This window comes from Castor canadensis, chromosome X, assembly GCF_047511655.1.
Source record: "Castor canadensis chromosome X, mCasCan1.hap1v2, whole genome shotgun sequence".
Taxonomy (NCBI): Eukaryota; Metazoa; Chordata; class Mammalia; order Rodentia; family Castoridae; genus Castor; species Castor canadensis.
This window is the reverse complement of record NC_133405.1, coordinates 72,870,408-73,014,586: the sequence shown is the minus strand read 5'-3', so window position 1 is coordinate 73,014,586 and position 144,179 is coordinate 72,870,408.

The window sequence follows — 144,179 nt, the reverse complement described above, 5'->3', positions numbered from 1 at the left end:
ACATATATGTTCATTTCTTTTGGGTATTAACCTAGAAGTGGTAGTGCTAGTTCATAAGATATCTATATGTTAACATTTTGAAAGACTGCTGGGTAATTTTCCGAAAAGACTGAAGCATTTTACATCAACACTAGCTATTTTGTACATTACAATTTCTCCAAATCTTTCCCAGTAGAGGTCAGTCGTATCGACCCATGGAGTATGAAAATTAATTTACTTATGGTTTTGATTTGCATTTCACTGCTGGTTAATGTGATAGTTAATTTTATGAGTCACTTTGCAAAGACCACAGTAACAAGCTATTTTGTAAAACATCAATCTAGATACTGTTATGATGTTAGAAAAGTATTTTGAGATGAGATTAACATTTAAATCAAATGACTTGCAGTGAAGATTACACTTCATAATGTTTGTGGGCTTCTTCTAATCAATTGAAGGCTTTAAGAGAAAATCACTGAAGTCCACCAAGGAAGAGTGCACTCTGCCTCAAGGCTATATACAACTATTGGCTTTTGGAATTTTCAGAACAGATTCCGTAAAATCTCTTTGTCCTTCTGTCTCTCTGGATCTCTCTCTCTGTCTCTGTCTCTCTCTCCATTTACACACACACTCATGCACATATGCTAAGATACTTATATGCATGCATGTAAACAATGTTTGTGTTTGCTCTATTTTTTTAATATAGCAAATGATGATGAGTATTCTTTTGTAGTTATAGTACACTTGTGCATCACTGCTTTTGAATTTAGAAACACAGACATCATTGTAGTTTTGGAAAAATCCCTATTCAAATCCATTGGTCATTTTTAATGGCCATATATTTCACATGCCATAAAATTTGCCATTTTTAAGAATCCAATTCAATGACTTTCCTCTATTTTTAAGATGTAGCTGACAAATAAAAGTTGTGTGTGTTTGAGTTTACATTTATGACTTGATATACATATGCATTACATAATAATTATCAAAAGTAAGCTAATTAGCCCCATCCAACATGACAAGTAGCTACTTTTTTTATTGGTTATAACACTTAACATTTAAACTTCTTAGAAAATTTAAGTATTAATATGTAGTGTTTTAACTATAATCATGATGCTTCATATTATATACCCAGAAGTTATTCATCTTAAAAATGATAGGTTGTACATTTGGACCTACATCTCTCAATTCTTGCTCCTCTCCAACATCCAGCCCCTGGCACCCACAATTCTTCCTTATATGTCTAGGCCTTTAGCGATTTTAGATTCTACATATTAGTGAGATCATGTAGTATTTATCTTTCTGTGTCTGTCCTGTCTTACTTCACTTAACATAATGCCCTCCAAGTTCAACCTTAATAATCTTATTTATATATGGATTCTAAAATAGTTTATCCCATTGAAGTAGAATGGTGGGTACCAGAGACCTAGGTGATTAAGAGGTATGGAGAGATCTTGGTCAAAGGATATATAATGACAGTTATAAATGAAGAATAAATTTCAAAGTCCATTGTACAGGATGGTGAGTGTAGTTGATAATATATTGCATTTTTGAGAAACATGTATTTTGAAAAATGTAAAGACAGCAGATGCTATGTGATCTCACTAGAAAATAATAACAATGTGAGGTCATGTCTATTAATTAGCCAGATTTAACTATTCTTAATTATATTCTTCAAAAAATTTTGATTGCACTGGGGTTTGAATTATGGGCCTTGTACTTTCTAGGTAGGCCCTCTTCCACTTGAGCAATGATTTCAGTCCTTTTTGCTTTGGTTATTTTTTAAACAGAATTTCACATTTCTGCCTGGGTCATTCTGTACCATGATCCTCCTACTTCTGCTTCCGCTATAGCTGGGAAGACAGGCATGTGCCACCACAACCACCTTTTTTTGTTGTTGAGATAGTCTTGCTAAGTTGCTTCCTGAGCTGGCCTCAAACCTCAATTTCTGCCTCCTAGTAGCCTGTATTATAGGCATAATCCTTAGTGTATAGCCTTAAAAATCATTTTGTACACCAAAAATGTACAAAATTATCTGTCAATGAAAAAGTAAATGTTTGAAGGACTTGAATGGACATTTCTTTATATTTGATATACATGTGTCCAGCAAGTATTGGAGAAAATCAGACCAAAACTACAATGGAATGTCATCTCTCATTCATTTGTGTGATTATTACCAAGAAACCACTAATAACAAGTATTTATGATTAACTGAATATATTGTAACACTTGTGCACTGTTAGTGGGGATATAAAATGGTGAAGTTACTATATAACATAGTTTTATAGTTCCTTAATTTTTTAAGAAATGCAATTAGTATTTTATCCAACAATTCTACGTCTGGTATATATCCAAAGAATTCAAAGTCAGATCTCAAAAACATATATCCATACCCATGTTCATTGCAGCATTATTTCCAAGAGTCATGATACAAAAACATCCTAAATGTCCATTTATCAATGAAAAATATATATCCTTAGAATGAAATGTAAGTAATCTCATTTAAAGGAAATTTTGGCATATCTTGCAATATGGATGAATCCTCATAATTTTGTGTCAAGTGAAATAAGTCAGTCACAGAAGGTCATCTGCAGTGTCTAATGTAATCAAATTCATAGAAACAGAAAGTAGAATGATGGTTGCTAGGGACCATAAAAAGGAGAAATGGGCAGTGGCTGTTAATGGATGTAGCTATTTTATAAGATGAAAATTTCTGTACTTCTATCTATTGCACAATGTAAATGTACTTCCCATTTCTGAATTATACATTTAAATGGTTAGCATGGTATATTTCATGTTAATTAGCTGTATAACATAATGAACAATTTTAAAATATTATTTAAAAAATCTAAATGGAACAAAAGTGTAATAAAACTTAAAAACACTACTGAGTACTTCAGGCTTTAACTTATGAAAACCAAAATCAAATTAAAAAATCTGAAAACTACTGAAAGAGATATGACACATTATCTCTAACGGAATGATGATGGATTTGTTATTTGAAACCATGGAAGGTAGAAAGAAGTGGTAAAATTTTCCAGGTTTGAAAGAAAAGAATTTAAATAATCAATACTGGATCTTACAACACATTCTTAAGATATAAAGGGAAAAGAAAACACATCCTCCAACAGATGAAATGTAAAATAACTTACCCCTGTATATCTATAAGTAAAGAAAAACATAAGAAATATTTCAAACAGAAAGGGAATGAACAGAAATTACAATAGTAATTACCTTGCATATCTTAAGACAAAACCTATGAGAAGAAATAAAGGTGAACATACAATAATGAAGCAATCAATTCAACAAGAAGATATGATTATAAATCTATGTGTACCTAATGCTGGAATTTTATAATGCCAATTTGATAAAACAAACTCAACCCAACTTGAAGGGTAAATAAGTTAGACACAAATGTAATACTAGTTGGGAATTTCAACACCCCATTTTTATTAATGAATAGGTCATTCAAATAAAACTTCAACAAAGAAGCATCAGAATAAACTGTATTATAGATCAAATGGACCTAGCAGAAATTTTCAGAAAATTCCATCCAACAATTACAGAACATATTTTCTCCTTTCAGTATGTAGAACTTCCTAATAGATCGTATACTAGGCCACAAAAAAGTCTTGACACATTAAAAAAATTTAAGTTGTACCTCATATGCTCTGTAATAAAAATAGAATAAAACTAGACATCAGCAATAAAATAAAAACAATAAAAGAAACTTTGGAAGTTGTACAAATGCTCGAGGACTGAACAACACACTGTGAAAATACAGTTGGTCATTGAAGTCAGAAAAGAAAATTTATAAAATATTTGAAACAAATGTAAATGGAAACACATCATACCAAAATGTATAAGATGAAATAAAAGTGGTACAAAGAGTTTGTATCAGAGTGTTCATACTAATGATGCATCTCAAGGACTTAGAAAAGCAAGAATCAACAAAATCCAAACTTAATAGCAGGAAAGAAATGACAAAGATTAGAGCAGAAATTAATGAAATAGAACTTAAAACAATAGGAAAGGTCAATGAATTGGATAGTTAGCAAGTGACAAAACTTTAGAGACTAACAAGAGAAGAGAGAGAGAGAGAGAGAGAGAGAGAGAGAGAGAGAGAAGACCAAATAAGCAAATGGAGTCATTAAAACTGATACCAGAGAAAGATAAAGGATAATCAAGGGTTACTAAAAAAACTATATGGCAGAAAATTGTAAAAGAGAAAAACTGACATATATGGCCTACCAAAACTGGACCATGAGAATAGAAGATGACTAAGAGACAAATAATAGGCAATGAGATCAAAATAGTAATAAAAAGGCTCCCAATAAAAAAAAAGCTCAGAACTGCATGGTTTTACAGCTGAATTTTACCAAATTGATAAAGAAAAACTAATGCCAATTCTTCTGAAATGATTCCACAGAATTGAAAAGAAGGGAACTTTTCGATTCTCACTCTGTGATTTCAGCATTATCCTGCCATAAATACCTGTCAAAGACAAAGCAAGAAAAAAAAACTAGGGACAATTGTCACTGATGAACATAGATGCAAAAATCCTCAACAAAACACTTGCAAACTAAATTCAACAGCATACCAAACAGACCATACATCATGATCACATTGGTTTCATCCCAGGAATACGGATTATCCAAAATATGTAAATCAACAAACAAAATGAAGAATAAAAAAATCATATGATCATCTCAATAGATGGAGAGAAATCATTTGATAAAATTCAACATCCTTTCATGATAAAAGCCCTTCTGAACAAATTAGGTATAGAATAGTAATGCTGTAACATAATAGACACCTTAAACAACAAAACCATAGCCAACACCATACTGAGTAGGGAAAAATTAAGCATTTCCTCTGGTCTAGAACAAAACAAGTGTGTCCATTCTAACTATACTTTTTCAAAAGTGTACTAAAATTTTAGTTTGAGCAATTAAGTGAGAGAAAAAATAAAAGGGCAAATAAATAAGAAGGGAGGGAGTCAGATTATCCCTGTTTGAAGGAGGTATAATTCCATGCGTAGGGAAACCTAAAAGCTTCACCAAAACACAAGTAGAGCCAATAGATAAATTGGCTAAAGTATTGTCATACAAAATCAACACACAAAAATCACTAGTTTTTCTAAAAAACAATAATGAATTTACTGAGATAGAAATTATGAAGGTAATCCCACTCATGATAGCTACAAAAACACAAAATATCCAGGAATAGACTTGACTAAGGAAGGGAAATGCCTCTACAAGTATGATTACAAAACATTGATGAAAATATTGAAGACAGAAAAAGGAAAGGCATATCATTTTCATGGACTGGAGGTATTAATATTGTTAAAATATCCATAATATCCAATGTTATAGATTTATGTAAATACCCATAAAAATATCAATCACATCCTTCAGATATCTAGAAAAAAATAATCCCAAAATTCATATGGAAACAAAAAAACCCTTAAATATTCAAGGAAATGGTGTTCAAAAGGACCAAAGCTGGAGATATCACAGTTCCTGATTTCATGATATACTACCTACCTATAATAAACAAAATAGCATAGTATTGGTACAAATGTAGCAATGGAGGAGAATAAGGATGTCAGAAACAAATTTATGTACCTTGAGCCAACTGATTTTTGAAGGTTCCAGAAACAAACATTGAAGAATGGGCAGCCTTTTCAATAAATGCTGCTGGAAAGACTGGTTATCTACCTGCAGTGCAGGAGATTGAAAATAAATTGATCACTATCTCTCACACTGTATAAAGATCATCTCAAAATGGATCATAAACTTTGATATAAGATCTGAAACATTGAAACTACAGAAGAATACATAGGGGAATACTTCAAGATATTGGTACAGGCAATGGGATAGTACCTCAAAAGCTCAGGAAACAAAAGCAACAATTGACAAATTACATTACGTCAAACTAAGGAGTTTCTGCACAGCAGAGGAAATAATTATCAGAGTGCAGTGACAATGCACAGATTTGGAAAATTTTTTTCCAGCAATTATCGCTAAAAGGTTTAATACGCAGAATATAAAGAACTGAAAAGAAATTGAAAATAAAAAGTAATTCAGGTGTGGGGCTCACACCTGTAATCCCTAGCTACTTGGGAAGCAAAGATCAGGGGGCTCGCAGTTTGAGGCTAGACCAGGAAAAACTTCCTGAGACCTTATCTCAAGTAATAAAAGTGCATACCTTCCATCCTAAGTAGGATGATCATGGTACAGGCCAGTCCAGGCAAAAATGTGAGATTCTGTTGAAAACATAACCAAAGCAAAAAAGGCAAGGGACATGGCTCAAGTGTTAGAGCACTTGCCTAGCAAGTGTAAGTCATTGTGTTCAGACCCCAGTACAGCCAAAAAGGTAATCCAATTAAAAATTGCTAAGTTATCTGAATAGATACTTCTCAAAAGAAGAAAAACTAATACCTAATAAATATATAAAATAATGCTCAATATTATTAGCCATTAGGAAAACACAAATCAAAACAACAGAGAGATACTATCCTATACCAGTCAGAATGGCTATTACCAGAAAATAAACAAAAAAAATCCCCAAATGCTGGCAAGACTGTTATAGTTCATTAATTTCAGTATTTTGTCATAGTGACAAAAAGCTAAAAAACACAGGAAAATGCTGCAAAGATGTGGGGTCATTGCTGTGATTATAGCTGAGACAATGTAATTCAGAAGCTTTTGGAAGTGTTTTGTGGGAGGAATTTGGAAAAGTTTGGAGGAGCAGGCTACATAACATGTACTATGCCAAAAATGAATGCTAATGGGTGATTCTGTTAAGCACTCAGAAGATCAACATAATAGGAATTCAAAGTAAGGGTATGACTGCAGGCATTCAGATGGAAATAAGGACTTTATTGAGAATTGGATGAGAGGCCATTCCATGTTATACTTTGGGAAAGAAAATGTCTACAATTTCTCTATTCCCTGAGACTTTCTGAGAGATTGAGCTTAAAGGTGACCAACTGGCTAATCAGACAGAGGAAATTTCAAGGCAGTACAACAATTTGGTTAATCACATGTATATTACTGTAGGATTTTAACCAGATTTTTTGTAAGAAATAGAATTGAAGAGGAATAGAATAGAAAAAATTTGAAAACATATGTTTGATACAAAAGTGTGCATTTAATGCAAATCAAAACCACACAAAGACTCCACTACACCCCTGTTAGAATAGCCATCATCAAAAACACCACCAACAACAAGTGCTAGTGAGGATGTGGGAAAAAAGGAACCCTAATACACTGCTGGTGGGAATGCAAGCTGGTGCAACCACTCTGGAAAAAATTTTGGAGACTTCTTAAAAATCTAAACATAGACCTGCCATATGATCCAGCAATCCCACTCTTGGGGATATGCCCAAAGCAGTACAACACAGGTTACTCCAGAGGCACACCCATGTTTATTGCAGCACTATTCACAATAGCTAAGTTATGGAAAAAACCAAAATGCCCCACTACTGATGAATGGATCAAGAAAATGTGGTACTTGTACACAATGGAATTTTACTCAGCCATGAAGAAAAATGAAATCTTATCATTTGCAGGTAAATGGGTGGAAATGGAGAACATCATTCTGAGCAAGTTCAGCCAGGCTCAGAAGATCAAACATCGTATGTTCTCCCTCATATGCGGACTTTAGATCTAGGGCAAATGCAGCAACGTTGTTGGACTTGGATCACAAGAAAAGGGAGAGCACATATGGGAGATACAGGAATAGGTAGAAAACCCAAAACATGAAAGCATTTGATGTCCGCACTCCAGAGGAACTAATACAGAAACCTTAAAACAACAGGTTATCACTAGCAGGGGATCAGGAACCAATGTAGAGATCAGTTAGAGCTGAAGCAACATGGGTCGTAACACATGAGAGCAATAGTAGGAATCTTTCTGTATAGCTCTCCTTAACTCAACTAGCAAAAATGCTTTGTCTTTCTTATTATGCTTATGTCTTTTCTTCAACAAAATCAGTCACAAGGGCAGAATGGGACCTGCCTGAAACTGAGGATAGGAGGGGGGAAGAGTAGGGGAGGGGGGCAGCATGGAGAAATGACCCAAACAATGTATGCACATGTGAATAAATGAACAAAATATTTTTAATCAGAAAAAAACTGATTTAATTTAGATTTTAAAAAAAGGTGTGCATTTAAAGTCATTGCCAAGATTGACACAGGTGCTAAAGAGACTAGCACTATCAAGACAAAGTACTTTTTACCAAGACAACAGGAAAACTGCCCAGAGGACATCCTAGGTATCAGAATGACCCTACAATAATCTCAAATGTGTAAACATATATAAACTCCTTTTAGAGGCTGTTATTTGAAAAGTTTTTCCTGGGATACCCTGCTCACACATAGCTACCTAAGGAATTGTGTCCCCATGAACTATTTCCTGTGTTCAGCTGTCAAGGCATTCAGAGGCTGCTGCAGTCATGTTCTAAGCAGAACCATGTAGAACTTGTGCAGGTGGCAAAAGTTGATATTATCCACATGATGCTTGTTTTGCCATCATCCAGAATACAAGAGGTACGGAGTCATGGAGGCTTCCACTGAGATTTCAACAGCAAGCTTGAAAGGTTTAGTAGTGAAAGACAGGGTCAGAGTCCCTGAAATAAGTCCTTGGTATCACAATGTGTAAAGCTGTAAGACTGAAGCTGAAATAGAGAACCCAGATAGTGATGCCAGGAATATGAAAGGCCTGGCAAGAGAAACTGTAGACAATGTAGGAACAGCTAAAGAAAACAGCCATATGACCTACAACCAGTAAAACCTTGGGGTGGGGGGTAATGCCAAAGCTGTGTGGAGTTCACATTTCACTACCATGTGGCCCAGATGCTGGACATTGAGCTGTGCTGTCACAGGCCCTTCCCTGCTGAGCATTCCTCTCAGCAAGAATGTGTCAGTCACTACCTTCAGCCACTACCATCCTACACACCAATCACAATCACTCTTTCAGTCAATTCAGTGGGGTGTCCAGAGAGGATACAATTTGTGAGTGGCCTGGGTTTTTTGTCCCCTGGAATAGTTCAAGTGCCTAACAATAAGACCACTCTCAATGTAGTGCCTGCCTCTACAGAACTATGAGAGTTTACTAGGCTATATTCTGAATATTTCTTCTAGAGCTAGCCTGCTGTGCTAAATGAGTCACTCCCAGAGCAAGTACCAAACTGGATTTAAAGTTTGTATAATGTATGGATTTCTCAAGCAGCTGAAACTGTCAGTCTGTACTTAGCAGGTTGATTGAACTCTTCAGTAATCTATAGACTGCTGTTCCACCTCTTACCTGGAACCTGTTGCAACTTGGTCAGTACTTTTGTCTGCACTGCTGTTCCGATTCTGGTTTTAGATTTCCTGTTAGTTTTTTATTGGATGTTACACTTTTACCTCACTTTCTCTCCATGGAATATAATCCCTCCTTTGTTGCCTTGAAATCTTGTCCATGGCAGCATCAGTAGAGAAGGCTATTTCTTTCCATTATCTTGTTTCTGTCTCCAACACACTTTCAAATGAACAGTAGATCATAGAGGATGTTGAAAGGGAAATTTAGAAATTTTCTTGGAACAAGTGAAAACAAAAATAAAGCATAACAAAATGTTGAGAATGAAATAAAAGCAATGCTAAGTGGGAAGTTTATACAAAATAACAGAAAGATTGCAAATAAATAGCTTATGAATCTCAAGGTCCTGGAAAACAACAGCAAAACAAATATTAGTAGAAGGAGACAAATAACAAAACCAGAGCTTAAATAAGAATGAAAGACTATAAAACTATACAATAGATCACTGAAGCAAAGAGTTGGTCCTTTGAAACAGAAAAATGAAAGTGACAAGCATGTATCCAATCTATTCAAGATAAAAAGGGAGAAAAGCATTATAAATAAAATAAGACAAGAAAAGGAGACATTGTGACTGATACCACAGAAATTAAAAGAACCGTTAAGGATTTCCATGGAAAACTGCATGCTAACACACTGGAAAACTTTCAATGAACAAATTTCTGACCTGCCAAAATTGAACTATGAGGATATAAGAAAATCCAGAGGACACCAATAACTTGAGAATGAATACATAATAAAATTCTCCTAAAAAAGAAAATTCTAAAACTGTATGGCTTCATAGCTGAACGGTAAAAATGTAGAGAACTGATGTCATTTTTTTTCCAGTCTCTTCCAGTAGTTAAATGGAAAGAAACATACTCAAACTGATTTTATGAGGTCAGTGGTTCCCTCTTACCAAAATCAGACAAGGATGTAACAAAAAAGAAAATTTTAGACCACTATCTCTTATGAACACAGAAGCAAAAGTTCTCAACAAAATAATACCAAGTCAAGTACTTTGACATATCAATAATATTTTATTGATTACATGTTGAAATGATATTTGGAGGTAAAACATTAAGTAGATTTTTCTTTTTTTATTTTACAAAATGATGGGTTTATTATTACATTGTCATACATGCATATAACATACTTCAGCTATATTTAACCCTCATCACCCTCTCTTTGCTTCCTCTCCCTCCTGACAGCCCCTCCCATATAGTCCCCCTTGTATGATCATGTCTTTTTTTTGTTGGCTTGTTTGTTTCTAGGCCTATATTTTGCCTATGAGAGAAAACATATGATGTTTGTTTTTCTGAGTCTGACATTTCACTTAATATGATCTCTAGATTCATTAATTTTCCTGCAAATACATAATTTCATTATTCTTTTTATTCTTTTCAAATTTTTATTGGCACATTATTGTTTTGCTGAGATTGTGACATTTACAAAAGTGTTTGCAATATATCTTGTCAGATTTACCCCCTCCATCATACTCCTTTATTCCCCTCCCCCTTTCTTAGAATAGTTTCAAAAGTCTCATTGCTCCATTTTCATACATGAGTACATAATACTTCCACCATATTCACCCTCCCAAACCCTTTCTTTATATCTTCCCTCCTCCCACTGGTACAAACCCCCAGATAGGACCTATTTTACCTTCTTGTCCTCTGTTTTTGAAAAAAGACATTTTTATTTGTTTAAGACAGTTATACAGGGAGTTTCATTAGGACATTTCCATGTTATATATACATTACATAGTGAATTGGCTCATCCCTCCCATTTTTCCCTTTCTACCTTAGTCCTCTTATGGTGATTTCAACAGGTTTAAATATTCTATCTTCATTTTTATATAGAAAGTACAGCAACAATGTTTACCTTTTTTACTTCATTATTTTTTATGGCTAAATAATATTCCATTATGTATAATATAACATGAATTTTATCCCTTCATCTGTTGTTGAACATCTAGTCTACTTCCACATGTGGCTGTTGTGAATTAAGCTATAATAAATATGGGTGTGTGAGTATCTCTATTGTATGCTGACTATGAATCATTTGGGTATATGTCCAGTAGTGTTATAGCAAGATTGTATGTTAGCTGCAATTTTAGGTTTTTTTAATTGATTTCTATAGTGGTTGGACTAACTCCATTACCATCAACGTAAATAAGGGTCCCCTTTACCCCATATCCTTGGCCAGAATTTGTTGTTGCTTGTTTCCTTGATGATAGCCATTCTGATTAGGGTGAAATGGAATCTCAAAGTGGTTTTTTGTTTGTCATTTTCTTGATGCCTAAGGATGTTGAATGTTCATTCATGTATTTGTTAGCCATTTGTACATCTTTTTTGGGAGAAATATCTGTTCAAATTCTTTCCCTATTTGTTGATAGGGCTATTTGTTCCTTGTATTTAGTTTTTAAAAATTACTAGCACACATAACTTATGCAAAGTGGTTTCACTGTGATATTTACAAATGTTCATATAATGTACTTTGATCAAATTCACCCCAGGTATATTACTTTTTCTTAAGTCCCTTCTTCCTCCACCCTTTTAACAGCTTTAGAGGCTTCCATTATGTTATTTTCACACACACGGAGCACATGCACACACATGTAATTTATTTCAACCATTCCTTCAGTGTTTAATTTTTATTTGTTTTACATTTTTGGGATATTAATCCCTTGTCAAGTGAATACTGGGAAAATTTTTCTTCTATTCTCTTGGCTGTCTCTTCACCTTGGTAATAGTTTATTTTGCTGTGCAGAGCTTTTAATTTGATGCAATCCCATTTGTCAATCCTTTCTATTATTTCCTGAGCTACTGAGATTCTATTAAGAAAGTCATTGTCTATGCTTATTTCTTGAAAAATTTCCTCTATTAATTTCAAAGTGTCAGGTACTATATCAAAGTCTTTGATCCATTTTGAACTGATTTTTGTATAAGGTGGTATTCAACAACACTTCAAAATGATCATATAGCATGATCAAGTTGGTACCATCCCAGGAATGCAAGGGTAAGACAAAATAGGCAAATCAATAAGTGTAACATATCACATAAACAGAATGAAGAATAAAATCATGAGATCATCTCAACAGAAATAGGAAAAGATTTGGTAAAGTCAACATGTTTTTGTGATAAAAGTCATTCACAAATTTGATATAGTAATATTCTACCTAACCATAGTAATAATAGTAATATAGTCCACACCAGAATATAATAAATGATATATATTAAAAATCTACAACCACTATCATATTGGTTGCCTAAAAACTGAAAACATTTTCTCTAAGATCAGGAACAAGGCAAGCACTCATTCTACCTTCACTGCTCTTACTAAACATAGGAATAGAAATTTAAACCACATTAATAAGGCAAGAAGATGAAATAAAATACAAATAAATAAGAATGGAGGCAAATTATCCCTTTTTTCAGATATTATAAAAAACCTAAAGACTCTGCCAAAAGACTATAAGAGCTGACTTAAAGATTCAGTGACATACCAGCATATAAAATCAATATACGTAAATCAATAGTTTTCCTACATATTACTAATAATTTTGTTGAGAAATGGTGAAAGAAACATAATTTACAATAGTTAACAAAAATTTATAAAACACTGAGGGCAAACTTAACTAAGGAAATGAAAGACTCTACAATGAAAAATATAAACACTGATGAAAAACTTGAAAAATAAAGAAAAATGGAAAAAGATTCATGTTAATGTACTGGAAGAATTAATCTTTGTAAATGTCCATACTACTCAAAGTGATCTACAGATTCAACAAATACCCCTATCAAAACATCAATGACATTCCTCACAGTTGTACAAAATAATTTCTACAATTCATATGAAGGCACAAAATACTGAATAGTGAAAGTAGTTTTTATCAGAAAGAATAAAGGTGGAGGCATCACAATTTCTGATTGCAAGACATATTAAGCCAGTTCTACAAAGACAAGAAATCTTTATCTTCTACAAAGACAAAGAAATCACATGATTTCTCTCATATATGAAATCTAGGGGTGAATGGGACAGGAAAGTAAAAGGGGGTGGAATGTGAGAAGGAAACGGGAAAGGAGGGATGGGGGACAAGAAAGAGTAAGAGAGGTGTAAATATTATCAAAGTACATTATATTCATGCATGGAAAAATCATAAGACATACTACAGAGTACAGTAATCCAATTAGCATAGTATTCACTTAAGAACAGACACATAGGCCACAGCAATAGAATAGATATGCCAGAAATAAATGGACAAATGTACAGCCAATTGATTTTCAACAAAAGTGCTGAAAACATACAGCCTCTTCAGTAAAGGGTATTGGGAAAACTGTGTATCTACATGCAGGAAAAACTTGAATCCTGCCTCTCTCCTTTTACAAAAATCAACTCAAAATATATCAAAAATCTTAATTTAAGATATGAAACTCTGCTCTGGAGATACAAAAGAAAAGTTAGGGGGACATTTCAAGAAATTGGTACAGAGAGTTATTTTCTGATTAGGACCCCAAAGCACTGGGAACAAAAGCAAAAAGTGGCAAATGGCCACTAAACTAAACTAAACTAAGAAGCTTTGTCAAAGTAAAAGAATTAATCAACAGAGTGATGAGACAACCTAGAGAATCAGAGAAAATATTTTCCAGCTGTTAGATGAATAGCTAGAAAATAATAATAAATAATATCCAGAATATATAAGGAACACAAAAACTTAACAACAAAAAAATGAGAAATCCAATTGAAACTGAATAAATTCCCTAAATAAATACTTCACAAAAGAGTAACTACAAATAACTAACAAATATATGAAATAATGCTCAATTTCATTATCCATCAGGAAAATGTAAATCAAAACCATAATTAGATACCATCTCAACCCAGTTAGAGTGGATATAATCAACAACAAATAAGCAAAACAAGTTCTGACAAGAATGTGGAGAAAAAGGAACTCTTATTCACAGTAGATGGAAATGTGAATAAGCACATCCACTCTGAAGAACACTATGACGATTCCTCAAAAACACTGAAAACAGAACTGTCATGTAATCCAGATGTCCCAGTTTTTGGTATATATCCTAAGGAACTAAAATCAACATATCAAAAATAGATGTATAGTGCAGCACTTCTCAGGAAACATATTATATGGAATCCATGAAGGTGTTTATTAGCAGATGAATGCACAAAAAAATCATTATTTCACCATATGAAGAACGAAAATCTGTCATTTGCAGCATAAATGGATGGAACTGGTGATCTTCATGCTAAGCAAAATAAACCAGATTGCAAAAGACAAATACTGCATGTTCTCTCTTGTAAGCAGAATATAATTTTTTCTTTTATCGTTTTTACATTTACTTACATTGTTTGTGCCACCTCCTGCCCCCTCCTTCCCCCCCTCCCTGATTCTAGGCAGAACCTGTTCAGCAATCAGCCCTCTAGTTCTCTAATTTTGTTGAAGAGAAAACATAAGAGATAATAAGAAAGACATATCATTACTAGAGATAGCAATACAGAGATTCCTAGTGCTGCTTCCATGCACTTCTGTATTGCAACCCACATTGGTTCATCTCTACCAGACCTCTTTGCTACTTCCTGGTCCCCTTCCCATAGTGGCCTCTGCCAGTTTAAGATTATTTTATTCACTACTCTATAGTGAGCTCATCAACCACATTCAAGATTTAGGATTCCTTTCCTTTCCCTATATCTCCCTTGCACGTTCTCCCCTTAGTGTGTGACCCATGCCCAATAACATTACTGCATTTGTTTTGGGTTTATAATCTGCAGATAAAGGAGAACATACAATTTTTGGCCTTCTGAGCCTGGCTAACTTCGATAAGATGGTGTTCTCTAGTTTCACCCATTTACTTGCAAATAACAAAATTTCATTCTTCTTTGTGGCTGAGTAAAAATTCATTGTGCATAAAGACCACATTTTCTTGATCCGTTGGTCGGTAGTGGGGCTGTTACCATGGCTTAGCTATTGTAAATAGTCAATAAACATGGGTGTGCAGGTGCATTTGTAATAACTTGAGTAACATTCCTAGGAGCGGTATTGCTGGATCATAGCCAGATCTATGTTTAGTTCTTTAAGGAGGCTCCGTAGTGTTTTCAATAGTGGTTGTAGTAGTTTACATTCCCATCAGCACTGTATGAGAGCTCCTTTTCACTACATCCTCACCAACATTTGTTGTTGATGTTCTTAATACTAGCCATTCTAACAGGGGTGAGGTAGAATCTTAGTGTGGTTTTGATTTGCATTTGCGATATAGGCAGAGATGGTGAGCATTTTATCATGTGTTTTTTGGCCATTGGGACTTCTTCCTTTGAAAAAGTTCTGTTTAGTTCAGTTGCCCCCTTCTTTATTGGCTCATTGACTTTGGGGGAGTTTACTTTTTTGAGCTCCCTGCATATTCTGGTTATCAGTCCTTTGTCTGATGTATAGCTAGCAAATATTTTTTTGCAATCTGTGGGTGGTCTCTTCAATTTAGAGACCATTTCTTATGTTGTGCAGAAGCTTTTTAATTTCATGTAGTCACATTCGTCCATCCTTTCTTCTAGTTGCTGGGCTGTTGTAGTTCTACTGAGGAAGTCTTTGCCTACACCTATGGCTTCCAGTGTATTCCCTGCTCTGTTGTGTATTAACTGCAAGGTTTCAGGTCTGATTTTAAGGTCCTTAAGCCACTTTGATTTGACACTAGTACAGGGTGACAGGCATGGATCTAGATTCAGTTTTTTGCAAGCAGATTTTTTCCCAAGCAACATTGTTGAAGAAGCTGTCTTTTCTCCATCATATGTTTTTAGTAACTTTGTCAAAAATAAGGTAGGTATAGCTGTGTGGATTTTTATCCAGGTCCTCTATTCTGTTCCACTGGTCTTCATATATGTTTTTGTGCCAGTACCATGCTGTTTTTATTGCTATGGCTCTGTAGTACAGTTTAAAGTCAAGTATTGTGATACTTCCAGCATTGCTCTTTTTGCTCAGCATTGCATTGGCTAGTCTCAGTTTTTTGTGTTTTCAAGTGAACTTTAGGGTAGATTTTTCAATCTTTGTGATGAATGTCATTGGAATTTTGATGGGAATTGCATTGAACATGTAGATTGCTTTTGGTAGTATAGCCATTTTTACTATGTTGATTCTACCAATCCATGAGCATGGAAGATCTTTCCATCTTCTGTAATCTTCCTTGACTGTTGTAGTAGGGAGGAGGATCAATAGAAAATAGACTAGACCTGAGTCCTGAGAAAGTAGCAGAGAGGTAGGGATGGCATAACAGAGAGATAAAACCTGAAAAATCTGAACATGAGGAAGGTCATGTAGCACTGAGGAGGGGAAAAGTCACATAGCACTAGGGTAAAGTATCCAATAAAATTGAAAAAAAAACATTTATGGATTAGACCTTGCATTTTGCTTCTGTAACCTGCTTGCAAGGGTATATAAAGTGAAACCCCTTTGTTCTCTGGGCTCAGCCTTTGGACATGAGTCTGCTGAGTCTGTGCTGGCACAATAAAACTTTGCTTCCTGCTGATTACCTCAGAATCCTGTATCTCAGCTAGCAGCCTCCAGCAACATTTCTTGGTGGCTCGTTATCAGGGATTATGGAGATGGTGAGTTATCACCTCCTTTGTCACCAGGGTGCATTCTCCCGGACCTCTGAGAGGAGATCCCACCAAGTGCCAATGGACAGCTTAATCTGGAGGGAGATTCATTCTCCCAGTGAGTTAGAGTGAGGGCCTTGGATGCACAACGGAACCAACTGAGGCACAGGAACTAGAGAGGGGAGAGAAGCACCACTCAGCAGACTGGTAAGATCCTGGGTTCAAATTCAGGCCTGCCTCACGAAGCAGAAGGGGAGACTGATCATCTCCCAGAGACTGCTACTCACCTCCTTTTTGGGGTGAAGCCATGTGTCTCAGGCTCAGGGAGTGGGATGGAAGTACTATGCTGTGTGAGAGTATATGAAAATGTGAGCTGAGATGCAGCCCACCTGCAAAGTGAATGAGGAGTCCCCCATGTTCTGTGTCTGTCTGGCAGTCTGGTAACAGGAGGAGATGGGTGGAAATCAGAGTAAAACACTCCTTTGGAGTGTATGATTAATACCTTTAAAAAGGGATTTAATGTACTGGACTATGGGGTTAAGTTAACTCCTAACAAGCTAAAGGCCCTGTGTGAAGTAGATTGGCCTGCTTTTGCTATAGGATGGCCCCTGGAAGGGTCACTAGATAAAATTGTTATTAATGAAGTTTACAGAGTAATTATAAAAAAAAAACCTTAATACCCAGGAAAATGGGAAAAGCCAAGAGTGTAAAATTGGTCTTCAAAAACCAGACTGTTGTTTATTTAAATTCAGGTACCAATTTATTGGGTGGACTGAGGAGAAATCAAGTCTTTCAGTTTTGGTGGGTAGCTTTGGTGCTCAAGTTTGCACATCTTCACCCAAAATGGGCATCCTGAAGGAGGACTAAGGCTCAGCACTAACTGAGCTCTTACAAAAATTAACACATGAAGGATGGACTTGGACTGATACATAAGATCTGGTCTGACTTGAAAGAAAAGGAATGTTACAGAAGGGTTGTGAATGTAGAGAGGGGAAAGTGAAGGAATGGAAACAAAATTGGGATGAGGTCTTCATGGATTAAGTAAAGAGAGAGAGAAAGGAGAAAAAGAGGAAAAAGTGAGAGAGGGAAGAGCAAGAGAAAAAATGAAATGTCATAAAATGTTTGGAGACAGAAAAGGATAAAAACTCCTTCAGTTGAGTTTTTATGTCTTAAAAATAGAAAACAATTTAGTATTATTAAAATATGCCAGAAATACTGAACTTGCTGGCACCTTTACTTCTAGGGAGTATAAGCAGGGAGAACCTACCTAAAAGGGTGAGAAAAAGAGCAACTTTGACTGTTAATGGTAAAAAAATAAACTGTTCCAAAAGGTTGGTGCAGTAAGCTTGGTCTGTTATTGAGACAGTTGTGACATGCTTATGTTTCCCTTGCTAATGGCTGGTCAGATTATGCATCCATCTAATGGTATGCTCACAGTGTGTGTATATGTAAACATCTTCAAAATGGTTCTTAAACTGCTACTATTGTAAGGTTCATATGATACTCAAGGTAACAAAAAAACACAGGTATTTATTTTAAAGATCTCTGTTATAAACTGCTTAGGCTTTTTACACATAAATATGTAAACATCTTGAGAACAGTTCTTATAGATTCAATGTAAAAATTATTACTCTGTTATATTGCTACTTTTAAGAAAACAGGTTATTAAGCCTCTTTCAATCAGGTCTCACTAACATGCAGGCATTCAGGGGTTAACACTCCGGCTTAGACCAGAGGGGGAAAAAAAAGAAGAAAAAGGGGGCCACAGCCTGTAGCAGGAATCTTGAAATTTGGGTAGTTAAACAAATGACTTTCACATGTTTCATTCTGCCATAAATTCAATCTGAATTTAATTATCTCTTAAAATACATGGGTCTATTAACAAATGGGCTTTCTATAAATTGCTTTAATACAAAAATACTTTCAAGGTTGCTTTCTCTCTTGTTTTTTCATGGAAATGCAAGGTTCTAAGCTAAAATATTTTATGAGTTATTTTCAACAAGTAGCAAAAATATGTAAAAGATACTAAGGATATGGTTTTTAAAAAATAAAAGTTTAAAAAAATAACACTTTTGGATAAAGAAAGGATAATGACAAGCTTCCTCAGAGGGTACATATAAGTTGTCACAAAGATGTAGATGCTTATGTAAGTGATTATGTTAACTAAAATCTAAGAGTTACATTAAAGGTTTTCTAAGGTCAAAATTTAATGTACTGATGTTAAAGTAAAACTTAATTCTCTAAGCTCATAATAACAAGGCTATCTTTAAAATATTGTATTGTTCTTGACAACGTTTCCAAAAAATTGTCTTAAAATGGCTTTTGTTTTATCAAGATAACTGTCAGGAATTTTTGGTGCTACAGGTTAATTCACAAATTTGTCAAGACAACAAGAGTTTATTAAAACACAGAAAAATGAGGCAGCTGAGCATAGGGAGAACTGCTGCACTAATACAAGAGTTAAAACAGATTTACTTATGTAAAACAAAGCCAAAGTACACCCTCCAGATAGGATAAAAAAATCGGTAAATAAATAAAACTCAAAAAGGAGCACTACACTGAAAGTAAAGACCTCCTATTTTTATTTGACTCAACAGAGTGGAGGTGTTAGTACTACTCCTTCCACATGTCAGATGGAGAGAACATTTGGTGTGGGATGACCAGATTGGGCCTGTTATTTAAAGGAGGGAGTCCTTTGACTATAGGCTGGTGGGATTCTGCTGTATGTCATGAACCATGTGTTAATGTCAACAATCTGGGATGTGATCCCTTATCAACTTCTGAGCCATGATTCTTGGCTACTATGTTTCCTAACTCCATATTTAGTCCCCATAAATACTTACCTGTGTTCTCTGGTGATTTTTGTCAGGGTTTTAACTACTAAGGTAATTGAGTCATGTCTAAACTAATATGTATATATAACCTCTATAAAGCTGTGATGCTCTTGCTGGTTCTTGTATATTAAATATATTTATGTTTTTCAAGTATATCAAACCTCCTAAAATACAAAATTTAGATAAACACAGTAACAAAAGGGTAGTGGTACTGATATACTATTCTTTTTGTTGCTAAATTGTTCATCAGAATTTTAACCATGGCTCTTTAGTTTTTGTCATTACACTTCTGATCCTTCTGGGGCATTTACAATCAAGTCCATAAAAAATATGACTCTAATAACTACTTATGTGTCAACCAGGTTAGCTTTTTAGACATCTGCTTTTGTTAGATTTTGTTTTGTATTGTCCTTGTCTAGAAACACTGCCTAAGAGCCACTCCTTCTAAGCCTCTTTGTTGCTAAAATTTGGCCAAAATTGTCTACTTGGCACTGACTCCCACCTGATCTGCTCGTTATACCCCCCCCCAACATGGGACCAAAACCAGCCAAACAAACAAAATCCAGGAAAGAGCAACCAATCAAGAAAGATCTTCAATCTACGGCCATACCACCCTAAACACACCCTATCTCGTCTGGTCTCGGAAGCTAAGTGGGGTTGGGCCTGATTAGTACTTGGATGAGAGACAGATCTTCAGAAGAGACTGTTCAGAGACAAGCAGTTTGGAGACAAGGGTGGACTGCCATCAAAGTTCAAATGGAGTCACTGGTGCCAGACCTCTCAAAAATAACCAAGGCTGAGAGGATTAAAGAAATGGTTCTTATACACATGTATCTGGCATTAAAACCCTTCCAGACACAAACTCATAGTTTTAAACAGGGCCTTCTACTTAAATAGAGACAAAATAACTATTTTTATTGGCTCTGAACATGCCCTTTGATACTTAAAGATGGTGCGTTTAACATTTTTAAAAATAACTTGTTTTCTTGGACATAGGTACTGATAATATATTTTTGTCATGGTAATTCTACTCAGTTAAAAAATGGGTAAAAATAAAATAAAATATCCAACCATTAAAACCCCATTGGAGGGGCCTTTTTGTTGTTATCTTGTCTAATACTCCAACTGCAGTTAAAGTAACAGTGATTGCTCCTTGGATCCACCACAGTCGAGTCAAGCCAGCTTCTCTAGAGTGGGAGTGAATCCCTCATCTGGCTTAACCATGTAGGATCACCCTCCAGAACCTAAGTGCCCTCCCTTGGCAGGAATCTGCTTCCCAGGAAACAACAGGGGACCAAGAATGAAGGAACAACAGCCCTGCTCTAGTCACTTCCTGGAAGCTGACTAGTCTATGCACGGCAGAAGCTTCAGGAGTCAACTCTCCAACAGGACAAATGGGCAGTTTTTACACCAGTTATTTCACTTTAATGTATTGTCAAACCTTTTCTGTATCTGTTTCTGTACTTCTCACCCTAGTCTTCACCATAGGCTTGGCAGAAACCGCCCCCACTGATTGATCTCACCATGAAAGATTTTTATTAACTCTCTTCTCTCTCTTTTTGGGAAGAATACATGATTACTATTTATCGCTACTGATCTGGTTTAACAGAGGGCTAAATATTCAGTCCTCCTTCACAAGGGGAAAGCTGCCCCTAACTACACCCATTGCACCTGTAACCCTGTAAATTTCACTGTACTTAAGCCATCTGATTGAACACAGGGAAAAATAAGTAGTATAAAAAAAGATAAAAGGGTCTTGACCCTGAAAGTCTGATACACCTCAAATTAGTTACCCATGAGAGTTCTTCATACCAAAGTTTTCACTCCTTGTATAATGAGATGAGTAAATTTTCCACCTCTGCCAAAGCTAAAAACTTGTTCCTCTCACTGGCTGAGTCTATAGCCCAGACACTAAATGTCATTTTATGCTATGTTTGTGGAAGGACCAACAAGGGAGATGATTGGGCTTGGGAAAAAGATGACAAATGTCCTCCTGAGTAAATCACCCAGTTCTATGGTCTTGCCACCTGGGCAAATGATGGTCCTGGGGCTATCACACCCTCATATGTATGCTCAACTGCATCATCAGGATAAAGGCTATTGTTAAAATTATAACTAATGAAACTGCAAAAGCCCTCAATCTGCTGGCAAAACACAGCACTAAGATGCACAATGCTATCTATCAGAACCACTTGGCTTTAGACTATTTGCTTGTTTCTGAGGGAAAAGTTTGTGAAATATTTAGCCTAAACAACTGCCACTTACAGATTAATGTTTTTTTAAAAAGGTTATAAAAAAGATCACAAAGAAAATATGAAAGCTTGCCCATGTCCCCATCCAGACTTGGAGAGGATGGGATCCCAATGACCTGTTTGGAGGATGATTTTCTGCCTTAGGTGAATTCAAAATCCTGATGGGGCAATGTGTCTAATCCTAGAAACATGCTTAATATTGCCCTGCCTTGTTTCTCTGGTGCTGTGGTCTATCAAGACTATTATAAAGGCCATTATAAAAAGGAAAACAGGTGCATATGTAATAATGTTATAAAAATAGAACCCCTAAATAAAGATGATGCTCTTTGACCCTGAGTGGGTCTGAGTATCAAAGAGGGGAATAATATAGCAGAGAGGAGGATCTAAAGAAAACAGAGTAGACCTGAGTCATAAGAAAGTAGCAGGAAGGTAGGGATGGCGAAGCAGAGAGATAAAACCTGAAAACTCTGAACATGAGGAAAGTCATGTAGCACTGAGGAGGGGAAAAGTCACATACCTCACCTGGGTAAAGTAGCCAATAAAATTAAATAAACCCATTTATGGATTAGATATTGCTTTTTGCTTCTGTAACCTGCTTGCAAGGTATATAAGGTGAGATCCCTTTGTTCTTGGGGCTCAGCCTTTGGACATGAGTCCACTGAGTCTGTCCTGGCACAGTAAAATGTTGCTTCCTGCTAATCACCCCAGAGTCCTGTATCTCAGCTACCAACCTTCCGCAACATGAACACTTTCTTCAGTGGTTTGCAGTTCACTTTGTAGAGGTCATTTACATCCTTCATTAAGTTTACTTCTAGGTATTTGATTTTTTTTGAGGCTATTGTAAATGGAATTTTTTTCTATATTCTTTCTCAATTTGTTCATTGTTGTTGAATAGAAAGGCTATTGATTTTTGTAAGTTGATTTTGTATCCTGCTACATTGCTGAAGCTGTTTATGGTGTCTAGAAATTTCTGGGTAGAATTTTTTTGAGTCTTTGAGGTACAGGATCATGTTGTCTACAAATATGGATACTTTGACTATTTTTTACCTATTTGTATTCCTTTTATTTCTTCTTCTTGCCTTATTGCTCTGGTTAGCAATTCCAAGACTATGTTAAATAGGAGTAGGGAGAGTGGGCACCCTTTTCTTGTTCCTGAGTTTAGGGGCAATGGTTTCAGCTTTTCCCATTAAGTATGATGTTGGTTATATGTTTGTCATATATAGCTTTTATAATGTTGAGGTACATTCCTTCTATTCCTGGTTTTCTTAGTGCCTTTATCATGAAGTGCTATTGAATCTTATCAAAGTCTTTTCTGCATCTATTGATATTGAGATGATCAAGCAGTTTTTGTCTTGGCTTCTATTAATGTGCTGTATGATATTTGTTGATTTGCATATGTTAAAACCATCCCTACACTCTGGAAATCTGACTTGGTCATGGTAAATGATCTTTCTGATATATTGTTTGGTTTAGTTTACCATTTTTATGGAGCATTTTTTGCATCAATGTTCATTAAGGAAATTGGCCTGTAGTTCTTCATTATGGTTGTGTCCTTGTCCAGTTTTGGGAGGAGTGTAATACTGACTTCATAGAATGAGTTAGGCAGTGTACTTTCCTTTTCTATTTGGTGGAAAAGTTTAAGGTCTTCTTTAAAGGTGTGGTAGAATTCATCTGAGAATCCACCAGGTCCTATATTTTTCTTATTGTTGCTTCAATTTCTTTATGTGTTATACATCTGTTTATGTGGTTAATATACTCTTGCTTCAGTTTTGGATGATCATAAGTATCTAGAAATTTGTCCATTTCTTCAAGATTTTCCAATTTATTGCAATATATTTCTCAAAGTAGTCTCTGATGATTCCCTGGATTTCCTTTGTGTTTGTTATTATCTCCCCTTTTTCATTTCTGATTTCAGTAATTTTGGTCTTTTCCTGCCTCATTTTAGTCAGATTTACCAGGGGCTTGTCAATCTTGTTTATTTTTTCAAAGAACCAGCTTTTTGTTTTGATGATTCTTGGTATTTTTTTTATCTCTATCTCATTAATTTCAGCCCTTATCTTTATTATTTCTTTCCTTCTGATTGTTTTTGGTTTTGCTTTTTCTTATTTTTCTAGGAGTTTGAGAAGTAGCATTAGGTCATTTATTTCAGATCTTTCTGTCCTTCTAATATATGAACTCATGCATATAAACTTTCTTCTTAGGATTACCTTTACTGTGTCCCATAGGGTCTGGTAGGTAGTCTTTTCATTTTCATTAGCTTCCAGGAAACTTTTGATTTCCTCTCTTATTTCTACTATGACCCACTGATTATTAAGCAATGTGCTATTCAGACTGTAATTATTTGGGTGTTTTTTGCTGTTGTTTTTGTTGTTGAGTTCCAGTTTTAATGCATTGTGATCATATAGAATACAGGGGGTTATTTCTGTTTTCTTATATTTGCTTAGGCTTGCTTTGACCCTAAGATATGATCTATTTTTGAGAAAGCACTGTGTACTGCTGACAATAATGTATATTGTGTTTTTATTGGATGAAATATTCTGTAGACACAAGTTAGGTCCATTTGATTTATGGTGTCATTTAGTTCTAATCTTTGTTGATTTTTTTGTTTGGATGACCTATCTATTTTTGATAGAGGGATATTAAAGTCTCCCACTTCCACTATGTTGGAGTTTATATGTGTTTTTAAGTCCTTTGATGTATCTTTGGTGAAATTGGGTGATAATTGTTATTTCCTTTTGATGTATTGCACTTTTATTAGTATCAAGTGGTTTTCTTTTTCTTGTTTGACCAATGTAAGTTTGAGTTCTACTTTGTCTGATATAAGTATTGCTACTCCTGCCAGTTTTTGGGGCGGGGGGCATTGGCTTGGTAAATCACATTCCAGACTCTAACTCTAAGCCAAAGTTTATTTCTGTCAATAAGATGGGTCTTTTATAAAGCACAGATTATTATATCTTCCTTTTTAATCCAGTTTCCCAAACTGGCCTTTTGATGGGGGAGTTGAGTTTGTTGACATTCAGTGTTAATATTGATAGGTATGTGATGATTCCTGATATTTAGTTGTTTTTGTTGTTTAAGGATGCAAGTGTGTGCAGTTGAATCCATGCTACTCTCTGATTATTTGTCTTTTCTTCTCCTGTGGCTTGATGCTTCCTATCATTTTGTAGTTTTGCTTACTTTCATCTTTTGTGTGCAGAATTCCTTGTAGAATCTTCTGTAATGCCAGGTTGGTGGTCATATACTGTTTTAGTACCTGCTTATCATGGAAGATTTTTATTGCTTTGTCAATTTTCAATGATAGTTTTCCTGGGTAGAGTATCCTATGGCTGAAATTATTTTCATTCAGTGCCCAAAACACCTTACTCCATGTTCTCCTTGCTTTTAATTTTTCTGTTGAGAAATGTGATGCTATTTTGATGGATATACCTTTATATGTTATTTGGTTTTTTTCTCTATTATAGCATCCAATATTTCTCCTCTGTTCTCTGTGCTTGTTGTTTTAACTATGGAGAGGTTCTATTCTGGTCAAGTCTGTTTGATGTCCTGGAGACTTCCTATACTGAATGGACAAAACTGTCTCAAGATTTGGGAAATTTTCTGTTATTATTTTTTAAAATGTTACATATCCCTTTGGCTTGCACCTCTTTTCCATCTGCAATGTCCATGATTCTCAGGTTTGGTCTTTTGATGGAGTTGCAGAGTTCTTCCATATTCTTTTCACAGCTCTTGATTTGTTTCACTAAGATTTTCTGTTTTTTCTTTAATTTCTATTTTATCTTCAAGCTCTGAGACTCCATCTTCCACTTGTTCTAGTCTGCTGGAGTGGCCTTCCACTGTGTTTTTTGTTTGACTAACAGAACTTTTATTTCCAAGATTTCTGTTTGAGTCTTTCTTCTGAGGTTTTCCATATCTTTGTTCAAGTTCTCTTTTATAATTTCTGTTGTCCACTTTACTTCATGTATCTCTTTTTATAGTGTCCTTTGTTTCACTTTGATGTTTGTTGAAGTCCTCTCTGAGTTCCTTTATTTGTTTCTGTGTCTTCTCATGTTCTTTATTTTTGGTGTCTTGAAATTTCTTGAGTGAATCTTGTACATTCTGGTTAACCATGTCAACGATCTTCTCCATGAATTTCTCAGCGATTTCCTCCAAGATTTCCTCTTTGAGGGTTTTTATGTGGGTGTCATTGGGCTCCTTAGGTACAATTATCATTGTTTTGTTGAGGTCAGGAACTTGGTATCCATTTTCTTCATTTCCCACTGAATTCTGTATTGAATTATTTTTTTGAGGAGAGTGGATTCCATCCATTCTTCTTCCCATCACTCCATTTGGTGCTGTGCAAGTATGTTTTTGGTAGGCTAGTTGGTGGATTTGATTACCTGATTTCTTTCTTTGATTTAAAAAAAATTTTTTTATTTATTCATATGTGTATACATTGTTTGGGCCATTTCTCCCTCCTGCACCCAGCTCCTTCCCCATCCCCTCCCTCTCCCTCCAACCAAAAGTCAGTTGTGACTGACTTGGTTGTTAGCTAGGTTGATGTGCTCTTACTGTCCCTGGCCTGGAGGTATAATTTAGCAATAACAAATTCACAGGTTCAATGCCAGACCATTTATTCACATATTATATAGAAAACTCCTTGATGATAATATCTATAAAAAGTTGGAATTGGTGTGCAGTAATGGTTATTAGGCTAGTTATAGATGTTGGGGAATTGGTGAAGGTGCCACTGAAAAGGGGGGTGAAGTTGTGGATCAGTGGGGAAAAGAGGTATGGGGCTAATGGGTTTTGTGGCTCTTGTGTGTGTTTGGGTGTATTTCTGTTGTAGTGTAAGCTGCTTCTGTCAGGGATTGCAAGGTGCTGGGATTGCATACAGTTGGTATAGTAGGCTAGTCAGCAGGTGGTTAGTGTGCAGAAGGGAAGAGTATTGTGGTGACAGCTTCGGGAGGATAGGAGGGAGAGGTGAAGACAGGGCAAAAAGTGGATGAGAAGGGCAGAAAGAGTAGTTGGGAGAAATAAGAATGAATTGTAGTACAGGAGAAAGAGTGTAAGAACAAGGATAAGAGAATAGTGATGATGAAGTTAATGATACAAGAAAATGGAAAAAAAAGGAACACAATAAAAAAATCATGTTCAGGAACCACAAAAAATTCAATTTATTGGTAAAATTTCAGGAGTTATTACTTAGGTGTCCAATCCTGGTATTGGTGTACAAGAGGAAATGCTGATGTGTGCTCATGAGGTGGCTGGCTTGTGAAGGCTGGTATTTGGTCCTTCTGTCCACATGATTAGTTGGAATTGTGAGGTGAGGTAAGACTGCCAACTCATGCAAGGTAGTCAGAGCTGCTGCTTTGACCAGGTGCCAGCTGTAGCTCTTTTTGGTCAGTTTCTGCCCCAGCAAGTTGGGGCAATTGAGTTTTGAATGCTGCCCTTTGTCCCAGAGATTAGCTCTGGGATCCACTCCCTGCCCTGCTTTGGGAAGTTGGCCTGCCACCCCACTCTTGCTCCCAGCTTTGTGCTTTTCCTGATCTCTGCTGAGTGCTGGCAGATCCTCTGGGAGGTTTGTTTGTTGCCCCACTCCCTCTCTCAGCCTTTATTTCTTTCCCAGACACTGCTGATTGCCAGTGACTCCTCTAAGGTTGGCTTGTTGCCTCACCCCAGGTCTCAGCCTTTCCTGCTGTACACACACATCACTAAGAGTTCGGCTCCTTGCCCCACCCTTGTTCTCCAGGGCAAGTTCAGTGTTTTACCCTCACCTATGCTGTCTGTGTTAGATTACAGTTCACTGTTAATGTTTTTCAGTTTTGTTAGGGGGGGTTAAGTGTACTTAGGGGCCATGGTGGATTGTTTCCACAGGGGGTGGGGTGGGTAGGGGAGTAATGTGTGGTGCAAGATGCTCAACTGTTCCTTCTGTGATTTCATGCCAGCAGCTTTGGAGCCAGCTAGTGAGGAGAAATTGGGCTGCTTTTTTCAGTGCAGCATGGTATAGGGAGGCTTTCCATGGGCTTTCCAGGATGTTGCAGGGTTTGATTCTGATTGATGCTCTGTCTTCTGCTTGTTGGGAGAAGAAGAAGAAGAAAAAAAAGAGAAGCAGCAAGAGGCTTTTTTCCCAGGGATGGAGGCTGGACACTCCTCGCTGGCTTGCTGGGTGCGATTTTTGTGGCTGTAAGGTGCAATTAAAGCTAATTTAAGGGTCAGTCTTTGAATTTTTTCTGCACCTAATGAGATGGCAGTTATTATTTTAGCTAGGAGCAATCAGAATTACCCAAGTGTAGCTCCAACGTCTTAAAGAGGTTTCTGGTGTCATGGAGATTAGGAGTTATGATTCCCTACCTTAGCCATCATTTTGAATCCTCATAAGCAGAATCTAGATCTTAAAAAATGACCAGAGTGCAAAATGGGGGAAGTGCTTAGGGTGGGAAACTTCATGGTGGAAGAGGGCAAAAGGAGAGGGTGATGGGAGTGAGTATGATCAAAGAATTAAGGGGAGACTCAGAAGACACAGTTAGCTTTGATTTCAGTACTAATCAGAATTGTAGTCTAATCAGAGAAGGTCCCTAGTATATGGATAGTGTTCTGACACTGGAAAAGTTCTCTCTTCTGTCCTGAATTTGGTGACAGTACAGTGGCAAGAGTTGTGTTTTGTTACTTAATTTTAATTAGTGTATATTGGTTGCACAACAGGGTTTTTTGTGATATTCCATGCATTCATATAATGTATATTGATTAAATTTCCCCCATTCTTCTTCCTCTTTCTTATCCCTCATTCCATGTTTATAAAATTTTAATGAGTTTCATTATTCTCTTTTCACACAGCATTTATAGTTTTATACATATTTATGTTTTTATTTAGAGAGAATTTTCTCCAGCCTGATGGAATCTAGTTAACATTTCTTATGATGCAGGTGTAGTGGACATGTTTTCTCACATTTTTTATCTGAGAAAATTTTTATTTCACCTTTATTTTTAAAGTCACAATTGTTATCTATAATATTCTTGGTTTTCAGGGTTTTTCCTCCAGTGTTTTTGAATATGCCATGCCACTCTTTTCTCCCTGAAACCTTTCTGCTAATAATTACTTGTGGATAATTTAATAGGATTCTTTATAAGTAACAAGTTGATTTTGCCTTCTTTACTTCAGGGTTCTGTGTTATTATTTAATTTTGATAATTTGAAGTATGTGTTGGTGTGGGTCTTCTTAAGTTAACCCTATTTGGTGTCCTTTGATTCATGGATTCTATTTCATTTCCTACATTTGGAAAGATTTGTGATATTTCTTAGAGCATATGTTTGCCCCATTCTCTCTCTCTTCTTCTGATACTACAAAAAAAATTCATAAATTATTCTGCTTGATGGTATCCCATAAATCTCTTAGGCTACTGACATTTTTTTTATTCTTTTTCTTTTTGTTCCTCATACTAGATGATTTCCTATGACTTCATTCAAGTTTACTAATCTTTTCTTCTCCTTGATCTATTCTGCTGCATCTCACTTTTATTTCATTTTTAAGTTCAATTATCTTCTTCACCTTGATGACTTGGGTTTGGTTCTTTTTAAAAACACTTTTTATTCTTTTGTTGAAATTTTTAATTTGTTCATGTGTTGCCATGCTTTTGTAATCCTTTTTTCTTCTTAGGTTATTTTTAAGTAACCTCTCACATTTTTGCTTGGGTCCAGCCCATACTGTGGTTTGTGCTATCTATGAACTCCTCTATAACCTGGTTCATAGACATAAGCCACCAGACCAGCTTATTTGTTTAGATGGGGGTCTCACTAACTTTTCAAATGGGCTGTCTCAAACCAAAATCATACCAATCTCCTCCTCTCAAATAGCTGGAATTGCAGGTGAGAGCCAGTATGCCTAGATCCCTCAGTAATCATCTTTTATGACTCATTTTGAATTTTGTTTATTAGGTAAATTACATACTTACATTTATTAAGTATTGCTTCTGGAGATTTATAATTTTTTAAAAATTTGAAACATATTCATCTGATGCTTCAGTTTCTTTGATTCTGTTTTGGTTCCTGCACATTAGAAAAGACAGCCATGTCTCAAAGTCTTGTCAAACTGGCTTGAAATTGGAGATTTGCCTTACAAATCAGCTTATTCAGAGTTTCTAGCTGTCTCTCAACTCTTTGTGCTTCTCTGATCTTCCATCTTTATGGTTGTGGCTTCCAGGAAATTAAACTAACAAAGTCATGTTATTGCCTTTATGTTAGTCCCTTGAGATGCATCTGGAAAGGTTGGAGTGTTATGCGTGTGCTAATGTTCTTTCCTTCCTATGTGAAAAACTAGCAGCTGGAATTTATCTCTCACTCTTTCAACTGTATGCCAAGGAGAATATCAGTGGAAGATACCTGTACTCTCATTCATGTTGCTTGCTCTAACCTGGAGAGAAAGTCACCAAATTTTTGCAAATTTATAAAACTATTTTCTATGGTATAGAAGGCTCAGGAGTTCACATACTCATCACAAATAGGTGAGTTAAGAACTTTCAGTACAGTTTGGAGTTGATTTTTGGGCTCTTGATGCATGCTACTTCTAGGGAGAGTCAAGACCTAGATTTTTCACCAGAGAAAGGCAGAAAGAATGGTGTAGGGAATTCCTCCTTTCTTAATTAGACATATTGCAATCACATAGCTTCCTTACAAGAGATAATGAAAAATGGGAATGGAAACAATAGAAATAAGATTGAGCCAATTTTATGAACAAGACTGAACAGCTTTACTGAGACTTCAGCATGAGCTTACCAAGTTCAGCTTGAACCAAAGGGAGACAGCAGTGATTGAGAGAGGGATAACGCTACTGCTATGATTATGTTTGGAAAGATTGTTTGACATCGGAGTTCATTCTGGGGACTTACATAATAAAGGTATTTTATAGGATGGATTTTTCATCAGTAACAAATCCTACTTTTTCTTTGTTTACTCATTATCCTGATGGTTTTGGAATATACTTGATATCATTTGTGTGGCCATCTTAAAAGCCCAGCAGTTTTACCTGATAGAGTCACAAGATGCTCCTAGTCTGTAAACATTATAGCCCTGTGGCCTAATCTGGTGTTTTATGGGAAAGCTGATGAAAGGGTATAAGGACGGGACAGAAGAAAACATATGTCATTGTCTTAATGGATAATAGGTTAAGTGTTCAGAGTTTGTTCACCTTCTGTCTCTTTGCAGTAGTCACTAACTCTCTCCCAAGGACAATCTGCAGGCTGTACTCATATCTAAAGCAAGCTTTACCAGAAGGCAGAGTAAGCTGCTCAGTCTATCAGACATCTCATAAAGTCCTTTCCAGAATAATATACTAGCCAGGATTTATTGCTAAAGAGAATCATGGAAGGAGGTGCAGAGAGTACCCCCACCCTCATATTTGCAGAGGACTTAAACTCAGCTTCCATAGCGAAATTCAGGCATAGGTTAATTGCTAGACTAAGCCCAGAAAGAGGTTTCAATCAGTGTTCATTTTATTTATTCATATAGAGTTCCCCCATCCTCTTTACAGTGAGGATTTGTCGACTTGGATTTATCACTGTGGCAAGCTGAGGAAAATGGCATGAAGAGTGTCATCCCTCCTATTCAGGAAAGAAAAGGTTTCTGAACCTCCTTTAAGGGAGAGATTGCAAAGCTGGATTTATTAATGGAATAAGCCAGGGATGAAGGTATGAGCAGTATCCAGTCTCATATTCCTGTGTACAGTGGTCTTCCACTCTGATTGAGTGATAAGTTATAACCCTGGGTTTAATATGGCACAAGGTGGGGACATGTGGAGAATGCCATCCTTGCCCTTCAGACAAGCAAACTTCTTCCACAGACAGATTGCTGCGATTTATTGCTGAAGATACAGGGACTACCGTCACTCTTCTTTAGGCTCAAGGATGTTTATTCTTTATTTGCTATGTAATCTCTGTAAGAATGTTCTTAGAAATAGTCATAGATCCACAACTGAAAGCTAGAACTATAAATCTCCCATCCATTGTCTTCCTCAATTGACAACACCATAGAATTCCTAGAGTTAAAAAAGAATCCATATTATTTTAAAGTATTTTGAAGAGAAGATAAGAACTCTACTGATGTTGCTCCAAATAAATGTTGAAGGAATTTTAGAATTTAAATTTGTTAAAACATAAAAGTTACACAGACTTATGATGTTTTAATACATGCATACACTGTCTAATGTTTAAATCATATTGAATATATCTGCATCCTCAAGTATTTTTCATTCCTTTATGATGTAAATATTCAAAATCCTTTCTTCTAGCTTTTTGAAATATGTACATATTTCATTCCACTGTGCAATAGCACAGTAGAAATTCTTTCTACTATCTCACTATAACTTAGTACACACAGATCAACTTTTCTCCCTTTCACCAGCCCCCTACTTGCTCAGGTCCCTGGCAGCCACCCTTGTACTCTCAATTTAAATGAAATCAATTTTGTTAGATTTTACCTGTGAACAACGTGGCACTTGTCCTTCTGTGTCTATATATTTTACTTAGTATAACAATTTCTAGTCCATTCATGTTGTCACAAATGACAGAATTATAGCCTCTATTATGATTAATATAATTCCATTGTGCATATATGCCACATTTTATTTATCCATTTACTATAGTCCTAAAATATTCCATATATTAAGAGCTTCACTCTCAGGATAGTGCTATTGGAAGATGGTGGAACTTTTGGGAATGAGTCTTACTGATAAATTCTTGAATCAAAGGGGATTGAGGAACCCTACTGCTCCTCTCAGTTTTTTCTGTTTCCTCAATAATGTAATTAGTTTATTTTTCCACATGCTCCCACCATAATGTGCTGTTCTTGCTAGGGACCCAATGTTATAAAGCTGCTTGATTTTAGACTGGAATCTTCACAACCATAAAACAAATAAGTCTTTTATTCTTACAAATTAATCATCTCATGTATTTCATTATATTAACACAAAGCAAATTTATACACTCTTCATCACTTGATGAACACTTAGTTTCAATTTCTTGACTATTGTGAATTATGCTATAATAAATATATATATTTGGCATGTAGATTTAATTTCCTTTATATATATATAAAGAGAGAGAGAGAGAAATATATCCATATATATCAAGTCATGAGATTGCTGACTCATGGTAATTCTATTTTCAATATTTTGAAGAACCTCCATTCTTAATTCCATAATAGCTATACTAATTTGTATTGTCACCAATAGTGTGCAAGAATGTTGAAAGATGTTAACCAGTGTATGTAAAAAGAATCTTGGTAAAGTTATGGGAAAGACTAGATAAGACAAATTTCAATAGGCTTCCCAACTTTACTTATTAGGTTATTTCTGCTCCACAGAACACCTTGAAGGATTACAATTCCTTTGAGAATAATTTGGGAGATAAATAGCATATCATTCCAATGGCTAAAAGCCACTATCATTAAAGCTCTTTCAATTACTACTACCATTTTAAGGTGGAGATTTTAAGGGCAAATTTTAATTTCCCCAGTGAAATTCTAGCAGATAATATTACTAGACAATATTAGTAATGTTTAAATCAAAGTTTTTTAAAAACAATTTTCCCCATCTAAGTCATGCTTTCTTTCAGCTTTCAAACTCCAAGGCTGAGCCATAGGCTTATCAACTCAAGGAAACAGAGGGTTTCTACTAGAACAAGGAGGCTGTTGATCTGCCTTAAGGCTCAAACCCAATATTTTTAGGTCTTTCACTTTATTTGTACAGAAATCTGAAAAAGAACTCTTATTAGAAAAATACTATTCTTTCCTTGGTTATTTTCCCCTGTTTAATTATTTTTGAACTCTTTACATTTAAGGTGTACATGATGTTTTCATATATATATAATAGTGAAAAAATTATTGCAGTCAAATAAATTACCATACTCACCAGCTTCCATGGCAATAACATTTAAGATATGCTTTCTACTTGGCATTCTTGTCCAGAACATGAAGCTCAATAATTGTTTGCATTGTTTTTATATATATTTATACATACATATATGTATATGTATATATATATATATATAACTGAGTCTTGGTTTTTGAAAAAAAAATATGCTCCCAGCAAATTTTAATTGAACAGTTGTGAGTTCTTCTCTAAAGAAGCTACGTCTATGTTAAAGACACTGCAGACTGTTTGACCTTCACTGAGGAGAACATTGCATTTGTGGAGAAGTGGAATGCCAAAATTATCTTGGATTATCCTTAGTTCTTTTTAGTAACTATGTACTATCAACTTCTAGATCTGACCTACCATCCTCTTGAGTTTTAGATAAAACCCTTGGAATATATTGCTAAGCTTGATACACCAAGCTGCTATCAACCCTGACACTAGGAATGTAATAAAGACAACATCAAAACTCTGAATTTCTCTGATTTGTTGCAGCCCATCTACCTGAAAACCCCACTTATTTATTTTTAACTTTATTAGTGTATATTAGTTTTGAAAAATAAAAGGTTTCATTTTCACACCTATATATTTTGTAGACACATTGATTCAAGACTTTCTTTTCTATGACTATAGAAGTTCATGCAACCTTTTCCAGGGTGACTATGTCATTCAGGACAATTTGAACTTGTGGTCTTGAGCCATAGTCATTCCTATTTGGCTGGGAATAAACTATTTTCTTAGCGGAAAGAAGAATTGATATATTTATGCTGACACAACACAATAATATCAGCTATACTCTTCCTGTGGTACTTTATATCTCTAGACATATTCATCCTACATAACATTAAATTTATACCTTTTGACCTTTTTTCCATTTCCTTCCTCTAACTGCCCCTATATTTATGTTCTACACTTTGTCTCTAATTAAAATTTTTTAAAAGATTCATAAATAAGACCACAATATAGTATTTTTCTTTCTCTGTCTGGCCTATTTCACTCAACATTATATCCTCCATGTTCATTCATGTTGTGACAAATGATAGGATCTCCTGCTTTCCTAAGGGCAAACAATATTCCATTATGTATACAGATACTCCTCAATTCATAGTAGTATTATATTCCAAAAAACTTATCATAAGTTAAAATTTTCCTTATGTTGATAATGTACTTAATATACCTAAACTATTCAATGTCATAGTTTAGCCACACGGGATACTGTAGAGTGTTAATTGCTTATTGTCATGAACACTTGGCTGACTTGGAACTCTAGTTTGCTGCTGGTGCCCAGTATTGCAAGAGAATTGTGTACCAGATCACTAACTCAGAAAACAATCAAAATCAAAAATTCAAAATGTGAGGACTGGGGATATAGCTTAGTTATAGGGTGCATTTCTAGCATGTGTGTCTCCTGGGGTTCTAGCACAAGTACCTCAAAACAAAAAGAATCAAAGTTGTTTCTTTTGAAAGCATATTACTTTTGCACCATCATAAAGGTGAAGAACAGTAAATATAACCATCATAAGTCAAGGATCATATGTATGTGCATGTGCATGTGTTTGTATGTGCAATAACTTGTTTAGCCATACATCCACTGACAGACATTTGGACTTTTTTCCTTAGCTTGTCTTGTATGAACATTGCTGCAATTAACATGGGAGTCCAGATATTTCTACAAGGTGATAATCTCATTTACTTTCAGTATATACTAAGCAAAAAGAATGGTTGGCCATATGGTAGTTCTACTTTAACTATATTTTTGGTTGGACTAGAGTTTGAACTTAGGGTCACATACTTGCAAAGCAGGGGATCTACCACTTGAGCCACACCTCATATTTTGCTGGGTTATTTTTTGGAGATAGGGTCTTGCAAACTATTTGCCTAGACTGGCCTTGAGCCAGGATCCTTCTGATCTCAGCTTTCCAAGTAACTAGAATTATAGGCTTGAGGCAAGGTAAACTGCAACTTTAAAGTTTTTGCAGATCATTTCAAGATTGTTTCCTTTGGGTCTCCCTCAGGTTACTTTCCTACTGGAATTTACAAGGGTTCGTTTTTATTCATACCATCAAAAACACTTATTATCTCTTGTCTTTTTTGATAATATTCATCAGAACAGATGCTAGGTGATATGTAATTGTAGTTTTGATTTGCACTTTGCTGTTACCAATGTTGAATAACTTTTCAATTACCTTTTATCCATTTTTATGTTTTCTTTGGAAAAATGTATATTGAGGTACTTTTCACATTAAAAAAATTATTAGCATATTATAGTTGTACTGGGGTGTACTGTGACTTTTATAAAAGTGCTTACAATATATCTTAGATTCACCCCTTTCATCTTTCTTCTTTAGTCCCCCTCCCTCCCTTCTTAGAACAGTTTGAACAGGACTCTTTGTTTCATTTTCATACATGAATACATAGTATTTCCACCATGTTTGCCTTCCTTCACCCTTTCCTTATATTCTTCCTCCAACTGGTACTAACTGCCACACAGGACTTGTTTTACCTTCCAGTCCTTCATATTTTAAGTGTATATTGATTGTTCAAGGGGGTTTCATCTTCATATTTCAGACATGTATATATTGTGCTTTAATCAGATTAACCCCCCATTACTTACTCTTTCTCTATCACCCCGTTCCCCTATTATTCAACAGCATACAGAGCACTGCATTATAATATCTTTGTATAAAAATGCAGTGTTTCAATTCTTTGCACTAAAATTCTCTTTACCTCTACTGCCTCCCAATAGTTCCCTCAGACAGATCCACTAATACAATCATATTCTCTCTCTCTCTTTCCCTCTCTCTCTATATATATATGTATATATGTTTTTATATGTATGTATATATGTATATATGTTTGTGTGAACATACATTTATTTTATAGATCTAGCCTACACATATGAGATAAAACATGCAACCTTTGACCTTCTGAGTCTGGTTTACTTCATTTAATATGATGCTCACCAGTTTCATCCATTTACCTGCAAACAGCATAATTTTATTCTTTTTTATGGCTGAATAATACTTCATTGTATTTGTATATCACATTTTCTTAATCCATTCATCTGTTGTGGGTATCTAGGCTGTTTCTAATGCCTGGCTATTGTGAATATTGCTGTAATAAACATGGGTGTATTTTTCCCATTTTAATTGAATTACCTGCATTTAATTGAATTATTGCATTTTTACATATTGAATTGTATGAGTTCCTTACATATTTTAGGTACTAACTTCTTATCAGAATGTGATTTATCAGAAATTTCTTCTAAAACATAGACTGAGTTTTCATTTTATTGGTTGTTTCTTTTATTGCAAAGGAGTCTTTTAATTTGAAATGCTCCCACTTGTTTATTTTTGCTTTAGTTACCTGAGTTTTTGGTGTGACATCTGAAAAATCATTGCCATGCTCAATCCCAAAGCCTTTCCCTTTTGCTTTCTACTAGGAGTTTTGTGGTTTTGGGTCCTACATTTAGGTAGTTAATTCATTTTATTTTTTACTTTTTATTTTTTTTTTTGATACTCAGGTTTGAACTCATGGTCTAAACCTTGAGCCGTTCCACCAGCCCTTTTTTGTGTTGAATATTTTCAAGATAGGGTCTTGTGAACTATTCGCCTGGACTAGCTCAAACTGTGAATCTCCTGGTTTATATTTATTTTTATATGATGTAGGATAAATGATCTTGAAAGTCAGAGTTTGAGAAGAGAACAAGATTTGTAAATAAGAAAAGTATAGCTTTATCATATCAAGAGGAAGGCTCCAAGTACTACACAGTAGAATTGTTCTGCAGGTTGAAATGGAGAGCAAACACAAAAGGAAAATCTTTTCCCTCTTTCCTTGGACTGTGAGGAAAATAAGATTGGCACAAGTGAAGAAGATAATGCAACAAGCCATATTACTATTTTCTAAGGTTTTGGTTCCCTAAGAAGACTATGAAGATTTAAGGACAGAGACTTATTTCTACTTTGTTTTGGAGACAGAGAGAGATCACCTCCCATTTTACTCCATTACCACTCTGGGATTATGTGGCACAATGGAGAAGAAAATTTGGAACAAAGCATGGTTTGACAAAGGTAGCATAATAAAAGAGCTTATTTGAATTGTTATCAAGTTACTTCAAAATGTCTAGTACCTGTGTGCTCCCATATGTGGAGCATAGAATTTAACTAGAATACTGCTGTGACACTTGGCCAAGAGACTTACTTTGGCTGGAGGAGGAGCTTATAGCCTACTACTGACAAATAAGAGAATCATAAACTGGCCTCAATGCTTTCCTCCGTTCATTATTTCAAATAAAATCTCCTTTAATACACAGACATGGCCTTTTTCCAAAAAGAGACAAAGCTTCACTCTGTTGTCCAAGGTGATCTTGATCCCTTGGGTTTAATTGATTGATCTTCCTGCCTGAGCTGCCAATGTAATTAGGACTACAGGCACATGACCCTGTGTCTGGGTACCAAAACATGATCTTGAAAAGGATCAGTAGTAGAGGAATTAGGCATAAAAGAAAGGGCATCAATCTAAATAGTATGAGTTATTTAATGGGACTAATTCAGATAACTTCACCAAACTAAGAATATCAAATTGAACTACATCTGATTTAGATATTTTCCCCTTCTATTCAACCATGGGTTATAACAAGTATAATCTATAGAATGAAATGTGAAAAAAGCTGAATTTTCTTTGTCTGCAGCTTTTTCAAAGGAAGAAGTCTAAATGGCCAAAAAACATGAGGAAATGCTCAACATCCCTGGCCATAAAGGAAATGTAAATCTAAACCACATTAAGATTCCAAAGCCATATGTTTTCTCTCAGATGTGGAATATATATGAACACATGAGAAAGGGAGGGTAAAAGAAGTACGTTAAGAAGGTGAATGTGGTTGATGTATTCCCTACACAAGAATGAATATAGAATTTTTAAAACTGTTGAAATCACCATAAGAAAGGGACTAAGGTAGAAAGGAGAAAAACAAAGGACACGAACCAATTCTGATTATAATACACATATACATGGTAATGTCAGAAGGAAACTCCCTGTATAGCTATCTTAAACAAAAATGTCATTTTTTTTTCTTTTACAAAATCAGAGGATAGGAGGGCAGAACAAGTCTAAGAGGGTTGGTACCAGTGAGAGAGGGGAGGATGTGAGAAAAAGGTGTAGGGGGGGTGACTATAGGGCAAATATTCTGTACACATGTGTGCAAATAGAAAATGAGACCTGTTGAAACTATTCCAGAAGTGGGGAAAGGAGGGATGAAGGAGAATGATGGAGAGGGTGAATGCAAATATGATGTATTTGATATATTGTAAAAACTTGTAAATGCCCAGTACGACAATAAAAAATAAAAATAAAAATAAAACTTTCTTGCAAAGCAAAAGAAGAGAAAAGATTTCAGTTCACTCCTGATAGAATGACTATCATCAAGAGAACAAACAGCAACAAATGTTTGAAAGAATGTGGGGGAAAAGGAACCCTCATATACTGTTAGTGAGAATGTAAATTAGTACAACCACTGTGGAAAACAGTATGGAGGATCCTCAAAAAACTAAAAATAGAGCTGCCATATGATCCAGTTCTATTTTTAACCAATTCTACTCCTGAGTATATACCCAAAGGAATGTAATTCAGGTTGAAGTAAAGGTACCTACACATCCATGTTTATTGCAGCAGCACTATTCACAATAGCCAAGCTATGGAAACAGCCAAGATGTCCCACGACTGATTAATGGATTAAGAAAATGTGGTATTTATACACAATGGAATTTTATTCAGCCACAAAGAAGAATGAAATTTTGTTGTTTGCAGGTAAGTGGATGGAACTGGAGAACATCATCTTAAGTGAAGTTAACCAGGTTCAGAAAGCCAAAGGCTGCATGTTTTCTCTCATATGTGGAATATAGACTAGTAAAAATACAGGAATACTATGACAAACAGATCATACAAACGGGAGGTCACATATGGGAGGGGGAGAATGAAAGAAGAAAGTTAAGAAGTGAATATAGTTGATGTACCCTCTATACCAGAATGAATATAGAATTTTTTTAATTTTATTTTTTTATTAAGATATATTCATTGAACATGGAGGATTCATTGTGACAATTCCAAATAGGCTTACATTGTACAGTGAGAATGTACTTAATGTCACAAAACTATACACTTTGAAATGGTTTAAAATGAAAAATATTACGGTGTTTATATTTTATCACAAGCCAAAGGCCACATGTTTTCTTTCATATGTGGAATACAGGCCCAATACAAATACAAGCAATGTTATGAAGAACAGGTCACTAAGGGGAGGTCACTTATTGGGAGAGAGAGAGTAAAAGAAAGAAATGAAGAAGGTGAATATGGTTGATGTACTTTCTATAAAAGAACAAATATAGAATTTCTAAACTTGTAGAAATCACCATAAGAAGGGAACTAAGGTCGAAAGGAGAAAAATAGAGGGGATGAACCAATTTGGGTTATAACATATAAGGAAATGTCATAATGAAACACTCTGTACAACTACCTTAAACAAAGAAAAACGTCTTTTCTCAAAAACATAGATCAGGAAGGCAAAACAGGCCTTGTATGGGGGTTGGTTCCACTGGGAGGGGGGAGGATATAACGAAAGGGGGTCAGAGACTGAATATGGTGGAAATATTCTCTACACCTCTACGTAAATGGGAAATAAAACCTGTTTAAACTATTCCCAGTATGTGGGGATGGGGAATAAAGGAGAGTGATGAAGGGGGTGAACTCAACTGTGATATACTGTAAGCACTTTTGCAAATGTCGCAATGTACCCCCAGTGCAACAATAATAAAAAGTAAAAGGCTGACTGCCCTCCACAATGTTGCACCCCAAAAAGCCAAATCTGTGTCCCCTACTTCATATACCTGTGTTCCCTATGTGAAGAAAGACATTTTGTTTTTACTACTGCATTTTCAAAATAGAAAAATGTCTTTGATATGGAAAATGCCAACTATAATATATTTGTTTTAAAGAGTTTCTTACTGAAATAGTTCATACTCTGATAAAAATATCTTAAACCCAAGCAAGGGGTGCAAGTGAAATTTTTCAGAACAGGAACAGCATTTTTATCCATTTTTCTCTAATATTAACTCACCTATCAACTTTTCCAATCCCTTGAGAGCTCAGGTTTATCTCAGAGAGTAGAGTGGCGTATCCTTACTGTAAATCAAAAATACATTGGACAGTTGATTATTATCATCTTTTATTCAAGACTTCAAATTTGAATTCACCACAGTGCTACTCTGACTCTTTAGACATGAGAAGCTGTCACCTGCTACCCCAGAATGCATTTGCAGTTGTTAATCTATCAATAATTTCTCTATTTTTGGTCCTTCCTACTGTATTGGTTGTATTTTCTCTGGTTTTAAATTGCCACCAATGATATTTTTACCAATTTAGTTTTAGAGCTGGTATTTACATGGTATGACATAGTTTACTTTTTTCCTTATTCATTTATTCATATGTGCATACATTGTTTGGGCCATTTCTCCACCCTGTCCCTTCCCTCTTCCCCCACCCCCTCGCTTCCAGGCAGAACCTGTTCTGCCCTTTTCTCCAATTTTGTTGAAGAGTAGACATAAGCAATAATAAGAAAGACATAGTAATTTTGCTAGTTTGAGATAAGGATAGCTATACAGAGAGATTCCTAGCATTGCTTCCATACACATGTGTATTACAACCCAAATTAATTCATCTCTACCAGACATCTTCACTACTTCCCGGTCACCTTCCCATATTGTCCTCTGTCATTTTAAGCTTACTGTATTAACTCCTCTGCAGTGGGCACATCAAAAACTTTTAAGTTTTGGGTTTCCTATCTTTCCCTATTCCTCCTGTATGTGTTCTCCCCTTAGCATGTGACCTATGTCTAATAATATTACTGCATTTGTTTTAGATCTAAAGTCCACATATGAGGCAGAACATATGTTTTTTGGCTTTCTGAGCCTGGCTAACTTCGCTTAAGATGATGTTCCCCAATTCCATCCATTTACTTGCGAATGATAAGATTTCATTTTTCTTCATGGCTGAGTAAAATTCCATTGTGCATAAATACCACATTTTCTTAATCCACTTGTCAGTAGTGGAGCATCTTGGCTGTTTCCATAACTTGGCTACTGTGAATAGAGCTGCAATAAATATGGGTATGCAGGTGCCTCTGGAGTAACCTGAGTCGCATTCTTTGGGGTATATCCCTAGGAGTGGGATTGCTGGATCATATGGCAGATCTATGTTTAGTTTTTTAAGAAGCCTCCATATTGATTTCCAGACTGGTTGTACTAGCTTGTATTCCCACCAGCAGAGTATGAGGTTCCTTTCTCCCCCCATCCTTGCCAACATTTGTTGGTGGTGGCATTTTAATACATTTGACAGGGCTTGTTTTCAGATGAAGAATCTAAAATTTTTATTGTCAAGAAGGCTTATGTTTTAATAAATACTTTCTACTTCAACAGATAAAAATTCCACTACCTCATATGTTATGATTTAGCAAAACTCACTGCAAATACAGCTGATAGATAATGTATTGAATACAAGCAACTTTAAGGGAAAGGGAAAACAATATCCATTGAAGCAATTGCTTTTTTCTACTTAAATAACCTCTCAATGACAAAAGTACATGGTTCCTATCAATGAATGAAGAGTAGACATCCATTATTACAATATCATTTCAAGACAATTATTTTTCTGTACTGTTGCTAACTTTTATGAGTTTTGCCAAATCTAACTATCTAACAGACAGGTAAGTATTTTTTCTTTTATATTAGCAGTATATTTATTTTCCCATTAGTCATGACCTTGGTACAATTGCCATAGATGTATGTGGCTTGGATGTCCCTTTATGAGATTTCTGCAGTGAGAAATGTAATTGATTGCCAACCCCAGACCTACATCTTTGAATTCTCTGTAGTATTTTTGCCAAATCTATACTTCCCCAGGCTTCTCCTTGATGATTGAGCAGGAGTTGTGGTGGAGGAGGGACAGTACTAGAGTTGAGATATCCCTCAATAACATGGGAATCCTATAACAATAAATAACCTTTTTTGAGAAATTTCCAATGAGTTGGCTGAGAATTTCTCAGAACTATACTGTGGTTAGAAGATTTTGCCCCCCATTTTCGTTTTTCCTCTTTTCACCTGCATCATAATGTGATAGCTCTCCCTAGACTATTCATGCTTCCTTCACATTTATCATTTAGGGGTATTTTTCCTAATAAATCTCTTTTGTTCATAATTTCACCTTGTTGTTTTCTTCCCAGAAGACCTTAACTGACTTACCAGTATTATTGCTTCCATTAGCTATTAACATATTAACTAACTACAGTTTCACACCTAAGACCATTAACTGATGTAAATTCACAACTCTGCTTGAGATCTATAATTAACAAAGGCATGTCAGAATTAAAATTGGTTAAATTTATGTACAATACATTTAGTACCAAAGAAAATTACAAGTACATTCATAAAATCTCAAATTTCAATAATTGCTCTTATTTAAGGGATACTGTGATAATTTTATTTTACTTCATACATGATACTGTTTATTTGTTCCAGTTAATATAATAAGGAACACAATGTTTTAATAACTTAAAATTATTCATTTTCTGAAAATATGTGCACATTTAAATTTTATACATCATGAAAACATCACCTGTGAGAAACTTGGAACATAGTCTCATCTAAATATAGCATGCATCTTCTTCATAAGTCAATATAATGGTTAATTTTATGTTTAAGCATTACTGAGCTAAGAGATATTCAGATAGCTGGTAAAATACGATTTCTACTTGTGTTTTTATGGATGTTTCAGGAAGAACTTAGCATTTGAATTAATTAACTAAATAAAGAAGTTCACTATCTTTCATGTGGTTGGTTATCATGAAGTCTGTTGATGTCTCTAATGGATAAAAATGTGGAGGAGGGATGAATTTTCCATCTCTTCTTGAACTGAGATATCCATCTACTTAGGTCTTTAAACATTGGTGCTCCTGGCCTTGGGCATTTGGTCTCATTCAGAGACTTACATCATACCCCTTCTCAGTTCTCAGTACTCAGATTGAAACTTACATTATGGTCTCCCCTGGTATCTGGGTCTTTCAGAAGGGACTGAATTATGCCACTGACTTTCCTTGTTCTTCAGATGGAGGACACCAACTGTGGAATTTCTTAGCCTCCATAATTATGTGACAAATTCTCATAATAACTATATATCTATGTAACTATGTGTCTATCTATCTATCATCAATCTATCATCTTGTTGGTTTGAGAACCTCTGCCAGTATAATGAAGAAGAACTTTATCATCATCTACTACAATGTCTCATGGTCTATGGACAGGAATCTGAGGCTTTCATCCAAAACCAACTTTAAAAGACTCTGATCTTTAAGGAACAAGTACATTGAAGACACACAGTGATACAGAAAATAAATTTCCTTTTCCAGAATTTTGTTTTAATTCTAAGGAAGTAGTGTTATATACTGAAGACTACCAGAAGGATGGCTGGGCATGGTGGTTCAAGCCTATAATCCAGCTACTCAGTGAGAAGCAGAGATTGAGAAGACTGCTGTTAGATGCTAGCCATGGCAAAAGGCTAGTGAGGGCTCATCTCAATCAATGCTGGGCACAATGATATGTGCCTGTCATCCTATCTGTGTGGTGGAGCACAAGGAGTATTACCATCCAGCCAGGAATAGGTGTAAAACAAGATGATATTTCAAAAGATGATATTTCAAAAATAACTAATCAAACAGGGCTAGGGTATGGCATTTCTCAAGTGGTAGAAAGCCACCGGGAAAAAAAAAGAGGAAAAACAACAAAAAGTAAAGAATACCAGAAAGGGGGCATGTCCTTTGTATCATGAAGGTAATATTTCAACCCAAATCTAAAGATAAGGGTTTAAAAGATAGAAAATTGAGCAGAGGGGTTAGCAAACAAATACTGGGGGTGGAAAAATCAAGACATAACTGATAATGTAGAAGAGTTTTGGATACGTATTAGTGAGCAGTGGTAGACAAGGCTTCCCAAGACCTAGGATGAAATAACTTTTTCAAGAAGTCCAGATCCTTTGGGTGGTGTTAAAAAGACTGGATCAGAGATGGAATTTTTTGTTTTCAGCAACTTTACCAAGGTATGATTTATGTATAATAAATCCGGGTGTACATTTTTATTAGATTTAACAACATATATGCGTCCCTATATTTACATATTTACATATATGCAGGAATATTTTCATATCCCTGAAAAGTCTCTAAAGCCCCTTTGAGGTCAACAACTTCCAAGCCTGCCCCAGGTAACTACTCATCTGCCTTCTCTTACCATATGTTTTGCCTTTGCTAGAATTTCATACAAATGGACATATGTGGTATAGACTTATTTTTGCTAGCTTCTTTCATCCTGAATGTTTTTATGATTCATTCATGCTCTTTCATGTATCAGTTTTTTTTTATAACACCAAAATTTTATCTCTTGATCAACATTTAGTTTTTTCCAGTTTTAGGTTATTATTAATAAAGCTGCTATGGATAGTTAAATAAGAATCATTGTGTAGACATGTTGTAATTTAGCACTTTTAAGAGCATAACTAGGTCATAGATCATGTGTATGTTTAATTTTATATGAAACTATCAATTTCTTCTCCAAAGTGATAACATTTTACATCCCAAGCAAAACTATATGAAGACTTCAGTTGTTCTACATCTTATCCAGCACTTGATATTGGTATTATTTAAAATTGTATGTTTTCTATTGTACTTGTATGTTGCTGGCTGCTGATGTTGAGGACTGTACATGTACAAATTAGACACTTGTATATTTTTTCTCTAATTGAGACAGAGTTTCAGTTTTCAAGCAGATATTTGTTTTCTTGTTGAAATAATTGTTTATTCTAAAGCAAAGTACTTTGACAGGTAAATACACTGAAAACAATCCTTCAGTTTTTGGACTTGTTATGCTAAAGATGTCTTTAAAGGAGCAATTTCAATGATGAAGAAAATAAATGCATAAATATTTTCTTTTTTGTTATGGTTGTGCTGGGATACACTGTGACATTTACAAAAGTTCTTACAATATAACAAATACATCACACTTGAATTTAACCCTGCCATCATTCTTCTTTATCCCCCCACCCCATTCCTGGAATGGCTTCAATAGGTTTAATTTTCCATTTACATACATTTGTACACAATATTTGCCTTACATTCACCCCCCATGCCCTTTCCCTATATCCTCCTCTCTCCCACTGGTACCAATCCTTCCAGACAGAATTTGTTCTGCCTTCCTGTTCTCTGATCTTGTAAAAGAAAAAATGACATTTGTGTTTTTTAAGATAGCTATACAGGGAGTTTCCTTTTGAGATTTCCATGTGTATATGTATTATAACCAGAATTGGTTCATGTCCTCTATTTTTCTCCTTTCTACCTTAGTCCCCTTCTTATGGTGATTTCACTTAAAAATTCTATATTCATTCTTATATGGAGAATTCATCAACCATATTCACTTTCATAACTTCCTTCTTTTACCCTCCCTCTCTCATATGTGACCTCCCCTTAGTTTGACCTGTTTTTCATAATATTGCTGTGTTTCTATTAGGTTTATATTCTACATATGAGAAAACATGTGGCTTTTGTCCTTCTGAATCTGACTAACTTCACTTAAGATTGTGTTCTCCAGTTCCATCCATTTACCTACAAATGACAAAATTTCATTCTTTTTTTATGGCTGAATAAAATTCCATTGTATATAAATACCACATTTTCTTAATCCACTCATCAGTAATGGGGCATCTTGACTATTTCCAAGGCTTAACTATTGTGAATAATGCTGCAATAAACATGGGTCCACAGATGCGTTAATTGCAACCTGATTCAACATTCCTTTGGATATATCCCTAGAAGTGGTATTGATGGATAATAAAGGCAGTTTTTGTTTTATTTTGTTTTGTTTATAAAATTAGAGAACAGGAGGTAGAACAGGCTCTGCCTGGGTGGGTTGCAACAGTGGGATGGGGACAAGGTGGAGAGTGTGTGGGAGGGGGAATATAGTCCAAATACTGTGTACGCATGTATGTAAATGGAAAAATGATATCTGTTGAAATAATTTCAGGAAAAAAGGAAGGGAGATAAAGGAGAAAAAATTTTAAAATCATTAATAAAAATAAATAAATAAAAAGCAGTTCTATTTTTAGTTCTTTGATGAGCCTCCATATGTTTCCTATAGTGATTGTACTAATTTACATTCCCACCGTCAGTGTATGAGGATTCTTTTTCCCCACATCCTCACCAACATTTGTTGTTGTTCATATTCTTGATGGTAGCCATAACACTCACTCATAACAGGAGTGAGGTGGAATCTTAATATGGTTTTGATTTGCATTACCTTTAAAGCCAGGGATAGTGAGCATTTTTTCATGTGTTTTTTGCCATTTGGACTTATTCCTTTGAAAAAGCTTTGTTCAGTTTGTGTGCCCATTTTTTCACTGGGTCATTGCTTTTTGAGGAGTTAAGCTTTTTGAGCTCCCTGTGTATTCTGGTTATTAATCCCTTGTCAAATTTATAGCTGGCAAAGAGTTTCTCCCATTCTGTGGGCAGCCTCTTCAACCCCGTGACCATTTCTTTTGTTGTGCAGAAGATTTTTAGTATGATGTAGCCCCATTTGTCAATCCTTTTTCTTAGTTGCTGAGCCATTTGAGTTTTATTTAGGAATTCATTGCTTATGCCTATTAATTCTAGTGTATTTCCTGCTCTTCCTGCACTAGCTTCAAAGTTTCAGGTCTTATGGTTCTTGATCCACTTTGAGTTGATATTAGGCTTTATTTTCTTGGCTTTCTGATTTTTGGGTTTTTCCTTTATTGTTGTGCTGGGTAGGGGTACATTGTATATTTACAAAATTTCTTACAATGTATCAAACATGTCATGCTTGAATTTACCCCCTCCACAACTCTCCTTGATCCTCCCCTCCTCCAATTCCTGGAACAGTTTCAACAGGTATCATTTTTGCATTTATATACATGTGTTTACATTATTCGCACCATATTCATCCTTCTACCCATTCCCTGCCACCTCCCTCCTCCCACCAGTGCCAAACCCCCCTGCCCTGTGAAGAACCTGTTCTGCCATCCTGTTCCCCAATCTTATAGAAGAAAAAACATAAAAGATAAAAAGAGAAACATAGTGTTCTTAGCTTGAGATAAAGATAGCTACACAGGGAGTTTCCTTGTGCTGTTTCCATGTATATATGTATTACAAACCCAATTGGTTTCTCTCTTCCAGTCCTCTCTTTGTGGCTCTGGCCTGTTTAAGCTTTCTATGTTCAATCCTATATAGTGAGTACATTAACCACATTTAAGATTTTAGTTAATTTCCCTTTCCCTAGTGCTCACATATGCAGCCTCCCCTTAGTGTGGCCCATGTCCCATAATAATGCTGCCTTTGTTTTAGGTCTATAATCTGCATATGAGGGAGAATGTGTGAGTTTTGGCCTTCTGAGCCTGATTAACTTCACTTAAGGTGATGTTCTCCAGTTCCATCCATTTACCCATGAATAACAAAATTTCATTCTTCTTTGTGGCTGTGTAAAATTCCATTGTATATAAACACCACATTTTTTTAATCCATTTGTCAGTAGTGGGGCATCTTTGCTGTTTCCATAGCTTAGCAACTGTAAATAGTACTACAATAAACATGGGTGTGCAGGTGCCTTTGTTGTAACCTGACTCACATTCTTTCAGGTATATCCCTAGGAGTGGTATTGCTGGATCATATGGCAGATCAATTTTTAGTTTTTTAAGGAGCCTACATACTGTTTTCTATAGTGGTTGTACTAGCTTACATTCCCACCAGCAGTGTATAAGGGTTCATTTTTCCCTGCATCCTCACCAACAACGTTTGTTTGTGGTGTTCTTGATGGTAGCTATTCTAACAGGAGTGAGGTGGAATCATACTGTAGTTTTGATTTGCATTTCCTTTATGGCCATGGATGGTGAGCCATCCAGGGATTTTTTCATGTGTTTTTTTAGCCATTTGAACTTCTTCATTTGAAAAAGCTCTGTTCAGTTCATTTACCCATTTTTTTATTGGGTCATTGATTTTTGGGGGAGCTTAGTTTTTTGAACTCCCTGTGTACTCCAGTTATCAGTCCCTTGTCTGATGTATAGCTAGAAAAAATTCTCTCCCATTCTGAGGGTGGCCTCTTCAATTTAGAGACCATTTATTTTGTTGTTTCATGTAGTCCCATTTCTCAATCCTTTCTCTTAGTTCATGAGCTACTTGAGTTCTACTGTGGAAGTTCTTGCCTATGCCTATTCCTTCCAGTGTATTCCCTGCTCTTTCTTGTACTAGAATCAAGGTTTCAGGACTTATATTAAGGTCCTTAATCTGCTTTGAGTTGATACTTGCTCAGTGTGACAAGCAAGGATCTAGTCTCAGTTTTCTGCAGGCAGATAATGAGTTTTCCCAACAAAATTTGTTGAAGAGACTGTCTTTTCTCCATCATGTGTTTTGTCTTTGTCAAAAACTAGGTGTGCATTGCTGAGTGGATTCATATCTAGGTCCTCTATTCTGATCCACTGGTCTTTATATCTGTTTTTGTGCCAGTATCCTGCTGTTTTTATTGGTATAGTTTAGTAGTATACTTTAAAGTTGAATATTGTGATATCCTCAACATTGCTTTTTTTGCTCAGTATTGCCTTTGCTATTCAGTTTTTTGTGCTTCCAAGTGATCTTTAAGGTTGATTTTTCTATTTCTGTGATGAATGTCATTGGAATTTTGATGGGAGATGCAATGAACATGTAGACTGCTCTTGGTAATATACCCATTTTCACAATATGGATTCTGCCAATCCATGAGCATGGGAGATCTTTCCATCTTCTGTAGTTTTCAATTTCTTTCTTCAATGGTTTATAGTTTTCCATGTAGAGGTCTTTCATATTGTTTGTTAACTTTATTCTTGATATTTTATTTTTTTGAAGTAATTGGAAATGGAATTGTTTTCCTATATTCTTTTTCAGTCTGTTCATTGTTGGTATATAAAAAGGCTACTGATTTTTGTAAATTGATGTTGCATTCTGCTAATCTGCTGAAGTTGTTTATGATGCCTATGAGTTTTTTGGTAGAGTTTTTTGGGTCTTTTAGGTATAAGATCATGTTATCTGCAAGTACAGATAGTTTGACTTCTTCCTCTCCAATTTGTATTCCTTTTATTTCACTTTCCTGTCTTATTGTTCTGGCTAGAAATTGCAACACTGTTGAATAAGAGTGGAAAGAGTGGACATCCTTGTCTCATTCCTGACTTTAGAGGAAATGGTTTCAGTTTTTGTACATTTAGTATGATGTTGGTTATTGGCTTGTCATATATACCCTTTATTATATTGAGGTACATCCTTCTTTTCCTAGTTTCACTAGAACTTTTGTCATGAAGGAATTTTGAATTTTGTCAAAGCCTTTTCCAGCATTCTTTACTAAAGGACTTTACCAATGTCATATACTTCAAATCTTTTCCTTTAGTTTCCTATCTATCAAAAAATGCATTTTGCTCCTTCCTATTATGGCTTATACTCTCTCTACATCAAAATTAGAAATAAGGCCAAAATGGTTTCTGCTGGGTATTGAGGGGGTAGGGGGGAGAGGGAGGGGGTGGAGTGGGAGGTAAGGGAGGGGGTGGGGGCAGGGGGGAGAAATGACCCAAGCCTTGTATGCATATATGAATAATAAAATTTAAAAAATGCATTTTGCAAACTCTTCCCTTGAGCCCAGACTGTTTCAGAGGGAACTGTGGAGCACTTCTAAAAGCCTGTAAAGCAGTTCCCTGAGAAAAACAGATGATTTAGTCCTTTTGAAATGTACTTATTTCTGAAAGGCCCTCATGACATGGACACCTTAGGCAACAGAGTAGTCATACCAGTGAGATGCAGGGTATGATACAAAATAGGTATACCTGTATTAGGCTTCTATTATTACTGAAACAAATTACTACAAATTTAGCAGCTCAAAACAAAAAAATAATTGTTTCACAGTTCTGTAGGTCTTATGTCTAAGTAGTGTCAACTAGGTTTCTGATTATGATTTCACTAGACTCATGGTGTGTTATCATCCAGTCTGAGTCTCCTGGAGTTTCAAGGGAAGAATTTTCTTTCAAACACATTCAGGTTGTTGGCCCAATTAAGTCCAAATTGTGGTTACATAGTTAAATACCCTGTTTATTTGATGGTCTTCATATGTGAGTTCCATTCTATTCATTAAGGATGTGCACATTCCTTCTAATCATCCCATGAATCTCCCCACCAACAACAGATGTTCAATTCCCTTGAATATCCTTTCTGTCATAAATCTCTGACCTTACATGTTTAGATTAGGCCCTTCCAGATAAGCCAGGATAATTCCTGTTTTAAGGTCTGCAACATTCCTAATTGTCATATATTATAATATTTTCAGGTATTTCAGTGATCAAGCCATGTGCATATTGTGGGGGAGGAGTGGGAAAATTTGTCTACCATGGCACTAAGTTGTGAGGATGGCTTTGGTGCTAAGACAGGGTTGATAACTCTCAGTTAAAGAAGGGAATTTTCTTGGCTGAGTCTGTAGTAACTCAGTGGTGGAGTGTCTGCTTAGCATGTGTGAGACATTGGGTTTTATCTGGAGCACCAAGGATGCAAACACAACCAGGAATTTTCTGATTAATTGCTTCTGCATAAAAGTAGGCCTCAACAAGAACTTTCTCTGGTTTTCTATCTGTGTATATAATAAATATGTGTAAATGTGTGGATATCAAATGATTGAATTCAAAATATTTTTCAAACTAGGTTAGTTTTCTCAAAATATGTCTCTGATAATAATTATTCCTTGAAATAACTGCAAATATCTATACAAACAGAATCATGTGCTCTCATTCTTATGAACAAAAGTATCTAAACAGTACTTAAAATTTCCAATCTATACAGTAAGAGGGCTAAAATATATTATTCTTAAGAACTCAAATAATCTCCACATTCCAGAACTTACATTGCTCATATCCCAAATGTCTGAGGTACTCCTGACTTCTAATTCTGTCACTTGAATTCTGCTATCTATTCTGCTCCATAAAGGCTTTACTTTCTAATAACAACTTATGAGTTTTAAGTAAAGCTTCAAAAATCCTATAATGTAAGTACACATTCAGATTTGAGAATATTTTAATACAAAGAAAAGAACCAAACATTTTTCTTTCTAACTCATTCATTTATATAGTCACCTTGTCAGCAAGCTGGGTTTTAAGATACTGCTATTGATTTACAATAATTCTGTGTTATTTCTTCTTATGAATGATGAAAATGCATGTTTTCAAGGGCCAAAATTTTGTTACCAAGGCCAAAAGGTAGTTACAAAGTTGAAGGAAAAAAATGCTTTTCCCTCAAACTGCAATTTCTATACAATAGCAGAATAGAGGGAGAAAACAAAAAGCTTTATAATATCATGAGAAATGAAATTTCAAAAACAAGCAATGGAGGAATCAAGATGGCAGATAGCCAACAGACCCTGAAACCCTGATCTCTCAGGATTCCAGGGAAATACTTCAGATTTGTGGTGGCAAGGATTGGATAACCTGGATTTTTCACCAACTAAGATACCGTCAACATATAGGGTGCAATGTACAATGTATGTAATGTACAATGACTGAGTCTTAAATTAGTTTTTTATAACACATAATAGCCCCAGAAGCCCAGGTAGTGCAGACTAGCATCTGCTGGCCCAAACATTGGAAAGCCATTTTTCCCTTTCTTTTACTTTCTTTCTTTCTTTTTTGGCTTCCTTTCTCCACTGTTGGAAGAGCAAAAATGCAATGCAGAGAACTGCAAAATGAGTTCTACAGGCATCTTGGATGTCCTGGACCAGTCATTATCCACTGACACAGAACCTTGAACTGCTGCTTGCCTGAACAGTTTGGAGCTGACCTGATTCCGTTGAGTGAAGCTGCACCCCCACAAGGTAAGCACACCACATCATTTACTCTGGAGAGAACAACATAGTCCAGCAGAGCTAGTGAGCAGATTGCACCCCTTCTGGACAAAACTGGTGGCCAAATAAACTGAGAGAAAAAGATCAACTCCGTCTTGAGGGGTGGAGCAGAACACAGAGCTGACCCAACTTGTGTGGGGGTGGAGTGTCCCAGCCAAAGTATGAGGAAAATAACAATACATTCAACACCATGAAAAACTGGTAATGAGCTGAAATGGCCAAAGAGACAAAAGAAAAGCAGTTGACCATAAAGCTCAATTCAAGCTCCCAGGCTTGCCCTGTTGGCAGTAGTAGCTGACAACAGCTCAAATACCAGATTCTTGAAAGACCATTTTGAAGAACCCACATATACCAGATGGTTCATCCCACCAACAAGAGCCGGGACACAGACACCCTTAACAAATGCCCCCAAAGCTGTACAATATGGAAGGGCAATGTCTCTTGCCATACAACCCATCTTAAGAAGAGGCAGAGACAGAGAAAGTCCCTGTCAAAGTGTCAGCACCTGGATTACAAATCATAGGAAAGAACCCAAAACACTCATTGAACTGAGAGGAAACCCATTCTTCTCCATGGCAAGGAAGAAATTAACATACATATTCATATTATATATTATTTTTGTTTTTATTTTATTTTAATTAAAAAATTTTTTTTAATTTACTGTTATCTATTTCCCTCTTCAATTCTGTCCAAATTTCATTTGCTTGGCCCTCACTTGTTCCACTTTCTTTTCTGTCTCCCAATCTTTTTCTTCTCTTTTCTTCTTTTCTCTCTTCCTTTCTTCTCCTTACCTTCCTTTCCTTCCCCTCCCTTTTCTTCCATTGTCCCTACTTTCTCCACACTAAACACTAACTGAACAGTCTATTACACCAAGTTTACACATTATTCCCATCCTTCCTATCCCCCTGCAATCTCTGACAAAAGCACTCTCACCTACAACAACTGAACTAAACCTTTATGCACATTAGGACCTTATTACACTGTAGCCCCCACACCTTATACCTCTTCTCCCCTTGCCTTAGCCATGCTTCCTCCTCCCTCTTCTAACTGCATCTTTTTAATTATCTAGATATCTATCTCTATGCAAACAATGGTTCTCTCCCTAATAACAACTGTTTTTAAGTAATATCACCAAGGGTTTTTATGTATTATGTAAATAACTAGTTTGGCATTGAATCTGTGAATTTGTTATTCCTAAGTTATATCTCCAGGTCAGTGAACAGAAATATTACAACAACCTATCTAAAAACTAATCTAGTCAGAGCATTTCTTGCTCTAAGTCAAGGGAATGAAAACAGATTATTAAAACCCCCAATTAAATAATCAAAATTACACAAGCAAAGCACAAAATAGAAACATGGGGAGATAAAGAAAGCAGGGGAGTATGACTTCTCAAAAGACTAACAATAACATTATAGAGGAGTTGGTGGAAAGTGAAAGGGATGACTGCGCAGTTGCTGATGTAAGAAGAATGGTGCTAAGAATGTTCAATGAGCTAAAAGAGGAGCTTAAAGATAACATGTAAAACCAACTCAATGAATTCCAAGAGAACATGGATTAAAAAAGACTAGAGAAGACACAGAAATAATAAAAAGAACTCAAAGAGGATTTCAACACACTCTAAAATGAAACAAAGGAGATTATTTTAAAAACAGATAAATGAAAGAAAGAAGATAGCACAAAATATGAAAGGTAAGTTTAACAAAGATATTGAAAGTCTCAGAACAAATAATCCAATAGAAACCTAGGCCAGGTGCTGGCGGCTCATTCCTATAATCCTAGTTACTAAGGATGCAGAGATCAGGAGGATCACAGTTCACAATTAGCCCAAGCAAATAGTTCATGGGACCTTTTTATCTTGACAAAACTCATCACAGAAAAGGGCTGGTGGAGTGACTCAAGGCATAAGCCCTGAATTCAAGCCTCAGTACTAAAAAAAAAAAAAAAAAACCTGGAAATAAAATTTCCTTAAGTCAAATATAAAACACAGTTGAAAGCTATGCCAGCAGATTGAAACAAGTGGAAGACAGAATTTCAGAGCTCAAAAATGAAATAAATATTAAAGAAAAAACAGAAGAATTCTTAGGCAAAAGACTCAAGAGCTGTATAAGGAATATGCAAGAACTCTGAAACTCTATCAAAAAACCAAACTGGCTAATCATGGGCATCAAAGAAGGAGAAGAGGTGCAAGCCAAAGGTATAGGTAACATATTCCACAAAATAATAGCAGAAAATTTCCCAAATCTCGAGAAAGAGATGCCCATTCAGGTTACAAGAAGCCTCCAGAAAAGCAAACAGGTAGGACCAAATATAACCTCTCCATGGCATATTATAGTTGAAACAAATAGCACAGAGAACAAGGAAAGAATATTGAAGGCTGTAAGTGAGAAAAATAAAATAATACATAAAGGTAAACCATTAAGATAAGAGCAGATTTCTCAACAGAAACCTTAAAAGTAAGAAGGGTATGGAGTGAGGTATTTTGAGCACTAAAAGAAAAAAACTTCAATCCTAGTATACTGTATCCAGCAAAGCTATCATTCAAATTTGAAGGAGAAATAAAAATCTTCCATAATAAAGGGGAAATAAAATAGTATGTGATCACTAAGCCACCACCACAGAAGATTCTGAAAGGAATCCTATCCACAGAAAATGAAAAACAAACATAGCCATGAAAGGATGGGAATTATTATATCTCAAGAGAATTACAGATATTAAAAAATGGGGGAAGGGAGATAAAGGGGTAAGGGAGAGAAATGGAAGAGGTTGAATGGATCAAAGTAAAGTATATTCAGAATGGGGATACCTTGAGAAATCCCTTTGAACATTGACTTAAATATTATTAATGAAAGACAGGACTGTAAAATAGGTACAGTATTGGGGGGGTACTGGTGGGAAAGGGGAGGATGAATAAAGATTAACTTGAGGGAATATGGTAGATGGAGTTCATATTCTTATATGAAATAGAACAAAGAAACTTCTTGCAATTGTTTTATGTGGGGCAGGGAGGAGGTTGAGGGGAGAGGCAGAGGGATAATCTAACCAATATACAATATAAGCATATTTGGAATGGTCACAATGAATCCCCCTTGTACAATTAATATATCCTAATGAAAAGCTAAAAACAAAGAGAAGAGCAGATAAGAAATCAGATAGTAGCATAGACCCAGTTGAACACATACAAACCCTTACACATCAATAAAAACTAAATGGCAAGAATCACCATATGCATCTCAATAGTAACACTGAATGTTAATAATGTCAATTCCCCAATCAAAGATACCAATTGGCAAACAGGATTAAAAAAGTCATCCTGACAATCTGTTTACAAGAAACTCATATTACAGACAAAAACAAACATTGCCTTAGAGTGAAAGGGTAGAAGAAGATTTACCAAGCTAATGCCCCCGAAAACAGACAAGAGTAAAAATACTTATGTGAGATAAAGTAGACTTCAGACCTAAATTAACCAGAAGAGAAAAAGAAGGTCACTTCATATTAATAAAAGGAGCAATACATCAAGAGGAAATAACAATTATTAACATATATGTGCCCAATGTCAGTGTACCCAACTTCATTAAACATACACTATTGGACTTACAAACACAGATGGACCCCTACACAGTAGTTGAAGGAAACTTCAATACTCTTCTATCTACTTAACGGAGAAAAATTAAAACCATTCCCTCTAAAATCAGGAACCAGACAAGGATGCCCACTATCTCCACTCCTATTCAACATAGTACTGGAATTCCTAGCCAGAGCAATTAGGCAAGAAGAAGGAATAAAAGGAATACAAATAGGTAAAGAAACTGTCAAAATATCCCTATTTGCAGACGACATGATCCTATACCTTAAAGACCCAAAAAACTCTACTCAGAAGCTTCTAGACATCATCAATAGCTATAGCAAGGTAGCAGGATATAAAATCAACATAGAAAAATCATTAGCATTTCTATACACTAACAATGAGCAAACGGAAAAAGAATATATGAAAACAATTCCATTTACAATAGCCTCAAAAAAACTCAAATACCTAGGTGTAAACCTAACAAAAGATGTGAAAGACCTCTACAAGGAAAACTATACACTTTTGAAGAAAGAGATTGAGGAAGACTATAGAAAGTGGAGAGATCTCCCATGCTCATGGATTGGTAGAATCAACATAGTAAAAATGTCGATACTCCCCAAAGTAATCTACATGTTTAATGCAATTCCCATCAAAATTCCAATGACATTCATTAAAGACATTGAAAAATCTACTGTGAAATTTATATGGAAACACAAGAGGCCACGAATAGCCAAGGCAATACTCAGTCAAAAGAACAATGCAGGAGGTATCACAATACCTGACTTCAAACTATATTACAAAGCAATAACAATAAAAACAGCATGGTACTGGCACAAAAACAGACATGAAGACCAGTGGAACAGAATAGAGGACCCAGATATGAAGCCACACAACTATGAGCAACTTATCTTTGACAAAGGAGCTAAAACTATACAATGGAGAAATAGCAGCCTCTTCAACAAAAACTGCTGGGAAAACTGGTTAGCAGTCTGCAAAAAACTGAAACTAGATCCATGTATATCACCCTATATCAAGATTAAAATGGATCAAGGATCTTAATATCAGACCCCAAACTCTTAAGTTGATACAAGAAAGAGTAGGAAATACTCCAGAATTAATAGGTATAGGTAAGAACTTTCTCAATGAAACCCCAGCAGCACAGCAACTAAGAGATAGCATAGATAAATGAGACCTCATAAAACTAAAAAGCTTCTGTTCATCAAAAGAAATGGTCTCTAAACTGAAGAGAACACCCACAGAGTGGTAGAAAATATTTGCCATTTATACATCAGACAAAGGACTGATAACCAGAATATACAGGGAACTTAAAAAACTAAATTCTCCCAAAACTAATGAACCAATAAAGAAATGGGCATGTGAACTAAACAGAACTTTCTCAAAAGAAGAAATTCAAATGGCCAGAAAACACATGAAAAAATGCTCACCATCTCTAGCAATAAAGGAAATGCAAATTAAAACCACACTAAGATTCCACCTCACCCCTGTTAGAATAGCCATCATCAGCAACACCACCAACAACAGGTGTTGGCGAGGATGCGGGGAAAAAGGAACCCTCTTACACTGTTGGTGGGAATGTAGACTAGTACAACCACTCTGGAAAAAAATTTGGAGGCTACTTAAAAAGCTGGACATCGATCTACCATTTGATCCAGCAATACCACTCTTGGGGATATACCCAAAAGACTGTTACTCCAGAGGCACCTGCACATCCATGTTTATTGCGGCACTATTCACAATAGCCAAGTTATGGAAACAGCCAAGATGCCCCACCACCGACAAATGGATTAAGAAAATGTGGTATCTATACACAATGGAATTTTATGCAGCCATGAAGAAGAACGAAATGTTATCATTCGCTGGTAAATGGATGGAATTGGAGAACATCATTCTGAGTGAGGTTAGCCTGGCCCAAAAGACCAAAAATCGTATGTTCTCCCTCATATGTGGACATTAGATCAAGGGCAAACACAACAAGGGGATTGGACTATGAGCACATGATAAAAGCGAGAGCACACAAGGGAGGAGTGAGGATAGGTAAGACACCTAAAAAACTAGCTAGCATTTGTTGCCCTTAATGCAGAGAAACTAAAGCAGATACCTTAAAGCAACTGAGGCCAATAGGAAAAGGGGACCAGGAACTAGAGAAAAGGTTAGATCAAAAAGAATTAACCTAGAAGGTAACACCCACGCACAAGAAATCAATGTGAGTCAATGCCCTGTATAGCTATCCTTATCTCAACCAGCAAAACCCCTTGTTCCTTCCTATTATTGCTTATACTCTCTCTACAACAAAATTAGAGATAAGGGCAAAATAGTTTCTGCTGGGTATTGAGGTGGGGGAGCGGGAGGGGTGGAGTGGGTGGTAAGGGAGGGGGTGGGGGCAGGGGGGAGAAATGAACCAAGCCTTGTATGCACATATGAATAATAAAAGAAAAATGAAAAAAAAATACTCTTCTATCACCAATAGAGAGGCCATCCAGACAAAAAATTCAACAAAGAAACTCTAGCATTGAAGAGATCAAATGGACCTGACAGACATCTACATTCTATCCTGCACCAATACAATATACATTCTTCACAACAACCCATAGAATGTTCTCCAAAATAGACCATATTTTAAGTCACAGGGCAAGTCTTAACAAATATAAGAAAATTGAAATAACCTCCTGCATAAACAACAAAAGACATAGCAGAAAATACTCAAATACCTACATCAAATTCCTAGAATTTAATGATAATTAAAACACAACCTTTCAGAGCCTATGGGACACAGCAAAAGCAGTCCTAAAGGGAAAGATTATAGCCATGAGTGCATACATTAAAAACACAGAAAGACCTCAAATGACCTAATACTGCATCTCAAACTTCTGGAAAAAAACAACAAGCAAAACCCAAAAGGCAAAAAGAGAGAAATATTGAAAATAAGGGCCAAAATCAACAAATCAGAGACCAAAAAAACCATATAAAGCATCGACAAAACAAAAAGTAGGTTCTTTGAAAAGATAAACAAGATTGATGAACCCCTGGCAAATCAGACTAAAATGAAGAGGGGAAAGACCCAAATTAATAAAATTAGAAATGAAAAAGGAAAGATTACAACAAACACCATCGAAATTCAATAAATCATTAGGGACTATTTTGAAAACCTTTATGCAAATATATTGGACAATCCTGAAGAAACTCACAAATGTCTAGACACATATGGCCATACATAATTGAACCAAGAGGATAGTAATCACCTAAACAGATGTATAATAAGCAATGAAATTGAAGCAGCAATAAAGTTTCTCAAAAAAGAAAAGTACAGGAACTGATGGATTCACTACTGAATTCTACCAGACCTTTAAAGAACAACTAATACCAGCATTCCTCAAACTCTTCCATGAAATGCAAAGGGAAGGAACACTGCCAAACTCATTCTATGAAATCAATATTACACGCATCCCAAAAACAGACAAGGACACACACACACAAAGGAGAATTATAGGCCAATCTCTTTAAATTACTTTGGATGCAAAAGTCCTCAATAAAATACTTGAAAATTGAATTCAACAACATATCAAAAAGATTACACACCATGATCAAGTCAGTTTCATTCCAGGGATGCAGGAATGGTTCAATATACACAAATCATTAAGTGTAATACATCATATAAAAGAAGCAAATATAAAAACCACAAGATCATCTGAATAGATGCAGAAAAGCCCTTGATAAAATTCAAAATTCTTTCATGATAAAAGCTCTGATGAAACTAGGAATAAAAGGAATGCACCTAAACATAATAATGGTTATATATGAGAACCCTACAGCTAACATCATATTAAATGGGGAAAAATTGAAATGCTTTCCACTAAAATCAGGAATGAGACAAGGTTATCCATTCTCTCCACTCTTATTTGACATAGTCATGTGGGAGAATATCTCTACCAAAGTGACCATTTATTTCTACCAATAAATGTTTTTGTCTCCTTCCATGATGTCAAAGTAATTTCAAGTGAAATACAAGCATATTACATAAACCAAGTAAATTTCATTCTATGTCAATCTGGAAAGATTCTTATGACACATCTGGTCCGAACATTTCATTTTAACAATAAGAATATATGGAATCATAAAAGTGACTTGCTCAAGGTCACATAGTATGTCAGATTAAGACCATAACCTAGTTTCCCAAATCTCTCAGAATAGCTTTCAGTTTTCATAAACACAATCAGTTTGTCTAAATTTCTTACTGTAAGAAAAAGTGTACGTAACTTTCAACATGAATGTGCACACATACACAGATGTACGTACACTTATTATTCCCCACAATAGCATCATAAACACCTTCACTTGGAGTTTATTTTCTATTCATAAAGATATGTTTGCCTGAGGTTGAGCTCTTACAGTTAGGGGATATATCTATGTCACAATAGGTTTAAAAATTAGTACAGATTCATAAATTATTAAAACTAAAATGGTCATTGGAGAGCATCTGTGGTCCTTATTGCTGCACTTGACTCACCTGTATCTTTCACAAGTTGTTTTTCTCATCAAAAGCTAGTAGTGGAATATATGAGAATCACACTACAACTGTTAACAACAATAACAGTTCAAGTAATAGTAGCCATTGTTTATCTCACATATGTAACATATTCTGCTAAGTATTTTGAAAGCATTTTCTCATTTAATCTTCACATAAACGCTCTGTAACCTATGCTATTATTATCATGAAACTGATGCTAGATAAATTTGGTAAATTTCTCAAGCTACTAAGAGCCATATTTCAACTTAAGTCTGATTCTATCTCTTAAAAAACATGCTATAATAAATATCTAAGCACTTTTTATAGTTTAGCAAACTTCCAGGGAAATTCTCAGTTTCTCCTCAAGTTAGGCATGTTTCTATCCTTATCACTCTTTCCTTTCCTGAGAATTGGTGTAGATCTAGCCCAAATTCTTGTATTGCAGACTGGCAAACTGAGTCTCAAAGACAGAAAAATAATTTTGGTCAATTATATAGTGTTTGCTACTATCAGTTAATTCCCTAATTTTTCCCCACACAATATGCCCTCACAATGGCCATCAAAAATAAACTACATGGCTTATATAGATATTAAAATAATATCACTAGAATCATTGAAAGGGTATTTGCAAACCCAGAGCTGAGGTATAGTAGAATGAAATAAAGTCATTTTTACTACTGTCATAAGTAATTCTTTGCTAAGCTCAAGGACACAACAATCAAGTATATTGACCAAGTGTGTTTTACCTTTCAAATACATTAAAAATGTGAATTACTGTCACCTGGTAAATGTCACAGAAAATTATCAGTGACTGATAAAGGGTCAAAGTGAAAACAACAAAAGGGCATAATTACAAAACATAAAATAATCATCCACCACAAAGTGATTTATATAGTTTAAAAGATCTTCCTAAAGTGTTTAACAAAATAATAAGTACTACCACATTTGCCTGGTTACACAGGGATCAGGAATAGTTCACAAATTCTGTTCCTCCATGACCACTTGCTTACTGGAGCCACCTCTCCAGCTCTCTCCAAAACTTCTCTTATTCTAAAAATGTTATTTGAGTATACTGCTTCTGAGCATGTAGGTTGGTTCAGCTTCTGGAGACTTGTTAATGTGAAGCTGTTGTGTGCGCTTTTGTTAGGAGTTAATTTTAAAGAATTTTGCTTTGCCAGGACTTATATCTCTGAAAGATATAGCACCAAGTGACTTTTAGAGTCATATTTTCTATCCTTCTTCTCAATACAATAATCTCCACTATTTAGTCTAGACAGATGATCATCCAGTTTCTAGTATCACTCATTCAGTAATTTGATGTTCATTATAATTTAATAACTGACAAGTTATTATTAAAAGTTTTTCCTTAAAACCATTATCTTCTAGAGCTGAAAAGTCACTTGGACATCAAATAAGACAGCATTTTTAATTAAGTTGGGGACTCTGACACCAATGATTTTCCTAAGGTCCTCTAACCATTTTGGGAGGAGGCACTAGTGATAAGGCACATTTTTATTACTACTCCAGTGTACTTTCTCCATCAGCCAGAAAAGGCACAACTTCTATGGATGGTCTTGACTAATTCTTAACTAGCTCCCAAATTTTTAATTGAAATCTGCCCTACTTTGTTCCTGTAATTTACATTAATTGAAGCTTGCTGCCCAAAGCCATACAAATTATAAAAAATAATTTTCCACATCAGTCATATTCTTTATTTTCACTCACCACAGACCCAAGCATTTTTAAATGTTTTAAAGCTAAATGCTCTGGTCACTGCAAATATTTTTGTATATAAATATTGCTAGACTCCACACTGTCCTACTTGCAATCCTACGGGCATGCTTTAATTTATCAATAGCCTTTTCCTTAATATATGGTCTTAACCCATAGCACAAAGCACAAAGCACAGTGGGACAATTATTGCCTACAGGCTAAACACTATTACTTCTGTTAATGCAGAGCAATATCACATTAGCTCTACATTTTTAAGTATGTGCATCAGTTCTAATTCATTTTAAGTTCTTGCTCTACTCAACCCTCAGGTTATTTTCCCTCATGAGCTGTTGTTAAAGTTACATGTTCCCAATTCTGTGTGTATGCAATTGATTTTTGAGCCAGAATGCAGAAAGTGGACTGGGAGGTCAGTTTCAAGGAAGAGGAGGGAATGGCTTGATAGATTAAAAAGATTGGGTACCACAACCCAAGGGTAAGATAGAAAGTAATGCATTAAGTAGGATGGGATCTTGGATAATGAGCTTCATCAGAAAAGTGGCAGAGCAGGACAAAACACAGGTATACTAGCCAAAGAAAATCAATATGGAATTTTAAACTTCTTTGGATAATTAAGTATGTATGCTGAGAATTTTGATATGAAGCGTATGTACCAGAAATAGTTTCTCTTGGGAAGAGAAGCATCAGGATCATGGAAATAAATTAGGTTATATATATTTTGTGAACTTCATAAGGTCATAATAAAAGCTAAGACTGGTAAATCTTCCTGGTTAGAAGGGTATTTTTATTATGTTAAGTTTGGTTTCAAAAGAAGCAGATGATTCTTGGTGTTAACACATTTCTTTTTGATGGCCATGTTTTTGATGGCTGAACTATAGTAGATAAAAATAAATTTAGACTATGAGGTGTGACAATATACTACTTACCAGACCATCTGTGACTCAACCAAAATTTCTAAATTCTCAGGATCCATGAGCAAGAGTCAGCATTATCTCTCATATCACAGAATTTTACTGTGTGTTTTGTGCAATTTAGAACTTCAAGAATAGTGCAGAGAGAGAATGCATTAGTTTTGCTAACACATAATGAATCATGCCACAGAGCTTTAAAGACAATAATGGACTCATATTCCTTCAGCCTTATCCTAGTTTGAACACAAAACATGCCTGCAAACCACTTAATAATACTTTTTTCCCTATCCTCTCTCATTCTTCTTCTGTTCCTCCCTTTCTTTCTCTCTCAAGAAAAAAAGTTATTAGATCTTTAGGTAACCTTTTAGTGCAGCTGCACGAACTGTCTCATTTTATAAATGTAGATACTGGGGCATAGAGAGTTTTAGTGATTGGCCATGTAAGAACACAGGAATCCTAGATCATTGATTTATGCAATCTCTTCCTAACTTTTTATCTGGCTGAGGAATGTTCATGTATAATAAAGTTTCTTGATCCTTTTCAATATGCCTCATTAAATGAGTCAAGGGTATAGACAATTACACAGAGATTCTTTTCCCTCTGTGTAATCACATAGTCAAAGTTTGCTCACTAACATTTCTATACTCTGATCTCTTCCCATATTATACCTATACTATACCCTACCAATCAGTTTCAACATTACTTTTGCCATTTGCCTGGTGCCTTTAGAAAACCTCCATCTCTATGCAAATTTGAAATCTAGAGAAGAAAGTTTTCTGCATATATCATCCAAGTGAGTAACTTTTAAACTTGCTTAGGCTATGAAGCAACTGGAAAACTTAGTACACTCTATTCATTATCAAATTCAAGTATGATATATTTGATACATTGTAGAGACTTTTGTAGATGCCACAATGTACCCCCACCCATCACAACAATAAAGGAAAAAATAGTGAATTTTATTCTATGGAAAAGAAATTATTTTATGCCCATTGTTAGTAGTAGAAGCAAACAAGGGAGCTATTAACAAAGAGGCAATTGGCTGCTTGAGATTTCTCATTGTTATTTTCTAATTATTTATTACATTTGGCTTCTAAAATTTTGAGCAAGTAGTGACAGATGCCAAAGTTTTAATTTATCAATGCAAACTTTCCTCTTAATACTGTTTTTGCTGAATCTCATTTTGGTTTTGGACTGGAGTGTTTTAATTTTCACTTTTCTCAATATATTTTCTAAATTGGCTTGTGATTTCTCCTTTAGTCCTTTGGTCATCCAAAAGTATGTTGTTTAATTTGTGTACATTTTTGAATTTTTAGTTTCATTCCATTGTGGTTCGAAAGACATGTGTCATGATATTAGTGTTCTCCTTTTGTCAAGATTTATTTTTTAACACAATGTATGATCTGCTCTGGAGAATGTATTTCATTTTTATTTAATTTTCTTAGTTTTATTGGGAAGTGAATCTACAGGGTTTTTTATCTGACCATACATGAAGTGAAATTCCTCATTAAATTATATTGTATTCTTTCATTTCAATCCAGGACATCTCTCTAGAATCTTTATACTTTATCTCTCTACTGTTAGTAATTTAAACCTATATATCTATCTCTACCTTGTCCATAGCTATCTTTGTCAATTTTATATATATATATATCCAAAAGATCTCATTTAAGCTATTTCTCTTTCAGTGCTTTGATATTGGTATTACATATCTTCAAGGTGATAAAATTCCTTATACTATTAAAGTTAACGAATACGTGAGGGTAGAAAGATTATTTTTTATAATTTTCTAGTAGAAGCTATGAAAGATGTCTTTGTTTACTAAGCATTATAATTTTAATAGTGCTAATTAACTATTTAGGCTTTTTCCAACTTGTTTGTCACCATTTTGCAGCCCTTACTCCATTTCAGTACAATGTGAATCTTCATTCTTCCCAGCAATCATCTTTACCCTGACCCTTTGCCCTTACTATAATGCTTTCTCACTGTAAATGTGTTCTGACATCCCACATGTCATGCTGGTTCCTTAAGCTTTCAAATTTCAAATCAGAGCAACCTTCTTCATGAATAATTACCTAGCTATTCTTGACAACAGAATTCATAAGGCTTTTGTTATCTAAACCACACTATTTAAGAACAGGTTAAAAGCTGGAGATCAGTAGTTCATGTGTGAAATCCTAGCTACTTGGGAGGTTGAGATCAGTAGCATTGTGATTTGAGGCCAACCTGGGCAAATAATTCACAAGACACCCATCTCCAAAATTAATCAGAGAGAAATAGTCTTGATGTGTGGCTCAGGTGGTAGAGCTCCTGCTTTGCAGGTGTGAAGCCTTGAGTTCAAACACCAGTCCCTCAAAAAAAAAGAGCAGGCTAAAATTAACAAAATCAAATAAAAAGAATAGGTCATATGATGTCTTCAAATCTTTTAAGATTTAAATTATTATTTTCTGGAATATTACTACTATTTTATTATTATTCCCTATATGCATATTATCAAATTAAATAATAACAAATCTAGACATAGTAAAAAGAGACTTTGTTCAAAAAATACTATTATAAGGAGAAAGGGACTATTGAAATAAGGGAGGGATAGTATTGCAGTAGGGAGAATGCCATGACTTTCAGATCTGCATGAGTCACAAGAGTAAGGCAAAAGGGGATCTTTGTTTTGTAGAGAGTAGTAAGCAATTTTGGAAAGACCTGGTGTGATAAGTGAAATGAAAATTGGGTATAATCAGATAGCACATCAAAGGATGCTTACATCATCTTCATTTTTGGTGTACAAAAATGCCAATTTTGTTCTTTTCAATCACATTTACCTTTAACTGGTGAATGAAGCATAAAATTCTACACATTAATCAGGCAACATATGATATTATAATACATGTATACACTGGATAATATTTAAACTACATTAAATATATATATAATTCTTTTTTTCATTAAACAATTTTGTCTTTATGTACTAACTCAAAAGTATTTAATAAGGGTCTAGTTATTGAGCAAGTGTCTGTATGGTGTTCTATGGAAAATGAGAAGATAAATCAGTCTTTTTCTTTATGAATTGTGCCATCTAGGGCACACACATGAACATTTTGAAAGGGATTATGGAACTTCTAAGAAAAAGGAGATCACTTCTTTTGAGTAGAATTAAATCTTTCTAAATAAAGTATATTCAATCTGAAACTTACAGAATGGATATTAAATATTCCATACCTTTTTTCTTATATTTTTTTCAGTGTTTAATTTGACAGTTGTCTCTAGGTCCTAGGTTTACATGGACCAATCTACATAATTATGTCTATATAACTTAATTAATGAAATTTTAATGGATGTATTAAAATGGAAAATGAATATTAACTGAAGAAGTATATGTAATTCTTAAACACTACTGATGTCAAAATATATTACAAAGATATCATTATAAAAGTGATATCAGCATACATATAGACCAGTGGAACTGAATAGAAAACTCAGAAATAAACCCATTCATCTCTAGTCAACTGATTTTGGCAAAAGTGCTAAAACACAGTAGAGAAGAGAATCTTTTCAATAAGAGGTACAGGGAAAATTGGATATCCACATGTATAAAAATAAAACTACTAGACCCATATCTTTCATAAGTTATAAAGTCAAGCAAAATATACAAAAAATAAAATATATGAAAATAAAATGAACTAAAATATCTACGCACCAATAAAATCTTAAATAATCCAATGGAAAAATGAGCTGAAGATTTGACTAGTAATTTTTCAACAGAAGATAGATAAAATGTCCAACAAATATATAAAAATGCTCCATACCACTAATTATGAGGAAAATGCAAGTCAAAACCACAATGCAATAACATCTTACTATAGATAGAATGGCTTTTTTCAAATGGATAAAAAATAATGAATGTTAGAGAAGCTATGGAGAAAGGGGGACTCATACAATGCTTTGGTGGATATAAAATACAAAAAGGAGAAGGGCTCACAGACAGTAAGATAGATGGAGTGAATTCGATGAAAGTATATTATATGTATGTTGTAAATATCACAATGAAATCCTTTTGTACAATTAATTTATGCTAATGAAAATAGAAGGTAAAATATGGCTATTATTAAAAACAATATGGAAATTCATTAATAAATGAAAAATAGACTATCATATGATCCACCAATCCTACTAGTAGGTCTATATTCAAAGGAGATTAAATCATTATATCAAAGAGATATCTGTACTTCAGCAATTCCATATTTTATAGCACTACTCACAATACCCAAGATGTGGACTCCACCATGGTGTCTATCAGCGGATAAATAGATATATAGAAAATGTAGTACATATACACAAGCAAATATTTTTCAGCTATAAAAGAATGAAATTCTGTTATTTGAAGTAGCATGGATGCAACTGGATATCATTGTATTAAATGCAACAAGGCAAGCACAGAAAAACAAGCATTGCATGAACTCAATCATTTGTGGAGACAAAAACGTTGATCCCATGGAAGAATAGAGTGGAATTGTGCTCAAAAGACACTGATTAGGGAAAGTGGAAAGTAGGATGGAAAGAAATTCCTTAAGGTCACCCGAACACAGAGAAGAAAATAGTCTTGGTTTTCTAAAGCACAGTGTAGTAACTACTGATTATGAAAGTCTATAATATATTTCAAAATAACTAGAAAAGAACATGAAAGATTCTAACACAAAAACATTTGAGGAGACAAAAGTACTTATTACACTGATTTGATTGCACGTTGTATACATGTATCCTTATAATATATCTCATAAAATGTACAAATATTATGCCATTATTTTTGGAAACTGAAAAAGTGAATGTTTTACCAAGGTCAGACTATTTCAGCAGAGCTGAGGGTTAGTGAAAGAGTTCTAGAGAAAGAAGAATATTTAATTCAAAGTTTCATTAATAAATATTTTGTTCCTATTTATCAGTGGGGTAAAACTGTTCAAGTAATCTCTTAAGAAGCAAAAAAATTAAAAAAGAAGCAAAGAATGGGAATTTAGAGAGCATCATCACAAGTAAACAATGAGTATCTGGGAGTATTATGTATATGGAGAAAGGTGGATTTTTGGTTTTTGGGGATTTTTCTTGTAGTTGCAGAAACTAAAAGAGTAGGGATATTTCTTAACTTGTACCATTTCCTAGGAGTACAGGGATCAGGTAAAATTGACATTGGCAACAATTTGTCCAATAAACTCTTAAGGAATAAGTCATCTGCATTTTATAAAACATCTATATTCTTGCTGGTGAGTAGTTCAAATTATAGAGCACCTGCCTAGCAAGTGTGAGGTCCTGGAGTTCCTGAGTTCAAACCACAATACCACAAAAAAAATGAAATGTCTATATTCTTAAAAGCACCTAGAATAGTGCTGAAAGCCTTAGCATGTGTTTACTAAATATTAAGTAACTTATGACCCAAAAATATCAACTGTTGATCTTTAGCACATAAAAAGATTTTCTGTGTAATTTCTCAACAGGATGAAGTATATTTTTAGCCCATATCTATATGTAATTAAAGAAACATTAACTACTTTCTGAGTACTTGGATAGACAATAGGTATAAAAAGATTGATCAGTCATGATCTCTAAACATAAGGAATGACATTCTAATAGTGAAGATAAATACACAAACAACTTGCTGGAACAAAGTGAGGGCAGTGCTGAAATAGATAAGCCATGTTGTGAAACTAGTGGTTAACAATTATACTGTGTGAAAGCATAGTATTTTTCTGCTAAGGAAATGACCTCTGAGGAGATTCATGCAGAAAATATAAAATATTTCCAGGAGGAAAAAATCCATGAGCAAAATGTATTTGTCTACTATACTTGTCTTATGGCTGTACTTTTCACTAAATGACAAAAGAATGCATGCTAATCATATCATAACCATAATATGGAGGTGGAAGCACTTTGATAACATACATATAAAAAGATTATTTGAAGAGGTATTCATTAGCACGAAGGAGACAACAAGTGTGGAAAGTGAGAAAGTTGTCACAGAAAAGTAAGAAAGAGATTTAGGGGAAAATAGAGACTTGCAACAACTCAGTCTATGTGACATTGAGGTTGACCCTGCTTATTCATAAATGACTAATCTCTTCTTTTTACCCACACAATGCATAAATGTCATCTCTTGTGCACAAAGGTGGGTTGGTACAGGTTCATTAAAGTAAGATGAGTGGTAAAAATTGATTTTATTACAGTGAGAGAAGGAAATGTGACAACTACTTGAATTAGGTAACATAATATCTTGCTTTTTGTGACACTAAATACTATCGATTATCTGCAGCAATATAAAAAGATGGCATAAAATCAATCAAATGTTGAATAAGTACAGTATTTATTGACTTGCCTATGCAAAATAGCACATAAGTTGTTCAAATTGTAACACAGGATAAATGATTTTGTCTTAATGAAGTCACAGTCTAATTTCTAAGATGAGATATCTATCCATGAAAAAATCACTAGTAACAATGTTGAAAATATTTGAGTACTTGTTCAGTATGAGCAACTGTTATTTTCTATAATTACATAGTTCAAAGAGGCATGGCTACTTTACCTTCAATTAGCTCACAATTTGTTAGAGATGTGTAAGCATAAACCAATAATTACAGTTATAGAAACATCAAAACCTTGACAATAATAAGCTATAATGGCCATGTGCCAGAAGCCCATTGCACAATATTTCTTGCATTAACTATTATGGGTATTTTACCCCTGTTTTAAACATTTAAAAAGTCTGAGAAAATTAAATAATTTTTAATTACTTAATTAAAATAATTAAATTATTTTTAAATAATTAAAAATAAGAGATACATATAGATATTTACAAAGTGCAATACTATCAGAAAAGAGAAGCTGATGAATTCTACTTGGATATGGATGGCAATTATAAAAACTATCATTCATTGGAACCCTGCAAAGTCCTAAACACTATGATAATTGTTTTACATATGCTATCTTTATAAAATGTTCACAATAATGCTTTGAAGTAGACCTGAAACATTATTCTGATTTTAGTAAATAGAAAAGCAACATCCAGAAAGAACTTAGAAAATGTGACAGAGTCAGAATTTTAGCTCAACAATAATCCAGAGTGTCATTCTCAATACCACAATATATATCATACTTGGCAAGGGGGAAAGGAATCCTGAACAAAAATAGACAGAAATGGAAAGGTTATAAGTTAAATCCAAACTGGGAAAAAATAGAAATAGGAAAATGTTTTAATTAAGGAGAGTGCAAGTGTGAGATTTGCAGGGAGAGATGAGACCAGCAATAAGGCCAAGGAGATTTTATAAAGGACTTTATATACCAGAGCAAAGAGTTTTGATTCTATACTATGTAGACCTGTGTTTCCAAAATAATTTTTATAGAAAAATGATCTTCAGGAGATGCACCACAAAATGATTGAAATGGTATCAGTCCTCTTGTTAAAAATTCACAAGGCACATTAAACTAAAAATCTATGAAATTCTCAGCATTTCTTGAAGTTATTTTGTTGTAAAATGCTGGAATTTTATATCAACTATTTGCATACTTCTTCTAAAAATTTTCCACCCTGACATAGAATATTATCATTTAAAATAAGTGTGCCAATCTGATAGGCAAAATATGTCTTATCACCTAGTGCTGGTGGCTCAAGCCTGTAATCCTAGCTACTCAGGAGGCACAGACCAGGAGGATGGAGGTTCCAAGCCAGCCCAGGCAAATAGTTCCATGAGATGCTTATCTCAAAAACCCTTCACAAAAATAAGACTGGTGGAATGGTTCAAGGTGAAGGAACTGAGTTCAAGCCCCAGTACCAAAAAAAAAAAAAAAGAAAGATATAAGTATATATCTTGTCATTACTTAGATTGGCAACAACACTTTGATTAGTAATGATGACATATGTTAATTTAGGTATTGACTACTTAATTTTTACTAGTGATTTCATCTTTTACTGAGTATAAGTAATTAATGTATTAAAACTCCACTCCAAATATTGTATTTCAATTTTGTAGTCACATTCTACATATACTGAAGCTTTTCCCCTTTATGTAGATGGACCAATGTATTCCCAAATGGTCTCATTTTTAACTGAAATGAACCATCAGTGTCCATTTCTACACAAAATAGCTATAAGCTGGATATGACTGATATCTCTCCTTTAAAATAGCTTAGGTTAGGATTTAAATTTGATAACATTATTTTCCCACTATTCTTAAAAACAACATTGGCAGAGAAGAAACAAGATGCTATTATTTCCATGTGACATGCCAGTAAATCTAAGCACAAAAATGATTAATTAATTTCCAAAAGTAATATAACTTAGTGACAAATTTGAGGGCTAGAGTCAAAATAAATGGCAATTAAATTAACCCGTCTTAGGTAACTAATTAACCTAGCTAAATAACAATCTTGGTGCTCTATGTAATATCTTGAAACAATTCATTGCATAGCAAATGAAAAAAGTATATCTATTAGATTGAGTTGTACTAACAACAAATCTCCAAATTTCAGTGGCTTTCAACAAAAATTTACATCAAGACCTTATCTGAAACGTAACTAAAGGCTAAAGTGTTTGGGGAATGGCTCAAGTGATAAGAGCATCTACATAGCAAGCCTAAGGCCTTGAGTTCAAACCTCAGTACCAGAAAAAAAATTTAAAAAGGAAGAAAAAACATGCAGTTTTCCTCATCTGAATGATAAAAAGGATAAGACTAAATTAGTTCCTTCTTTTGCGATGGTTTATGGTTCTGGAACTAAGATAGGAATATAGAATTCGGTGATGCCATATGAGCCTCCCAGGCATTTACACTGCCTTAGTTATCTTGTTCTGATTTTGGTTGGTGTTATAATTTAGATATGCAGCATTTTCCAAAATCTCATGTGTTAAAAGGCTTCGTTTCCAGGTTAGTGGCAACATGTGGAAGTTGTGCAAACTTTAGAAGATGGACCTAGTCGAAGGGAGTTAGGTTACTGTGGGCATGCCTTGGAAGGGGCCTTGGGGACACTGTACTCTTCCCTTCTGAATCTCTTTGCTTCTTGGTCACCATGAGGTGAACAGATTTCTTCTGCCATATGCTTAGATCATTATGTACTTCCTTGCCACAGGCCCAGAATGATACCTAAGTGATGATGGGCTGAAACCTAGAGCCACAGTAAATATTTTTTTCCTTTTAAGTTGGTTTTCCTCAGCTGTTTTGTCACACCAATGGAAAGCTAACGAATACAGAAAACTGGTACCAAAAAGTTGGGTTGTTGTTGTGGTTATACCTGAGGATGTGGTTCAGAAGTCTTTGGAATTGGTTTGTTTGAAGAATTTGGAAGAGTTTTAAGTATGATAAAACCTAAAATTCTTGAAGTGAAACTTTGGGGGAGATTCTGTTGAAGGCTTAGAAGACCAGAATGCTGGTCAAATTATGGAAACAGCCCAGATGCTCTATTACTGATGAATGAATTAAGAAAATGTGGTCCCAAACAATAAAAAAATTTAAAAAGAGATTTTTACAGAAAAAAAGAAAAGGTGGCATATAAATACAATGGAGTATTATTCAGCCATAAAGAAGAATGAAATTAGGAAAATGGATGGAACTGGAGATTGTCATATTAAGTGAAGTAAGGCAGATTCAGAAGGACAAAGGTCACATTTTCTCTCATACGTGGAATCCAAACCTAAAAAATAAATGCATACATAAAGCCAGGTGCCAGTGGCTCACAGCTGTAAACCTAGCTATTCAGGAGGCAGAGAATAGGAAGATCATGGTTCAAAGCCATCCCAAACACATAGTTCGTGAGACCCTATCTCAAAAAAACCCAACATTAATTTTGTTGAAGACAGAGTATAAGCAATAATAGGAAGGACCAAGGGTTTTAGCTAGTTGAGATAAGGATAGCTATACAGGGACCTTACTCACATCGCTTTCCTGTACATATGTGTTACGTTCTAAATTAATTCTTCTCAAACTAACCTTTTCTCCAGTTCCTGGTCCCCTTCTCCTATTGGCCTCTGTCACTTTAAAGTTTCTGCATTAGTTTCTCTACATTGAGGGCATCTAATGCTATCTAGTTTTTTGGGTGTCTTACCTATCCTCATTCCTCCCTTGTGTGCTCTCGCTTTATCATGTGATAAAAGTCCAGTCCCCTTGTTGTGTTTACCCTTGATCTAATGTCCACATATGAGGGAGAACATACAATTTTTGGTCTTCTGGGCCTGGCTAACCTCGCTCAGAATGATGTTCTCCAGTTCCATCCATTTACTTGTGAACGATAAGATTTCATTCTTCTTCATGGCTGCATAAAATTCCATTGTGTATAAATACCACATTTTCTTAATCCATTTGTCAGTAATGGGGCATCTTGGCTGTTTCCATAACTTGGCTGTTGTGAATAGTACTGCAATAAACATGGGTGTGCAAGTACCTCTGGAGTAACCTGTGTCACATTCTTTTGGGTATATCACCAGGAGTGGTATTGTTGGATCATATGGTAGATTTATGTTTAGATTTTTAAGAAGCCTCCAAATTTTTTTCCATAGTGGTTGTACTACTTTGCATTCCCACCGGCAGTGTAAAATGTGAGTAAATTCCCTGTATAGCTATCCTTATCTCAACTAGCAAAAACCCTTGGTCGTTCCTGTTATTGCTTATATTCTCTCTTCAACAAAATTGGAGATAAGGGCAAAATAGTTTCTGCCTGGTAGCAAGGGAGTAGAGGGGGAGAGAGAGGGGGCAGAGGGAAAGGGAGGGGCTGGGGGTAAGGTGGGAGAAATGACCCAAACATTTTAAGCATATATGAATAAAAGAAATTTTAAAAAAAGCACAAGAAGGGGCTGGTGGAGTGGTTCAAGGTGTAGGCCCTCATTTCAAGCCCCAGTACTGCTAGAAAATGCATACATACATGATTGTGTATGTGATAGTGGAACTGTTTGAGAGGTCTAAAGGGAGGTGAAAAAGTAAAAGGGAATGATAGAGGTTTGGATGTCACACATACACACACACACACACATGCACAGCATCTATCTGGAGACATCATCCTAAATGAAATTAGTCAGGCACAGAAAGAAAAATATTGAATGTTGAATTATTCCATTTTATAGTGGAATCTAAAAAAGGTGACATCATAGAAGCGGACAGGCCAGGAGTCAGTGAGCAGGGAGGGCGTGTGGAGTTGTTAGTAAAATATACAAAATTACAGATAGACAGCAGGAACAGATTTGAGATCTAAGCTTTTTGAAAGTAAATTTAAAAAAGAAAAGAGTGCTTGAGAAAATCAGATTTTATCAGTGGAACATAGTGTATTTGGAAGTAAGAATAATTTCAACAATTTTGATAATCTTTTGCTGCTATTTGTTCCAGTATCAAATATTTTAAAGCACTTTATAGTTTAACAATATAATTGCAAATGGCATAATCTCAGCAATTTTATGAAATTTTCCACTTGTCCTGGCATGCAACCTAAATATGGAGAAATGAAATAATTTTCCAAGGTTACAGAGGTGAAAAATAGCATCAAATGCTGTGCTTTTTTTTCACTTCACCAAAGTAAATTCTCATAGTTATACTAAGGGGTCAAATAAGGTCATCTTCAAAACATATCTATTAGAAGACAAGTTATAAATTAAGCCATGCACTATCTCCTGAGACATAAGAACACAAAAATAAGAAAAAACAAAACACAATGACTGATCATAGATCTTTTGTAGAATAACTGATTTTCCATAAATATTATCAGAGAGAATTTAGGAAACACATGCACACACACAAACACAGGTACACAAAGAGATTGCACTTAAAAAGTGTACTTTCATTAATTATTAATATTAATTAACAATTTTAATTAATTAATAAAGTTAATGATACTAATTATTAATAGGAATTTATATTAATTATTTTAAAATTTTATATGTAAAATTATACATATTGATGGCATAGCATGTGATGTTATGATGCATGCATATATTGTACATGCTTAAATAACATTAAATATATCTATCTCCTTAAACATTTATCATTTCTTTGTGTGAAGAAAGGTAAAGATGTAATGAATAAAAAATAAGAAACGTGGTGCCAATGGCTTGTGACTAAAATCCTAGCTACTTGGGAGACTGAGATTGGAAGGAACTCAGGTTGAGGCCAGCCAGACAAAAAGTTAACAAGATCCCACCTTAATCAATAGCTGGGTGCAGAGGTGTTCACCTGTCATCCCAAACTATCAAAAAGGCTTAGTTTGGGAGGGTCGCAATTTCAGGCCAGCCTCAGCAAAAGCATTTTTGAAAGCCCACCTCAATTGACAAAAGCTGGGTGTGGTGGCATGTTCCTGTCATCCAAGCAATGGAGGAAACCATAAAATACAAGGAACATAGTCTAAGATGGTATGGGTAAAAAGTGAGACACTATCTCCAAAATAAACAAACCAAAACCGCTGGTGGCATAGATCAAACCATGGAGTGGCTGCCCAGCAAGTGTGAGGCCCTGAATTCATACTCTAATAACACCAAAAAATAAATAAATAAAATAAATGACTAGGCTAAAATAAAAACAATAAAGAGAACAGAAGTGAATTATTGTATGAAAATTAGTTTTACATGAAAATTATATAATAAGTTAAATAATTACATAATTTAAAAATTCTTTTAATAATTATATAAAGAAATAATTACTATAAAGGAAAGGCGAAATTGCTAAGTACACAGTTGTCTAGAAAAAATACCAATTATCCACAATCAAAATTAAATTGTACACATGGGTCTGCATAGTATAACTAATCATTCAGAGCATATTATCTGGGGAAAAACAAAATGGAAACATTATAAATCATCAATACTCTTAATAACAAAACACAGACACACACATAACCTGATTAAAATGGGACAAAAGTATTGAACAAATATTTCACTAAAGAAGGCATAAAATCTCAATGCATATATAAAATGGTATTCAACATCACTAGTCATCAGGCAGATGCTAATGGAAACAATGATTTATCACCTCACACCTCTTAGAATGGCTATGATGAAAAAGTGGAAAAATAACAAGTGCTGGTAAAGATTTGGAGTCAAGAAAGTATTTTTGCCAAGAAAGTAAATTATAGAACCAGTATTGAAAAATGTATGAAGATCCCTTAAACTTAAACACAGAACTGCCATGTTGGCTCAGCAATCTCATTTTTGGCTACATAATGAATGGAAATAAAATCAATTTATCCAAGAGATATATCTGCACTCCCATGTTTATTTCAGCACTATTCACTATCACCAAGATATATAATCAACCTAAGTGTTCATGAATGAATAGATAGATAGATAGATGACAGATAGATAGATGTAGATATTATGTATATATATATATATATATATATATGAAAGAGAGAGAGGGAAATGAGAGAGAAATAAAATACTATTGATCATTAGAAAAGAAGGAAATTCTGTCATTTGGAACAACATGAATGAAACTGGAGACATACTTTAAGTAAAATAAATTAGACATAGAAAGATAAATACCATGTGATCCCACTTGCACATGGAACCAAAAAAGTCAAACTCAGAACCAGAGAATAAAATGGTTGTTACCAGAGACTGGTGGTATGGTGATTGCAGATGTGTTGGCCAAAGAAAAAGAATACAAAATTTTATCTGGATAAGAACAATGAATTCAAGATATCTATTGTGTAACATGGTGACCATAGTTAGTAAAAATATGCTATGTACTTCTAGGAAAATAGAGTTTAAATGTTATCACCATAAAAATAAGAATGTGAGGTAATGTGTATGTTAATTAGGTTAATGTATGCATTACTCAATGTATACATATATAAAAACATCATTTGTACATTATAAATATACACAAATTTTATTTGTCAATTAAACAAATAAAATAGATACAGGCATTAGAGGGTCCCCAACTAAATGCCACAAGCTAATAATGATAGAGGAGCTCTCAACTAGGGGAAACTCTCCCCACCCACTCCACAAGAAGCATTTGGTAGTGGATGAAAAAACAATTGGTTGTAACAACAAGGCAGGCATAAGGGTGCAACTGACATCTAGATGGTTGAGGCCAGGGACACTATTAAACATCCTACTCATCACAGGACAACCTCCTCCTCCCAAACAAATATCATCTGGCCTACAATTTGAATGATCTGGTCTAAAATAGTGAGAAATCTTCCTGTAAAATAATACATATAGTAAATATGGCCAACCGAATTGTTTGCAATTGGCTTTTCTATAACATTAATTTTTTTTGCCCCTGTGGTACTGGAGACTGAACCCAGGGCCTCACATATGCTAGGCAAACACTGTAAAATGAACTATATCCCCATCCCAGATATTCATTCTTAAGTTAGAGTAAACAATGAAGAATTAGCAGACAAATGAAAAGCTTCTAACATGAAAAAGGAGCTAAAACAAGCAAAAATAAAGTAAATCAGAATCAATAGAAATAATACAAAAAAAAGTAAGGAAAACATCTACCATAAATATATTTAAAGATATACATTAAAATATTTTATCCATAAAAAGAAAAAGTGAACTTTCTTTTAAAAGAAAAAGAAAAAAAGCTCTTAGAAGTTGAAAATATGACAGAATAGCTGAAAACATCACCAGAAGAATTGAAAGATAAGTTGATATATTGTTCCAGACAGTCAGCAAATAGGTCAAGTACTAAAAAGTACAAAGAGAAAAGATATGAAATTTAAGTAACCTAATTAAACAGATTGAACATATATATTTGGCTATAGGAGTTCTTGAAAGAGGAAACAAAGTGAAGGCAAGGAAATCAACCAAGAACATGTTTCCTAGGACATAATATCCTAAACCTAAAAGTTTCAGTGACCGCTGGTATGCTGAAGAAAATTATATCCACGTAAAGCTACATTGTTATTTCAAAGACATTTCAAAAGAATCACAAAGATTGGGAAATCACAATGATTCCCAGTTTATCAAAAGCAGTACTGAAAGTAAAACAATATTACAATATAATCCCTTCAATTCTTTTTTATTTTTTTATTATTGTTGTGCTAGGGGTACATTGTGACATTTACAAAAGTTCTTACAATATATTATAGTTGAATTCACCCCCTCAGTCATTCTCCTTTATCTCCTCTTCCCCCATTCCCAGAAGAGTTTCAACAAATCTCATTTTTCCATTTACATACAATTGTTCACAATATTTGCGCCATGTTTATCTTTCTACACCCTTTCTTTATATTCTCCTTCTAATTGTACCAATCCCCCCAGACAGGACTTCTCAACCCATGGAATTATAACTGCAAGTGAAGGTAAAGTCAAGCACATTTTTTAATGTGCAAGATATTTTAAATAGCAAGCTATTTGGGGATGTATTCCACCAAAACAAGGAATTAACCAACAAAAAGGAAACCACAAAGCAAAGTTTTAATCGAACACTGCAGATATAGAAAAGAGGTCCCAAAGACAATGGTGAATGTATATCCTAGAATGGGAGTTTTGAGTAGAGGGAAATCAGATTGTAAATAGAATAGGACAGGAAAGATTCCTGCATATTTCTGCAAGTGATAGTGCAACTTTGATACTTGAATATACTAAGAAAAGATCTAATCAATTTAGCAAGTCTATTTAAGCAAATACAATACATTGAAAATTAACCAAGGCTGCCCCCAAGGCTCAGAGCCAGTCAACCACCTGATGGCTCTGCAGAGAAAGAGCTGAGGGGTGGCCCAAGTGGGAAACAAATGTGGAGTGATGAGGGCATCTGGGGTCCAGAGGTCCAAGGTGGGCATGTGAGAAGGACATGCACATCAAGTGGGGGAGGGGACACAGATCAGTGGAGGGATCCATGATGGTCACTAGAGTGCAGGAAAAATTTTGCTGAGACAATGGAACCACACTTTTCAGAAAAAAGCACCAAGAAGAACCAAAACTTTGACACCCTGAACCCCCATCCCTTACAAAGCTTCTCCATGCTGCATTACACTGAGAAAACAGGGGGGCTCCTGTGTCACCAGATGCCAGCTCCCAACCTGCTTGGGAGACATCCAGCAGACCAACAGGTCAGCAAATAAGCATCACACAGTATTAAAACAGCCACCCTGGGATAAAGCAGCAAAAACATCTGGACAGACTGACCTCCCGCCTGGCAAAAAACAAAAAAAACTGAATAATAAACAAGGAACTGAAAAGGAACATGAAGCAGAGGGGGCAGGGTGCTGTAAGCACACCTGAGAAGGTTGGAGGGTCAAGGAACTGATATCCATGGGAATTTTAAGTAAACAAAGAATGGAAAGACAGAAGACTGACAGTGGGTTGGTGATAAGCCACTGCTGAAATGGGGCATATAGTGGTCCTCAAAGCTCATCTCCTGAGCCAGTGAGCAACATCCAAAGTCAAATGACACTGCAAAAATGAAAAACAATCAGCAAACCAGCATAACACACTGACAACAGGAAGCCAGCTGATGGATTTCTGACCTTGCTCCAGAGAAAGGGTGCAAGGCAAAGAAATAAGCCCCCAAAAAACCAACACAGCAAAAACCCAACTCAAAAGTAGGATGGCTAGTGGGCTACAGAGCTGATCTCTGGAACCTGAGGACAAGCCACACCTCACTGAAGGAGGAGTTCACTCCTGCCTTTGAAAGACAGGAAAAAAAAACTGGTGAGTCTCCTCAACCACCCATCAAGACTAAAACAGAGCTTGTGCTTAAATACCAACACCAAGACTGGATGCTGAAGGAGCAACACCAGAACTACTAAGACTGAAATGTTATTGTTCCAGAACTTGGAATTTTTTTATGTGTTTGTTTGTTTTGTTCCCTACTGGTTTGTCCACCTCTTCCTGTTGAATTCTTTGGTTTTCTTTTTTTGTTTTGTTTATTGGTTTATTTTGTTAGTTTTACTATTGTCAGTTAGCTAATAATTAATTACACACAGACCAGAGACAGAAACAGCATACATACACTAACCTAAAACCCAACACACTCACAAAACAAAATTAAACCAAGGGGTAAAAAAACAGGTCATGGAAACCATGAGTAGCCTATCAAGAACAAAGTTACACAGTACCAAATGGAGAAATGAGAAGACAAAAAAGGGATGGAAACCAACATCCCCCCCAAAATAAATTAATATGGGATTCAGAGGAAAATGAAGAAAACAGACACCCAATTCCAGACTCCAACAGAACAAAGACAAACTACACATAGGAACCCAATGAAGCCCACAAGAATGCACTGTACATAGAAATCCAGGATGTAATCACTGAGAATTTTATGGAGATGTTACAAGACATGGTCAACCAAAATGTACAGGAGGCAATCAAGAAAGTCCAAGACAACAAAAATAAAGAATATGAGAAAACACAAAAACAAATAAATGAACTCATAGGAGCCCTAAATTAACACCACAGTGAAACAGAGAACACTATAAATAGAGAGCTAAATGAATTAAAAATGAAAAATGACAATATTAAAGAAGAAGTAACCCATGATATGGAAAACCTCAGAAAAAAAGGATGAAAAACAGAAATACAAAACAAAATGGAAGGTCATGCCAGCAGACCAGAACAAGCAGAAGTCAGAAACTCAAAACGTGAAGATGAAATGGAAATTAAAGTAAAAACTGAAGAACTACTAGTCAAACAACTCAAGACCTGTGAAAGGAATATGCAAGAACTCACCAACTCCATCAAAAGAACAACCTGAGAAACTCTACTCAGCAAAACTATCATTCAAAATACATGGAGCAATAAAAGTCTTCCATGATAAGCAGAAACCAAAAAAATATATGATAACCAAGCCACCACTACAAAAGATTCTTCAAGGAATTCTACATATAGAAAATGAAAGCAAACAAAATAGAGAGATAAAGGAATTAAGGTAAAAAATTATCAATATTAAAGAGGAAGTGACCCACGATGTTGAAAACCTCAGAAAACAGAAAAAAAAACAGAAATACAACACAAAATGGAAGGTCCCTCCAACAGACTGGAACTGCAGAAGACAGAATCTCAGAACTTGATGAAATGGAAATTAAAGGAAAAACTGAAGAAATATTAGACAACTCAAGATCTGTGAAAGGAATATGCAATAACTCACTGAATCCATCAAAAGGCCAAACCTGAGAGTCATGGTCATTGAAAAAGCAGAAGAGGTGCAAGCAAAAGGAATTCATATGTTCAACAAAATGATAACAAAATTTCCCAAATCTAGAGAAAACTATACCCATTCAGGTACAGGAAGCCTCCAGGACACCAAACAGACTTGACAAAGTAGAACTACCTCACGACATATTGTCATTAAAACAACAAGCACAGAGAATAGAGAAAAAAATATTGAAGGCTGTAACAGATAAAAAACAAATAACATACAAAGGTAAACCTGTCAAAATCATAGCAGATTTCTCAACAGAAACCTTAAAAGAAAGAAAAGCACGAAGTGAGGTATTTCGGGCAATGAATGAAAATAACTTAAACACTAGGATACTCTGCCCAGAAAAACTATCACTGAAAATACATGGAGCAATAAAAGTTTCCAGGATAAGCAGAAACTAAAACAATATATGACCACCAAGCCATCACTACAAAGACTCTTCAAGGAATTCTACACACAGAAAGTGAAAGCAAACAAAACCATGAAAGGACAGGCAATACCAAACCACAGGAAGAGAAAGGGGAAGAAAGCAGAGAGTAACATTGATTCAGCTGCACTCAATCATCCTTAAACAAAACAAAAACCTAAAGACAGTAATCAACACATACCTATCAATGCTAACACTGAACATTAACAGACTTAACTCCCCCATCAAAAGACACCATTTAACAAACTGTATTAAAAAGGAAGATCCAACGATCTGTTGCTTACAGGAGATCCATCTCATCAACAAAAGCAAGCACTGGCTTAGGGTGAAAGGCTGGAAGAAGATTTACCAAGCCAGTGGCCCATGAAAACAGGCAAGAGTAGCAATGCTTGTCTCAGACAAAGTAAACTTCAAACTTACATTGATCAAATGAGATAAAGGACACTCCATACTAATAAAAGGGGAAATACACCAAAAGGAAATAACAACTATTAACCTCTATGCACGTAACATCAATGCCCCCAATTTCATCAAACATACTCTGAAGGACCTAAAAACATATATAGACTCCAACACAGTGGTAGTGGAAGACGTTAATACTCCCTTTTCACAAGTAGATAGGTCATCCAAACAGAAAATCAATAAAGAAATTCGAGAACTAAATCATCAAATAGATCAAATGGACCTAGCTGATGTCTACAGAATATTTCATACAACTTCTGAACAATGTACATTCCTCTCAGCCGCCCATGGAACCTTCTCCAACATTGATCATATCTTAGGGCACAAAGCAAGCCTCAGCAAATATAAGAAAGGAGAAATAATCCCATGCATTCTAACTGGTCACAATGCATTAAAACTGGAACTCAACAACAAAACAACAGTAGAAAACATGCAAATAATTGGAAGCTGAGTAACACATTGCTCAATGATCAATGGGTCATTGATAAAATAAAAGAGGAAATTAAAAGGTTCCTGGAAGTTAATGAAAATGAAAGAACAGTAGAATTTCAGTTTTAGTAGTTCTGGTGTTACTCCTTTAGCAACCAGTCCTGTTTGTCTGCATCTCTGTTCCCGAAATGAATTTTTTTTCTTTTCTTTAACTGTTTGTTTGTCTAGTTCACTGTTATTGTCCACCATCTCTCCTTGTTGATTTCTTTGGTTCTCCATTTTATCTCTTCTTTCTTTTCCTTTTGCTTTTTTCTCTTTCTTTCTTGGTTTTGTTAGTTTTACTATTGCAAGTTAGTTAGTACTAAATTACACATAGGCCAAGGAAAGGAACAGAACCAAGTGGAATGATGGGGAAGACGAAAAAGGGATGGAAACCATTCTCTCCCCCCACAATAAATTAGTAAGGACTCAGAGGGAAATGAAGAAAATGGACACACATATCTAGACTCCAACAAAACAAAGATAGACTATCCAAAGTAACCAAATGAAACCCACAAGAACAACCTGAAAGAAGAAATCCTGAAGGTAATCAATGAGAATTTCATAGAGATGTTACTAGATGTGGTCAAAGGAAACATACAGGAGGCAATCAAGGAAGTTCAAGACAACAAAAATAAAGAATATGAGAAAAGACAAAAACAAATACATGAACTCATAGGAGCCCTAAATAAACACCAACATGAAACAGAGAGCACTGTAAATAGAGAGATAAACAAATTAAGGGCAAAAATTGACAATATTAAAGACTTAGTGACCCATGATATGGAAAACCTCAGAAAAAAGAATGAAATAGAAATACAAAACAAAATGGAAGGCCACTCCACAGACTAGAACAAGCAGAAGACAGAATCTCAGAACTTGATGAAAAGGAAATTAAAGAAAAACTGAAGAACTATTAGTCAGATAACTCAAGATCTGTGAAAGTAATATGCAAGACATCACCAACTCCATCAAAAGTACAAACCTGAGAATCATGGGCATTCAAGAAGCAGAAGAGGTACAAGCCAAAGAAATTCATATATATTCAACAAAATAATAACAGAAAATTTCCCAAATCTAGAGAAAGCTACAACCATTCAGGTACAGGAAGCCTCCAGGACACCAAACTGACTTGACCAAAATAGAACTACCCTATGACATATTATCATTAAAACAACAAACACAGAGAATAGGGAAAGAATATTGAAGGCTGTAAGAGAGAAAAAATAAATAATATACAAAGGTAAAACCACCAAAATCACAGCAGATAACTCAACGGAAAACTTAGAAGCAAGAAAAGCATGGAGTGAGGTCTTAAAGGAATTGAAAAAAAATAACTTAAACCCTAGGATACTCTACCCAGCAAAACTCTCATTCAAAATAGATGGAGCAATAAATATCTTCCATGATAAGCAGAAACTAAAACATTATATGACCACCTAGCCACCACTACAAAAGATTCTTCAAGGAATTTTGCACACAAAAAGTGAAAGTAAACAAAACCATGAAAGGACAGGCAGCACCAAACCACAGAAGAAAAGGCAAGAAAGCAGAGAGTAACATTGATTCAGCTGCACACAATCAAACCCTTAAACAACAAATACAACTAAATGACAGGAATCACCACTTACCATCAATACTAACACTGAATGTTTACAGACTTAATTTCCCCATCACAAGACACCATTTGGCAAACTGGATTAAAAATGAAGATCCAACAATCTACTGCCTACAGGAGACTCATCTCATTGACAGAAACAAGCACTGGCTTAGGGTGAAAGGCTGGAAGAAGATGTACCAAGAAAATGGCCCCTGGAAATAGGCAATAGGACAAAGTAGACTTAAAACTTACATTGATCAAATGAGATAAAGAAGGACACTCCATACTAATAAAAGGGAAATAGAAAAAAAGGAAATAACAATTATCAACCTATATGTACCCAACGTCAATGCACCCAATTACATCAAACATACACTGATGGACCTAAAAACATATATACACTCCAACACAGTGGTAATGGGAGACTTTAATACTCCCTTATCACCTAGATATGTCATCCAAACAAAAAAATCAATTAAGAAATTTTAGAACTAAATCACACCATAGATCAAATGGACCTAGTTGATGTCTACAGAATATTTCATCCAACTTCTGCACAATATACATTCTTCCTGGCAGCTCACGGAAACTTCTCCAAAATTGGTCATATCTTAGGGCACAAAACAATCCTCGGCAAATATAAGAAAATATAAATAATCCCATGCATTGTATCTGATAACAGTGCATAAAACTAGAACTCAACAACAAACACAACAGTAAAAAATATGCAACAATTGGAAACTGAACAACACATGGCACAATGATGAATGGGTCACTCATGAAATAAAAGAGGACATTCAAAGGTTCTTGGAAGTTAATGAAAATGAAAACACGACATACCGGAACACATGAGATGTAGCAAAGGCAGTGCTAAGAGGAAAGTTTAAAGCCATGACTGCATATATTAAAAGGTCAGAAAGATATCAAATCAATGACCTAATGCTACATTTCAAACTTCTAGAAAAACAAGAACAAGCAAATCCCAAAACAAGCAGAAGAAGAGAAATAATAAAAATAAGGGCTGAAATCAATGAAATAGAAATTTTAAAAACCATACAAAGAATCAATGAAACAAAAAGCTGTTTTAGTTTGAAAAACTAAATAAGATTGACAGACCCTTGTGAAACCTGACAAAAATGAGAGATTAAAAAAAATAAATCAGTAAAATCAGAAATGCAAAAAGGGAGACAGCAAAACAGCACAGAAATCCAGGAAATCATCAGAGACTACTTTGAGAACCTCGATTCTAATAAATTTGAAAATTGTAAAGAAATGAACAGATTTCTAGATACATATGACCATCCAAAACTGAACCAAGAGGATATTAATCACCTGAATAGATCTATAACACTAAGTGATATTGAAGAAGCAATAAAGTATCTCCCAAAAAAAGAAAAGTACAGGACCTGATGTATATACTCTGCTGAATTCTATCAGACCTTTAAAGAAGAACTAATACCAGCTCTCCTTAATCTTTTCCATAAATGGAAAGGGAAGGAACACTGCATAATTCATTTTATGAAGCCAGTATTACACTTATCCCAAAACTAGACAAAGACACTTGCATAAAAGAGAACTACAGGTCAATCTCCTTAATGAACATCTGTCAGAACAAGCAATGAGACCTTGCCTGTGTGAGTTGGTACCTGGCCTTGTGAGAAAGCTCCAAGGAACTGAGGCAAAAGTCTCAGACCAGACTGTGCCTGTGTGAGTTGGCATCTGGCCTTGTGAGAAAGCCAGATGTCAAGAAAAAGAGTATTCAAGGTTCCCAGATGGCTTTGTTGCCTTCAGATGTAAATAAGAAAGTTATGCTGACCGTGTGCTGCTCCTGCTTCTCTGTACTCATTTTAAAGAAGACATAACAAACAGCTAATTTTAATTGTGCTAATGTAACCTTGACACATAATACTTGGCATGCTTTTTCTGACCAAATGCTCTCTGTGTAAAAGGAGTTTATAAAAAGCAATGTATACTTCATTAACGTAGCTATTGAGCAGGACTCAGTAGTCCCCTCATCTCTTCTGACTTCAGTCACCCAGGTTCCACAGGAAAACAGCATTACAAATATCCATGCAAAAATCCTCAATAAAATAATGACAAACCAAATCTAACAACACAGCAGAAAGATCATCCACCATGACCAACTGGGCTTCATCCCAGAGATGCATGGGTGTTTCAACAAATGCAAATTTATAAATGTAATACAGCACATTAATAGAAGCAAAGACAAAAACCACCTAGTCATCTCAATAGATGCAGAAAAAGCTTTCAACAAGATCCAACACCACTTCATGATAAAAGCTCTAAGAAAACTAGGAATAGAAGGAATGTACCTCAACATTGTAAAGGGTATATATGACAAACCTATAGCCAACATCATACTTAATGGTGAAAAACTGAAACTATTTCCCCTAAAATCAGGAACAAGACAAGGGTGCTCACTATCCACACACCCATTCAACATATTATTGGAGTTCCTAGCCATAGCAATTAGGCAAGAAGAAGAAATAAAAGGAACACAAATAGGTAAAGAAACTGTCAAAACATCCTTATTTGCAGATGATATGATCATACACCTTAAAGACCCAAAAAATTACCCTAAAACTCCTAGACACTATAAACAGCTATAGCAAGGTGGTAGGATACAAAATCAACTTGCAAAAATCATTAGGTTTTCTATACACCAATAACAAACAAACTGAGAAGGACTATAAGGAAACAATTCCATTTAAAATACCCCCCTGAAAAATCAAACACCTAGGAGTGAACTTAACAAAGGATATGAATGACCTCTACAAGGAGAACTACAAACCCCTGAAGAAAGAGACTGAAGAAGACTACAGAAGATGGAAAGATCTCCCGTGCTCATGAATTGCTGGAATCAGCATAGTAAAAATGGCTATACTACCAAAAGCAATCTAGATGTTTAATGCAATTCCCATCAAAATCCCAACGTCATTCATCACAGAGATTGATAAGTCTACCCTAAATTTCATTCGGAAACACAGCAGACTGTGAACAGTCAAGGCAATACTCAGCAAAAAGAGCAATGCTGGAGGTATCACAATACCTGACATCCAACGGTATTACAACGCAGTAGCAATAAAAACAGCATGGTACTGGCAGAAAAATAGACATGAAGACCAATGGAACAGAATAGAGGACCTGGATATAAAACCACACAACTTTGCCCACCTTATTTTTGACAAAGGCACAAAAAAATATACAATGGAGAAAAGACAGCCTCTTCAACAAATGTTGCTGGGAAAAGTGGTTATCTGTCTGCAAGAAACTGAAACTAGATCCATGTGTATCACCCTGTACTAGTACCAACTCAAAATGGACCAAGGACCTTAATATCAAACCTGAAACTCTGAAGTTAGTACAGGAAGGAGCAGGAAACACTATGGAAGCAATAGGTATAGGCAAGGACTTCCTCAGTAGAACCCCAGCAGCTCAGCAACTAAGAGAAAGGATGGACAAATGTGACTTCATAAAATTAAAAAGCCTCTGTACAACAAAAGAAATGGTCTCTAAACTGAACGGACCACCCAAAGAGTGGAAGAAATATTTGTGAGCTATACATCAGACAAAGGACTGATAACCAGAATATAAAGGGAACTTAAGAAACTAACCTGTCCTAAAATCAAAGAACCAATTAAGAAATGGGCAACTGAACTAAACAGAACTTTCTCAAAAGAAGAAATTCAAATGGCCAAAACACACATGAAAAAATGCTCACCATCTCTGGCCATAAAGGAAAAGCAAATCAAAACCACACTAAGATTCCACTTCAACCGTTAGAATAGCCATCATCAAAAACACCAACAACATGTGTTGGCAAGGATGTGGGGAAAAAGGAACCCTAGTACTCTACTTGTAGGAATGCAAGCTAGTCCAATCACTCTGGAAAAAAATTTGGTGGCAGATCTAAACATAGATCTGCCTTATGATCCAGCAATCCCACTCCTGGGGATATGCCCAAAGGAATGCGACACAGGTTACTCCAGAGGTACCTGCACACCCATGTTTATTGCAGCGCTATTCACAATAGCCAAGTTATGGAAACAACTTAGATGCCCCACTACTGATGAATGGATCAAGAAAATGTGGTATCTATACACAATGGAATTTTACTCAGCCATGAAGAAGAATGAAATCTTATCATTTGCAAGTAAGTGGTTGGAACTGGAGAACATCATTGTGAGTGAGGTCAGCCAGGCTCAGAAGACCAAAAATTGTGTGTTCTCCCTCATATGCGGACTTTAGATCTAGGGCAAATGCAGCAATGTGGTTGGAATTGGATCACATGACAAGGGAAGAGCACGCACTGGAGATATGGGAATAGGTAGAAAACCCAAAGCATGAAAGCATTTGATGTCCCCACTCCAGAGGAACTAATACAAAAACCTTAAAGCAACAGAGGTTAACATGAGAAGTTGATCAGGAACCAGCGTAAAGATCAGTTAGAGATGAATCAACTTGGGTTGTAACACATTTGTACATGAAAGCAATGCTAGCAATCTTTCTATATAGCTATCCTTAACTCAACTAGCAAAAAAAAATTGTCTTCCTTATTATGCTTATGTCTTCTCTTCAACAAAATTAGAGATAAGGGCAGAACAGGTTCTGCCTGGAAGTGAGGGGAGGAGAGGGATAGAGGGTGGGGAAGGGGGTCAGGGGGAGAAATGACCCAAGCAATGTACACACATGTATAAATGAATAAAAAAAATTTTAAATGATTATTAAGCTCATACTCAAAAAAAGTCTTAGGGTTTAATGTGCAATGACAAAATAATTAATTAGAATTGGTGAAAGTGATTTCTCGTAGGGAATACGGTATGTAAGATTCAGAGAATTGACATTTTGGTAATGTAATTGTAGAACCATTTGGTTCTTTAAACTATGTGTTCACACAACTTTGCTACAAAGAAAAAATTAAAACCTTTACCAATACCAAGATAAACAATCATTAATAATTCCTCCTATTTCAAGGCTTAAATTTTTACACTTGTCTCTACTCTTATGGAACTTAATTTGATGTTAGCTTTGGGATGAGGCTACAACTTTCCCACTGCACCAAACTTTAACTAAAGTTATCTTCAATTTGTATACACTTCTTTCACTGGAAATTATGTTTTACAATATATAATGTTCAATTTCAGGTTCATCTGTTATGTTCCAACAATCTCTGATATTTCTCTGATTTAATGAGTATGATATTCTCTTTTCATTTATGGAGCCTAAGTTTTTCCCCAAACTCTGCAATATTTTTTTCCTCTTTTTCAAAAGAGGATAGTTAAATACCAAAGATAAGCAATTTTCCATTTTTCTACCATTTAAACATATCTGCATTTGTTTATATGAATATTACATTAACACATTTTCATTGAAGTAATCCACACAATACCTAATAGAATAGAAAGTAAAAGTCCTTTATATATATATACCCTTAAAAATAAGATGGGCAAACACTTTGAGATTTTAATTTTTATCTAGACAGCTTCCCATACATGTGCATGAGATACAGGAACATTTATACATATATCATATATATGTATGATCATATATATATATATGATGTATGTATATAATGTATGTATTCAGCCACAAAGAAGAATGAAATTTTGTTTTTGGCAGGTAAACAGATGGAACTGGGGAACTTCATCTTAAGTGAAGTTAGCCAGGTTCAGAAAGCCAAAGGCTACATGTTTTTTCTCATATGTGGAATATAGACCTAAAACAAATACAAGCAATATTATGAAAGACAAGTCATGCTAAGGGGAGGTCACATACAACAGAGGGAGGGTAAAAGAAAGAAGTTAAGAAGGTGAATGTGGTCGATGTACTTCCTATACAAGAATGAATATAGAATTTTTAAACCTGTTGAAATCACCATAAGAAGCATACTAAGGTAGAAAGAAGAAAAATAGAGGGGATAAACCAGTTTGGGTTATAATATATATAAACGTGGAATACATATAAACTATGGGAGTTTTCACAAGGAAACGCCTATAAAGCTATCTTAAACCAACAAAAATGCCACTTTTTTTTTTGCAAAAACAGAGAACAGGAAGGCAAAACTGATCCTGCTTGGGGGTGTGGAACCAGTAAGAGGAGGGAGGAGATGGGGAAAGGGTATAGGAGGGTGAATATGTTGCAAATACTGTGTACACATGTATGTAAATGGAAAAATGATATCTGTTGAAACTATTCAGGAGTGGTGGGAAGGGGGGATAAAGGAGAATGATGGAGGGGGTGAATTCAACTATGATATATTGTAAGAACTTTTGTAAGTGTCACAATGTATGCCCAGTATAAGAATAATAAAAATAAAGTATGAAAAATAAATAAATACTTTTATATTTTTACAAAGCAAATTTACGTATACATTTTTCTAGACACAAAACTTTGGTCAAAGAATTCATAGTGATAAGCAGTTTGATTTTTTTCACTTTATTAACTTCATCTTTTTATGTTAGTCTATATAAATTTGCTAACGTATAAATTAGCACCACAGTTTCTGTTATTGTTTGAATGTAGTATAAAACATTTTGGCATATTTCCCTAAAAAGAACCTGTTGAATATAAAACCATAATTCATAATTATTTTATAATATCTCAGTATAATTTTGGTCTATAATTTACTTAACCAAGATCCGATTAGTTTGCATACTGCTTCAATAGTTTAACAAAAGAAATTATAAGTATTTCTGCAACAGATGACAGATAATATATTATCTTTCCTTTTATGAAATGATCAGTTGTATATGATATTACAGTCAGAAATAATCATGCATATGAAGTATGGGGAATCTGACATAAAGTTTTCTACATATTGAAGGATTAATATTTATTGAATATTTTTATTATTTATTAATATGCAATAAATAAGTGACTTTTGTACATGTGTTACCTAGTTAAAGTTACAGTGGTCAACATAAACACAGGGAAGCTAAAAATAAAGACTTGAATCACTTCCTAGTTATATTACTTTGTGCAAGTGACTTAACTCATTTCCTCCACTTATTTTATTTTGTTCTTTTTATATTAACACGTATTAGTTATACAAACAGGTTGCATTGTGGTTTTTCTACACATGTACATAATATATTCCAACAAAACTCACCCCCTTTATTACTCTTTCTTATCACCCTCACCCCCTTTTTAAAGAAATTGTAACAAGTTTTATTATTTTATTTTCATACAGGTCTATGAAACACTTTAATCATATTCACCTCCCCTTTACCCTCTCGTGTCAACTTCCCCTCTCACACTGATTCCCACCTCCAAATAGTCCCCCATTCTACACACATGCTATTAATTATTTTTACATATACATTATCATATGAGAGATAACATACAATATTTGTCTTTCTCATTCTGGCTACTTTCATTTAGCATGATGATTCACAGTTCCATCCATTTTAGTGCAAGCAATATACTTTCATTCTTCTTTATGGCTGAATAATACTCCATTGTCTCTATATATCATATTTAATTTATCCTATTCATCACTTGAATGATGTCAATGCTGATTCCAGAGCTTGGCTGTTGTGAATAGTGCTGCAATAAACATGAGTGTGCTGGTATCTCTATTGTCTTCAGATATATTCCCAGGAGTGGTACAGCAGGGTATATGGTAGTTCTATTTTTATTTTGTAAGGAATGTCCATACTGATTCCTATCATGGCTCCACTAGTGTACAGTCTGGCCAACAGGGTATAAGTGTTCCTATTTACCCAACATTTGTTGTTGTTCATTTTCTTGATGGTTACCATTGTCTGGATGAGAAGTAAGCATTTCCTTGATGGCAAGGATGTAGGACATTTCTTCATGCATTTATTGGCCATCCATTCATATTCCTTCTTTTGAAAAATGGTAGCTCAATTCATTTATTGAATTCATTAATTGGATTTTTATTCTTTTTAATTTGACACAATCCCATTTGTCAATTCTTGTTCTTATTTCCTGAGCAGTTGGAACCCTATTTGGAAAGGTGTTACCTATGCTTGTATAAAGGATCTTCCCTAGTTTTTTCTGTAGCACTTTCAGTTTTAGACCTTGTATGTACTGCTTTGCTATGTGTGAATTGCTATTTGTAGAGTGAGACATGGATCTGGCTTCACCTTTGTATATGGATATCCAGTTTTCCCAACAACATTTGTTGAAGAGGCTGTCTTTTCTTCAATGCATATTTTTGTCACATTTGTCAAAAATCAAATGCCAGTAACTGTTTGGGCTTATTTCTAGATTTTCTGTTCTATTCCTTTGGTCTATGTGTCTATTTTTATGCCAGTGCCATATTTTAGTAGTATGACTCAAGTATAGTTTGAAGTCAGGTACTGTGATACTCCCAACATTGCTCTTTCTGCTCATGACTGTTTTGGCTACTTGGCATCTTTTATGTTTCCATATGAATTTTAGGACTCATTTTTCTACTTCTATAAAAGATGACATTAGAATTGTATGGGAATTGCGTTGGATCTGTGGATTGCTTTTGAGTGGGTATAGCTATTTTTGAACTATTAATGCTGCCAATCCATGTCATGGGAGGTTGTTCCATTTTCTAGTGTCTTCTTCAATTTCATTCTTCAAGGTTTTATAGTTTTCATTGTAGAGGTATTTCACCTGCTTTGTTATGTTTATTCCTAGGTGTATTACTTTTTGGGCCTATTGTGATTGGGGTGATTTTCCTGATTTCTTTCTCAACCTTTTTGTTACTGGTCAGAGAAAAGCTACTGATTTCTAATGTTGATTGCATATCCTGCTAACTTGCCAAAAGTGTTTATCAGGTCTAAGAGATTTTAACAGAGCCTTTAAGGTCTTAAGTATACAATCATGTCATCTGCAAATAGGCATAATTTGCCTTCTTCCTTTCCTATTCGTACTCCATTTATTTCTTACTCTTATTGCTGTGTCTAAGAACTCAAGCACTATATTGAATAACAGTGGAGAAAGTGGACACTATTTTCTTATGTCTGACTTTAGAGGAAATGTTTTATTTTTCCACATTTACTATGATGGATCTATAGGGTTACCATGTCTAGCCTTTATTATGCTGAAGTACATTCCTTCTTTTCCTAATTTGTTCAGAGCTTTTATAATGAGTGAATGTTGAATTTGGCAAAGGGCTTTTCTACAAAAATCATATGATTTTTGTCCTTTATTCTGTTTATGTACTGCATTATATTTATTGATTTACATACGTTGAACTGTCCTTGAACCCCTGGAATGAAACAAAATTGATCATGGTGGATGATGTTTTTAATGTCATTGTTAATTCAGTTTGACAGAATTTTAGTGAGAATTACTTTTTTCTATGTTCATCAAAGAAATTAGTCTATAATACTCCTTTAAAAATGCCCTTAACTGATTTTGGCATCAGTGTCATACTGGCTTCATAGAATAAGTTTGGTACAGTTCTTTCTTTTTCTTTATTGTGGAATAGGTTGAAAAGAATTGGTATTAGTTTTTTTTAATTATCTGATAGAATTCAGTAGTGAATCAATCTGGTCCTAAGCATTTATTGCTAGGAGCCTTTATTATTGTTTAAACTTCATTACTTATTATAGAACTGTGTAAGTGGTTCATATTCTCCTATTTCAGCTTCGGTTAGTCATATGCATCTAGAAATGTACTCATTTCTTTTAGGTTTTTCATGTCATTAAAATGTAAATTTTGAACTATTCCCGAATGTTCCTCTGAATTTCATTGGTTTTCTATGTGGTATGCCCTTTCTCACCTCTAATTTTGTTATTTTGGGTCTTTGCATACTCTTTTGGATATTTAGTCATGGGTTTGTCAGTCTTGTTTATCTTTATAAAGAACCAATTTATTTCACCGATTCTTTACATTTTGTTTTTGGTTTCCATTTCATTAATTTCTGCCCTGTATTTGTTATTTCTTCCCATCTTCTGTTTTTTAATTTGGCTTGTTCTGTTTTTTCTAAAAGCTTAAGAAGAATTGTAAGGTTTTTTATTTGGGATCTCTTTGATTTTTTAATGCAGTCAATAATAGCTATAATTTTCCCATTGAGCACAACCTTTTGGTAGTTGCATTTTCATTTGGTTCTAAGAATTTTGAAATTTCATCACTTGTTTCCTCGCTAACCTACTGATCTTTCAAGAGTAAATCATTCACTCTTTAGATGTTGGATACTTTCTGTAGTTTCTATTTTTATTGCTTTCTCATTTTATTCTATTGTGGTCTGATAAAATACAAGGAAATTGTTTCTGTTTTCTTGTATTTGTTAAGACATTTTTATGCTCTATGATATGATCTATTTTGGAGAAAGTTCCATTGGCAGCTGTTGAATAGAATTTTCTGAATGTCTGTTAAGACCATTTGATCTATAATGTCACTTAATTCTGAAGTTTCCTACTTGTTTTTGTCTAGATAGCTGGTCTATTAGTGAGTGTGTGGTATTAAAAGTCATCCACTATTATTGTGTTGGAGATCTGTGTTTTTATGTCCATTAGTGTTTGCTTTATAAAATTGAATGTACTGATGTTTGGAGCATATATGTTTAAAATTGTTATCTCCTCTTACTTACTTGTTTCCTTTATCAGTATGAAATGACCTTCTTTTTCTCTTTGTCTCCTCTGACTAATTTTGGATTGAAGTCAGCATTGTCACATATGAAAAAGCATTCAAGATCCATTTGTTTGGAAAATATTTTTCCGTACTTTCACTCTATGCCTATGCTTGATTTTGCCATTGACATGCATTTATTAAAGGCAACATGTGGTTGGGTTTTGATTTTCAATCCAATCAGCAAGTCTGTGTCTTATTTTTGTGTGTGACACTGGGGTTTAAACTCAGGACTTCACGCTTGCAAGGCAAGCATTCTATAACTTGAGCCATGCCCTCCAGCCCTATTTGCTCATGTTATTTTGGAGATAGGGTCTCCCTTTTCCCAGGCAGTCCTGGACTCTGCTCCTCCTATTTAATGCTTCCTACCATAACTGGGATAACAGGTGTGCAGCATTACTCCCAGCTTTTCAATTGAGATGGAGTCTTGAAAACTTTCTTTTCCCTGGGCTGCCCTGGAAATAATCTCAGTCACCTGCATAACTTGGGATGAGAGCCATGTGCCACCACATTCATCTATTGGATGAGATGGAGACGGTCTCACAAATGATTTGTCCCATGGGCTTCCAGTGATTCTCTCAATCTCAATCCCCAAAACTAGGGTTACAGGTGTAAGGCAATGGCACAAGCTTAGTCTGAATCTATTGACTGGAGATTGAGACCATTAATATTCAGTTATTAATGAAATGTATGTAGTAATTCCTGTCATTTTGTTGTTTTTTTAGTGTTTGATCCTTCATTACCCTACATTTGCTTATTTATTCACCTAGTGAGATTTACTCTTTATTGTGTTTCTTGATTGTGTTTATCTTCCTCTTTTGTGTGTAGGATTCCTTTAAATATCTTCCATAGCACTGGTTTAGTGGTTGTGAATTGCTTTAATTTTTGTTTATCATAGAAAGAATTTATTTCTCTTTTTATTATGAGGAATGGTTGTCTGCAGCCATACAACCCTGAACACACCTGATCTCATCTCAGGAATGGCATGTTGAGAACAATAATCTAGGCTGGCAGCTATTTTCTTTCAGGGATTAAAATTCTCTCCTTCCTTTTAAAGTTTCTACTGAGAAATCTTCCCTTATTCTGGGGTTTGGCATTTCTCCCTTGCAGATTTCAATATTCTTTCCTTGTTCTGTATACTTAAATTTTAATTAGAAGATGATTTGGAGAGGTTCTTTTCTGGTCTTCAGAGTTTGAAGTCCTAAAAGTCTCCTGTACCTGGAAGATCTGTCTCAAGATTTGGGGAGTTTTCTGCAATTATTTTCTTGAATATGTTTTTGGTGCCTATACTTTGCACTTCTGCTCCATCTTCTATGCCCATGTCTTGTAAATTATGTCTCAGAGGTTTTGAATGTTTTGTTTGTACTTCTTTTTTTTATTCATTTATACATATGTGCATACATTGTTTGGGCCATTTCTCCCCCTTATCCCCCTCCCCCTGACACTCCCGCCATCCCCCTGGTTTCCACACAGAACCTGTTCTGCCCTTACCTCTAATTTTGTTGAAGAGAAGACATAAGCAATAATAAGAAAGACAAAGTGTTTTAGCTAGTTGAAGTAAAGATAGCTATACAGAGAGATTCCTAGCATTGCTTCCATGTACTAATGTGTTACATCCCAAGATAATTCATCTCTAACTGACCTTTTCACTAGTTCCTGATCCCCTTCTCATATTGACCTCTGTCACTTTAAGGTTTCTATATTAGTTCCTCTGCATTGGGGACATCAAATACTTTCATGATTTGGGGATCTTACCTATCCTCATACATCCCTTTTGTGCTCTCCCCTTATCATGGGACCCAAGTCCAACCACATTGCTGTATTTGCCCTACATCTGTAGTCCACCTATGGGGGAGAACATACGATTTTTGGTCTTCTGAGCCTGGCTAAGCTCACTCAATGATGTTCTCTGGTTCCATCCATTTACTTGCAAATGATAAGATTTCATTCTTCTTCATGGCTGAGTAAAATTCAATTGTGTATAAATACCATGTTTTCTTAATCCATTCATCAGTAGTGGGGCATCTTGGCTGTTTCCATAACTTGGCTACTGTGAATAACACTTCAATAAACATGGGTGTGCTGGTGCCTCTGGATAACCGGAGTCACACTCCTTTGGGTGTATCCCCAGGAGTCAGATTGCTGGAGCATATGGAAGAACTATGTTTAGATTTTTAAGAAGCCTCCATATTTTTTCCAGAGTGGTTGCACTAGCTTGCATTCCCATACATAGTGTATGAGGGTTCTTTTTTCCCCACATCCTCACCAACACATGTTGTTGGTGTTCTTGATGGCTATTCTAACAGGGGTGAGGTAGAATCTTAGTGTGGTTTTCATTTGCATTTCCTTTATGGGTAGAGATGGTGAGCATTTTTTCATGTGTGTTTTGGCCATTTGAATTCCTTCTTTTGAGAAAGTTCTGTTTAGTTCAGTTGCCCATTTATTTATTGATTCATTGATTTTGGGAGAGTTTAGTTATTGAAGTTCCGTGTATATTATGGTTATCAGTCCTTTGATGTATAGCTGGCAAATATTTTCTCCCACTCTGTGGGTGGTCTCTTCAGTTTAGGGATCACTTTTTGGTTGTGCACAAGTTGTTTAGTTTTATGAAGTCCCATTTGTCTATTCTTTCTTTTAGATGCTGAGCTGCTTCCTATTGAGGAAGTCCTTGCCTATATCCATTTCTTGCAGAGTGTTTCCTGCTCTTTCTTGTACCAAATTCTGAGTTTCAGGTCTGATACTAAGGTCTTTGATCCATTTTGAGTTGATACTAGTAAAGGGTGATAAACGTGTATCTAGTTTCAGTTTTTTGCAGACACATAATCACTTTGCCCAACAATAATTGTTGAAGAGCATTGCTTTTTTTGCTAAGTATTGCCTTGGCTATTCACAGTCTCTTGTGTTTCCAAATAAACTTTAAGGTAGATTTTTCAATGTCTGTGATGAAAGTCATTGGCATTTGGATGGGAATTGCATTAAACATGTAGATTGCTTTTCATAGTATAGCCATTTTTACTATGTTGATTCTACCAATCCATGAGCATGGGAGATCTTTCCATCTTCTGTAGTCTTCCTCCATCTCCTTGTAGTGGTCATTCACATCTTTTGTTAAGTTTACTCATAGGTATTTGGGGGGGGTTGAGGCTATTGTAAATGGAATTGTTTCCATATATTCCTTCTGAGTTTATTCATTGTTGGTGTATAGAAAACCTAAAGATTTTTGTAAGTTGATTTTGTATCCTACCACCTCGCTGTAGCTGTTTATGGTGTCTAAGAGTTTTGGGGTAGAGATTTTTGAGTCTTTAAAGTGTAGGATCATGTCATCTGCAAATAGGGATATTTTGACTGTTTCTTACCTCTTTGAGTTCCTTTTATTTCTTCTACTTGCCTAATTGCACTGGCTAGGAATTCCAGGAGTACGTTGAATAGGAGTAGTGATGTTGGGAACCTTTATCTCATTCCTGATTTTAGGGGAAATGGTTTCAGTTTTTCAACATTAACTATGATGTAGGTTGTAGGTTTGTCATATATAGCTTTTATGATGTTGAGGTACTTTCCTTCCATTCCTAGTATTCTTAGAGCTTTTATCATGAACTGGTGTTGGATCTTGTCAAAGGTTTTTTATATATACTGAGAATACCAAGTGGTTTTTGTCTTTGCTTCTATTAATGTGTTGTATGAAATTTATAGATTTGTATATGTTGAACCATCCCTGCATCCCTGGGATGAAGCCAACTTGATCATGGTGAATGATCTTTCTGATGATCTGATTGATTAGGTTTGCCATTATTTTATTGATGATTTTGCATCAATATTCATTAAAAAGAATATATAGTTCTCCTTTTCAGAGGTGTCTTTGTCTGGTTTTGGGATGAGTGTAACATTGGCTTCATAAAAGAAGTTAGGCAGTTTTCCTTCCTTTTCTATTTCATGAAAAAGTTTAAGGAGGGTTGGTATTAATTCTTCTTTAAATGTCTGATAGAATTCAGCAGAGAATCCATCAGGTCCTGGACTTTTTTTGGGGGGGGGAGATTCTTTATTGCTGCTTCAATTTCATTTTGTGTTATAGATCTATTCAGGTGATTAATGTCCTCTTGATTCAATTTTGGATTGTCATATCTATCTAGAAATTTACCCATTTATTCAAGATTTTCAAATTCGTTAGAATCTAGGTTCTCAAAGTAGTCTCTGATAATTTCCTAGATTTCTATGGTGTTTGTTGTTATCTCCCCTTTTGCATTTCTTTTTTTACCTATTTGGCTTTTTTCTCTCCTCAATTTAATGAGGCTTCTGAGGGGTCTGTCAGTCTTATTCATTTTTTCAAAGAACCACTTTTTGTTTCATTGTTTCTTTGTATGTTTTTTGTTTCTATTTCATTGATTTTGGCCCTTTTTTTAAATTCTTTTATTCACGTGTGCATACATTGTTTGGGTTATTTCTCCCCCCGACCCCCCTTTTTCCCTTCCCCCCCCTCAATTCCAGGCAGGTCCTGCTCTGCCTTTATCACTAGTTTTGTTGAAGAAAAGAGACAAGCCTAATAAGGAAGACAAAGCATTTTTGCTATTTGAGTTGAGGATAGCTATACAGAAATATTCCTAGCATTGTTTTCATGTACAAGTGTTAGGACCCATGTTGATTCATCTCTAACTGATCTTTACCCTGGTTACTGATCTCCTTCTCATGATAGCCTCTGTTGCTTTAAGGTTTCTATATTAGCTCCTCTGGAGTGGGGACATCAAACACTTTCATGCTTTGGCTTTTCTGGCTATTTCTATATCACCCAAATATGCTCTCCCCTTATTATGTGATCCAAGTCCAATCACATTGCTGCATTTGCCCTAGATCTAAAGTCCACATATGAGGGAGAACATACGATTTTTGGGCTTCTGAGTTTGGGTGACCTCACTCAGAATGATGTTCTCTAGTTCCATCCATTCACCTGTAAATGATAAGATTTCATTCTTGTTCATGGCTGAGTAATATTCCATTGTGTACAAGTACCACATTTTCTTGATCCATTCATCAATAGTGGGACATCTTGGTTGTTTCCATAACTTGGCTATTGTGAATAGCGCTGCAATAAACATGGGTGTTCAGGTGCCTCTGGAGTAATCTGTGTTGTAGTTCTTTGGGTCTATCCCCAGGAGTTTGATTACTGGATCATATGGCAGATCTATATTTAGATTTTTAAGAAGTCTCCAAATTTTTTTGCAGAGTGGTTGTACCAGCTTGCATTCCCACCACCATTGGATTAGGGTTCCTTTTTCCCTACATCCTCACCAACACATGTTGTTTGTGGTGTTTTTGATGATGGCTGTTCTAACAGGGGTGAAGTGGAATCTTAGTGTGGTTTTTATTTGCATTTCCTTTATGGCTAGAGACGGTGAGCATTTTTTCATGTGTTTTTTGGCCATTTAAATTTCTTCTTTTGAGAAAGTGCTATTAAGTTCAGTTGCCCATTTTTTAATTGGTTCATTGATTTTAGGAGAGTTTAGTTTCTTAAGTTCCCTGTATATTCTGCTTATCAGTCCCTTGTCTTATGTATAGCTGGCAAATATTTTCTCCCACTCTGTGGGTGGTCTCTTCAGTTTAGAGACCATTTCTTTTGTTGTACAAAGGCTTTCTAATTTTATGAAGTCCCATTTGTCCATCTTTCTCTTAGTTGAGCTGCTGGGGTTGTATTGAGGCAGTCCTTGCCTATGCCTATTAGTTCCAGAATGTTTCCTGCTCCTTCCTTTAGTAACTTCAGTGTTTCAGGTCTGATATTTAGGTCCTTGACCCATTTTGAGTTGATACTAGTACAGGGTGATAGACATGGATCTAGTTTCAGTTTCTTGCAGATGGATAACCACTTTTCCCAGCAACATTTGTTGAAGAGGCTGTCTTTTCTCCATCGTATATTTTTGGCACCTTTGTAAAAAATGAGGTGGGTATAGTTGTGTGTATTCATATCTGGATTTTCTATTCTGTTCCACTGGTCTTCAAGTCTGTTTTTATGCCAGTACCATGCTGTTTTTATGCCTATTGCTTTGTAATATGGTTTGAAGTCGGGTATTGTGATACCTTCAGCATTGCTTCTTTTTGCTGAGTATTGCCTTTGCTATTTGTGGTCTCTTGTGTTTCCAAATGAACTTTACAGTAGTAAAGATGATCGATTTTTCTATCAGTCTTATTCATGTTTTCAAAGAACCACTTTTTGTTTCTTTGTATGTTTTTTTGTTTCTATTTCATTGATTTTGGCCCTTATTTTTAATATTTCTCTCCTTCTGCATGTTTTGGGTTTTGCTTGTTCTTGTTTTTCCAGAAGTTGGAGATGAAGCATTAAGTCATTCATCCTTTTGCTTGCACCTCTTCTGCTTCTTGAATGCCCATGATTCTCAGGTTTGTAATTTTGATGGAGTTGGTGAGTTATTGCTTATTCCTTTCACAGGTCTTGAGTTGTCTGACTAATAGTTCTTCAGTTTTTCCTTTAATTTCCTTTAATTTTAAAAATTAAAGTTCTGAAATTCTGTCTTCTGCTTGTTCTAATCTGCTGGAGTGGTCTTCCATTTTGTTTTATATTTCTGTTTCATTCTTTTTTCTGAGGTTTTCCATATCATGGGTCACTTCCTCTTTAATATTGTAAATTTTCAGCCTTACTTTGTTTATCTCTCTATTTATAGTGTTCTTTGCTTCACTTTGGTGTTTATTTAGGGCTCCTATGACTTTATTTATTTGTTTTTGTTTTCTCATATTCTTTAATTTTGTTGTCTTGGAATTTCTTGAGTTCCTCTTGTACATTTTGGTTGACCTTGTCTAGTAACCTCCCCATGAAATTCTCATTGATTACTTGCAGGACTTCTTCTTTCATGTTGTTCTTTTGGGCTTCATTGGGTTACTTTGGATAGTCTATCATTGTTTTGTTGGAGTCTAGATTTGGGTGTCCATTTTCTTCATTTCCCTCTGAATCCTGTACTAATTTATTTTTTGGGGAAAGAGTATTTTCCATCCCTTTTTCATCTTCCCATCACTCCACTTGGTGTTGTTTCTGTCCCTGGTTTGTGTGTAATTTGGTGTTAGCTAACTTAAAATAGTAAAGCTAATGAAACCAAGAAAGAAAGAGAAAAAAGAAAAGGAAAGGAAAAACATAGAGAGCCAACGAAATTAGCAGGGAGAGATGGTGGACAAACAGTGAACAAGACAAACACTTAGAGAGAAAGAAAAAAATTTCCAGGTTCAGTAACAATAGAATTTCAGTCTTAGTAGTTCTGGTGTTACTCCTTCAGCATCCAGTCCTGGTGTTGCTATTTAAGCAGTAACCCTGTTGTAGTCTCACCAGGTAGTTGGGTCAGGAGACGAACTTTGTGGACCACTATCTGCCCTATTTCAGGCAGCAGCTCATCACCCACCTACTGTCAGCCCGTCTGCCTTTCTAGGCTTTGTTTACTGAAAGTTCATGTGGAGCTCAACTCCTTGCTCCACCCCCTTCTCTGGGGCAGTGGCTTTTCTGTCATCTACTTTTCTAGGCTTTGTTTACTGAAGGTTTGCTCAGAGTTCAGCTCCTTGCCCTCTCCCCTTCTCTGGTGTGCTGAGTGCACCCTGCCTCCTCTACTGTGTGTCCTTTTCAGTTCCTTGTTTATTATCCAGTTTTTTATTTTTTGTTTTTTAGGGGGAAGGTCAGTCTGTCTAGGGGGCTATGCTGGTTTATCCTAGGGGTAGCTGTGGGAATACTGCATGCTGCTTATTTGCTCACATGTTGTTCTGCATCTCCCAAGCAGGTTTGGAGCTGGTGTCTGGCAGTGCAGGAGCCTTCCTATTTTCTCTGTGTAACATGGCATAGAGAATTTTTGTACAAGGTAGGGATTCAGGGTGTTGGAGTTTTCTTCTTCTTAGGTTTTTTTTTTTTTCTGCCAAGTGTAGCTCTAGTGTCTCAGCAAGATTTTTGATATACGGAGCTCATGCTGTCTGTTTCCTCCCTCTAGTCACAGTCTTCTATCTCCCTGTTTGTACTTGTTTAGATTTTTTCCTCTATCTTCATCAGCATATACCAACATATCTGCCTTATCTTCAGGACCTCATATTCTGTCTTCAATGTCATTTGGTCTACTGGAAAAACTGTCAACTGTGTTTTTTATTTGACTTTTGGGCTTTTCATTTCACTAATATCAATCTGATTTTTTTCAGAATCTATATATTTATTGAGTCTTCTTTCTTTCTTTTAGCTCTTTATATGAGTTTTCTTAGGATTCATTCAGGCATTTATTTGTGTCCTTTTTGATTTCATTGATCATTCTAATAATCATTTTAAAAATATTTTTCCTAGAGTTGAATCTACTTTACTGTCAATAGTGTTTATTACCATGCAATTATTGAGCTTTGGAAGGGTCATGCTGTCTAGTTGTGTTTTTTTTTTTAATATTTCTCTTGTCCTTACATTGGAGTTTGTGCATCTGAGGCCATGTCATTGGCTGGAAGTTTTAATCAAATTAGTCTTTCAGTTGAAACTTTCTTAATGTTCAGGTAGGACAGTGTAGTGCCCAGGTTGACATGATGTTTCTCAACATAGAAATTGGCTCATAGCCAAGCATTTATCCACATGCTCAGGACACTGGGCTTAATTAGCACTGCTCAGATCAAGGTAAACTACCTGGAGTCTCTTGTAGAAGGTTCAGTTGTCTATTCTGGACTGTTTTCAATATAGAAGCTTCCCTTTTTTGGGTACTGGAAGTTTCTACCATCTGTGGGAGCTTTACAGTCTGCAGGCTGGTCCAGTTCTCACTTGCTTCCCAAGTCCTCCAGTTTGTGGACCCAAGTGCATCAACTTTCCAAGACTTGGAGTGACACCTAACACATCAGTTAGTGGGGGGACTCACTGCTCATAAACAGAGCACTGAGTTCTGCACTGGCTAGAGCAGAGCTAGGGAACCTATTCACTTTGCCTGATGTTAAAATGCTTGCAAACTCTGATCACCTGTCAATCTTCCTCTGTGGTGAAACAGGCTATGGAAGTCACATGATTCAAAGGGTCTGAGTTCAGGGCCCTCAGTCCTGCCTGGCAGGAAAACACAATTCAGAATGTTGTTCCTAAAGGCAGGTCTCAGTGCTTTCAGGCCCCACAAAGAGTTAACTTCCTCGTGTTGGGGAGCATCCTGTAGAAGTCATGTAATCCTAAGTTCTGAGCTTAGGCCCCTCAGACCCAGACCAACCTTCTGACTCTCACATGCCAGGATGTAGTTCCCATCAGCAGGCCTCAGTGCTTTCAGACCCTACCCTGCAGTTCAGAGTGTAGAAGTCATGTAGTGTGTCTGAGCTCAGGGCCCTCAGATCAGCCTATCACCTGAACATACTCACTAGGATGCAGTTCCCAGTGGAAAGCCCTAATAGTTTCAGACTGTGTCCAGTAATTCACCTACTTTTTGGGGAGAGGAGGCTGAGGAAATCATGTGATAGAGTGGCCTTTGCAGTGGGCCCTTAAAATGTTTGGCAGAAAACTCACACCAGGATGTGAATCGCAGGGGCAGGTCTCAGTTCTTCCAGGACCAACAGCTCATCTCTCTGTAAGTAGGAGGCTGTGCATATCAAGTGATTCTAAGAGCATAGAATCAGGGCTCTGACCCTCTTAGCAGCCACTACACACAGCCAGGAGGTAAGGCCTTGGAGGCTAAATACTGTGCCAATATAGACTGGTGCTTTGTCTCCTCCACTACCCTCACATATGGGACTAACTCCTCAGCAGGAAGGGTAAGGTCTCCAACAATCACACCTTTCTCTGTGACCACTCCCTGCTGCTTTATCTTCTCTCCAGTACCACATAAGAACCTCTCCCTTTGCAAGACCACTTCTTGTCAATGTCTCCTTCCTAGATACTGTGGCAGGGTGCCCTAAACTCCCTGAACCATGAGTGTTCCTTGTTTCCAAGCTCTCAGAGTATCTCAAACAATAGGCTTTCCCTCAAGATGGCATCTTTTTGTAGCACTCCAAGATAAGGGGAGTAATAATATATATTTCTCCACCAAAGCTAGCCTTCCACACCAGAGTAGTCACTGTCTCACCAAATCCCTAAACTGGCTTTTCCACTGTCCTGCCAGCTCTTTCATGATTTTTGATGCTTGTCTTCATTCATGCTACAGAATATAGTCTTTTCTGTGTTACTTGACTCTTCTCATTCACATTACCAAAATGGTGAATGCTTCTAAACCACTATCTTGTCCCCTCTTCTCATTTTCTTAATGTCGATCAATTCCTCCATTTAAAATTTTCAAACTATAAAATGAGGAAAAGTAGTTTCTAATATATACAGCTGTGACAATTTATAGAGATGACAGATAATATATATTATGTTGTAGGTACTCAGAAAGTCTTTGGATTACTTAGTTTATTGCTGTTGTTATTGATTTTAGGAAAATAGAGCCAACATATTTGATGTTGCATATCATTCATTTCACTATATTATTCTGTTTCACCAATTAAAAATGAGGATTTTTAAATTGAACATAAAACAGTAGGAAGAAAGATAAAATCAAACTTCCTGTGGGTTTCACGTGTCATAGCGGTTCTTAACACAGGCCCTCATTGAGAGAATGAGCCTATACTCATAGGATCAGTCATAGTTTGGTCTTCATTTGTTATTTCATTTGTTCTGTCTATTATAAGAATCATGGGTGATAGGAAACCTCAGGACATGAACAGAGGGGTAACACCTTATGAAAAAATATCCTTGGTGGGAATTTACCCTTCTACTCTTGGCCTTTTACAAAAATGATCTTAATTTCTTTTAATCCACAAGAGAGATATTGCTGCAATGTATCAGATATAATGCATGTTTATATATTAAAAGACAGCAGTCCCATTTTCTAGCTCTGCTATTTCTTAATTTTGTAATCTTGTGCAACTTATTTCTCTTCTCTGGGTGTCACTTTCCTGATAATGTGGGATTAGTGAATTTGTTTGAGATAGGATCTTGCTAAATGGACCAGGCTGACCTTGAACTCATTATGTAACACAGGCTGGCCTCAAACTCAAGACCCTTAGCCTCAGTCTCCCAAGTGCTGGGATTACAAGGTGAGCACCATCACACCAGTTGGAATTAATGATTTTTTTAAAGATAGATCTTTTCTGACAGCCAGTATTCTACAAGTACCTTCCTTTCTAGAAATTATATTTCTTGACATTTCCTCATGTAGCAAGTTCTTCTCCCATTCAACTCTCACAGACAGCTCATCTTTCCTGATGATATGACTGTGTCTCTTTTGAAACTTACATACTATTCCTCAGAAAGATGAGTATCACCTGTGGTACTAAAAATATAGCTATATGTTGTAACTATCTATAATGGTAAAATCTGAAAAGACTCACCTTCAGAGTATTTAAGCATTGTAATTTTGTGAGATATCAGAGGTGTTTTGCAATGGAAAGTCAAAATATCCAATATGGCAAAAATTAGTTGACTTCCTTAGTGAAAAGAATGCTACTCAATGAAAGAGAAACTAAATGTTTCCTAAAATCCTCCTTTGTGCAAACAGTGACGCCCTTCTCATTTCTCTGCTATTCTCAGAGCAAAATTAGGTTCTGATAATGTTATATTTTAAGAATTCTTCTTACAACCCATTTTCCATACCTTATACTTGAGGCAATACAATTTTTTAAACATTTTAGCAGAACTTCCAAAAGATAGCGTGGGTCACTGTGATTTTATCATTCCACTTAGTGACTTTTTTAGAGAACTCCAAAGTATACCAGAATATAACTATATCATAAGCAGTTAAAACAAAAATATATATTATGATACTTTAAAAATAATTGTTATTGTCTCCACTTAATTTTTTCTTGAGAATTTCTTTGGGAAACTTTGAATAAATTTATTCTATTATCTTCAAAATAGGAAAAATGTATAAAGATAATATTGCATAATGGTTGAATCACTAACATTCTTGAGTGGCTTCCTGTAGCCCCTTTTTATTGAGCCACAATTTTCTGAGATCACAAAGTTTTATCAGATTTGAGTTTCCATATGTGTTGATTTGGAACTTCAATTCTATCATATTAATTTAACTGACAGTGGAATATTCTAATGAGAGACGAAGCCAAAGATTAACATCATTCTAAACTCAGTGTCTACAAATTTGCTGGTGTCTCACATCATGAAATGGTGTTACCTGTGTTTTGGGAGCAATCGTCAGGGTCACCATTTGTGTTGACCTGCTCTGTATCTCCTCTCTTTGAGATTCTGTCCTCATTCCCTCTCTGTATCTTCTAGTCACAACATTTACTCATTCTATTTATGTAACAAAGCTTACTGGAGATCAACTATATCAGTTGCCTAAATGTTTGCTTCAAATTCTGGGTGAAGGTCACAGACGTTCTATAAAAGAATAATTTCCTCTACACACCAAAAATTATATATTCAATAAATAAAATATTTTACATAATGGATTCAACTTGAGCTGAAAAACACTTTTCTATTTTTTTACCTGTTTATTCTACCTTCTGTCTCTGAAGTCATAAGAATAAACTTAAACTCTCGACTGCATGACTTAAAACATATGATGACAGTTACCCTCTCCCTTGTAAATAAAATTAAAGAAACCAAAAGAGTATAACATTGACTTCCTTTTTCATAATTCCATGGAAAATTTTATGTTTAAAAAAGCCAATTTCTTTCTTTGTTTTTTTATTTTTGATACTGGGTCATTATATGTAGGCCAGGCTGGCCTCAAGCTTGAGATCCTTCTGCTTCCTCCTCCTGAGTGGAGGGACGATAGCCACTACCACCACGCCCAGCCCAAAATCAGTTTCTCATGCTAAGTATGTGATTCAAGTGCCTGCCTAGAAAGTCCAGTGCCCAGAGTTTAGTCCCCAACACTACTCCCCACCAAAAAGGATGTAAAATTAATATCTTTTGGCCTAAATTAGAAAGATCTCATTTATTTTCTGGATGACAAGGAAAATCACAATCAAGGATGAAATCTTATCTATATTACTGTGTATTTCTAATCACACATTATTTTAAGCTTACATATATTAAATTATAGATGTATAATTATTTCATAAGAATATATTAAAGGTATATTCTTATTATATGTGTTGGACTTTCAATTTAATTCTCTCTAACTTTAAATAGTATTTTTTTAATTTTATTATTCATATGTGCATACAAGGCTTGGGTCATTTCTCCCACTCCCTCCCTTACCACCCACACTGCCCCCTCCTTCTCCCCCCTACTCCCTCAATACCCAGAAGAAACTATTTTGCCCTTATTTCTCATTTTATTGTAGAAAGAGTATAACCCATAATAGGAAGGAACAAGGGTTTTTGCTGGTTGAGATAAGGATAGCTATACAGGGAGTTGACTCACATTAATTTCCTGTGCGTGTGTGTTAACTTCTAGGTTAATTCTTTTTGATCTAACCTTTTCTCTAGTTCCTGGTCCCCTTTTCCTATTGGCCTCAGTTGCTTTTAAGGTATCTGCTTTAGTTTCTGTGCGTTAAGGGCAACAAATGCTAGCTAATTTTTTAGGCGTCTTACCTATCCTCACCCCTCCCTTGTGTGCTAAAGCTTTTATCATGTGCTCAAAGTCCAATCCCATTGTTGTGTTTGCCCTTGATCTAATGTCAACATATGAGGGAAAACATACGATTTTTGGTCTTTTGGGCCAGGCTAACCTCACTCAGAATGATGTTCTCCAATTCCATCCATTTACCAGTGAATGATAACATTTCGTTCTTCTTCATGGCTGCATAAAATTCCATTGTGTATAGATACCACATTTTCTTAATCCATTCATCGGATAGGAGGCTCACTTTCTGCTTCCTCCCTCTAGCCACCATCTTGGAATCTCTTTAAATAGTATTGTGAAATAAAACAAAACAATTATTTTTACTCTGATAAAACCAGAACTAAACTAAGACTTCTCTATATTTCTTTTGTTGTTGTTGTTCATTTATTTACATGTGCATACATTATTTGGGTCATTTCGCTCTATATTTCTAAAGAACTCCTAATAGCAAGTGCTGAATATAATTGGGAAATCATGTTATTGAAAGTCAAATTTATTCTTTCTGTATATGCCAATCATCTAGATATATGTTTCAGGACATTTAGATGATATTCTGACTACAACATTAAAAATAAGATATTCAAATAAACATATTTCTAAAATATATTGTCATTGTACACTGGAAATACTCTCTGAAGACTAAAAGCTATGTTTGTTTGGAAAAATCAATGACAAGATTTATATGTAATTGAGGTACTATTATTCTTTGAAATATTGTGTTACTAATCTTTCCAAAGAAAAAATGCTCATCTGCATCACCCCATACACAATCACAGGATCTTCAACAAGAGTCACAACTCTTCAAGCCTTGCCAGGGACCACATGGTGGTTTGTGCTTCCTTGTCAAAAGCTCTTGCTATCGTCTGTGATGTACTCAAGCAGCTTGTGCTTACAGGGGGAGTCCACCTTCCAGATCTGAGACCTATAGCTAAACACCCAGAGTTTCCCAGATGCTCTGCCCCAATCACACTAACCCTGCCTTGGAGTCCCTGCTGAACCCCACTTCCAGCCTTCCAGACACAAGTAACTGGCTTCTTGCAGCACAGTCACAATGGCCACTGCTGCCAACATTGACTTCCAAATGTAAAAAATACCAATAATGTGTAAGTCATGCTTTAGCAAACCTTCCAGTCATAGCTCCTTTCCCCAAACCAATCAGTGTTATGTTAAGTGAAATAAGCCAGCCACAAAAAGTCAAATACCATATGGTGATATGTTGTATTTAAAGTAATAACTTTATAGGAACAACAACAACAACAAAAACCACTCATCACCAAAAAAGGCTGATAGAGTGACTCAAAGTGTAGGCTTTGAGCTCAAACATCAGTACTGCAACAAAAACAAAAACATTTATCTTATTTTATATCTTAATTTCATTTCATTCTTATTTTTAGATTTCTATTTAGAACTTGACTTTCATACATCTTTAATAATGGGGATAGGCTTATAATTCCTCTGGGAACATGAGGCCATCTTTGTTGAAATTTTCATATTGAAATTAGAATCTCCCTCAAAATTTTAGCTGTCCAATTGATCTTCATTTACACAGATTTAAGGGTCATCCAAGTCCATTTTATAATTCACCTTTACCTCATAAAGGTGAATATTTCTTAATTTGTATTAGATTTTACCTTTATTCTTCACTTGAAAGATACATCACAACAAACAAATCATTGTTCCATATTTATGCTCTTGCCACATGTGCTGCAGTGATTATTCAATTTACGTTATCTGGATTTTTCCACATCTTTACAAATTTAAGTATTTTATAGTTTGTTGTACACTATACTTTTCACTGTATTATTTCTCTATTCAAAGTATTCATTTCTATCCATATAATTATATTTTGTGTTGTAATACTGTCATACACAGTTTGGCTGTTTTTTTCAAGTTAAATCCTCTATGTGTGTAAATATTTCATACCATAATTTAGGTTTATCCTGGATCTGGAAATATGCAGTTATTTTTGTTGCCTTTCTTATTGCTGGTTCAAAGTCTTCCTAAAAATTTTGCATTTTCTTAGAAAATGTCATGTACTCCCTAAGAGTCAGATTTGGCCCGTGTGACTGTTACTTTTTCCACCTTTTTTTATTGCTGTGCTGGGAGGGGGTGCATTGTAGCATTTACAAAGGTTCTTACAATGTATCAACTATATCATACATTAATTCACCCTTTCATTTCTCTCCTTCATCCCCTCTCCCCTGATTCCTGGAACAGTTTGATCCTCCAGTGAATCCTAGTAGACCTTTAAAGAAGAACCGATACCAACAGTCCTTAAACTTTTCCATGAAATAGAAAGGAAAGGAACACTGCATTACTCATTTTATGAATCCAGTATTCCACTTATCCCAAAACTGGACAAGGAAACATTCAAAACGAGAACTACAAGCCAATCTTCTTAATTAACATTAATGCAAAAATCCTCAACAAAATAATAGCAAACCAAATCCAACAACATATCAGAAAGATCATACACCATGACCAACTTGGCTTCATCCCATTCATGCAAGAATGGCTCAACTTATGCAAACCATTAAATGTAATACAGCACATTAGGAGAAGCAAAGAAAAAATCCACCTGGTCATCTTCATAGATGCAGAAAAAGGCTTTTATAAGATTTAACATCACTTTGTAATAAAAGCTCTGATGCAAATAGGAATGAAAGGAATTTACCTGAACATAAAAAAGGCTATATATGACAAATTTATAGCCAACATCGTACTTAATGGGGAAAAACTGAAACCATTTCCCCTAAAGTCAGGAACAAAACAAGGGTGACCATTCTCCCAACTCCTATTCAACATAGACTTGGAATTCCTATTCAGAGCAATAAGGCAGGAAGAAAAAAATAAAAGGAATACAAAAAGGTAAAGAGGTAGTCAAACTATACCCTATTCACAGATGACATGATTGTATACCTAAAAGATTCCAAAAAAACTCCACCAAAACTCCTATACACCATAAACAGTTTCAGCAAAGTAGCAGGATACAAAATCAACTTACAAAAATCAGTAACCTTTCTGAACACCAACATTGAACAGATGAGAAAAAATATAGGAAAACAATTCCATTTCCAATAGTCTCAAAAAAGATCAAATACCTAGAAATAAACTTAACAAAGGATGTGAATGACCTCTACAAGAAAAACTACAAATCATTGAAAAAAGAGATTGAAGAAGATTACAGAAGTTGGAAAGATCTCCCATACTCATGGATTGACAGAATCAACATAGTAAAAATGGCTACCTACAAAAAAGCAATCTACATATTTAACACAATTTCCATCAAAATCCCAATGGCATTCATCACAGATATTGAAAAATCTACCCAAAAGTTCATTTGGAAACATAAAGGACCTCAAATAGCCAAGGCAATACTGAGCAAAAAGAGCAACACTGTCGGTACTACAAAACCCAACCTCGAACTATACTACAGACCCATAGCAATAAAAAGAGCATGGTATTGGCACAAAAACACATATGAAGACCAATGGAGCAGAATAGGAGACTTGAATATGAGTTTATGCAACTAAGCCCACCTAATTTTTGACAAAGGTGCCAAAAACAGACAATGGAGAAAAGACAGCTTCTTCAACAAATGTTGCTGGGAAACCTGGATATCTCCCTACAGAAAACTGAAATTTGTTCCATATTTGTAACCTTGTGTAAGTATCATCTCAAAGTATATTAAGTACATTCACATCAGACCTGAAACCTTGAAGCTAGTACAGGAAAGAGTAGGGAATATACTAGATGCAATAGGCATAGACAAGAACTTCCTCAGTAAAACTCAGGCTGCTCAGCAACTAAGAGAAAAGATTGACAACTGGGACTACATGAAATTAAAAAGCTTAAGCACAACAAAAGAAATTGTCTCTATATTGAAGAGACCACCCATACAGTGGTAGAAAATATTTGCTAGCTATAAATTAGCCAAGGGACTGATAACTAGAATATACAGGGAACACAAAAAACTAAACTCCCAATAAATCAATAACCCAATAAAGACATGGGAAACTGAACTGAACAGAACTTTTTCAAAGGAAGATTCTCAAATGACTGAAAAAATGTTTACCATCCCTGGAAATAAAGGAAATGCAAATCCAATCCACATAAGATTCCACTTTATTCCTGTTAGAATGGCTACCATCAAGAACACCAACCGCAACAAATGTTGGTGAGGATGTGGGGAAAAACAAACCCACATGCTCTGCTTGTTGGAATATAAACTAGTACAACCACTGAAGAAAACAATATGGAGACTCCTTATAAAACTAAAATATATCTGCCATATGACCCAGCAATACCACTTGTAGAGATATACCTGAAAGAATTTGAGTCAGGTTACAACAATAGCACCTGCACACCAATATTTATTGCAGCATTATTCACAATAGTTAAGTTGTGGAAACAGCCAATAAGCCACACTATTGATGAATTGATCAAGAAAATGTGGTATTTATACAAAATGGAATTTTTCTCAGCCACAAAGAAGAATTAAATTTTATCATTCTCAGGAAAATGGATGGAAATGGAGAACATCACCTTAACTGAAGTTAGTCAGGCTCAGAAGGACAAAAGCCACATTTTCTCCCTCATTTGAGGATTATAGCTCTACAACAAATCCAGCAATATTATGGGACAGAGGTAACACTAAGGGGAGGGTGCACATGCGAGGAATAGGACAAGGGAAGGAAACCAAAAACTTGAATGTGATTTATGTGCTTACTGTACAGGAATGAATGTAGAAATCTTAAACTACTGGGGGCCGCCATGGGTAGTGGACTAGGGAGAAGTGAAGTGGACTGGTGGAGATGAACCAAATGGGGATATAAGACAGATATTCATGGAAACAACACAAGGAAACTCCCTGTGTAGCTATCTTTATCTCAAACTAGCAAAATGCCAAGTTCCTCTTTTTATCTTTTATGTTTCTTCTTCCATAACATCAGAAAACAGGACTGTGGAACAGGTTCTGCAGGGGGACGGGTGTGGCAGGGGGAAGGATGAGGTGGCAGGGTAAGGAGTAGGAGGGTAAATATAGTGAAAATAATATATCCACATGTCTGTAAGTGCAAAAATGATAACTGTTACATTTTCTATGTAATCCATTTTTTTCTATTCACTACTTCCATGAGATTTTAAATTTATCCTTGACTTTAAAGTCCTAGTTAATTATACCTATTTATTGGGATCATTTTTGTCATTCTGATATTTGGTGAGGTAATTTTTGTGTCTTCTGGAATTTCTTCTTTTCTTCCTTTATTATTATTCTATTATACCATGTAGTAATCTTTTATGTCTCCCAGAACTTTTTAGTGTATTTGTAGTTGTATATTAATTAGGAATCTTTGACATACATTTCTCACTCTGTTTTTAATACTCTAAGTTATTATATTAAAACCCTCTACTCACCATATTATTTGAATTATAGTATCTGAATGACTTTTTGGTTTTCATTTTCCTTTTTTTCTTAATGTCATTTTTGTTTGTTGGTTTGTTTTTTCCTTAAATTTATATGAATCACCTAATCTTCATATCCTTGGCTATGCCTATTTTGGCAGTAGGAACATGTGGCCATAATGGCTGCCTTTTTTGTTGTGAAGTCAGAAACTCACAATTCTATTGTCAGAGTAATTTTCATGCATGATCAATAAGAACCAACTTAATACAGTCTGATAGTATTTCATTTCTAAAATTTCTTTTTAATCTGTACTGGATTTTTCATGGAATTGTAAAATTTTCCATGATATTGAAAGTTTCTGTAGATGGTATATAGGTTTGGCACTTTTCCTTTAAAATTATTCTGTTAACTGACAAGGTAATTCTTTAAGTCATGTATTCTGAAATAACTTAATTCTTTTTTCCTTATCATGCTAATGATTTTTCCATAGTCTCTCATACAAACAAGCATTTCTATTATTTTTCCTTTCAAATTATAAATTACTTACCATTATATCCACAGTATGTACATATGCATATATATATATATATTAGATAGCATGAAGTAACCAACTAAATTCTAAATGAAAAAGAGGGAAGGAGAAAGAGGAGTAAATTGAATGTAATGGAATTTTTCTCAAAGCACACAGTAGACATATATACAAATAGTACAGCAAAATCCCTTTGAACAATTAATATGTGATAAAAATATTTTACAATCAAGTGAAAATTATATTAGCAAAGAGAATGTTAAGAAATACTGAATTTCAAAAAGAAATAATGGAAAGAATGGTACTTTTGAGCACCACCTGGGGAAGTAGGGACAATTATCACTGCATTCTAGAAAAGAAGGAAGAAAATCAGTTGCTCTAAAGGAACAAACTGCCACGTTTTAATAAATACTAATGAAAGATGGCAATACTGAGGTATACTCACATTTTCGAAGGAAGTATTTCATTAAAATCAAATGAAAATAACCAGGATGACAATGAATTGTGTTGAAGTATCTAACATCACAGTGACAAAGAAAATCAAGGTGGCCATAAATTGCTTATGCCAGGGATCGCCAATTTATATTAGCAATGTTTGACACGATGAGAGATGTAAATTTTAAAAAGTAACTTCTTTTTTAAATACACTAAACTCTTTAGGAAAAATTATGTTGAGATTAAATGAACAAAAAAATTTCGAGTTGGAAAAATTACATTAAGTATGTACTTGAGATAAAAATGAAAAATTGACCATGAAATTTCAGTCACATAAATTTATACCACAACATATTCAAAATACCCAAAAATAAAGATGTCAAAACCTAAAAAAAAAATGAAAAAAACAGAATGTGGGAGGATCCAAGATGGCAACTATGGCACAAAAGCAGACAGTGTGAGCTCCATGAATCAAAAACCTTGCTGGGATGCTGGAGCCACCCTTGGCAGAAATAAAGTGCCTAGGAGAATCAAAACTTCAACAACCTGAACTGCTAGCTGGTAGAAAGCTTCTCCATGCCATGTTACACTGAGAAAACTGGAGGGCTGCCACCACCAGACACCAACTCCAAACTTGTTTGGAAGACATTCAGCAGACCAAACAGGTGAGCCCCAAGCATCACACCATATTCCCCCAGCCACCCCTGGGATAAAACTGCATAGCCCCATGGGTAGACTGATAACACCCTCCAGGAAAAAAATAAATAAATAAACTGAATGAGAATTCCAAGATGGTGGCTAGAGGGAGGAAGCAGAAAGCGAGCCTCCTATAGTGAAATCTTGGAGAGACACAGGAGACACATATTGCAGGCATAATCACTATGAAAAGGCATAACTTTGACCCCTCCACACCTCTTGCTGGCACAGAGAATCTCCACTTCACGTTAAACGGAGAAACAAGGAGGGCCCCCGGGCCACCAGTCGCCAGCGCCCAGACAACTTGGGAAGACACGGACCAGGTGAGCTTCATGGTACTGCGGTACTCCCACAGACAAGCCTGGGCCACAGCAGCATAGCCCCCTGGACAGACTGACCTCCACCCCAGGAAAAAATAGAAACTGAGTAATAAGCAATAAGAACAATAAAGACACGCTGGAAAGAGGGTAGGGCGCACTGAGTGCAGAGGATTGGGGGAAGGGAATCCTTCCTGGGACTGTAAATAAACAAGCCGGGTGGGCCAGAGAGCCTCTGGCAGGAGCGGGGGCATGCGCCCAGCAACCAGGAGTGGGGAAGCTTGTGAGAGTGGCGGAGGGAAGAAAACTCCACAGGAGAGGAGGGAAGACCCACTTCCCATGTGAGCTGTAAACAAACATGGCAACTGGCAGGAGCAGCAGTACCGCCCAGTAATCAGGAGCAGGAAAGCTTGTGAAAGTGGAGGTGGGAGGAAAACTGCACAGGAGAGGGGGAAAGACCCACCTCCCACATGAACTGTAAATAAACACACAGGCCTGACAACGCAGGTGCAGTGTCACCTTTCCCAGTGCTTGGAAAGGGGAAAGCTTGTAGCAGAGGCTAACGCACAGGAGAAATCTGAGCAACAAAGCCTGCGGATCCAGGTGAGTGCTAAGCTCACCCCAGAGATCTGCATAAATAACGCCTCCAGCAACAGCAAGCTGACAGCAACGGGCAGGCAAGCCACAGTTGCAGAAACCATTCTCAGAACTGTCTGCAGACTCTTTTTTTTTTCTTTGTCTCCCTACCTTTGATGAGAGAACAACTGAATTACACCTGCAAGCTGAAAAACTTACTGAAACTGTATTGCATTTGAACTTGGGACACTTGGTCGTGTTATTTTTGTACGTGTGTGTGTAGTTTTGTTCTTCTTTATGCATCCCCTTTGATGAGACAACTACAGAACACCATCTGAGGCACCATCTCCAGGATTGGAGACTGTGACTTCACTGCATTTGAACTTGGAGGTTTTTTGGCTTTTTGGTTTTTTTTTAATTTTCTATTTTTTTATTTTATTTTAATACATTTTTATAAATAGATTTTTCTTTCATTTACTTATTTTTTATTTTTATTCTTATCCTTTTTTTTATTTTTGATTTTCAATCCTCTCTCTGTCTCTCTAATGTCTGTTCAGCCTACTGTCGATTAGTACACTAAAGCTCCCTGTTTATACCTTTGAAACCTTCCTGTCTGATACCTTGTTCTGTTTTCTCCCTCCAGTCTGTGCATTTGTTTTTCCCATTTCTTTAACTTCTTGCTTTAAATCTTAGCTCACCCTTCCATTCTAAATATCACCATTGTTATTATTACAAGCTAGAAAACACTTAATTGCACACAGTACAGGGACAGTAACAACACCAAAGACAATGACAGGAAGACAGAAAAAACAGGGAAACCAGTTTCCCCACAGCAAAAAATTAACACAGGAACCAGAGGGGAATGAAGAAAACAGGTACTCAGATCCAACAAAATGAAGATAAACTATGCCAAAGGACCCAATGAAGCCCACAAGAATAATTTAAAAGAAGACATACTACAAGTACTCAAGGAGAATTTTATAGAGATGATACTGGATAGTGTCAACCAAAATGTACAGGAAACACTCAAGAAATTCCAAGACAACAAAAATAGAGAATTTGAAAAAACAAAAGAAGAAATAAAGGAAACCATAGAAGCACTGTATAAACACCAAAGTGAAAGAGAGAACACAATGAATAAACAGATAAATGAACTCAGGACAAAAATAGACAACATTAAAGAGGAAAACAGCCAGGATATGGAAAACCTCAGAAAAAAGAATGAAAAAGAACTGCAAAACAAAACGGAAGGCCAATACAGCAGAATAGAATAAACAGAAGACAGAATCTCAGAACTTGAAGATGAAATGGTAATTAAAGAAAAAACCAAAGAACTATTAATTAAACTACTCAAGACCACTGAAAAGAAAATGCAAGAACTCACTGACTCCATGAAAAGACCAAACTTGAGAATCATGGGCATCGAAGAAGGAGAAAAGGTGCAAGCGAAGGGAATGCGTAATATATTTAACAAAATAATAAAGGAAAATTTCCCAAATCTAAACAAAGATATTCCCATACAGATGCAAGAGGCCTCCAGGACACCAAACAGGCCAGATCAAAATAAAACTAGCACATGACATATCATCATTAAAACAACAAGTTCAGAAACTAAGGAAAGAATTTTTTAGGCTGTAAGAGAGAAAAAACAAGTAACATACAAAGGTAAACCCATCAAAATTACAGAAGACTTCTCAAAAGAAACATTAAAAGCAAGAAGAGCATTGGGTGAGATCTTCCGGGCACTGAATGAAAATAACATCAACCCCAGGATACTCTACTCAGCAAAACTATCATTCAAAATAGATGGAGCAATAAAAGTCTTCCATGATAAGCAGAAACTAAAACAATATGTGACCACAAAGCCACAACTACAAAGGATTCTTCAAGGGATTCTGCACACAGAAAGTGAAATCCAACTCAACCATGAAAAGACAGGCAACACCAAACCACAGGAAAAGAAAAAGCAAGATAGTAGAGAGTAACCTCAACTTAGACACACACAATCAAACCTTCAAACAACTAAGACAACTAAATGACAGGAATCACCACATACCTATCAGTACTAACGCTTAATGTTAACGGACTTAATTCACCCATCAAAAGGCATTGCTAATAAAATGGATTAAAAAGGAAGATCCAACAATTTGTTCCTTACAGGAGACCCACCTCACCGACAGAAATCAGCATAGGCTAAGGATGAAAGGCTGGAAGAAGATTTACCAAGACAATGGCCCCTGAAAACAGGCAGGAGTAGCAATACTTATCTCTGACAAAGTAGACTTCAAACCTATATTGATCAAATGAGATAAAGAAGGACATTCCATACTAATAAAAGGGGAAATAGACCAAAAGGAAATAATAATTATCAACCTGTATGCACCCAATGTCAACACACCCAATTTCATCAAACATACCCTGAAAGACCTAAAAGCATATATAAACGCCAACACAGTGGTTGTGGGAGACTTTAACACCCCATTATCAACAATACATAGGTCATCCAAACAAAAAATCAATAAAGAAATCCAAGATCTAAAATATGCAATAGAACAAATGGACCTAGTAGATGTCTACAGAACATTTCATCCAACTTCTACACAATATACATTCTTCTCAGCAGCCCATGGAACCTTCTCCAAAATAGATCATATCCTAGGGCACAAAGCAAGTCTCAGCAAATACAAGAAAGTAAAAGTAGAACTCAACAACAAAAGTAAAGACAAAAAAATGCAAACAGCTGGAAACTAAATAACTCATTACTTAAAGAAGAATGGATCATCGATGAAATAAAAGAAGAAATTAAAAAGTTCCTGGAAGTCAATGAAAATGAAAACACAACCTACCAGAACCTATGGGACAGAGCTAAGGCAGTCCTGAGAGGAAAGTTTATAGCCATGAGTGCATATATTAAAAAGACTGAAAGATCTCAAATCAATGACCTAATGATACATCTCAAACTCCTAGAAAAACAAGAACAAGCAAATCCCAAAACAAATAGAAGGAGAGAAATAATAAAGAGCTGAAATGAATGAAATAGAAACCAAATAAACCATACAAAGAATTAATGAAACAAAAAGTTGGTTCTTTGAAAAAATAAACAAGATCGATAGACCCCTGCAAACCTGAGTAAAATGAGGAGAGAAAAAACCCAAATTAGTAGAATTAGGAATGCAAAAGGGGAGATAACAACAAACACCATGGAAGTCCAGGAAATCATCAGAGACCACTTTGTGAACCTATATTCAAATAAATTTGAAATCTAAAAGAAAAGGACAGATTTCTAGATACATATGATCATCCAAAACTGAACCAAGAGGAAATTAATCACATGAATAGATCTATAACACAAAATGAAATTGAAGCAGCAATCAAGAGTCTCCCCAAAAAGAAAAGTCCAGGACCTGATGGATTCTCTGCTGAATTCTAACAGACCTTTAAAAAAGAACTGTTACCAACCCTCCTTAAACTGTTCCATGAAATAGAAAGGGAAGGAAAACTGCCAAACACATTTTATGAAGCCAGTATTACACTTATCCCCAAACCAGGCAAAGACACCTCCAAAAAGGAGAACTATAGGCCAATCTCCTTAATGAACATTGACGAAAAAATCCTCAACAAAATAATGGCATACCGAATTCAACAACACATCAAAAAGATTATTCACCACGACCAAGTAGGCTTCATCCCAGGGATGCAGGGGTCGTTCAACATATGAAAATCAATAAACGTAATAAACCACATTAACAGAAGCAAAGACAAAAACCACTTGATGATCTCAATAGATGCAGAAAAAGCCTTTGATAAGATCCAACACCATTTCATGATAAAACCTCCAAGAAAACTAGGACTAGAAGGAAAGTACCTCAACATTATAAAAGCTATATATGACAAACCTACAGCCAGCATTATACTTAATGGAGAAAAACTGAAACCATTCCCTCTAAAATCAGGAACCAGACAAGGATGCCCACTATCTCCACTCCTATTCAACATATTACCGGAATTCCTAGCCAGAGCAATTAGGCAAGAAGAAGGAATAAAAGAATATAAATAGGTAAAGAAACTGTCAAAATATCCCTATTTGCAGATTACATGATCCTATAATTAAAGACCCAAAAAACTCTACTCAGAAGCTTCTAGACATCATCAATAGCTATAACAAGGTAGAAGGATATAAAATCAACATAGAAAAATCATTAGCATTTCTATACACTAATAATGAGCAAACTAAAAAAGAATACATGAAAATAATTCCATTTACAATAGCCTCAAAAAAAATCAAATACCTAGGTGTAAACCTAACAAAAGATGTGAAAGACCTGTACAAGGAAAACTATACACTTCTGAAGAAAGAGATTGAGGAAGACTATAGAAAGTGGAGAGATCTACCCTGCTCATGGATTGGTAGAATCAACATAGTAAAAATGTCGATACTCCCTAAAGTAATCTACGTGTTTAAGGCAGTTCCCATCAAAATTCCAATGACATTCATTAAAGAGATCGAAAAATCTACTGTTAAATTTATATGCGAACACAGGAAGCCACGAATAGCCAAGGCAATACTCAGTCAAAAGAACAATGCAGGAGGTATCACAATACCTGACTTCAAACTATATTACAAAGCAGTCGCAATAAAAACAGCATGGTACTGGCACAAAAACAGACATGAAGACCAGTGGAACAGAACAGAGGATCCAGATATGAAGCCACAAAACTATAATCAATTTGCCTTTGACAGAGGAGCTAAAAATATACAATGGAGAAATAGCAGCCTCTTCAACAACAACTGCTGGGAAAACTGGTTAGCAGTCTGCAAAAAACTGAAAGTAGATCCATGTATATCACCCTATACCAAGATTAACTCAAAATGGATCAAGGATCTTAATATCAGACCACAAACTCTAAAGTTGATACAGGAAAGAGCAGGAAATACTCTGGAGTTAGTAGGTACAGGTAAGAAGTTTCTCAACAAAACCCCAGCACCACAGCAACTAAGAGATAGCATAGATAAATGGAACCTCATAAAACTAAAAAGCTTCTGTTCATCGATAGAAATGGTCTCTAAACTGAAGAGAACACCCACAGTGTGGGAGAAAATATTTGCCAACTATACATCAGACAAAGGACTGATAACCAGAATATATAGGGAACTTAAAAAACTAAATTCTCCCAAAACTAATGAACCAATAAAGAAATGGGCAAGTGAACTAAACAGAACTTTCTCAAAAGAAGAAATTCAAATGGCCAAAAAACAAATGAAAAAATGCTCACCATCTCTAGCAATAAAGGAAATGAAAGATAAAACCATAAGATTCCACCTCACCCCTGTTAGAATAGCCATCAATAGCAACACCACTAAGAATAGGTGTTGGCAAGGATGCGCAGAAAAAGGAACCCTCTTACACTGTTGGTGGGAATGTGAACTAGTACAACCACTCTGGAAAAAAATTTGGAGGCTACTTAAAAAGCTAAACATTGATCTACCATTTGATCCAGCAATACCACTCTTGGGGATATACCCAAAAGACTGTGACACAGGTTACTCCAGAGGCACCGGCACACCCATGTCTATTGCAGCACTATTCACAATAGCCAAGTTATGGAAACAGCCAAGATGCCCCACCACTGACGAATGGATTAAGAAAATGTGGTATCTATACACAATGGAATTTTATGCAGCCATGAAGAACGAAATGTTATCATTCGCTGGTAAATGGATGGAATTGGAGAACATCATCCTGAGTGAGGTTAGCCTGGCCCAAAAGACCAAAAATCGTATGTTCTCCCTCATATGTGGAAATTAGATCAAGGGCAAACACAACAAGGAGATTGGACTTTGAGCACATGATAAAAGCGAGAGCACACAAGGGAGGGGTGAGGATAGGTAAGACACCTAAAAAACTAGCTAGCATTTGTTGCCCTTAATGCAGAGAAACTAAAGCAGATACCTTAAAAGCAACTGAGGCCAATAGGAAAAGGGGACCAGGAACTAGAGAAAAGGTTAGATCAAAAAGAATTAACCTAGAAGGTAACACACACACAGGAAATCAGTGTGTGTCAATGCCCTGTATAGCTATCCTTATCTCAACCAGCAAAAACCCTTGTTCCTTCCTATTATGGCTTATACTCTCTCTACAACAAAATTAGAAATAAGGGCAAAATATTTTCTGCTGGGTATTGAGGGGGTGGGGGGAGAGGGAAGGGGCAGAGTGGGTGGTAAGGGAGGGTGTGGGGTCAGGGGGGAGAAATGACCCAAGCCTTGTATGCACATATGAATAATAAAATTTAGTAAATAAATAAATAAATAAACTGAATAAACAATGAACTGGGAACTGGCAGACAGCAGGGAGGAGAGAAAGCTGAAAGTGCACCTGAGACGGAGGAAGGAGCAAGGAGCTGATCTCCATTTGTGTTTTCATTTTAAAAAGGCTGGAAATATGGGAGGGCTGACAGCAGGCAGATGATAAGCCACTGCCTGAAATAGGGCAGGTAGCAGTGCACAAAGCTCATCTCCTGAGCCAGTACGCAACATCCAAAGTCAAACTGCTCTTCAAAATTGAAAAACAAACACCAAACCATCACAACACACTGACAGCAGGGGGCCAGCTGATGAATCACTGACCTTGTCCCAGAGAAAGGGGGCAAGGTAATGAAACAAGCCCCTAGTAAAAAAGCATAGCAAAAACCCAACTCCAAAGCAGGAGAAGTGTTGGATTACAGAGCAGATCTCCAGAATCTGAGGATAACATACAAACTTAAACTGCCACACCTCAGTGAGGGAGGAGTTGACCAAGCAGCTGCCACTGAAAGACATAAGAAAAAAAAAACACTACCCACTCCCCTGGCAAGAGTATGACAGAGCTTCGGCTTAAAATCAAACACCATGACTGGATGCTGGAGGAGTAATACGAGAACTTAAACTAACACTGAAATTCTATTGTTCCTCAACCTGGAATTTTTGTTTGTTTGTTAGTTTGTTTTGTTTCTTGTTTGTTTGTGTTTATTTGTTCATCTTTCCCCATTGATTTCTTAAGGGTTTTTTGGCTTTGTTTGTTTTATTGTTGTTGTTATTTTTACTGTTGTGAATTAGTTAGTACTAAATAACACCCAGATCAGGGACAGAAATAGCACACACACACTTGGCTACAAACTCAATACAGACACAAAACAAAATTAAACCAAGGGAAGTAAAACAGGTGACTGAAACCACCAACTAGCCCATCAAGAACATAGATGGAAAGTACCAAAGGAGCAAAGGGACGACAAAAAAGGGATGGAAAACATTCTCCCCCAAAAATTTAATACAGGATTCCAAGGGAAATGAAAAAAATAGATACACAGTTCTGGACTCCAACAAAACAAAGATAAAGACACCAAAGAACCCACCAATGCCCACAAGAACACTCATGAATTAGAAATTCTGCAAGTAATCACTGAGAATTTCATGGAGACATTACTAGACATGGGTAACCAAAATGTGCAAGAGGCACTCAAGAAATTTCAAGAAAACAAAAATAAAGAATTCGAGAAGAGTCAAAAGCAGATACATGAACTCATAGGAGCGCTAAGTAAATAACACAGTGAAATAGAGAACACTATAAATAGGAGATAAATGAATTAAAGAAAAAACTAGATAATATTAAAGAGGAAGTGACCCATGATATGGAAAACCTCAGAAAAAAGAAGGAAACAGAAACACAAAATAGAATGGAAGGCCACTACAACAGACTACAATAAGCAGAAGACAGAATCTCAGAACTTAAAGATAATATGGAAATAAAAGGAAAACTGAAGAACTATTAGTCAAACAACTCAAGACCTGTGAATGGAATATGCAAGAACACACCAACTCTATTAAAGACCAAACCTGAGAATCATGGGCATTGAAGAAGGAGAAGAGGGGCAAGCAAAAGGGATTCATAATATATTCAACAAAATAATAAGATAAAATTTCCCAAATTTAGAGAAAACTATGCCCATTCAGGTACAGGAAGCCTCCAGGACACCAAACTGACTTGACCAAAATAGAACTATCCCACAACATATTGTCATTAAAACAACAAGCACAGAGAATAGAGAAAAAGTATTGAAGGCTGCAAGAGAGAGAAACAAAATGACATACAAAGGTAAACCCACCAAAATCACAGCAAATTTCTCAACGGAAACCCTAAAAGCAAGAAGGGAATGGAGTGAGGTATTCCAGGCACTGAATGAAAATAAATTCAAACCTAAAATACTCTACCCAGCAAAACTATAATTCAAAATAGATGGAGCAATAAAAGTCTTCCACAATAAGCACAAACTAAAACAATATATGACCACCTACCCATCACTATAAAAGATTCTTCAAGGAATTCTGCACACAGAAAAGGAAAGCAAACAAAACCATGAGAGCACAGGCAGCACCAAACTACAGAAGAAGAAAAGACAAAGATTCAGAGAGTAACACTGATGCAGTTGCACATAATCAAACCCTTAAAAAAGAAAAACAACTGAGTGACAGGAATCACCACATACCTATCAACATTAACACTGAATGTTATCGGATTTAACTGCCCCATCAAAAGACACCATTTGGCAAACTGGATTTAAATGGAAGATCCAACAATCTGTTGTTTACAAGAAACCCATCTCATTGACAGAAAAAACACTGGCTTAGGGTGAAAGGCTGGAAAAGGTTTCCAGGCAATGGCCCCCCAAAACACGCAGGAGTAGCAATACTTACCTCAAAAAAAGTAGACATCAAACTTACATTGATCAAATGAGATAACAAAGGACATTCCATACTAATAAAAGGGGAATTACACCAAAAGGAATAATTATCAACCTATATGTACCCAATGTCAGTGCACACAATTTCATCAAACATACTGTGCAGGACCCATAAGCATATACAGAGTCCAACACAGTGTTAGTGGGAGAAGTTAATACCCCCCATCACCAATAGATAGGTCATCCAAACAAAAAATCAAAAAGAAATTCTATAACTAAATCACACCATAGATCAAATGGACCTAGCTGATGTTTACAGAATATTTCACACAACTCCTGCACAATACACATTTCTTCTCAGCAGCCCACGGAACTTTCTCCAAAACTGATCATATCTTAGGGCACAAAACAAACCTCAACAAATATAAGAAAATAGAAATAATCCCATGCATTCTGTCTGATCACAATGCATTAAAACTAGAACTCAACAAGAAAAACAACAGTAGAAAACATGCAAAAACTGGAAGATGAACAACACATTTCTCAATGATCAATGGGTCATTGATGAAATAAAACAGGAAATTAAAATGTTCCTGGAAGTTAATGAAAATGAAAATACGATGTACCGGAACCTATGGGACACAGCAAAGGCAATCCTAAGGGGAAAGTTTATACCCATGAGTGTAAATATTAAGAGAACAGAACTATCTCAAATCAATGACCTAAGGCTACATCTCAAACTCCTAGAAAAACAAGAGCAAGCAAAACCCAAAAGAAGGAGGAGAGAAATAATAAAAATAAGGGCTGAACTTAATGAAATAGAAACAACAAAAACAAAACATGCAAAGAATAAATGAAACAAAAAGCTGGTTCTTTGAAAAAATAAACATAATTGACAGTCCCCTGGCAAACCTAACTAAAATGAGGAGAGAAAAACACAAATCAGTAAAATCAGAAATGCAATAGAGGAGAATCAACACCATAGAAATCCAGGGAATCATCAGAGACTACTTTGAGAACCTATATTCCAATAGATTTGAAAATCTTGAAGATATGGAGAAATTTCTAGATACTTAGGACCATCCAAAATTGAATCAAGGGGATATTAATCACCTGAATAGATCTATAACACAAAGTAAAATTGTAGCAGTAATAAATAGTCTCCCAAAAAAGAAAACCCCAGGTCCTGATGGAGTCTCAGCTGAATTCTATCAGACCTTTAAAGAAGAACTAATACCAACTCTCCTTCAACTTTTCCATGAAATGGAAAAGGAAGGAACACTGCTTAACTCATTTTATGAAGCCAGTACTACACTCATCCCAAAATCAGACAAAGACACCTACAAAAAGGAGAACTATAGGCCAATCTCCTTAATGAACATCCATGCAAAAATCCTCAATAAAATAATAGCAAACCAAATCCAATGCCATATCAGAAAGATCATTCACCATGATCAAGTTGGCTTCATCCCAGGGATGCAGGGGTGGTTCAACATATAGAAATCTATAAATGTAATATATCACATTAATAGATGAAGAAAAAGCCTTTGGTAAAATCCAAAATCACTTCATGACAAAAGCTCTAAAAAAACTAGGAATAGAAGGAATGTATGTCAACATTGTAAGGCTATATCTGACAAACCTATAGCCAACATCGTAATTAATGGAGAAACCATTAAAAAAATCTGAAACCATTTCCCCTAAAATCAGGAATGAGAGAATGGTGCCAACTATCCCCACTCTTATCAACATAGTGCTGGAATCCCTACCCATAGCAATTAGGCAAGAAGAAGAATTAAAAGGAATGCAAATAGGTAAAGAAACTATCAAAATATCCCTATTTGCAGATGACATGATCCTATATCTTAAAGACCCAAAAAATTCTACCAAAAAACTCCTGGACACCCTAAACAGCTACAGCAAGGTGGCAGGATACAAAATCAACCTACAAAATCATTAGCTTTTCTATACACCAACAACGAACAAATTGAGAAAGAATATATGAAAACAAAGCCTCAAAAAAAATGAAATACCTAGGAGTAAACTTAAGGAAGGATGTGAATGACCTCTATAAGGAGAACTACAAACCCCTGAAGAAAGAGATCAAGGAAGACTACAGAAGGTGAAAAGATCTCCCATACCCATGGATTGGTAGAATCAACATAGTAAAAATGGCTATACTACCAAAAGCAATCTAAATGTTTAATGCAATTCCCATCAAAATCTCAATGACATTCATGACGGACATTGAAAAATCTACCCTAAAGTTCATTTGGAAACACATGCAAATAAAGACTGCAAATAGCTGAGGCAATACTCAGCAAAAAGAGCAATGCTGGAGTTATCACAATACCCATATTCAAACTATATTACAAAGAAATAGCAATAAAAACAGCATGGTACTGGCACAAAAACAAACATGAAGACCAGTGGAACAGAATAGAGGACCCAGATATGAATCTACACAGCTATGCCCACCTTATTTTTGGCAATGGTGCCAAAAGTATACGATGGAGAAAAGACAGCCTCTTCAACAAATGTTGCTGGGAAAAGTGGTTATCTGTCTGCAAAAAACTGAAACTAGATCCATGTTTTTCACTTTGTACTAGCATCAACTCAAAATGGATCAAGGACCTTAACAACAGACCCAAAACTCTGAAGTTAGTACAGAAAAGAGCAGGGCCCTGAAATTAATAGTTATAGGCAAGGACTTCCTTAATAGAACCACAGCAACTCTGCAACTAAGAGAAAGGATGGACAAATCGGACTATATAAAATCAAAAAGTTTCTGCTCATCAAAAGAAATGATCTCTAAACTGAAGAGAACACCCACAGAGTGGGAGAAAATATTTGCCAGCTACACATCAGACAAAGAACTGATAAACAGAATATATAGGGAACTTAAAAAACTAAATTCTCCTAAAACTAATGAACCAATAAAGAAATGGGCAAGTGAACTTAACGGAACTTTCTTAAAAGAAGAAATTCAAATGGCCAAAAAACACATGAAAAAATTCTTACCATCTCTAGCCATTAAGGAAATGCAAATCAAAACCACACTAAGATTCCACCTCACCCCTGTTAGAATAGCCATCATAAAAATACCACCAACAACAGGTGTTGGCAAGGATGTGGGGGAAAAGGAACCCTTGTATAGTGTTGGTGGGAGTGTAAGCTTGTGCAATCTTAAAAATGTAAACATAGATCTGCAATATGATTCAGCAATCCCACTCCTGGGGATATACCCAAAGAAATGCAACTCAGGTTATTTCAGAGGCACCTGCACACCCATGTTTATTGCAGCACTATTTACAATATCCAACTTATGGAAACAGCCACGATGCCCCTCTACAGATAAATAGATTAAGAAAATGTGGTATTTATACACAGTGGAATTTTACTCAGCCATGAAGAAGAATGAAGTCTTATCATTCACAAGTAAATGGATGGATCCTGAGCGAGGTTAGCCAGGCTCTGAAGACCAAAAATTGTACGTTCTCCCTCATATGCAGACTTTAGATCTAGGGCAAAAGCAGTAATGCTGTTGGACTTGGTTCACACGCTAAGGGGAGAGCACATATGGGAGGAATGGGATAGGCAGGAAACCCAAAACTTGAAAATGTTTGATTTCCCCTCTGCAGAGGAAACAATACAGTAACCTTAAAGTTACAGATGTCAATATGGGAAAGTGACCAGGAAGTAGTGAAGAGGTCAGGTAGAGATGAATCATTTCAGGTAGTGATACACTTGTGCATGGAAGCAATGCTGGGAATCTGTCTGTATTGCTATCCTTATCTCAATTATCAAAATCACTATGTCTTTCTTATTATTGCTTGTCTTCTCTTCAACAAAATTGGAGAAAAGGAAGAACAGTCTCTGCCTAGAAGAGAGGAGGTGGGGTAGAGGGAAGGGGAGGGGGCAGCATGGAGAGTGACCCAAACAATTTATGCACCTTTGAATAAATGAATAAAGAAATAAACTTAAAGAAAGAAAAAAGGAAACAGAATGTGGATTTGATGGGCTAGTAGAAGGAAAATTTAGGTTGTTTAATGGGTATAAAGTTTCAGTTTTGTAAGATGTAATAATTCCAGTGATCTGTTGCATATTATATATATTTATATTATATTAGTATATTAAGAAGCATATATGTATTTATGTGTGAATTTAACTTGTAGATCTATCTTCCACATATGAGGAAAAACATGCAATCATTGACTTTTTGAGCCTGGCTTACTTTGCTTAACATGAAGTTCTCCAGTTCCACCAATTTACCTGCAAACAACATAATTTCATGCTTGGTTATTGCTGAACAAAATTCCATTGTGTACATATACCTTTTCTTAATCCATTCATCAGTCATGGAGCATCTGGGCTGCTTCCAAACCTTGGAAATTATAAATAGTGCTGCAAAAAACATGTGTGCACAAGTGGCTCTATCATATCCTATATCACATTCCATAGGAAGTATGCTTAGAAGTGGTATCACTGGATTATTTAGTAGTCTAATTTTAGCTTTCCAAGGAGCCTCCATACTGATTTCCATACCAGTTGCACTAATTTGCACTGACACCAACAGTGTAGAATTTCTTTTTTCCCCAGATCCTTACCAGCATTTGTTGTTCCTGTTCTTGATGATCCCATTTTGACTGGGATGAGGTGGAATCTCAATGTAGTTTTGATTTGCATTTACATTATGTCCAAAGATGTTGGGCATTTCTTCCTATGTTTATTGGCCATTTGTATGTCTTTTGAGAGTCATGTGTTCAGTTCATTTGCCCATTTATTCAGTGGGTTTTGATTCTTTGATAAGTTAGTTTTTTTGTTTGTTTGTTTTATTTTAATATATTTTTATTATTGTTGTACTGGGCTTACCTTGTGACATTTACAAAAGTTCTTGCAATATACTATAGTCAACAGGTTTCATTTTTCCAATTACAAACATGCATACATAATATTTCCACAACATCCACCCTCCTATACCCTTTTTTTTAAGCTCACTGTATATTCTGGTTATTAATCCCATGTCAGATGTACAGCTGGCAAAGATTTTCTCCAATTGTGTAGGCTGTCTCTTCAGCTTGCTGTACGGAGGCCTTTTAGTTTCATGCAGTACCATTTCCACAACCTTTTTCTTAATTTCTGAGCTATTGGAGTTCCATTCATAAAGTTAGTACTTATGCCTGTGTCCACTGTTTTCCCTGTTTATACCTGGATTAATTTTACTGTTACAAATCTTACATTAAATTCTTTAATTCACTTTGAATTGAAGATAGTACAAGGTGAGAGACTGATATCTAGTTTCAGAAATTCAGTTTTCCCAGCACCATTTGTGGAAGAGGCTACCTTTTCTCCAATGCATACTTTGGGCATCTTTATTGAAAATCAAAGGAACATAGTTGTGTGAGTTTGTGTCAGTGTCTTCTATTGTATTCCATTGTTCTTCATGTCTGTGTTTTGTGCCAGTGACATGATTTTTTTTTATTACTGTTGTTCTGTAGTATAGTTTGAAGACAAGTATTATGATACTTCCAGTTTCACTATTTTGGCTCAGGATTGCTTTGGCCATTCAAGGTATTTTATGCTTGCAAATGAACTTTAAGAATGACGTTTCTATATCAATGAAGAATGTAGTTGGAATATGGGAGTACTTGGGTTTGAACACTGGGTCTATACCCTGAGATGTTCCACCAGTCCTTTTTTTGTGATGGGATTTTCTAGATAGGGTCTTGTGAACTATTTGCCCAGGCTGGCTTTGAACCATGATACTCCTGAACTCTGCCTCCTTAATAACTAGGATTAAAACTGTGAGCCACCAGTGCCTAGCACTATTGGAATTTTGATAGGGGTTGCATTGAACATACGCATTGTTTTAGGTAGTATCATCATTTTCATGTAATGTACTCCAATCTTGTGGTATTTTCATTGATTACTTTCTTTAGTGCCTTGTGATTTATTTACATTTTATAAGTTTGTTCATCTCTTTCATTAAATTTACTCCTAGGTATTTTAACTTTTTTAAAGCTATTGGGAATTCTATAGTTTTCCTGATTACTTTCTTTGAGTGTTCATTGTTTGCATAGAACTAAGCTGCTGATTTTTATGTTAATTTTCATCATGCTACTTTACTGAATGTGTTTATGAGATTTATGAGTTTTTTGGTTGAGTTTTCAGGGTCTTTCAGGTATAGAATCGCATCATCTGCAAATAGGGAAAATTTGACTTCTTCCCTCCCTGTTTGAATCCCTTGTATTTCTTTTTCTATTGTATTGCTCTGGCTATGAATTCTAGCAATATGTTGAATAAGAGTGTGGAGAGTGGACTACTTTGCTTCATTAATGGTTTTAGAGCAAATGGTTTCACTTTTTTCCTATTTAGTATGACGTTGGCTATAGGTTTCTCATATATAGTTTTTATAATGTTGATGAATATGCTTTCTATTCCCAGTTTCTTCAGAGATTTTATCAAGAAAAATGTTCAATTTTGTAGAAAGCTTTTTCTACGTCTATTGATATGATGATGTGGTTTTTGTCTTTGATTCTGTTTATGTGTTATATCATATTTGTCAATTTGCATATGTTGTACCATCCTTGTATTCCTGGAATGAAACCTATTTGATCATGGTGTATGCTCATGTTAATGTGTTGTTGGATTCTGTTAGCAATACTTTATTGGAGATTTTTTCATAGATGTTCATAAGGAATTTTGACCTATAACGTTCTCTCTCTTTTTTTTTTTGATGTGTGTTTACCCATCTTTGATATTAGGGCAATAATGGCTTTGTAGATTGAGTTTGGTAATATTCCTTCCTTTTTTGTGCTTTATGGAATAACTTGAGGGGCATTGGTATTAATTCTTCAAAGGTCTGGAAGTGTTAAGCAGTGAATCCATCAGGACCTGGGCTTTTCTTTGTTGGTAAGTTCTTTATAACTATTTTCTTTTTTTTCTTTTTTTTTATTATTCATATGTGCATACAAGGCTTGGGTCATTTCTCCCCCCTGACCCCAACCCCTCCCTTACCACCCACTCCGCCCTCTCCCTCTCCCCCCACCCCCTCAATACCCAGCAGAAAATATTTTGCCCTTATCTCTAATTTTGTTGTAGAGAGAGTATAAGCAATAATAGGAAGGAACAAGGGATTTTGCTGGTTGAGATAAGGATAGCTATACAGGGTATTGACTCACACTGATTTTCTGTGCGTGTGTGTTACCTTCTAGGTTAATTCTTTTTGATCTAACCTTTTCTCTAGTTCCTGTTCCCGTTTTCCTATTGGCCTCAGTTGCTTTAAGGTATCTGCTTTAGTTTCTCTGCGTTAAGGGCAACAAATGCTAGCTAGTTTTTTAGGTGTCTTACCTATCCTCACCCCTCCCTTGTGTGCTCTCACATTTATCATGTGCTCAAAGTCCAATCTCCTTGTTGTGTTTGCCCTTGATCTAATGTCCACATATGAGGGAGAACATATGATTTTTGGCCTTTTGGGCCAGGCTAACCTCACTCAGAATGATGTTCTCCAATTCCATCCATTTACCAGTGAATGATAACATTTCATTCTTCTTCATGGCTGCATAAAATTCCATTGTGTATAGATACCACATTTTCTTAATCCATTCGTCAGTGCTGGGGCATCTTGGCTGTTTCCATAACTTGGCTATTGTGAATAGTGCTGCAATAAACATGGGTGTGCAAGTGCCTCTGGAGTAACCTGTGTCACAGTCTTTTGGGTATATCCCCAAGAGTGGTATTGCTGGATCAAATGGTAGATCGATGTCTAGCTTTTTAAGTAGCCTCCAAATTTTTTTCCAGAGTGGTTGTACTAGTTTACATTCCCACCAACAGTGTATGAGGGTTCCTTTTTCCCCACATCCTCGCCAACACCTGTTGTTCGTGGTGTTGCTAATGATGGCTATTCTAACAGGGGTGAGGTGGAATTTTAGTGTGGTTTTAATTTGCATTTCCTTTATTGCAAGAGATGGTGAGCATTTTTTCATGTGTTTTTTAGCCATTTGAATTTCTTCTTTTGAGAAAGTTCTGTTTAGTTCACTTGCCCATTTCTTTATTGGTTCATTAGTTTTGGGAGAATTTAGTTTTTTAAGTTCCCTATATATTCTGGTTATCAGTTCTTTGTCTGATGTGTAGCTGGCAAATATTTTCTCCCACTCTGTGGGTGTTCTCTTCAGTTTAGAGACCATTTCTTTTGATGAACAGAAGCTTTTTAGCTTTATGAGGTCCCATTTATCTATGCTATCTCTTAGTTGCTGTGCTGCTGGGGTTTCATTGAGAAAGTTTTTACCTGTACCTACTAACTCCAGAGTATTTCCTACTCTTTCCTGTATCAACTTTAGAGTTTGGGGTTTGATATTAAGATCCTTGATCCATTTTGAGTTAATCTTGGTATAGGGTAATATACATGGATCTAGTTTCAGTTTTTTGCAGACTGCTAACCAGTTTTCCCAGCAGATTTTGTTGAAGAGGCTGCTATTTCTCCATCGTATATTTTTAGCTCCTTTGTCAAAGACAAGTTGATTATAGTTGTGTGGTTTCATATCTGGGTCCTCTATTCTGTTCCACTGGTCTTCATGTCTGTTTTTTGTGCCAACACCATGCTGTTTTTATTGTTATTGCTTTGTAATATAGTTTGAAGTCAGGTATTGTGATACCTCCTGCATATTCTTTTGACTGAGTATTGCCTTGGCTATTCGTGGCCTCTTGTGTTTCCATATAAATTTAACAGTAGATTTTTCGATCTCTTTAATGAATGTCATTGGAATTTTGATGGGAATTGCATTAAACATGTAGATTACTTTTGGGAGTATCGACATTTTTACTATGTTGATTCTACCAATCCATGAGTATGGTAGATCTCTCCACTTTCTATAGTCTTCCTCAATCTCTTTCTTCAGAAGTGTATAGTTTTCCTTGTAGAGGTCTTTCACATCTTTTGTTAGGCTTACACCTAGGTATTTGATTTTTTTTGAGGCTATTGTAAATGGAATTGTTTTCATACATTCTTTTTCAGTTTGCTCATTGTTAGTGTATAGAAATGCTAACGATTTTTCTATGTTGATTTTATATCCTGCTACCTTGCTATAGCTATTGATGATGTCTAGAAGCTTCTGAGTAGAGTTTTTTGGGTCTTTAATGTATGGGATCATGTCATCCGCAAATAGGGATATTTTGACAGTTTCTTTACCTATTTGTATTCCTTTTATTCCTTTTTCTTGCCTAATTGCTCTGGCTAAGAATTCCAGTACTGTGTTGAATAGGAGTAGAGATAGTGGGCATCCTTGTCTGGTTCCTGATTTTAGAGGGAATGGTTTCAGTTTTTCTCCATTAAGTATAATGCTGGCTGTAGGTTTGTCATATATAGCTTTTATAATGTTGAGGTACTTTCCTTCTAGTCCTAGTTTTCTTAGGGCTTTTATCATGAAATGCTGTTGGATCTTATCAAAGGCTTTTTCTGCATCTATTGAGATGATCAAGTGGTTTTTGTCTTTGCTTCTGTTAATGTGGTTTATTACGTTTATTGATTTTCATATGTTGAATGACCCCTGCATCCCTGGGATGAAGCCTACTTGGTTGTGGTGAATAATCTTTTTGATGTGTTGCTGAATTCGGTTTGCCATTATTTTGTTGAGGATTTTTTCGTCAATGTTCATTAAGGAGATTGGCCTATAGTTCTCCTTTTTGGAGGTGTCTTTGCCTGGTTTGGGGATAAGTGTAATACTGGCTTCATAAAATGTGTTTGGCAGTTTTCCTTCCTTTTCTATTTCATGGAACAGTTTAAGGAGGGTTGGTATCAGTTCTTCTTTAAAGGTCTGATAGAATTCAGCAGAGAATCCATCAGGTCCTGGACTTTTCTTTTTGAAGAGACTCTTCATTGCTGCTTCAATTTCATTTTGTGCTATAGGTCTATTCAGGTGATTAATTTCCTCTTGGTTCAGTTTTGGATGATCATATGTATCTAGAAATCTGTCCTTTTCTTTTAGATTTCAAATTTATTTGAATATAGGTTCTCAAAGTAGTCTCTGATGATTTCTTGGACTTCCATGGTGTTTGTTGTTATCTCCCCTTTTGCATTCCTAATTCTACTAATTTGGGTTTTTTCTCTCCTCATTTTACTCAGGTTTGCAGGGGTCTATCGATCTTGTTTATTCTTCAAAGAACCAACTTTTTGTTTCATTAATTCTTTGTATGGTTTTTTTGGTTTCTATTTCATTGATTTCAGCTCTTATTTTTATTATTTCTCTCCTATTTGTTTTGGGATTTGCTTGTTCTTGTTTTTCTAGGAGTTTGAGATGTATCATTAGGTCATTGATTTGGGATCTTTCAGTCTTTTTAATATATGCACTCATGGCTATAAACTTTCCTCTCAGGACTGCCTTAGCTGTGTCCCATAGGTTCTGGTAGGTTGTGTTTTCATTTTCATTGACTTCCAGGAACTTTTTAATTTCTTCTTTTATTTCATCGATGATCCATTCTTCTTTAAGTAATGAGTTGTTTAGTTTCCAGCTGTTTGCATGTTTTGTGTCTTTACTTTTGTTGTTAAGTTCTACTTTTACTGTATTGTGATCAGATAGTATGTATGGTATTATTTCTATTTTCTTATATTTGCTGAGGCTTGCTTTGTGCCCTAGGATATGATCTATTTTGGAGAAGGTTCCATGGGCTGCTGAGAAGAATGTATATTGTGTAGAGGTTGGATGAAATGCTCTGTAGACATCTACTAGGTCCATTTGATCTACTGAATATATTAGATCTTGGATTTCTTTATTGATTTTTTGTTTGGATGACCTATCTATTGTTGATAATGGGGTGTTAAAGTCTCCCACAACCACTGTGTTGGCATTTATATATGCTTTTAGGTCTTTCAGGGTATGTTTGATGAAATTGGGAGTATTGACCTTGGGTGCATACAGATTGATGATTATTATTTCCTTTTGGTCTATTTCCCCTTTTATTAGTATGGAATGTCCTTCTTTATCTCGTTTGATCAATATAGGTTTGAAGTCTACTTTGTCAGAGATAAGTAGTGCTCCTGCCTGTTTTCGGGGGCCATTGGCTTGGTAAATCTTCTTCCAGCCTTTCATCCTAAGCATATGCTTATTTCTGTCGGTGAGATGAGTCTCCTGCAAGCAAGAAATTGTTGGATCTTCCTTTTTAATCTATTTTGTCAAACGGTGTCTTTTGATGGGTGAATTAAGTCCGTTAACATTAAGCGTTAGTACTGATAGGTATGTGGTGATTCCTGTCATTTAGTTGTCTTAGTGGTTTGAAGTTTGATTGTGTGTACCTAAGTTGATGTTACTCTCTACTTCTTGCTTTTTCTTTTCCCATGGTTTGGTGCTGCCTGCCTTTTCATGGTTAAGTTGGGTGTCACTTTCTGTGTGCAGGATCCCTTGCAGAATCTTTTGTAGTGGTGGCTTTGTGGTCACATATTGTTTTTGTTTCTGCTTATCATGGTAGACTTTTATTGCTCCATCAATTTTGAATGATAGCTTTGCTGGGTAGAGTATCCTGGGGTTGAAGTTATTTTCATTCAATGCCCGGAAGATCTCACCCTACGCTCTTCTTGCTTTTAATGCTTCTGTTGAGAAGTCTGCTGTGATTTTCATGGGTTTACCTTTGTATGTTACTTGTTTTTTTCTCTCTTACAGCCTTCAAAATTCTTTCCTTAGTTTCTGAACTTGTTGTTTTAGTGATGATATGTCGTGGAGTAGCTCTATTTTGATCTGCTCTGTTTGGTGTCCTGGAGGCCTCTTGCATCGGTATGGGAATATCTTTCTCTAGATTTGGGAAATTTTCCGTTATTATTTTGTTGAATATATTATGCATTCCCTTCGCTTGCACCTCTTCTCCTTCTTTGATGCCCATGATTCTCAAGTTTGGTCTTTTGATGGAGTCAGTGAGTTCTTGCATTTTCTTTTCACAGGTCTTGAGTTGTTTAATTAATAGTTCTTGGTTTTTCCTTTAATTACCATTTCATCTTCAAGTTCTGAGATTCTGTCTTCTGTTTGTTCTATTCTGCTGGATTGGCCTTCTGTTTTGTTTTGCAGTTCTGTTTCATTCTTTTTTCTGAAGTTTTCCATATCCTGGCAGTTTTCCTCTTTAATGTTGTCTATTTTTGTCCTGAGTTCATTTATCTGTTTATTCATTGTGTTCTCTCTTTCACTTTGGTGTTTATACAGTGCTTCTATGGTTTCCTTTATTTCTTCTTTTGCTTTTTCTAATTCTCTATTTTTGTTGTCTTGGAATTTCTTGAGTGTCTCCTTTACATTTTGGTTGACCCCATCCAGTATCATCTCTATAAAATTCTCGTTGAGTACTTGTAGTATGTCTTCTTTTAAATTATTCTTGTGGGCTTCATTGGGTCCTTTGGCATAGTTTATCTTCATTTTGTTGGAGTCTGGATCTGAGTTTCTGTTCTCTTCATTCCCCTCTGGTACCTGTACTAATTTTTTGCTCGGGGGGAACTGTTTTCCCTGATTTTTCTATCTTCCCGTCATTGTCTTTGGTGTTGTTACTGTCCCTGTACTGTGTGCAATTAAGTATTTTCTAGCTTGTAATAATAACAATGGTAATATTTAGAATGGAAGGGTGAGCTAAGATGGAAAGCAAGAATCCTCGGCACTCAGTGCACCTTACCCTCTTTCCAGTGTGTCTTTATTGCTCTTATTTCTTATTAATCAGTTTCTATTTTTTCCTGGGGTGGGGGTCAGTCTGTCCAGGGGGCTATGCTGCTCTGGCCCAGGCTTGTTTGTGCAGGTCCCACGGTACTGTGAAGCTCACCTGGTCCGCGTCTTCCCAAGCCATCTGGGTGCTGACCACTGGTGGCCCGGGTGCCCTCCTTGTTTCTCCATTTAACGTGAGGTGGAGATTCTCTGCACCGGCTGGAGATGTGGAGGGGTCAAAGTTATGCCTTTTCTCAGTGATTATGCCTGTAAGGTGTGTCTCCAGCGTCTCTCCAAGATTTCACTATAGGAGGCTCGCTTTCTGCTTCCTCCCTCTAGCTGCCATCTTGGAATCCTCTACCCTTTATAACTGTTTTAATCTCATTGTTTGTTGTAGATCTATTTCAGTTTCTAATGACCTCTTAGTTCAACTTTTTGCAAGGCTTATGTGCCATGAAATTTATCTATTACTTCTTCACTTTCCAGTTTGCAGGAGTATAGGTTTTTAAAATATTCCCCTATGATCACCTGAATTTCATTGTGTCTGTTGTAGTATTTCCTTTTTCATCTGTGAAATTCAGATGATCATAGGGGAATTTATTAATCAGATCTTCTTTCTTCTTTTAAATTGAGTAGAAATTTTTTGATCTTGCTTATTTTTTCAAAGAACCAGAATTTTGTTTCATTAATTCACTTTATTGGTCTCCAATTCATTGATTTCTGCACTAATTTTTATAATCTCTTTCCATCTATTACTTTTTGTGTTGTCTTACTCTTGTTTTTATAAGATTCTGAGATGTATTATCAGATCATTTATCTAGGATTTATCTACCTTTCTGATATTGGTGCTCATCATTATAAACATCTGTCTTAAACATAGCCTTTGCTATGTCTCACAGGCTTTGGTAACTTGTGTCCTCTTTTTTTTCATTTGAATCTGACTCTGACGGCTTCTTATTCTTAACTTCTTTTTTTTCTTTGTGGTACTGGAGTTTGAACTCACCCAACCCCCTTTTTTATGACTTTTTTTTTAGATAGGGTCTCATGAACTATTTGCCCATGCTGGCTTCAAACTGTGATCTGGCTGATCTCTGCTTCCTGAGTAGCTAGAATTACAGGTGTGAGCCACGAGTGTCCAGTGTTCTAATTTCTTCAATGACCTATTGATCATTCAAAGGTGTGTTTTACAATATCCATGACTTTGTATGACTTTTATGGTTTTCCTTCCTATTGATTTTTAATTTTATTCCATTATGGTCTGTTAGGATACACAGGATATGTCAATGCTTTTTGGTTGTTGCAATTTGCTTTGTGACCAAGGCTGTGCTCTATTTTGGGAAGAGTTCAATGGGCTGTTAAAAAAATTGTTTAATATGCTGTTGTAGGATAAACAGACTGTATAAATGTTTGTTAAGTCCATTTCATCCATGGTATTATTTAGTTCTGGGCCATCTTTGTTGATTTTTTGTCTGGGTGTTCTGTATATTGAAAAGAATGTTGAGCCCTCCCACAATTATTTTATCTGGTCCTATATATTCCTTTAAGCTCAGAAGAGTTCTTTTCATGAATGTGGGGGCTCTGATGTGCTGGATTGTTCCATTTATTAGTATGTAGTGACCTTCTTTATTTCTTCTGATTGAGTTTTGATTAAAATCTGCTTTGTCTATTATGAGAATAGCTACTATTGCTTGCTTTTGGTTTCCACATGCCTAGTAAATCTTTTTCCAATCTTTTAGTTTGTCTTTGGCTATGAGGTGTGTTTCTTGTAGACAGCAGATTGTTGTATCCTGATTTTTGATCCAATTTGACAATCCATTTCTTTTGACAGGAGAGTTAAGTCAATCTATATTTAGGGTTATGATTGAGAGGTGTTTACGGATTCCTGTATTTCTATTGTTTTCTTTTTTCTAGATTGACTCTCATGTTGATTGTTCTTTACCTTTTGGCTTTATTCAACTTTAGGTTTTGCTGATTTTCTGAGTTGATCATGTTTGCTGTTTTCCTAACTGCTGTTCATAAATTCTCCTTGAGTTTTTAAAAAATTATTATTGTTGTTGTACTGGGGGTGCATTGTAACATTTACAAAAGTTCTTATAATTTGTCATACTTGAAATCATCCCCTCATCATTCTCCTTTATCCCCCACCATTCCTGGAATCCACTTGAGTTTTATGCTCTCATAGCCTCTTGTATTCGCTCTGTTCCATGTGTATTATTCCTTCAAGTACTCTTTGTAATGCTGGCTTGGTGGACATGAAGTGTTTTAACTTTTCCTTTTAGTTGTTCTACCAGGTGCTTAACCTGTCAACTCTTCAGATCTTATCTCCTACCTCTGTAAGTACAAAGCACATGCTGGATCTTACAAAAGGCATGTTGAGTCCTGCTTCAGAGAATTTTCTATTATCTGTATGTCTGAGTAGAATTAGTAGAACTAGATCTTCCCTTCTCCTAACACAATAAACTATATACTTGCTATTATTTTTTGACTTAGTGTCCATTAATAGTACAAGGGGCTTCATGTGAAATTTTCATATATGCTTATAGTGTATTTGGGAAAATTCACCCCTTCTATTACATTCCCTTTACTATACTCCATCCTTTTTAAAAACAATATTTAGTGGGTTTCTTTATGCTATCGCCATACATATATGAGTAACATACTTTGATCTTCTTCACCCCCAGTACTGTCTCCATTTCCCCTCCTTCTTTCACTAACCCCCTCAAAATGATCCTTTTGCATTCAATTCTCCCATTATCATTATTGTTGTTATTTTATCATTTTAGAACTAGATTCCACACATGAGCAAACATATGCAATATTTGGTGTTTTGAGTTTGGCTTATTTCATTCAATATAATGATCTTGGAGGATATACAAACAGCTAATAAACACATGAAGAAATGTTTGGCATCCTTAGCCATAAAAGAAATTCAAATCAAAACTATAGTGAGATTTCATCTCACCCAAGCCAGAATGGAGTTACCAAGAAATAGCATACTTACTATTTGTTGAATTGTGCTACTGAAAACAATATGTTGAAGTCCTAACTTTTAGTACCTCACAGTGTAATCTCATTTGTACAACCACCACCATTTTCTTTAGTTTATGTATCTGCAATATCCTCATTTCTACAATCACTAAGGCCTTTGGTTTCAAAATCACCAAGACCTTTACTTGTGTCAACATCAAGATCTTCACATCCAACATCAAGACACATGATTCCACCATTACTAAAATCATCAATTGCACCATAGCCAAGATATTCAAATCAACAAACTCCAAAAAGTTCAGTTCCACTACCATCACCTTCATGTTTATAAGCATCAAGATCTTGAATTTCTTCACCAAGATATTCATTTTTCCAGGAACCAAGAAGTTTATTTGCCATATCATCAAGACATTTCCATGCATAGTCATCAAGATCTTCAGTTGCTTGATAAGGAAGGTTTTCCATTTCACAATTAACAGCACATTTCATTCCACCACTAGAAAGATCTTCAAGTTTGAAGTCAATAAGATCTGTTACCATGCAGTCATTATTTTCTTTTCCACAGTCATCATCATCTTGCAATTCAAGCCCCTAGGCTCTGTAAGCATTCCAATCTTATCAGCTCCAGCTTGTCCCAATATAAAACTATCTCCATCAGTTCTACCAATATTCATTAGAGCAAGGAGTTCCCTGATAGAAGCAATAAGAAAAGGTGTCCTGCTATGCAAAATTGAAGATTATTGTATATTGAAAGCCAAAATAGAGATTTCTAAAAATAAAGAAACTTCTATCCTGATCCATTGTAAATCCATGGAATAGAATTCGTCTCAATCAGAGAATAGGCTGATTTGAAATAAATCCAAGTAAATGAAAAGTAAGACCCAAATTTTATTCTCTGATAATTTAATCATTACTAATTATTTCTGTTTTGCTTTAGAATTAATTATCTGTCTAACTTCTAAGGAAAATTTCACCACATTCCACACTAAATATTTTAATTTTCTTAAAGAACACAAATTGTTCAACTAAACCAAACATGTATTAAAAAAACAACTCTTAAAATATATTTTAGAAACAGCTAATATTTAAATTCTGAGTGCATCCATTCATTTTATTCCATTTCAAGTGACATTTAAGCATTCAAAATTCTTTCCTCAATTACAAAAGAGTACTCAGAGTATATAACTCATAGCTCTAAGTATACCTCAAGAGGTATGACTAATAAGTCTTTAATTTTTGCAAGTTAATTTTAATTGACAAAAGCTGCATATATTTTAAGTATATCATGCCTTGAAATCATGTGGAAAAATTTAGTTAAATTAACATACTCATTTATTATGGTAAGAACACTACTACTCCTCTAGTAATTTTCAAAAATATATTATTAACTATAATAACCATATTGATCACTTTAAGTTATTCCTACTTTACTGAAATTGTGTATCATTGACCAATAACTCACCAACCCACACCCACAATTCCATAAACATAATCTTCCTCTCTGTTTTCATAAGTTTGGATTTTTAAAATGCACACAATTGACACCACACAGCTTTTATCTTTTTGTGTCTGACTGATTTCACTTAACATAAGGTCTTACAAACTCACTTACATTAATGCAAATAACAGGATTTTCTTCTTTTTAAAGCTGAATAGAGGTCCATCATGTATGTACCACTTTTCTTTATTCATTAAACATTAATGTAAAGTTAGATTGATTCTATAGCTTGTATACTGTGAATAATGTTCATTATTGTGTAATGAACATGGAAGTACACATCTTCTCAACATACTGATTTCACCTCCTTTAGCTATATAACTAGTAATAGGATTGCAGTTATATACAGTAATTTTTTGAGAATTATACTTTTATTCATTTTTTGTCTTATTCTGTTTTTTATTTCTTATTATTGTTGTAATGGGAGGACATTTTGACATTTACAAATGTTCTTACAATATATCATTTTTAATTTTTGTGAAACCTCTATGCTGCTTTCCATGACAGATATACCAACTTACATTCTCACAAACAGTAAGTAAAGGTCCCCTGTTTCCTAGATCACTGACAAAACTTATCTTCATCACTTTTTTCATAAAATCCATTCTAACAGGTATGCAGTGATAATTAATTGTGGTGTAATTTCCTTTTAACTGATGTTAGTGATACATAACTTTTTCATGTATCTGTTGGACATTTGTATGTCTTCTTTTAATTAATGATTAATTGTTTATTTACCTATTTTTTCCTTTTTAAATATGTTTATGTTACTTTTTCACAGCTTTTATTAACCTACATTAATAATAAAATGGGGTTCATTATGATAATTGCATAGATGTGTAAAGTGTACTCTGAACAAGTTCACCCCCTGTATTACATTCCTATAACCTCTCTTCCATCCCTTTTCAAACAGTATTTGGTGGGTTTCATTATGGTATCTTTGTGTGTGTGTGTGTGTGTGTGTGTGTGTGTGTGTGTGTAAAATGTACTTCAATCCTCTTAACCCCATTTGCCTATTTTTAATCATGTTAGTTTTTGTTACTATTAAGCTGAGTCCCTTGTGTACTTTGGACATTAACCAGCTATCAGATTTATGGCTTATATTTATTTTCATACATGTAAGTGATCTTTTTACTCTTTTGATTTTTCCTGGGTTATAAAAGCTCTTGATTTGATGTGATCCCATTTTTCCTTTTTTGCTATTTATCTGTGCCTTCGTGTTCATATACAAAAAAATCCTTGCCAAGACCAATGTCATGTAGTTTTTCCTGTATATTTTCTTCTAGTAGTTCTGCAGTTTCAGGTTTTACCATTAAGCCTCTATCTACTTTGGGGTGATTTTCAATTAGGTGTACAGTAAAGGTCTAACTTCATTCTTCTGCATGTGGCTATCCATTTGTCCCAATGTTTATTGAAGAGACTGTCCTTTCCCCATGATGTGTTTTTAGAACCTTTGTCAAAAATCAAGTAAAATGTGTGGGTTTCTTTTTGAGATGTCTATTCAATTCCCTTTGTCTATGTTCTGTTTTTTAATGACAAT